Source organism: Leucopleurus acutus (genome assembly GCF_964270905.1).
Source record: "Leucopleurus acutus genome assembly, chromosome: 13".
Classification (NCBI taxonomy): domain Eukaryota; kingdom Metazoa; phylum Chordata; class Mammalia; order Artiodactyla; family Delphinidae; genus Leucopleurus; species Leucopleurus acutus.
This window is the reverse complement of record NC_139155.1, coordinates 83,183,729-83,327,907: the sequence shown is the minus strand read 5'-3', so window position 1 is coordinate 83,327,907 and position 144,179 is coordinate 83,183,729. Positions and strand designations below refer to the sequence as shown.

Genomic DNA, 144,179 nt, shown 5'->3' with positions numbered 1-144,179 from the left:
TCTTTTTGGTCACCGTTTCCCTAACTCTCATAGCTCTACAAGTGTTGTAGTGTTATTCCCATTTCACAAATGGGACTCAGGCTGAGGATGGATATGAAGGGTTTTTCCCAAAATGAAACAACTAAATGGAAGCAAAACTAAGACACACCATGTGTGAAAACCTGATGATAAATGGAATAGTGCCTGTCACATCAGCAAAGAAAGGCTGTCACAGTCATCAGCGATTGCAGCCACCACCAGACGGTGAGCTGGTGAACCCTGAGGGAACTCAGGAAGCAAAAGAACACCTGCCTACCTGCTGTCTAGGGGCCATCAGACTGCAGCCACTCCCTAGGTGAGCCCTGAGGAAACTCAGGATGTGAAAACACAGGATACTGGCCCCAGATAGCTGAGGTGCATATCAAAGGAATGATTTCAGTGAGCCCAGACTCTTGCATCTTCCCATACAGAGAAAAGCGCTAAATTCCTAAACTTGACATATCTGGTTTTCTTTAATTAACAATAATCTTTTGATGTTCAGACTACCTGCCCTTTGTTACAAAACTTCTGTATAACCTGGCTCCCCCCCTTACCTTCTCGAGCAGTTTCTCAGAGCTATCTGAAACGCTGTCTCCCGGGCTAAAGTCCTCATTTTGTCCCAAATAAAACTTAACTCGCAACTCTCACGTCGTGCATTTTTTTTAAGTCAACATCTTTCTTAAGTAAAAGAGGGGGTTTCCCCCCTCTCACAAAAAAGAGTCAATTCTAAATGACATTTGTGAAAGAAGATCTTCCAGAGCCTATCTGATTCCAGTAATAATATCTTCCATTTATTGATACTTACTTCCCACTATGTGTCAAGAACCTGCTCATTTGGGGATAGAGTCCAGGTGGATTCATTTCACAAAACTTTCTTGGGTTCTTACTATGTGCCACACACTGTGCTAGGCACTGGGGAATACAGTGAACACCAGACAAAACCCCCAATCTCACTGAACTTACCAGTCTTAGTTACAAAATCCCTACAAAGTAAGGATTGTCTGTAATTCCCAGGGGGATGGTAAAATGGAGGCTCAAAGATGGGATGAATTAAGTTCACCTGTTCTTAAGATCACACAGCTAATAGCATGTTATTGATCTTAAGACACACATTTTTCACATTTTCACATCTCTCATACTGTCACTGAGTCCAAGCTCGCTCCGCTCGCCACACGACAGGCCAATAAATCGGAGGTGTTGAGGCAGGGAATACGACTTTGGCAGACCGAGAAGACAGCAGACTACTGTCTCAAAATAACTGTCTTATTGGGGCTTGGATGCCAGTTTATTTTATAGAACAGAGAGGGGGAAGGAGATGAGGAAGTAAAATGAAAAGGCCATAAGATTTGCAAATGTCCCCCGGAATGGCCAGCCTGAGGAGGGAATGTGTTCATTTCTTCCTTCTTTGCAGCCATCCACAGGTGGACCGGGGCCGGATATTTCCCTGAACAAAGGCTCTTTGGTTTAACATTCATGCAAAGGGGCAGGGTTTCCTGAGGCAGCCCATTGTGTATAGACAGTATCCTTTTAGTGAACAAAAGCAGCGGAAAGCAAAGGTTAAAGTAAAAGAAACAGGTCCAACACGTAGTCAGATTTGGCTCTTCCCTGTTACAATATCAAGATGCTTTGCAATGGATGGAGTCTTAGCATCGGGCACAGTTTAATTTGGCAGCATTCTTCTCTCTCAGTGATGCATAAAATAATGCTGCATCTTACAACCAACGGCATCTTAGATGTGATGAAATATGGATGAGTGGCCAGTCCTGTGGAGTAGACCCAGTGTCCTCAGTTCTTTTCCTCACCCTTCTCCTGCCCTGCTTTGTACGGAAGGGGGTGGTGATCCCTATGAGTGAATGCCCAGGCTTTCCTGTTCCTGAGCTTCCATCTAGGTTAAGCCAATGGGAAACAGCAGTGAGACCACCCCCACCCCTTTGAGCAGCCTCTCTAGCAGTAGCTAGCTGGTTGTCCCCCTGCATTGTTTAGGGATCCCAGTCCCTGGGCTCCTGTAACATAGTGCCCTCCCTGGATCTAGTCTCTAGCCTACCAGTGGTGACTGATGGCTTCTTGCTACTGCTAATCTCCAAGTTGCCTCACCACCTCTGTTTAGCTTTTCAACAGTTCCATTCCCTGTGTTACCAATCCCCTGAATGAAATTCTCCTCTGCTTTAAATACTTAGATGGGGTTCTATTTTCTCAGTGGACTCTGCCTGACATTGCTGGCATTCAAACCCAGAGCTCCACTTCCAGGTCACGCTAGCACACACGTCACAACCTGTCAGCAATCAGGTACTAAAAGGAGGAACGACCCATTAAATAAACATAACAGTGTTTCTCATCGGGAAGCCACAGACCCCCGAGAGGCAGTGGAATTATTGCAAAGAATACAGGAATCCAGTTGAGGACCTAGGACTGTCAGGAAATTGACTAAAGACCTTTCAGGCTTAAGTATTACTGTTTTTCTAGAGTAAGTTACAGTTTTGTTCCAATGAAAGTCCAAAAGTTGAATCTGATTGGCTTGTTTCCAATCGTGTCCATTCCTAAATCAATCACCATAACTAGACAAGCCCTGAGTTAAGTGTCCATTTTTGGAGCTGGGTTTGGAGAGTGGAGACGGGGTACATTCCAAAGGAAATTTGAGGCACTATAACCAGAAGAGGGAATGATGCTGAAGTATCAAAACCAACAGATGTTTACTCCAGCCATCCTCATACATGTGCTAAAAATTTGTTTAAAATCTACTGCCCTAGGGACTTCCCTGGTGGCGCAGTGGTTAAGAATCCGCCTGCCAATGCAGGGGACACAGGTTCGAGCCCTGGTCCGGGAAGTTCTCACATGCCGCAGAGCAACTAAGCCAGTGTGCCACAACTACTGAGCCTGTGCTCTAGAGCCCACGCGCCACAACTACTGAAGCCCGCGCGCTTAGAGCCTGTGCTCTGCGACAAGAGAAGCCACCGCAATGAGAAGCCCGCGCACTGCAACAAAGAGTAGCACCCGCTCACCGTAACTAGAGAAAGCTTGCGCACAGCAAGAAAAACCCAATGCAGCCAAAAAAACTAGCGCCCTTAACACATCAAGTGGGTGTATAGGTGAGGCAGACTTCCTTACTAACAGAATCCTGTTTTGCTTGAGATAGCAGTGTGTCCAGCTAAAGATACTTGATTTCCCAACCTCGCATGCAGTGAAGGAGGCTCTGTGATGCAGTTCTGATCAATGAGATGCAGGTGGATGCTGAGATAGGGCATCCCTTCTCTAGGGAAACATTGTGAAAGATTTTTAAATGGACAAAAAAGAATATTGGGTGTCCTATTTATCATTCTGTTTAGTGTTATCTTTCATTGTCTTTGAGCTATTTTACAATTTTGTAAGTTGTAGAAAACCGATAGTAATGCAGTTTGCTCTTGTCCATAGAGATGCAAATAACTTGTGTCTGGTGGAGCTGTAATTGATTATTTCTCTGTTGACTAGTTTTCCATCTACTTGTAAATTCATTTCAGCATTTCTTTTTTTCTTTTTTAAAATTTATTTATTTATGGCTGCGTTGGGTCTTCGTTGCGATGCGCAGGCTTCTTCTCATTGTGGTGGCTTCTCTTGTTGCAGAGCACGGGCTCTAGGCTCGCGGCCTCTAGAGCGCTCAGTAGTTGTGGTGCACGGTCTTAGTTACTCCACTGCATATGGGATCTTCCCGGACCAGGACTATGAACCCATGTCCCCTGCATTGGCAGGTGGATTCTTAACCACTGCACCACCAGGGAAGTCCCCATTTCAACATTTCTGATTGCTTATATATGTGTATATGACTGCCTATGTGTGGGTTTTTTGTTTTTTTTTTTGCGGTACGCGGACCTCTCACTGTTGTGGCCTCTCCCGTTGCGGAGCACAGGCTCCGGACGCGCAGGCTCAGCGGCCTTGGCTCACGGGCCCAGCCGCTCCGCGGCATGTGGGATCTTCCCAGACCGGGGCACGAACCCATGTCCCCTGCATCGGCAGGCGGACTCTCAACCACTGCGCCACCAGGGAAGGCCCCGTGTGTATGCTTTTTAAAATTCTCCTTTGAATTGGTTTTCACATCTACTAATTCCCTTATTAATTAAGAAGTGAAATAAAGCCTTTGACACATGTTTATTTATAATTGGATTAGAGTCATGCTTTTTTTTTTTTTTTCCACGCCACGCAGCTTACAGGATCTTAGCTCCCCAACCAGGGATTGTACCCAGGCCCCCAATGAAAGTGCAAGTCCTGACCGCTGTACTGCCAGGAAATTCCCTATTTAAAAAAAAAAAAAAAAATCACTTAACACTTCTCAAATAAAAAGGCAAGGCCTCATTTTAAAACAAAAGAAAAAAAAAAAAAACCTTGACTTTTCTGTCTTCTTTCCAACTGAAACATGAACATAAGCCATCTTGCAAGCCTGAGAATGCAGGTGCATAAGCTAAGAACCTTGGACTAGAAACATATATAGCCTGTGTTCTGGAGAGCATTGTTGACTGACCATATCAGCTCTTAACTGTCCTCCTTCCAGAGCTTCCTATTGTGAAAGACAAACACTCCCCATCCCTACCCCCGCTCCCCCCACCCCCAGACTGTTTAAACTAATACACTAGGGTTTTCTATTATATCAATACTACACAATGCATTCCTAAATGATACTATCAGGAAGCCAGGTATTTCGGAGACAGGCCTGGGACCTGGGACTCTTTGCTGCAGTGCTGCAGTGCTTGCACCTGGACAAACCTCTCCTCCAGCAACAAAATACGGAAGAAACTATAAGGGAGGGACTTCCCTGGTGGTGCAGTGGTTAAGAATCCACCTGCCAATGCAGGGGACATGGGCTCGAGCCCTGGTCTGGGAAGATCCCACATGCCGTGGAGCAATTAGAGCCCGTGCTCCACGACAAGAGAAGCCACCGCAATGAGAAGCCCACGCACCGCAACAAAGAGTAGCCCCCGCTCGCCACAACTAGAGAAAGTATGCACACAGCAACTTAGACCCAATGCAGCCAAATAAATAAATAATAATTTTTTTTAAATAAAACAAGCTCTCTAAAAAAATGTGCTCATTAAAAAAAAAAAAGAAGAAACTATAAGGGACTAAAAAATAACTGCATGTATGCACAGTTCGGGCAAATTCTGGACAAAAGATACAAAAAGACCCAAAAAAATCCCAACTGCCACTTCTGAAGAGCTGGGAGCAGAAACAGGGTGTCTGGGAGCAAAAGCAGGGCACTGCACATGCCCCCTGCCCTCAGCACCACCTAAGGGGTGGGCAAAAAACCTCAGCCACCCCTCCAGCCAGACCCCTGGACACACCCCTACCCTCACCCCATATAAGAAACAAGCTCATCTCCCACTCGGGGAGTGAGCAAACAAGGGAAACTGTTCATTGTTCCCGCTTCCCCCTGCTGCAGGAGTCCCAGTAAAAACTTGGCTGAATTTCTTGTGTGGCCTCTGATCAATTTCTATTGCTTGGGGAAAGCCAAGAACCCTGGTTGGTATCATTTCCTTTAACACAAGGGGGGAACCCATTGTCAAGCAAAGCATGTGTGAAGGAAGGAGACAAAGGTTGAGACCCGGCTGAGAGACAATGGGGAAGTGATGTGAGACCTGTCATTCAGATGAAGAACAGAGGAAGGAGCATTTTGTCACTCACTTTCTGAGAATGATTTTGGGCGCACACAGCAGTAAGTAGCAGCTTGCGTCAAGCAACAGCGAGCAGTAGCTGGAAGCAAGATCTTAGTTCCTGGGCGGGGGGTCCTAACCACTAGACCACAGGGGCCAGCAGCTAGGACCTGGATGCCTAGTTCTTGCCTGTCTTGTCAAGAATGAATTCAGGCAAGGAGGCAGAAGGGAAAGAGAAAAGTAAGAAGTTTATTGGAAAACCAATGTACACACGGAAAGACAGACGCACAGGCGAACTCGGAGAGAGATGTGCCCTTTAGGGAAGTTTAAATCCTTTATAAAGGGGCAGTTTTACAGGGTCTTTTGTCTTCCTTCTCACCAATCATCTTGTGTTGTCCCCCCTGGCTAAATTGTCTCAGAAAATGCAAACAGAAGTCTAGTTGTAAGTATCCGGCCTGAAGCCCACTTTTTTCTGCCTCATGAAAAGTAAGCGGGAGGTCAGTTGTAAATGTCTAACCTGGGGCCCATCTATCTCCTGCCTCAAGAAGACGTCTGTCAAAGAGAATGAAAGTGTTTGCCCTGGGCTCCCTGAATGCGAAGTGACTTCTTACCACACCTGATGCTTTGTCATAACATCATCTCTTTTCTCAGGAAATCATGGGTTTTATTTTTCCACTCTTGGGGCTGGCTTGGACCTTAGCCAGACATTTTCTTTCATCTGGTTCTTTCTGGGCATTTTCAAGATGGTCACTTGGGGCAGAGTGGGTATTTGTTGACTGTGTTTCTAGCATCTCATCTCTGTAAAAGGTCCATCTTGGCTTGGAAGTGTTCATCTCCTCCCCACACTCAACCCATGTGGTCAGTCGAACGGTCACAACCCCCCCATTCAGAGGTGGAGCTTGTGACCCAGGTCTAAGGCAATCAGCACATGGTGCCCTGCTGGTAACAGCGATTAATTGATTCAAGGGTAGATCAATCAGAGTGAATCCCAGCACAATTTTTTTTTTTTTCCCCAGCACACTTTTGAAGGAGCTTCTAGAAAAGAGGCTCTCTCTTTCCCACTGGACTTGAGTCTCAGAGGATTCACACTAGAGCTGCCGGCAGCGATCTTGCCACCATGTGGGGTTTTTTGTTTGTTTGTTTTTTGTTTGTTTACTTATTTTTTTATTTGGCTACATCGGGTCTTAGTTCCCTGGTCATGGATCGAACCCAGGCCCCCTGCGTTGGGAGCACAGCGTCTTAACCACTGGACCACCAGGGAAGTCCCACCCCACTGTGGTTTGGGAATAAAGTCAATATGGAGAGCAGATTTGAGAGATAGAGAATGTTTGACGCCTGATTCCAGCCACATCTGAGGTCAGCCTTAACCCTCAACTTTTCTGGATAAAAGTCAACACATTCCCATTTTTGCTCAGGCCGGTTTGAACTGAAATGTCATTTTCAAATTAGTTCTGATGGACACATGGGTTAGGGCTAGTGCAGCCCTTACAGGGGTTTGTTAAGACCTATTCTACCCAATGTTTCCTAACATTTTCCCCCCACTGTGATATACCCAATGGATTTTATGCCCTTGCAGAGCACAATCTCATAAACAAATCTACATTTTGATGACATCTCCAAATGACTGCAAGGATGTAAATCATTATAATAATTTGTGATTTTCGCAACTAATTACAATACACACATAAGGTAGGTGGCCATGGACTATGGTAGATTAAATGGGTTGTTGTTTGATTCCTTTCTTTCCCCCTCAAGAAGGCATTTTGGAGCTCTTAGAACAAGGCCCAGTCCAAAGAGAAACATAGGACTAACCTTCAATCTGTCTCATCTGCTTAAGTAAATAAAACTTTAAACTCTAATACTTCCATATTAGCAATAAATGACCAGACACATGCCATACATGAAACTGAATTCAGGGAATTCCCTGGTGGTCCAGTGGTTAGGACTCCTCGCTTTCACTGCAGGGGGCACGGGTTCAATCCCTGGTCGGGGAACTAAGATCCCACAAGTCGTGTGGTGTGGCCAAAAAAAGTAAATAAATAAGAAATAGAAACTGATTTCAACATACCAGTGGATCAAGACACACATGGACGAGAACTGACCAGTGAACTGGGCTCAGTGTATTCCCAAGCTACATGAACTATCTTCAAAACTAATACATTTTTCATCTGTTAGCTCTGGTCTAAATTGAAAACATTTATTCTTTTCTGAAAAGAGAGCTTGTATTTGTCACCTTTCTCTCTTGAAGGATGGATAGCCTTTGAGAATTATTTTCTCAAGGGCAAGATGGTAACTTTCGCTTGGATCTTTGATGTTTAAACTGGTTTAGAAAAAACCATATTTTTAAATTAATACAGTATTTGTCTTTTCTCTGTGTTCTCTATTTGTCTGTCAAACCCTGAGCCAACCAATCTCCCTAGGCTGCCTGGGCAGGTATAGGAAAAGGAACATACAGGGCAGAGAAACACAGGAGAAAGAACTATAAGAGGTGGAGACAGCTCCTTCACAAGGTAAAGAGGATGAGAAAGGCCACCATCAGGCAAAAGGTCCCCATCGCCTCTGAGAGGGCAAAGGCCAGAATGGTGTAGAAGAGCTGTTGCTTCTGAGAAGAGTTCCTGGCATAACCAATGATGAGGCTCCCAAACACAGTCCTGATTCCAGCCCCAGAGCCAGCCACCTACTGTGACAGCCTCAGGTCCAATGAACTTGGCTGCTGTGTTGATGTCCCTTGAAATGGCACTGCAATGTATATGTATAACTGAATCGGGGATTTCCCTGGCGGTCCAGTGGTTAAGACTCTGTGCTTCCACTGTAGGGGGCAGTCAGGGAATTGAGATCCCAGTGCCGTGCTGTGCAGCCAAAAATCAAAATAAATAAAAGAGTAAATGGGGATTCTTGTACCATCTTTGCAAAAAAGAAAAGAATAACAGAATCACTTTGCCATACACCTGAAACTAACACAACATTGTTAATCAACTATGCTCCAACATAAAATAAAAAGTTAAAAAAGAAAGCTGGGGGGCACTGTTTTGGAAGCTGCTGCTAAGAGTAAGCAAAGTCAGGGGACATGGGGCTGCCAAGCTGCTGAGGCTCTCATCTGTCAGCATCTCTGTTCATTTCAGCACCACTGCAGACAGCGATGGGCTCAGTAGCTTAGAGGTTCTCCTGACCTAGAAGGAGATGGAGACAAACGTGCAGTGCAAATGTACATTTTCAGGGGATGAAGAGCTGTGGCAGGAGAGCTGCTCCCAGTGCAGAGAGACAGAGAGCTAGAGGAAAAAAAAAAATTTTTTTAATGAAAAAATTTTAAGAATCCAGGATTGGATTCCAGTTTCAGGAATAGCTGGATTCTAGAGATAAAATAACATACTCAAGAATCTACCTCTCTCAGGGGCTTCCCTGGTGGCACAGTGGTTAAGAATCCGCCAGCCAATGCAGGGGACACGGGTTCGAGCCCTGGCCCAAGAAGATCCCACATGCCGCAGAGTAGCTACTGAGCCTGCGCTTTAGAGCCCGCGAGCCACAACTACTGAGCCTACGTGCCACAACTACTGAAGCCTGCGTGCCTAGAGCCCATGCTCCGCAACAAGAGAATCCACCATAATGAGAAGCCCAGGCACTGCAACGAAGAGTAGCCCCCGCTCACCGCAACTAGAGAAAAGCCTGCATGCAGCAACAAACACCCAACACAGCCATAAATAAATAAATTTGTTTTTAAAAAAAAAAAAAGAATCTACATCTCTCAAAGGATTGGGAGCCTGGGATTAGCAGATGCAAACTAGCATATACAGGATGGATAAACAACAAGGTCCTACTCTATAGCACAGGGAACAATACTCAATATCCTGTGATAAACCAGAATGGAAAATAATATGAAAAATAATATATGTATGTATAACTGAGTCACTTTGCTGTACAGCAGAAATTAACATGACATTGTAAATAAACTATACTTCAATACAATTTTTTTTAAAATCTACTTCTCTCAGAAAATTATAAAGCAAAAGTGAAAAGTGCTTATGCTTGATAATTCTGGGTACACATAGGGGAGTTACTTTGTACTATTCTTGTAGCTTTTCTGTAAGTTTGAAATTATTTCAGATTTAAAAGTTTTTTAGGGGACTTCCCTGGTAGTCCAGTGATTAGGACTCTGCACTTCCAATTCAGGGGGCACAGGTTCGAACCCTGGTCGGGAAACTATGACCCCACATGCTGGGCAGCAGGGCCAAAAATTTAAAAAAAAAAAAAGTCTTTAAAAAAGAAACTATCTCTTTTCATGTTTTGTCTTCTTCCCTACGCTTTTGTCATACTCTCCAAATACTTCCCAAATTGACTACTAATTTAGCAATCCCAGAAGAAAGACTATCTTTTCCAGTGGTTCTAGCAAACAACTCAGGTTGGTATCTGCCATAGATCAAATGTTTGTGTCCTCCCCAAAACTGTACGTTGAAATCCTAACTCCCAATATGATAGTATTAAGAGGTGGGGCCCTTGAAAGCTGATTAGGTCATGAAGGTGGTGCCTTCATGATGGGATTAGTGCCCTTATAAAAGAGACCCCGACAAGGGCCTGCTTCACCTACAGCCTACTCACATGACTGACCTTCCTAGGTACTTGCCCCAGGTCCCAGATAGTGACAGCTTATCAAAGGGGCAGTGAAGGGCGTACCCCTCCACTGGTTTCCCTGGTAGCAAATGAGCCCACCTGACGTCAATTCCCCTATAATTTGTCATCTCCCTTCCCCTTGAGAATAAAGACTGCCACCAAGTCCTGCCTGCCGTGCGCTGCACGTGGTGGGGCATCGCTCCAGGAACTTGCTTTAGACATGTAAGCTCCCCCATCCATTAAACCACTGATGCCTCAGATAAAATAAAACCAAAAGAGACTCCGGAGAGCTCCCTTCCCTTCCGCCATGTGAGGACGCAGAGAGCAGACAACAGGAAGTGGCCACTCACTAGTGATTCTGCTTGGCACCTTGATCTTGGATGTCCCAGCCTCCAGAATGTGAGAAATAATCACAGAAACAACCTGTTGTTTATAAGCCACCCAGTCCATGGTATTTTTTATTTAGAGCAACCCAAATGGAGTCATCAGTCCCTTGAGTCCTGTGCCCACCTGACCCAGTCACAGTGGCCACAGGGATGAAACGATCTGATCTGCCAGATGTCCATTCCTAGAGCCAGATCCTCCCAAACCTCAGAGATGGTCAAACCTCGGGGATGGATCAGTCAGCAAAGGAAATCCGGGTGCCAATGCCAAAAGGAGGGCATGTAGATGCTGGGAAGACCCAAACAGCATAGAACTACCCCATCATCCAAGCTCTTGATCCCAGAAGCCCTGCTCAAAGGAAGAAGGATGGGGGGACTGAGGTGATAGGGAAGGAGCAGACATGACAGAGGTTAATGAAAAGCAACCTGTTCTGCTTCTCCAAAAAGTTTGATGTTTCATAAGGTCATTTGCCCTTCCTGCCCTTCCTGCAACACAGGACTAACAAGGGACACAAGTTCTGCCACAAGAGGCCCATAAATATTCAATATAGAGGAGGATTAATTTACAAAGATGATACAATTTGATCATGATGGGGCAGGAACTTGGTCAGGTTTACAGTGAAACCCGTCTTTGTTTAGCCCTCGTATAAGGGGCGCAAAGCCCCCTGACATTCTTTTTTTTTTTTAATATTTATTTATTTGGTTGCACCGGGTCTTATTTGCAGCAGGCAGGCTCCTTAGTTGCAGCATGCATGTAGGATCTAGTTCCCTGACCAGGGATCGAACCTGGGCCCCCTGCATTGGGAACTTGGAGTCTTAACCATTGTACCACCAGGGAAGTCCCAGCCCCCTGACATTCTGAGAGTTATATTACAATACATTTAAGTGTACCTCTCTTTTATTACAAAAATATTACAAAACATTCATAGTGTGTACAGTAAAAAACCAAATTTTCCCCATCTCCAGAGTGCTATTAACAATTTGGTACATATAATGATATTAATAGGAATATTAACTAAAACATATATAGCATTTACTCTATGTTGTATACTGCTCTAAGCACTTTACATAGATTAACTCATTTTTGTTACTCAGTTCAAGCTCGTACTGCTCACTGCACAACAGGCCAATAAATTGAGAGATGAATTGTTGGGGCAGAGAATAGCGACTTTATTTGGAAAGCCAGCAGACCGAGAAGATGGTAGACTAAAGTCCCAAGGAACCATCTTCCCTGAGTTAGAATTCATGCTTCTTTTATACTACAAGCAGAGGGAGTAAAGTCCTGGTTCCGGTCAGACTTGGGAGGGGATGTGTTAATTTCTTTCTTCCTGCAGCCATTCATAGGTGAGCCTGGTCAGGAGGTTTCCTGTGAGCTAAACCAATGTATTTTATTTTATTTTTTTCTTATTAGTTAACCATTTTATACATATTAACGGGTATATGTCAATCCCAATCTCCCAGTTCATACCACCACCACAACCACCACCACCCCGCGCTCCCCCCCGCACCCCGCCAATTTCCCCCCTTGGCGTCCATACCTTTGTTCTCTACATCTTAAACCAATGTATTTTAGCTTAACGCTCATTACATAGGAGGCAGGGTTCCCAGAGATGGGCCATTATGCATAATTTAAATTTATAGGCAAAATCCCTTTAGTGATTAACTTGTAATAGAATGCAGAAGTTCTTCCCTATTACAATTTTGCCTTCATATTAGAATAATATGGGTAATATCATTTCCATTTGACACGTGAGGAAATTGAAACATAAAGAGGAAAGTAGCTTGCCTAAAATCTTGCAGCCAATAAGTGAAAGAATTAACTTTAAACCCAGGCAGCCTAACTCCACAGCACCTATTCTTATCTTCCAGATTTCTAAAATGCATATACATGTTTTTTACTGAGTTGCAGTTCACATAAAGTAACCATTTAAAGTGTACAATTCAGGGATTCCATGGCGGTCCAGTGGTGAAGACTCCACACTTCCACTGCAAGGGGCACGGGTTCGATACCTGGTCAGGGAACTAAGATCCCCCATACCACACAGCGTGGCCAAAAAAAAGGTACAATTCAGTGGCATAATACATTGTTGTTCAAACACCACTTCTATCTAGTTCCAACATTTTTTCACCCCCAAAACAAACCCTGTACCCATTAAGCAGTCATTGCCTATTCTCCCCTATCTCCAGTCTTTGGAAAATACTAATCCACTTTCTGTCTCTATGATTTATATATTCTGAATGTTTCATATAAATGGAATAATACGTTACCTCTTATGTCTGGCTTCTTTCACTTAGAATGTTTTTGAGGTTCATGGACTCTGTAACATGAATCAGAACTTCATTCCTTTTTATGATGGAATAATAATACTTCACTGTGTGTTGATACCACAATTTGTTTATCTGTTCATGTGTTGATGAACACTTGAATTGTTTCTACCTGTATTATTCAGGGTTCTTCAGAGAAACAGAGCCAATAGGGTGTATATATAGACAGAGAGAGATTAATTTTAAGGAATTGGCTTATGCAACCATGAAGACTGGTAAGTCGGCAGGGTAGACTGGCAGGCTGGAGACCCAGGGAAGAGCCAGTGTTGAGGTCAAGTCCAAAGGTCATCTGCAGGCAGAATTCCTTCTTGCTTGGGGGAGGTCAGTCTTCGTTCTAGTAAAGCTTTCAGCTTACAGGAAGAGGCCCACCCACATTATAGAGGGCACTCTGCTTTACTCAAAGTCTACCAATTTAAATGTTAATCTCAAAGTAAAATAGCTAGCTAGTGGGAAGCAGCTGCACAGCACAGGGAGATCAGCTCAGTGCTTTGTGACCACCTGGAGGGGTCGGAGGGAGACGCAAGAGGAAGGAGATATGGGGATATATGTATATGTATAACTGATTCACTTTGTTATAAAGCAGAAAACTAACACCCCATTGTAAAGCAATTATACTCCAATAAAGATGTTAAAAAAATGTTAATCTCTTCCAATAGACACCTTCAGAAAAACATCCAGCATAATGTTTGACCACGTATATCTGGGCACCGTGGCCCAGCCGTGATGACACATAAAATAAACAATCACACCACCTTTGAGCTATGGTGACTAGTGCTGCTCTGAGCATTTGTGTACAAGTATTTGCTTGAGTCCTATCTTCAATGCTTTTGGGTATATACCTGGGAGTGGAATTGCTGGGTCCAATGGCAATTCTATGTTTAACTTTTTGAGGAGCTGCCAAACTGTTTTCCACAGCGGCTGAGCCATCTTATGTTTCCACCTAGCGATGCACAACAGTGTATACATTATTTTTTTAGCTTCCAAAAATGGGATTATTCAACACAAACTCCAGTGCATTTTTTGTGTTTTGGTGGGGGCCTGATCCAAAGGTAGTGTTGTACAAGTGAATGCTACTATTCTTTCTAATAACTACACAGAATTTTATTGAATGGAGACACCATAATTTATCTCATTCCCCACCGATAAAGATTTAAGTTGCTTTCAACTTTATTTAACTTTTTATAATGGAAAATATATACAAACACAGGGAGAATAGGACAATGAATATCCCTGTTCCCATAATCCAGCCACAACAATCAAAAACTCATAACCTCTGTTTTTCTATTTCTCTTCCCCTCTCCTGTTGGACTCCTTTTTTTTTTTTTTTTTTGCGGTATGCGGGCTTCTCGCTGTTGTGGCCTCTCCCTGTGCGGAGCACAGGCTCTGGACGCGCAGGCTCAGCGGCCATGGCTCACTGGCCTAGCCGCTCCGCGGTATGTGGGATCCTCTCGGACCGGGGCACGAACTCGTGTCCCCTGCATCGGCAGGCGGACTCCCAACCACTGCGCCACCAGGGAAGCCCCTGTTGGACTCCTTTGAATCACATCCCAAATACCATGTAATTTCATCTACACGTATTTCAGTATTTATTTCCAAAAGATAAGGACTCTTTCTTTAAACATAACCAAAATACCCCGTTATCACACCTACGATAATTAGCAAGAATCCTTTACTATCTATCCTTAATTAGCCAGTCCTTGTTCAGATTTCCCCTAATGTCTTGTAATTTTTAACAGTTGGAGTTGAGGGTACAAACAATTGGTTAATATATCTAGTTTTTTTTTCGGCATGCTGGGTCTTAGTTCCCTGACCAGGGATCGAACCCGGGGCCACAGCAGTGAAAGCACAGAATTCTAACCACTGGACCACTAGGGAACTCCCTATATCTCTTAAATCTCTTTGAATCTATAGTTCCCCCCTCTCTTTTTAATTTCTCTTACACTTTATACCTAGGGGGAAAAATACATTGTTTGCAATTTTTAAGACTCATTTTGAAATGGTGAGGAACTTCCTTGTCAGCTTGTGTCAGGTCAGGGTAACTTCTCTCCTGATCACCCTCTGAAGCAATCCCCAGCTCTCTCCTTAACGTTCAGGCCCCTAGCTTTCTCCTGGGCTGCAGCAGGAAACAAAACGAAAAATGTGATAAATCATTTACACCATAAATTCAGTCAGTAGTTCCTCCTCCCTTCCAGAGAGGGCATTTTGAAATAGTTTGGTAGAGAAAGGAACTCTGAGACTCAAACAGTGACGTTGAAGAGGTCACTGTAGGGACTTCCTGGTGGTCCAGTGGTTAGGACTCCGTGCTTCCACTGCCGAGGGCCTGGGTTCAATCCCTGGTTGGGGAACTAAGATCCCACAGGCTGCTCAGTGTAAGTAAGTAAGTAAATAAATAAATAAAGGACTCTTTCAAAAAAAAAAAAGAAAAAGAGAAGGTCACTGTAATGCATGGAGTCGTTACCCCTCAAAAAAAAAGATATGTCCACATCCTAACCCCCCAAAACTGTGAATATGACCTTATTTGGAAAAAGAGTCTTTGCAGTATTTAAGTTAGTGATCCTGAGATCATTCTGGATTATCTGGGCCCTAAATCCAATGACAAGTGTCCATAGAAGAGGTACACAGAGGAGAAGGCTATGTGACCACGGAAACAGACATTGGAGTGATGTAGCCACAAGCCGAGGACTGCCAACAGTCCCCAGAAGCTGGAAGAAGCAAGGAACGAACTCTTCCCTAGAGCTTCTGGAGGGAGCACAGCGCTACTGACACCTTCATTTCAGAGTTCTAGTTTCCAGAACTGTGAGAGAATACAGTTCTGTTGTTTGAAGCCACCAAGCTTGTGCTAATTTGTTCTAGCAGCCTCGGGGAGATAACACAGTCACATACCAGGTCTCTGATTGGGAAAGGCGTTTTGGAGAAGCAGAGGCCCTGGATTTCTACCTATGACATAATAAGAAATATATATGTTGGTCTCTGCCCCAGGTTCCCGACACAGAACTCCTAAATCCCTTGGAATTTCCGGGGTGATAGGATTGTCTCGTGTTCTAATGAGGTGACTTTTTTTTTTTGCCATGCCTCGAAGCATGTGGTGGGATCTAGTTCCCCGACCAGGGATCGAACCCAAGCCCCCAGCAGTGGAAGCTCAGAGTCCTAACCACTGGACCGTCAGGGAAGTCCCATCTAATGAGGTGACTCTTAATGGACTGTTGGATGGGGGCTGGTTACCAGGAAAACCGAGCCATGATTAGAGGCTTGGAATTTTAGCCCTAGCCCCCATTCTCCAGAGAAAGGAGAGGGGCTGGAAATGGAGTTAATGAGCGACCGTGCTTACATGACGAAGCCTCCACAAAACCCCAGTTCTATGAGGTTTGGGGAGCTTCTGGGTTGGTGAACACATTCATGAACCAGGAGGTCCCCAGCCCCATGGGGACAGAAGCTCCTGCACTCAAAACCCTTCCAGACCTCACCCTACATACCTTTCACCTGGCTGTTCTGTCTCTTTATCACATTCTTCATTATATAATAAACTGGTAAACATAACTGTTTCCCTGAGTTCTGTGAGCTGTTCTAGCATATGCTCGAATCTGAGGAGGGGTGTCATGGGAACCTCGAATTGCAGCCATGTCGGACATAAGTTGTAGGTATCTAGGGGATCCACAACTTGCAATTAGCATCCAAAGTGGGGGACAGTCTCATGGGACCGAACCTTTAACCTGTGAGGTCTGGGCTAACTCTGGTTAGTGTCAGAATTGACTCAAACTGTAGGACACCCAGTTGGTGTCACAGAGAATCATGTGGCGTGGGGAAAAAAAAAATCCCACACACCTGACATTGGAAGTGTTATGACTGTGGCCGAGGTGCAGGAGTGAAAGAGACACACCGGGAGGCGTGTGCGTTCCTAACACACCGTCACACAGACACTCCCCCCTCTTGCCACCTGCCGGGCGGTCCCGCAGGGAATGTCCACTGCCTGCCCCTGTCACTTACGGTGTCATGTTATCTCACAAAGCATCGGGGGAGGTGGCCCGGCGGGGTCCAAGAGCTCCAAGCTCATACCAGATCAGCCTGGCAGGTGTGGTCGCAGGTCCTTTCAACCTGCCCTTCCTGTGTCTCCTCAGAGCCAGGAGAATAAGTAAACTACAGAGGTCTGTTGGGAGTCATTTGTCCACTAGTTCATACGTTTACGCAAGACATACTTCTTGTGCATCCCTTTGGTGCCAGGCTACAGTCTGGGCTTGCAGAGCTGAATCAGACCCAGCACTAGGCTTCGTGGAGACAAGGGGCTGGGGGAAGACACACAGGTAAACTGTCACAATCCTGCGTGGTCAGCGTGTGAGTGGCAGATAGGGGCAGAGAAAAGGTTTAACCCAGACTAGAGAGGGAGAAGCACAGGAGGCTTGGGGGCTGGAGGAAGAGGTATCCCCTGGGCTCCCTGTATGGTAGCCACAAACCACATGTGGCTTTTATAATTTAAACTAATTAAAATTAAATAATATTGAAAATTCAGTGCCCATTAGCCCCAATTTCAAGTGCTCAAGAGCTACATGTATATTACAGAACATTTCCATCATTATATTTAGAAAATTCTAGTGGAAGTTGCTGAAGCCGACAAAAAAGGAGATATCTAGCACTAGGAAGGAAGGGAAATGTGTCCCCAGCGGCCCCTATAAGACAGCCTTCAGACACTAAACACTGCTACGTCTCCTGTTGGACGTTGAGGCCAGCTCCTATGGTGTCTTGAATTCCCTGCTAAGGACAACAGGGAAGCATGGGAGCATTCAGCTGGGTTGGTGGGTGGCAGGTGACATCATCAGGTTTGAGTTCTGGGAGATGGGTTGGAGGAGGAACACGACAGGAGGCAGGAGGACCAATCAGGAGGTGGTTGTTTCCTCTAGAAACTTGGACCAGCCAAAGTGGTAGCAGTGTGGGGACTTTCCCAGTGTTCCAGTGGGTAAGCCTCTGGGCTCCCAATGCAGCGGGCCCGGGGTTCGATCCCTGGTCGGGGAACGAGAGCCCGCATGCGTGCCGCAACTAAGAGTCCACATGCTGCAACAGCCTAAATAAATAAATAAATATTTGAAAAAGTGGTAGTAGTGTGTGTGGAGAGAGATCTAGGGCGTATGATCTGTAGATGGGGATGTGGCCAGCAAGGAAGAGGGAACCAAGCTACGGCTTCAGCTACTTGATGGGTGGTGCTAACAGTTCCCTTTGTCTGATGTGAGCTTTATTTTCAAAGTGTTGGTTCTCAAGGGCTTCAGTTATCTGGGACACCACACTCCTTGATAACATTGCCCCTGTGGCTCACCATGGAACACACTAGAAAGAGAAGTCACGGGCTCTGATCCTGCAGAATTCCCAGGTGACAGCAGTGGGCAGTACTGGGGCTCCAGGGTAGGCAGAAGAAGCGGAGGGGGACACATATTAAAAGCCTGTTGCTTTTCCATCTCCTGCCTCCGATCCTCTACAACGTCACTCACTCAAAAATGGTTCCTCCAGGGCGTCCCTGGTGGCGCAGTGGTTAAGAATCCGCCTGCTAATACAGGGGACACGGGTTTGAGCCCTGGTCCGGGAAGATCCCCCATTCCACGGAGCAACTAAGCCCGTGTGCCACAACTACTGAGCCTGCGTGACACAACTACTGAAGCTCACGTGCCTAGAGCCTGTGCTCTGCAACAAGAGAAGCCACCGCAATGAGAAGCCCGCACACCACAAGGAAGAGTAGCCCCTGCTCGCCGCAACTAGAGAAAAGCCCGCACGCAACAACAAAGAGCCAACGCAGCCAAAAATAAATAAATTAATTAAATAAGTTAAAAAAAAAAAAAACGGTTCCTCCATAAGAACCTGCTGTATAAAAAGAAGAAGATGGGATAGGGAGGGTGGGAGGGAGGGAGACGCAAGAGGGAAGACATATGGGAACATATGTATATGTATAACTGATTCACTTTGTTATAAAGCAGAAACTAACACACCATTGTAAAGCAATTATACCCCAATAAAGATGTTAAAAAAAAATAAAAAGGAGAAGAAAAAGATGGTTCCCCCTGCCACTGAATTCAAGGTCCTCTGCAAAACAGCCCCACTCAACGTGACCTGTTTTATTCCTTATGATTCTGCAACATAGACTCCAAATTCCAGACTCCTCGAATGTTCCTCAGATGCCCCCTCCACCTTACTTTTTTCATGCTGCTCATTTTCCGGAATGTCTGTTCCTTCTATTTCTGCCCCTAGAAATTTTAACAACTCTCCCTCATCCCCCCCACTCACAAAACTCCAATAAACCAGCTGTATTTTTTTCGAACACATATTAAAATAAAGTCATAGCTATAAAGTCAAAGTCCATATGGATATTACTCTCCATCATCTAAAATCATCTCACGTATCATCTGTGGCGTGTCTACCACATTGTGGAAAATATTGCCTTAAACCGCTTATTCAATTTGCTTTTCCTTTCTTGTTATTTATGCACGTGTCTTATTTCTCCTAGTAAACACTCAGCCCCAGACAGCAGATAACATCTTCCTCATTTTGGGGATCCTGAAGCATCTAGGTAAAGTACCTCAGAGGTTCATTGAGTAAGCATTTTTTTAATCAATAAAGCCTCTATTTTTAATTAATTAATTAATTAATTTATGGCCGTGCTGCATGGCATGTGGGATATTAGTTCCCCAACCAGGGATCGAACCCGCGCCCCCTGCAGTGGAAGCGTGGAGTCTTTACCGCTGGACCGCCAGGGAAGTCCCAAGCCTCTATTTTATATCAGGCATTGTAATTGATAGCTAGAAGTAAAAATAAGAACAGTAATGAAATTTGGCTTAAAGAAAATTTAAGACTTTTTTTAAGAGCAGTTTTAAGTTCACAGCTAAATTGAGGGGAAGACACAGAGATTTCCCACAAACCCTCCACATTCACAGCCTCCCCTATTATCAGCAGTAGACTTTCAGAGAAAGAGAAACCTATCTTTTCTTCCTTAATCCCCTGCTAACTCTAGAGGGAGGAAGAGAGAGGGAGTGGAAGGTGATTCGACAAAACAGAAAGGATGTGGAAAAAAAAGGCAAGTGTTAGTCATTCGGGAAAAGGGAAACCCTTGTGTTAGTGTTTACAAGAATCTCGATGGTATCTGCTGACCCAGAAGGAAGAATCTTTTCCATTTGTTGAAAAATCCAGCCTGACCATATTGAGGTAGTACTCAGGGTCACCCACCCAGCTTCATTTTGGGGCATTCCAGCCTACGGTAGTTTCCCCTCCATCAGTTAGCATCTTCTTATAGAATCACAAAGGTCCACAGAGTGAAAGTGGAGGATATGTGCTCTCAGTAAAAGTAGGAGTTAATCATCAGATCCTTCTTCTAGGCCCTTACTGTCAAGAACATGGACTTTATTTCCAAGGACCTCTTGGATTGGTGAGGGAGCTAAATGTAGCTGTTTGGTGGATACATTTATTTGTAACAAGTTCGGAGACTCACAGGTAGGGTGTGAGGAGGAAAGTGACAGGAGAATGACACTGGAAAATTAGTTTGGGAACCATCTGTGAAGGGCCTTGTAGACCAACCCAAGGAACTTGACCTTTAACCTGGAGCAGAGGTGACAAACTTAAAATCCCACAGAGACAAGGCGTGTCGATGAGTGAAGCTGACCAGGTAACAGGGAGGGGTGAGGACTGTGGCAAAATGGGGATTCTTGCCTTGTCTCAAGGGTGCAGCTACTCTCAGCTTCAGCAAACTGTTACCAGGCAGGAATGGTTGGCCCAGTGTGACCAGAACTTCCAGTTTCCAAGAGAGGCTGGAAATCCCGGTGTGTTTTTGTTTTGTTTTGTTTAATTAAAAAATATATTTTTTTATTTTTCAGCCATGCTATGTGGCACATGAGATCTTAGTTACCCGACCAGGGATCGAACCCAGGCGCCTTGCAGCGGAACCGCGGAGTCTTAGCCCCTGGACCGCCAGGGAAGTCCCTGGAAATCCAGGTTTTTATATGACAGTCCTAGGTTTTTAAAACATATGGGTCAAGTCAAACTGGTTCTCAAACCAGATACGGCTCACAGGCCACACAGCTATCACCTTGGCAGACTGAAGGGTTTTAAGGGAAAAAAAAAAAAAAGATATGATCATATCTGTGCTTTAGAAAAAAATCACACTGTAGAGTGAGAGAGGAATTACAGAAAATAGACTAGAAGCAAGGAGACTCAACTGTTTCAACAGGAGGGAGGTGACAATGATCCATGCTAGGGTGGGGACAGAGGGGAAGGTTGTTGGGATGACTTGGAGTCCAGGATTCAGGGGGAAGAATTTAGCTTTCACCAGCATCTGGAAGAAGGCATATTCCTCCTCTCAGTGCACGCCCTCCCCTCACCCTTTCCTAAACTGAAAGCTGAAAGGACAGACAGATCATCTCTAAAGCCAAAGGACAGGGAAGTTTAGCAAAGACTCTGGTCTTGGGAGCAGACTAATTTTACTAATGATCGTTTTTGAGATAAACTCCTTGACCAACTGCCCCAACTCTCATTCTCCCCCACCAATGGGCTCAGCACGTAATTAAAATTTAAAACTTATAGGGACTTCCCTGGCCGTCCAGTGGTTAATACTCAGCGCTTCCAACGCAGGGGGCACGGGTTTGATCCCTGGCTGGGGAGCTGAGATCCCACATGCCGTGCAGCCAAAAAAGAAAACAAACAAAAAAACCATACAGATCATGGCACTCTGCTCTTTGGAGCGGCGGAATTTGGGAACCTCAGAGCCAAATCCTCTTTTGCTGACAGCAGAGGGAGGACCTGGCTCCCAAAGAGGCTGTTTCGTGAACACGGACGTGAGAGGTGGCTTCAGACCCATTTCATGGTCTTGGTGGTGGTACAACTGGTCACTTGGTTCCAAGGAAGAATGCAAAGGGTAGGAAGGTGCAAGTGGGGGAGAGGAATGGCGACTCACTTCGGAGAATTTTTCTAACAGTCAGCAAGTGCTATATTAAGGACTTTTTTCCTCCGCAGATCCTTCTGATTTTGAAGCCTGGCATAGGAAGTGGCCCTGAGGAGATGCAGAGCTAAGCCTCCCCTCCCTGGCACGGCCCGGGAGCGCCCCACAGGATAAGGGAGAGGACGGCAGTCAGGCAAAGGTTAGGGAGGAAAGCGCAGGCAGAGACCCAGGACAGCTCCAGGAAATGTTTGTGTTTCTCCACCGGGAGGGAGGACAAATAAGCTGTTTTTTCACTCCTCCTGGGCGGCTTTGCTTATTCTCCAGCTAAGAGAGAGGCTGAAGATAAAAATCATTCTGGGACAGAACTCAGCGACTCCTCTCCAGCACGAATCTCCTCGGACCTGCCAGCTGCTTCCCAGAAGCGACAACTGCGTGAAGTGACCCGCGTTTCCAAGCCCTGGGGTGCTACATGCTTCGGCTCTCAGGGAGACAGGCAGCTTGTGACCCAGGCTCCAGAGAAAGGAACCCCCACCTCGAGTCTCCCATTTCCTGGCCGAAGTTTCTGTTCTCCGTGGAGTGGCTGCATCCATGCCCACGTGTGGTACCTGTGTCCCAGGGTGAAGAAGTTGGAAACGCAGCAGCTGGAGCATTCAGGTAAGCATCTGTGTTTTGGGGGGAACTCCACAGCCCAACACACAGAACACTGGTCCTCTGTCCACCATGGAAAACAGGTCGTGCTGCCTCATCCAGGGGGACCCCATCTCCCAGGTGATGCCGCCGCTGCTGATCATGGCCTTTGTGCTGGGCGCCCTGGGCAACGGCATCGCCCTGTGTGGTTTCTGCTTTCACATGAAGACCTGGAAGCCGAGTACTATTTACCTTTTCAACTTGGCTGTGGCCGACTTCCTTCTCATGATCTGCCTGCCCTTTCGGACCGACTACTACCGCAGACACAGGCAATGGGTCTTTAAGGACATCCCTTGTCGGGTGGCACTCTTCATGCTGGCCACGAACAGGGCTGGGAGCATCGTCTTCCTCACGGTGGTGGCTGTGGACAGGTATTTTAAAGTGGTCCACCCCCACCATACGGTGAATGCCATCTCCAACCAGACTGCAGTTGGCATCATCTGTGCCCTGTGGACCATGGTCATCCTGGGGACTCTGTATCTTTTGACGGAGAACCATCTGTGTGTGCAAGAGGAGACCATAACTTGTGAAAGCTTCATCATGGAGTCGGCCAACGGCTGGCACGACGTCATGTTCCAGCTGGAATTCTTCCTGCCCCTCAGCATCATCTTGTTCTGCTCCTTCAAGATCATTTGGAGTCTGAAGCGGAGGCAGCACCTGGCCAGGCAGACTCGGATGAAGAAGGCTACCCGGTTCATCATGGTGGTGGCGGTTGTGTTCATCACCTGCTACCTGCCCAGCGTGTCAGCCAGACTGTATTTCCTCTGGACAGTGCCTACCAGCGCCTGCGATCCCTCTGTCCATGTAGCCCTCCACGTCACCCTCAGCTTCACCTACGTGAACAGCATGCTGGACCCCCTGGTGTACTATTTTTCAAGTCCCTCGTTCCCCAAATTCTACTCCAAGCTCAAAATCCACAGTTTGAGACCTAAGCGTCTAGGACACTCCAAGAGGCCAGAAGAGATGTCCATTTCAAACCTTTGTCGCAAGAGTTGCATCGGTGTGGCAAATAGCTTCCAGAGCCAATCGGACGTGCAGTGAGATCTCCAAATGTGATGGATGGTACCAGAACAGACAGATGGACAAAATCAAGGAAGACCCATGGGCGACTTAGAAATAATTCATGCTGAGAGGTGGAGAGCTTTGAAAACGCCATTCTTTCTTAGCTGTATCCTCCTCACTCTGTTAGATACGAAATTCAGATCACTATGTCTTTTTGGAAGGTTCCAGTTGAGAAGTGAGTCGGTTGCATTTATATGATTTGATTCCAGTGACAGGGGCGTGTGTGTGTGTGTTTGCGTGTGTGTGTGTGTGTGTGTGTGTGTGTGTGTTGGGTGGTGGGTTGGGAAGAGTTTGGCTCCTGTGTATTTTTAAATGGCTGAGTTAATAGGTACTAACGTTTAAACCCATCATGTTCTCTCTCTGGGGGAGTTAGTGAAATTAATAGCCTATCCTCTGACCTTAAATTCTTACTTGTCTTGGAAAATAGAAACTAGTGTAAGTCAATATTTTTATATCAGGCAGAGTGAGGCCCTTTAGACTGGGAAGTCTCGACCCCAATGATTTTCATCCTCCTGGGGCTCCTCTGTACTTTTCTGACTTCTCAGGAACCCAAGAAAAATGACAGCCAAACAATCTGCTCCCACCTTCTTGGAGCTCCACGTTTATCTGCAAGTCTTTGCATTTCACAGAAAGTACTGAAGGATATGTTTACCGGCCCTGAATTTTCCAGTGGGAGCTGAGTGCTTGAAAAAATCCCGTTAGCCTTTGGGAAGTGCTGAATCTGGCGTAATTGCTTTGGCTGCTTGTTATGTGACTATGAGTTTGAATTATTCAATCACTCATTTTCCACGTATTTCCTGAATTAATATTCTGTGCCAGGTACTGTGTTAATGTCCCTTTTACCTGGACGGTCCTTAGTCAACTTGTGTGTGGCGGGGTGGGAGGCGTGTGTGTAGCAAGCAGACAGAAGTTAATGAAGTTCACCCTTTCAATGATTATAGTTTCTAGACCTGTTCTCTGCAAACACCAGTGTTTTCCTCTTATTGTAGGATTCCATACAAACACGAAAGGGAGGAAAGGGTAGTATCCCTTATACACATGAATTTCCCAAATATGTCCATGGGACCCTCAAAAGTAGATGATTGTATGAGTGACATGCTGCCCCTGCCCTAGATTAGGGGGAAAGATTCCAAGCCAACCTTAGCTCCGTTCTCAAGCCACAAAGTGGTGAAAGTGTTCCCGGCTCCTTTATTTACACTTTCTCAAATTCCCTGGGGACTCTCTGCAGTTAAGGCCCTTACCAGTTTTTCATCCTTTAGCTTTGAAACATCCCACTAGGCTGTTCCTATTAATTTCTTTTTCAGGGGCACTGCACAGCCCAGGGATGGGCTGTACAAAGCTTAAATCACAGCTCAACTGCTTACAATGTGTGATCTCGGGACAGATTTTTTTCCTTTGGCCGCACCACCCGCGGCATGCGGAATCTTAGGTCTTTGACCAGAGATCAAACCCGTGCCCCCTGCAGTGGAAGCTCGGAGACCTAACCACGGGACCACTAGGGAATTCCCTGGGGGAAGATTTTACCTAACCACGTTTAGTTTCAATTTCCTTGTCTGTCAAATAGGGGTAACAATAACGTTGACATCAGAAGGTCATTGGGTGGATTCACTGAATGTAGCATCCTGAAGCACAGGGACTTTGTTTACTATTATATACCCAGAGCCTAGAGGCATGCCTGCACATAGTAGGCGCTCAGTAAATATTTGAATGAATGAATAAGTGCGTGTAAAACGTTAAACGCAGTGTCTGGCAGTAAGTGCGTAATATTATGATGTATTATGTTAACACACTCTACATATAAAGAAACTGAGGCACAGAAGCAATTTCCTCCGGGGTTCAGAGCCCCGTAAGTAGCTGCTCTGTTGTGACTACTTGAGTTCCCTGGCTCCCTAGCTTCCAGGGGAGAAGTGAAAGCAAGGATTCTTATCAGCATCAAAGAACCATATATCCTCTTGATAGAAATCTGTGAAAACCCCACATTTCTGCTTTAAATTCCATTCTTAGTTCATTCTTTCCTGGGCTGCCCCCTTGTTGCTTCATCTCAATAAAAACAGATTCCAAAAGAAAGTCCGCGTCCTGTGTGTGATCCTGTGTTAAAAGATTCATGAGGGGCTAAAGACGCAGATGTAGAGGATGGACTTGAGGACATGGGGAGGGGGAAGGGTAAGCTGGGACAAAGTGAGAGAGTGGCATGGACTTACATATACTACCAAATGTAAAATCGATAGCTAGTGGGAAGCAGCCACATAGCACAAAGAGATCAGCTCTGTGCTTTGTGACCACCCAGAGGGGTGGGATAGGGAGGGCGGGAGGGAGACTGCAAGAGGGAGGAGATATGGGGATATATGTATAGCTGATTCACTATGTTATAAAGCAGAAACTAACACACCATTGTAAAGCAATTATACTCCAATAAAGATGTTAATTAAAAAAAAAAAGATTCATGAGACTTTACCCGCCAAGGAAAGAAATCCAAAAAAATCCAGAAGCACACAGTAGGCTGAGGTTCTCACTAAAAAACAGCAAAAATAAACGAAAACAAAAATCAAATCCCCAACTGAAACAAGAGGGAAGGGGGCAGGGCACAACCTTTGAAAGGATGACGTAGCCCACGGACATGACATAAACTGATTAGAACCAAATGGGTCCAAGATGGCCGGCAAGTCAACTTCCGCTAGACCTTGAGCCTCAGTACACGCTCACTGTAACACATCAGCAAGCTAAATGACACACCAACAGGTGCCACGACAGTTCCAAGACCACCAGAAGAATCAAAAAGCGGGCGGTGGCCCAATTCCTGGAAATCCCTGCCCCTTCCCAAAATAGCTGGAATACTCCTCCCCTCATTAGCCTATGAAATTACCCACCCCTATAAAAACTGACAACCCCATACCCCGTTGACTTTCTCACCTTCTGAGATGGCCCACACTCTGTCTGCGGAGTGTGTTTCTCTCTAAATAAATCCACTTCCTACCCATCACTTTGTCTCTCACTGAATTCTTTCTGTGATGAGACATTATCAAGAACCTGAACTTCATTAAGTCCTGAAACCAGGTGTGTGATCTCAGTTGGAAGACTGTGGGTTTTGGCCAGGTTTGGATCCCAGCACAGGGGTTCATGTCCCAATCTGAGGTGCACCGTTTCACAACCACAGTCTTGACTCTGGTTTTGCTTCTCTTTTTTAAAACGCATAGAATGTGATGAAACAAATGTTATCAAGAAGTGTTCGGAATTGTAAGGAACAGTCATATAGCTTTGTTGACAAAGCTTTGTTTAAACTACCTGGAATAGGAAAATGTCATCTATTTAAAAGAAATATTGTGTCCTCTGACTTATAGGGTCTTTCAGGAAAGTCACATAAAAGCGAGAAGGGATAGTAGACCATTATTGTTCAGGAACTGTATGGAAAAAATAAGAGGTACCTTTTACTGGTGCTGACAACATAAACATTTAGGTTCTGGTCTATTCTCAGAATGGGCTTCCTTACCCTTTCCGACAACCGACATGGTTAAGATGGTGTCTGAGGTCACCAGTGTGCAGGGGCTGCTTGGATGGGACTGGAATTCTGGGCACAAGGGGTTGAGCCATTTATTCCCTAGCAAGGTGGGGAAGTGGCCACACTGCAATGCACAGTCTCAGCCTGCTGCCTTCTGGGCCTTTGAATCCACAGAGGTTTCCAATATTACTCAAGGCTCCATCATCCCAGTGAGTGCATAAATGGCTTCAGGATCAGCTAATATTGATAACTTGCAGGGCCCAGTTCAAAGTGAAAATGCAAGGTCCCTCATTCAGAATGAATTGAGAATTTCAACATGGCGACAGCAGGGCGTTAAACTAAACACAGGACCCTTTGAACTCATCCATGAAGCTGGGGCCATACATTTTATGTGTAGAGAGGCTGAGATAGAGCAGAATGAATAGATGGGCTCACATGTGGGCTTAATCTATACTCAGCTTCCAGTGATGATAGAGTTGCAGTGAGAAGGGGGTCAATATTTTCTTCCTTGTAAAGATTCATTCATTCATTCATTCATTCCCTCTTTCAAGGAACATTTATTAGGCACCAGCTCTGTACCAGGCACAGTAAAAACACAAAAAACATAGCCCCTCACCCCATGGGTTCCATTTCAGAAACCAAGGAAAAAGTAAATTTACCATTCAGGGCAACTGCAGTGAAAGTGGTAAACTTAGGGTTTACAGGAGAACCCGGGACCCTTAATCCTGGCTTCAGGGCTGAGGGAAGGCTTCTCACAGGAAGTGACTTGTGAACTTAGCCCTGAAGGATGGAGAAGAGGCAACCAGATTGAAACCTAACGGGACCCCATTTCTTATAGGCAAGACTCCAGCCTCCATGACCTTCCCTGAGTTCCAAAGGGCAGATTAGAACACTTGCTAATCAAGCGGGGAGCCGCCAGGAAACCACTTGAGGCAAGATTAAAGGGACTAGAAAAACTCATCAAGCTTAGGAGACCAAGGGCTTCCCTGGTGGCTCAGTGGTTAAGAATCCTGCTACCAGTGCAGTGGACATGGGTTAGAGCCCTGGTCTGGGAAGATCCCACATGCCACGGAGCAGCTAAGCCCGTGCACCACCACTACTGAGCCTGTGCTCTAGAGCCTGCGAGCCACAACTGTTGAGCCTGAGTGCCACAACTACTGAAGCCCGCGCACCTAGAGCCCGTGCTCTGCAACAAGAGAAGCCACCCAATGAGAAGCCAGCGAACCGCAACTAAGAGTAGCCCCCGCTTGCCGCAACTAGAGAAAAGCCTGTGCACAGCAACAAAGACCCAAGACAGCCAAAAATAAAAATAAAAATAAATAAAAATAAATAAAAAGATTAGGAGACCATCTGACATCCTGCACACACCCTAATCTTGTCATCAACCCCACCCTTTTGAAACTTTGCAGAAAAAAGCAGAATGCAAGACTGTTACTGTCTTGATCCTTATCACATACCCCTGACCATAAGCCCCGACTATAAGACCCCTCCCTGTTCCCCAGGGAGGGGGGCACAGTTCTTGAGGCGCTAGCCTACTGTGTTCCCTCTTTGTCTGGCAAAGAAATAAAGCCACACTTTCTTTTTCCTCCATAACTCTGTCTCTGTATTTCTGTTCGGCATCGGTGCACAGAGAGTCAAGATTTTGGCATCAAGATGACTCAGTGGGGAAAGGTGTTCCAGTTAGAGAGGAGAGAGAATGAGAACACAGATTGTTTGGGAACTGCAGGAAGATCGATGGGACAGGAACGAAAAGTCCAGGCTGGGCTACAACAACCTGGTAAGAGGTGAAGCCCTGAGATCCACCCAGGTGAGAAGGGTCTGCTCACAATCTTTCTTGATAGAAGATTTGTGAATAGCCTTGCAGACCCCTTTCTTTTTAAACAGGAATTACATTTATTTAATCACAGAGGCATACATGTTTTTGTTCAAAACTCAAGGAACACACAAGTATGTAAAGTAAGCAGTTAGTCTTCCTTTCGTTCCTCCATCTCATTTTCTAGAGATGATTACTTTGTTTTTTTTTTGGCCATGCCCATGTGGCACGCAGGGAGGGATCTTTGTTCCCAGACCAGGGATTGAACCCCTGCCCCCTGCAGTGGAAGTGCGGAGTCTTAACCACTGGACCACCAGGGAAGTCCCGAGGTGATAACTTTTAACATTTGGGCTATATACACTCTTGCACAAAACTAATGAATCTTTAGTTTTGCTAAAGCAACATAGATAGATAGATAGATAGATAGATAATTTTGCAAGGTACTCTTATCAGGAATATCTTCCTATATCAGAACAGAGATTAAGCTCCTTGTTTTTAATTATATTTCATTGTATAAACGGACCACATGTAGTTTATTTAACCAATGGCCTTTTAACAGACATGTAAAGTTATTTCCAATTTTCCTCTATTGCTGCCATCCTATGGTGAACATCCTATTCTGAATGATATATCTTTGGGTAAATGTGCCAGAGGTTTCAGAAGATAGATTCTTAGACATGGAATTGTTGAGTCAAAGGACAGGCATATTGAGTGAGGTAGTGTGCACAGTGGCTGAGAGAATAGCCCCTGGAGCCACACTGTGTGGGTTCAAATCCTATCTCCTTTCCTTACTAGCTGTGTGACCTCGCGCAAGTTACTTAACCTCTCACTGCTTTGTTTTTCTTGTCTGTAAAAGAATAATACCTATCCCTTAAGGATGTTCTAAGCACTAAACAAGTTTAGCTTATAAAGCACCTACACTAGTGCCCAAATGGAGTAGCTCTATTTCTATTAACCCTTATTATTATCTTGTATTAGTTCTTATTATATTAGCTTTTATTATAACCTTGATAGATACCACCAAATCACCCAACAAAAAGGCTGAACCAACTTAGACTCCCACCGACAGTGTATGAGAAATACTTCTTCCGTGCCCTTGCCAGCAGGCCCTTGTTCGGTTGCTTTGTTTCATAAGCATTTTTCTCCTTCTTTTTCAAAAACGAAACAAAAACAAAAACCTTTACTCCTTTAAAGTGGTGAAGTCCAATTTATCGGCTTTTTCGCTTGTTTGTGTGTTTGGTGTTGTACCTAGGAAGCCTTTGCCTAAGCCAGGGTCATGACGACTTACTCTTAGGTTTTCTTCTAAGAATTTTATGTCTTACATTTAGGTCTGTAATCCATTCTGAGTTTATTTTTGTGTACGGTTCAAGGAAAGGATCCAACTTCATTCTTATGCCTATTCAGTCATCTAGCAGCATTTATTAAAAAGATGATTCTTTCTCCCATGGATTTGTTTTAGCACCCTTGTTATAAAATCTGCTGACCATAAATGCAAGAGTTTATTTCTGGACTCTCAGTCCTGCTCTATTGACCTATATATCTATCCTTATGCCAGAACCACACTGTCTTGATTACTGTAGTTTTTTTTTTAAATTAATTTATTATTTATTTACTTTTGGTTGCATTGGGTCTTTGTTGCTGTGCACAGGCTTTCTCTAGTTGTGACTAGCGGGGGCTACTCTTCGTTGCAGTGCGTGGGCTTCTCATGGCGGTGGCTTCTCTTGTTTTGGAGCACGGGTTCTAGGAGCCCGGGCTTCAGTAGTTGTAGCACGTGGGCTCAGTAGTTGTGGTGCGCGGGCTCAGTAGTTGTGTCACACGGTCTTTGGAGCTCAGGCTAAGTAGTTGTGGCGCACGGGCTTAGCTGCTCCACGGCATGTGGGATCTTCCCGGACCAGGGCTCGAACCCATATCCCCTGCATTGGCAGGCCGGTTCTTCACCACTGCGCCACCAGGGAAGCCCCTTGATTACTGTAGTTTTGCAGTAAGTTTTTAAATTGCGAAATGTGAATTCTCCAACTTTGTTCTTCTTTTTCAAGATTATTTGGTTATTCTGGTTTTGCCCTTAGGTTTTTTGCAATAAATTTAACACCACGTTTCAAAACCCTGAAATACCTTTCTCCTTTCTTTTAATGTCTCTGTTAGTCAGTAAGACCAGCTTCCTCTGCCCCCTTATTTCCCAATTTCTCCTACTTCTTCTTCGTCACTAGTGGTCCAAAGGTCTCTCATTTCCCAAATGTCCCAACTCAATGTCATTTACTACCTGCAGAGGCAAGTCTCCCCAGATACCACCAATGAACGGTGCCTCCTGAACCCACACCCTTATGTGGCCCTCCCCGTGGAAGATGGGCTGGCGTGGCGACTTGCCTTAGCCAGTAGAATGTGGTGGAGGTGATGTTCTGGGATTTCCAAGCCTAGGCGTTCAGAAAGCCTGCCTGTGTGCTTTCGGAAGTGTTGAGTAGCCTTGTAAGAAGTCCAGCGCGCTCAGTGGAAAGAACATGTGAAGAGGCTGTGTGCAGATGGCATATAGAGAGACACAGACCATATGAAGAGGGAGAGAAGCCCAGGCATCCCACATGGCCTGCGTGAGCCTACCTGCCATCTAAGAGACCCAAACAAGGACCAGCCAGCTGAGCCCAGTCAACCCACAGAACCATGAGAGAGAACGCAATGGTGATTGTTTTAAGCCACTAAATCTTGTGGTGGTTTGTGACACAGCACTAGATAACTAAAACAGAGACCCCAGCTACAAGGACAAACAGTGAGACAAAGACAAACAGTGAGAGTGCCAAATTCTAACCACTAGACCACCAGGGATGGATGGATAAACAAGGTCCTACTGTATAGCACAGGGAACTATATTCAATATCCTGTGGTAAACCATAATGGAAAAGAACATGAAAAAGAATATATATATGTGTATAACTGAGTCATTTTGCTATACAGCAGAAACCAAACACAACATTGTAAATCAACTATACTTCAATTAAAAAAAAAAGGCAAACAGTGAATTAACATCTCTGGGGTTTCTGATCTGTAAAATGGAGATGGTGATCATAATAGGACATCTCACAGGGTTTTTGGGAGGATTAAATGAGATCACGTAGGCACAATCTCTTAGCCTCATGCCTGGCAAAAAGCAAGCATTTGATAAAGGACAGCTATTGTTATTAGTATTTTTTTTAAATAAATTTATTTTATTTCTTTATTTTTGGCTGAGTTGGGTCTTTGTTGCTGCGCGCGGGCTTTCTCTAGTTGCGGTGAGCGTGGGCTACTCTTCGTTGCAGTGCCTGGGCTTCTCATTGTGGTAGCCTCTCTTGTTGTGGAGCACGGGCTCTAGGCACGCGGGCTTCAGTAGTTGCGTCACACAGGCTCAGTAGTTGTGGCTCATGGACTCTAGAGTGCAGGCTCCATAGTTGTGGCGCACGGGCTTAGCCGCTCCGCGGCATGTGGGATCCTCCCGGACCAGGGATTGAACCCATATCCCTGCACTGGCAGGCGGACTCTCAACCACTGCGCCACCAGGGAAGCCCTGCTATTGTTATTTTTAATTTTAAAAAGTAGTTCCGTCCCGTTCAGGGGCACATTCCAGTTGTAATAAGAGAACTAGGCATGGAGATTCGAGTTAATTGTGAAAGTCACAAATGTTAAGCGGAATTTCCCCCAAACTTGGTAGAATCACTGCCTGAGCAGTTGAAATGATTCACTGGAACAAGTTTCTGTACAACTCATGCACTAGTAAGAAAAAAAAAAATACATAAAAGGACAGGAGCAAGACAAAACATGCCCACAGCACAATCGGAAGACAGGAAATTCCATAGCAGGGCCAGAGTCCAGGGAGGCCGGGATTGACATTCTGTCTGAGTAGTTGTGGACCTGGATTTAGAATCCTAGGGTGTGAGAACTGGAAAGAAGCTGGAAGATGGTCTCATCCCCCACTTTATACATGAGGAAGCTCAGGGGTTAAGAGGTTTCACGGCTAATGATGGAGTGAGAAAAAGGCATCCAGGGCCTCCAATTTCTCTCTTTTTTTCAAACGTAACAGTATCTATTGTTGTTCTTTCCTAATTTTATCCGTGGTATTGGGGTTTTTTTGTTTTCGTTTTTTAAGATTTTTTTGATGTGGACCATTTTTAAAGTCTCTATTGAATTTGTTATAATATTGCTTCTGTTTTATGTTTTGGTTTTTTGGCCGCGAGGCACGTGGAACCTTAGCTCCCCGACCAGGGATGGAACCCGCACCCCCTGCATTGGAAGGCGAAGTCTTAACCGCTGGACTGCCAGGGAAGTCCCCTATGACTTTTTATTTCTTTTTAAAAAGCAAATATTGGGCTTCTCTTGTGGTGCAGTGGTTAAGAATCCGCCTGCCAATGCAGGGGGCACGGGTTCAAGCCCTGGTCCGGAAAGATCACACATGTCACAGAGCAACGAAACCCATGGGTCACAACTACTGAGCCTGCGAGCCACAACTATCGAAGCCCATGCGCCTAGAGCCTGTGCTCCGCAACAAGAGGCGCCACCGCAATAAGTCCACGCACTGCAACGAAGAGTAGCCCTGCTCGCCACAACTAGAGAAAGCCCACGCCCAGCAACGAAGACCCAATGCAGTCAAAAAAAAAAAGAAAAAAAGGAAATATTATGAAATAACTTAGAAACGGAGGATCCCTTGCAAATTCCAGTTCCCCAAAATAACTATCGTGAATAGTCAGGTTTTCTGACTCTTAGTTAATAAAGGCACTTAGGGTTTAGTTTAGGGTTACTTAGGGTTACTTTATGAATGTCATTGACAAGTCCACATGCATCCAAGAAGGGAGCAGGATATTCACAGGCAGCAAGGACGGGAAGCAAATACTAGTCATTTCACTAGAGTCTAACTACAGCCACATAATGTGACCTCAACCCAGTACAGCCTTCTAGAAGGGGCAATAATATAATAAGAGGCAGTGTAGTATAATGGTTAGGGACACAGGCCTTGAAGCCAGGGCCAGATTCAAATCTTATTAGCTGTGCAGCCTTGGATAGATGACCAACCTCTCTGAGCTTCCTCATTTTGATACTGGAATCAGTAACAGTCCCTACCTCATGGACTGAAGTCAGGTGAAAACAGGATAATGTATTTCAGATAATGATGGGACTTCCCTGGCGGTCCAGTGGTTAAGACTCCGCGCTTCCACTGCGGGGGGCACAGGTTCAATCACTGGTGGGGGAACTAAGATCCTGCATGCCGAACAGCACGACCAAATAAATAAAGAAATAAAAATAAAGCGCTGAGTGTGGCGTCTGGCACAAAGGAAGCTCCTTCTACCGGGGGTGCCAACACCATCTTCATCATCGTCAAGTGCCACTGCCTCCTGTGTGAGTCTAACATTAGATCATCCTGACTGCCGTTTCCTGGGAGGAGTCTACAAATCCCTATCGTGGAACCTGGGTGTGAAACTAAAGAAGATGTCCTACTTCTCACTCAAAGTAGAAGCAACACAACTCAGAACCTCTTGCATGGCAAGAATTCATCAGACCAAAATACTACAGGGTGGAAATGTTCTGTAGTGTTACACCCAATTATATTGAAAAGCAAAGAAATGATGTGTGCAACGATGACCTGCTGCAAGGCAGGGGTCAAAGTCTTTTTACATTCTCTAAGTTTAATTTTCCAAAAATGGGGGCTTTTAAAATATTACGTGCATCGTGGGGGAGGTTGTGTGCGTGTGGGGACAGCTGGCATACCGCTGGTATATATACGCTCTGTACTTTCCACTCAGTTTTACTGGGAACCTAAAACTGCTCTAAAAAATAAAGCTTATTAATTTTAGTAAGTCACGTGCTCAACAATAAATTACTTACTTGAGCAAGAAGCCATCTCAAAATCTAACACAAACAAAGAAAAAAAACTAACTTATTGTAACATACCACTGGCAACCCAACTGGGTTCAAGTTTTCAAGCATCTTATGAAATGGCATGCTGCTCTCAGATAGCTTCTTTTTCCCCTTAGCTGGGGATTAATTGCAGGGTTCTGGTGTAGAAAAGCAACCCATGTTTTACAAAGAAGATGGCATGGAAACATCAAATGCAACACATCTGTCCTCATAAAATACTAGACAATTACTGTCCTCTCGGCCTTTCCAAAAAAAAAAACAAAAACCATACACATGCTACTGTTTCCTAAAACATAAGTCTGTTAATATTCCATGCAATTCTTCATGTTTCTGTTGAGCACAGTAAATTATTATTGCTGTTGTTGTTTTGTTTATTATGCAAGGCAACCACATGACAGTGAATTAATTCTCCCATGTTAAGTATTCAATATACAGGCACACAGCCTTCCACATTTCAGTCTGCTTGAATTATGTCATGTCATAATTCACAATGACAGTCTGCTTGCCCAAACGTATTCTTTACATTTAGAAAATTCTGTGGGTTCTTATATGCCCGGGGATTTTTTTTTTGTTATTTGTTTATGCAAACAGCAGGTTGCATAAGGGCCTCGCTGACTTTTTTTTTTTTTTAAAAGCGATTTCGTAGTTTCCTGGTAACCATTCAGTCATCTATTTCAACACCCTGACATGACATAAAGGCGAGTGCTGAACCACAGGTTCGCCACTCAGACCCACACCTTGTTCCCTGAGCGTTCGCTAGGTGAGGCGCTCCCTAAGACCAACGCGATTCACTCATGAACCTGTCCCACCCGCATTTTCTGGAAATAGGCAAGAAGAACTGCTGTGTGTTCCGGGATGATTTCATTGCCAAGGTGCTGCCGCCGGTGGTGGGGCTGGAGTTTGTGTTCGGGCTCCTGGGCAATGGCCTTGCCCTGTGGATCTTCTGCTTCCACCTCAAGTCCTGGAAAGCCAGCCGGGTGTTTCTGTTCAACTTGGCTGTGGCTGACTTCCTCCTGATCATCTGCCTACCTTTCCTGACGGACAACTATGTGAGGAAGTGGGACTGGAGGTTTGGGGAAGTCCCCTGCCGGCTGATGCTCTTCATGTTGGCCATGAACCGCCAGGGCAGCATCATCTTCCTCACGGTGGTGGCCGTGGACAGGTACTTCCGAGTGGTCCATCCCCATCACGCTCTGAACAAGATCTCCAATCGGACGGCGGCGCTCATCTCCTGCCTCTTGTGGGGCATCACTATCGGCCTGACGATGCACCTCCTGTACAAAAAGATGCTGATCAGGAGTCACAATTCGAATCTGTGCAGCAGCTTCAACATCTGCGACACTTTCCGCTGGCACGACGCCATGTTCCTCCTGGAGTTCTTCCTGCCCCTGGGCATCATCCTGTTCTGCTCGGCCAGAATCATCTGGAGCCTGCGGCAGCGACAGATGAACAAGCATGTCAAGATCAGGAGGGCCATCAACTTCATCATGGTGGTGGCCGTCGTCTTCACCATCTGCTTCCTGCCCAGTGTGGCCGCGCGCATACGCATTTTCTGGCTCCTGCGCACCGCTGGTACGGGGAACTGTGACACCTATCGCTCGGTTGACCTGGCGTTTTACATCACCCTCAGCTTCACCTACATGAACAGCATGCTGGACCCTTTGGTGTATTACTTCTCCAGCCCATCTTTCCCCAACTTCTTCTCCACCTTGGTCAACCGCTGCCTATGGAGGAAGGTGCCGGATGAGACCGAGAATAACCGCAGCACAAGTGTCGAGCTCACGGGGGATCTGAGTACTACCAAGAATGTTCCCGACACTTTTAATGGCCAATCCCAGTGAGCCTCAGAGCCCCTCTTATCTGACGCTGGCCTCTCCTTAAAATAACCAAGCCAAGAAGGGAGAGGATCATCAAGGACCAAGCTCTCTGGAGAAGCAGCTGGGCTGGTACACAGAGTAACATCACGAGCCTTGGCCTGTGGTTTCCCAGAACTTCCAGATCCAGAGAATCAGAGTTAGAGAATCGGTCTGGCAGCATAGGCTGCTTGGTTGCAGCGTGTCTCCACCGGGATCTCGGGGGAATGGAGGAAGAAGCTTCTAGGCGTCTGAAACTTCTGTTCAATCTCGGACACTCGCAGAACTGAAGATGGCAAAACTGTCCACATTTCTGCTGCTGGAGAGTTGGAGCCACAGAGACGCCCACTGGCACCTGTGACTCACCAGCCTCTTTCCTTCACCTGCCTGAGACTTTGATGGTTCTCGGCTCCTGGGGCAACGCCTAGCCTGTTTGTGGGCTCCCACTGGGATAAGGAAAGCTAAGTGATTGGAGGGGAATTATTGCTCCTGGAGGGAGCCCAGGCATCATGAAACAAGCCAGGAGGTCACCTGGGTTCCGTGGGACCAATCCATCTTTCAGCTACGCTTTAGCAGAAATGGACCAGACAGAAACTCATAAGCTCTGGTTAGTATCTGAGTTTCCAGTGCTGGTAAAGAGGGGATTTGCCCCAGCAGGGACTGAGCAAAACAGTGTTACTAAGGGAACGGAAATGGCATTTATGTTACAACCTGCAAGGAATCCATTCCTCTCTTGTTTACACAAATTTGAAGGTTGAACTGTTAAAAAGACTTCAGGGAGAGAGCTGCTTGCCACCTCTGTTTGCTTTTATCACTAAAAGGGAAATGCTGCCCAATGGTTAGAGGGGGGAAAGCTTCCTCCTGGTTCATTTGCTTGTGTTTCTATAAGAAATCTACCACTTCAATAAATTTTGCTATGAGACACACAATCTGGTGTTGCATGTGTCTGGGTGATGGTTCACAGACATGGACTTCTTACTTATGTGGAGAATTTTATGTGTTGTTAACCCATAAAATTTTCAACCAGGTTGCCCTGGTAGAAAAATACCACATACTGTAAAGTAAGAAAAGGACGTGCCTCTAACCTGCAACCTGAGATAGTTAAGTAAAACTTACATATGCATTCGAACAAAGATGGGAGAGAGCTGGGAGAAGTAAGAGCAATTTAATTCAGAAGGGCAGTACAGACAGGACTGCAAGGGCACTTTGCTCTATTTAGGGCTTGGTGAATGTTGCTGTGAGTATTTGTGTATTAAAAAAGAAATCCAGCCAGACTGGGGGAGGAGAGAACTTCCTGTGGAATGGTTTCAGTTCCCAATTCTGGGATGGAAAGGAGACGTACTGGTTTGAGTCTGTGATCGGTCCAGGTTTCTGTTACGCTTTCACTTCCACTCAGTTCTTTAGCAAGATGAGGCTTGCTTTGGCATTGTGGCTCGGATGCCAATAAGAAATGCAGATACTCAGCCTCCCAGCCATGGCTGAATGGCAGTAAAGGAAGAACGATGAACCTTCTTGAGGTTCTGAAGTGTTTTTTGATCAGTGTGCTTGTCTGTTTTTTCAATTAACTCCTAGAGACAGAAAGTTAAAAGCAGAGATCACCTTCTTAAAGAGGAACAGATGAGCAGAGCTGAGCTCAGAGGAAAGCAGGGATTCCCCCAGCCCCAGATGCATGAGTCAGCAGGGAACCCAGTTGTGAAACTCCAACCTGTTCAGAACTAACAACCCACATCCGTCCTTTCGTTCATTCATCCCATCAGCTTTTATGTATTAAGCACCAGCTGTGTGCTGTTGTGTTCTGAGTGGTTGATGGAAATAGAGCAAGGAATAAGGTCCCCAGGACCCTCTTCTCATAGAACTCACATTCAACGTGGGGAGGCGGACAGAAAAGAAGTAGACAAATAAATGGAAAGGGAGCTTGGGATGTCTATGAGGACTCTGAAGCCAACAAAGCAGGGTGACAGGCTAAAAAGGGGGTGGGACTGGGATGACTGGGAAGTGACCTGGAGCTGAGCAATGAATAACAAGACAGAGCAAACAGTGCAAAAATCTGGAGGAAGGGCATTCTAGGCAGAGGGGATGGTAAGTGCAAAGGCCCTGAGGTGTGTGAGAGTATTAGTCTCTTAGGGCTGCATAGCAAAGTACCACAAATTTGGTGGCTTAAAAAAACAAAAATTTAGGGTTTCCCTGGCAGCGCAGTGGTTAAGAATCTGCCTGCCAATTCAGGGGACACAGGTTCGAGCCCTGGTCTGGGAAGCTCCCACACGCCGCAGAGCAGCTAAGCCTGTGCGCCACAACTACTGAGCCTGCTCTCTACAGCCCACGAGCCACAACTACTGAGCCTGTGTGCCACAACTACTAAAGCCCGCGCGCCTAGAGCCTGTGCTCTGCAACAAGAGAAGCCACTGCAATGAGAAGCCCTTGCACTGCAACGAAGAGTAGCCCCCGCTCATCGTCACTAGAGAAAGCCCACGCACAGCAACGAAGACCCAACGCATCCAAAAATAAATAAATAAATAAATAATGTAAAAAGAAAAGAATGAAATAATGCCATTTGCAACAACATGGATGGACCTAGAGATTATCATATTAAATGAAGTACGTCAGACAAAGACAAATACTGTATGATATCATTTATATGTGGAATCTAAAATATGACACAAATGAACTTATTTATGAAACAGGAACAGACACAGACATTGAAAACAAACATATAGTTACCAAAGGGGAGAGGGGGTGGGGGAGGGATAAATTAGGAGTTTGGGTTTAGCAGATACAAACTATATATAAAATAGATAAACAAGGTCCTACTGTATAGCACAGGGAAGTGTATTCAATATCCTATAATAAATCATAATGGAAAAGAATATGTATAACTGAATCACTTTGCTGTGTATCTGAAATGAACACAACATTGTAATCAACTACTTCAATTTAAAAAAAAGAGAGAGAGAGCAGTCTCCTAAATACTTCTGTTTCCCTGTCCAGGAGAATGCCAACATTAATTTTAATAAACTTATTTATTTTATTTTTGGCTGCGTTGGGTCTTCGTTGCTGCATGCGGGCTTTCTCTAGTTGCGGTGAGCGGGGTTTACTCTTCGTCGCGATGCAAGGGCTTCTCATTGTGGTGGCTTCTCTTGTTGCGGAGCATGGGCTCTAGGTACACAGGCTTCAGTAGTTGTGGATCGCGGGTTCTAGAGCGCAGCCTCAGTAGTTGCAGCGCACGGGCTTAGTTGCTCCGCGGCACGTGGGATCTTCCCGGACCAGGGCTCGAACCCGTGTCCCCTGCATTGGCAGGCGGATTCTTAACCACTGTGCCACCAGAGAAGCCCGCCAACATTAATTTTAAAAGGGAGCAAGCAATGACATTCTGGGCTAAACCAATGGCATATTCTACTCAGTCTCAAACTGTGTGTGGTACAACGTGTGAGTGTGTGAGTGTGTGTGTGTGTGTGTGTAACTATATGTATGCATGTCTGTGTGTCTATATACATATTGGAAGGGGCAGTTATCATCATTTACACATCTCTTTTTCATTACTTCCTCTATATTTTGGAGGGTACCATTTCTTGGGGTCATGAGTTCCATGAGTTTACTCTCTGCAATGTAAAAAAGTAGGACTTCCTTTTAGCTGCTCCCAAAGAAATGCCCTGGGACTTCCCTGGTGGTCCAGTGGTTAAGACTCCTCGCTTCTACTGCAGGGGGTGCGGGTTCAGTCCCTGGTCGGGGAACTAAGATCCCGCATGGTGTAGGTTAAAAAAAAAAAGGGGGGGATTACCCCTAAGTCCAGAACCATAAAATCAGGGGTACAAAATTGTCTTTGTTTCTGATTTTATGAACTCTCTTACTTTTCCAAGTTTATTAGCCTATCTGCCCCAGGGCACCTTGCCTGACGGGAGGGGATTTAAACTGCACCTAGTATTCTGGTCCTTAACATGCCTTTTGGTTTAATAGTCAAAATACTTCCTGATTATGGTCTGTCAATCCGCTGACCTTCCTGCTTACAACAAGCAGTTGGATTCACAGACGGTCCATCAAGCCCAGCTCGCCTCTCTCTTCTCCCACTTTGCTTCTACAATCAGAATTTAGCTGAGGGATTCGGTTAACCACAGTGCCTTGGTGAAGCCACTAGGTACTGGAAATTGACCAATTACCAACCAACAGAAATATGGATCATCGCCTGCTCCCCCATCCTTTGGATCAAATTGGCGACTTCTTCAAATTGGAAAGGAAATTTTGATGAAATTCTTCAATCGTTGAGGCCGGGTTGTTTGTGTTACTGGAAATTCCTCTTTTTTTATTTTTGTCCTTTCTCATGGTAGGGAGAAGATGCCTTACTATAACTGTTTAACTCCAAGTGCTTATGGATGAAGTAACTGAAACACACTTAAATTAACTTAAGCAAAAAAATTAAAGAGAGAAGAAATATAGCGGTGTTTCTCACAGAAACTAAGAGAGAATTCAACCAGGCGTGGGCAGACCCAGGACACCAGCGCACAGCTCTTCACCCACCTCTTAACCATGAACATGATTCAACCCTTAATACCTGTGTCTCTCAGGTCAGATTCTCATTAGAAATAATCTGATTGGTCCCAAACCACATTTTATAAAAGGGTCATTAGGACAACAATCACATGGCTGCTGTGTAAAGGTTTTTTTTTTTTTTTTCCAGTTTTCTGGAGATATAATTGACATGCAGCACTGCAGAAGTTTAAGGTATAAGCATAATGATTTGACTTACATACAACATGAAATAATGATCATGATAAGTTTAGTAAATTATCATCATATATAGATACAAAATTAAAGAAACAGAAAAAAATTTTCCTGTGATGAGAACTCTTAGGATTTACTTTCTTAACAACTTTCATCTATAACATACAGCAGAGTTAATTATATCTGCCGTGTTATACATCACATCCCTAAGAATTATTTATCTTATAACTGGTAGTTTGTACCTTTGACTATCTTCATCCAATTCCCCCTCCCCCACAGCCTTCCTCTAGTAACTACTAAAGGGTATTTTAATTTTTAAATATTAATTAATTAATTTATTTATTTTTGGCTGCATTGGGTCTTCATTGCCGCGCGTGGGCTTTTCTCTGGTTGCGGCGAGCAGGGGCTACTCTTCGTTGCGGCGCGCCGGCTTCTCATTGCGGTGGCTTCTCTTGTTGCAGAGCATGGGCTCCAGGCGCGCGGGCCTCAGTAGCTGTGGCACGTGAGCTCATTAGTTGTGGCTCGAGGGCTCTAGAGCACAGGCTCAGTAGCTGTGGCGCATGGACTTAGTTGCTCCGCGGCATGTGGGATCTTCCCAGAGCAGGGCTCGAACCCGTGTCCCCTGCATTGGCAGGCGGATTCTTAACCACTGTACCACCAGGGAAGTCGCTAAAGGGTATTCTTAAACTACTGTTTATGTGAACTCATGCTGACTGCCAGGCGTTCCTCAGATAACATTTCAGACCACCGCCCACATCACTCGCTTAAAAACCACGTTTGCACTTTCAGCAGACTTGATCTCAATTCTCTTGCTTCCAAAATTTCTGCCACGTTACAAAACTCTGGAGAACAGACAGGTAATCAGCCAACCTTGAGGAAGAAATGCAGTTCAAACTGCCCTAAACCCAAACAGATGTGGACCTCCAGATGTTGACTGCTAGAGCCCTTCCGAAGGCCTTCCTAGAGAATTAAAATCTTTGCAATTTTATATATTACTTAATAAACTCGAGTCCAAGACATACTCTTTGGCAGGCTTAGCTGTGGTGAGTACCTAGCCATGACATTCTGTTCACTGAGTTCTGCGTCTGCTATGACACAGGAAACATGGCTATTTTTACAGCCCGGTGCTGGGTTCTCTTGGGGCTCAAATTTAAGATTTGGTCACCCTCTGTCTCTTCAGGGAGAAGGGATTTGCATGTGGCATTACAAACATCAGGCCTGATCACAGTCGCATGGCCCTGTCTTATGAAAGGCAAGCACTTCTAGGCTCTTAACAAATACTGATATACTGGGCACTGGCCAGTATATAGAGAGATTTACGGGCATCAATAGGTACTGGGAACAGTACATGACATTTCCAATGCAACTGAAAAGAAGAGAAAACTGCCTACTGATGTCATCAGGTTGAAAGACAGTGGGTTTCTTTTCATTGTGCTTACAAAATATCCCTCCTTTGGAATACAATGCTTCAGTAGGAAAATGGTATTGATTCATTTTTTATTTCAGTAAAACAACATGAGGCAAAGATTGGCTCATAATTAGAGAGATGCTTCATTTAGCATCATTTGATCGCTATCAATTATTGTATGGAAGATTTCCTCCACGCCGTCGGCCAGACACTATGCCTAGTGTTTTCCATAGGTGATCTCGTTTCATCCTTTCAGTAACTTCATAGGGTAAGTGCTATTCCATTTCACAGATACGGGAACTGAGGTCCAGGGAGTTTGAATAATTTGCCAAAGGTCATAGGACCTGTAAGTGATGAACCGAGGGAACAAATATAGGCAGTCTGACCCCAGAGTCTTTGCCTTTAAAGTTCCGAAACAACGCAAAGTGAGAGATGAGCGACGTGAACTGAAAAAAGTAGGGTGAGTGCCTTGACCCATTAGGGGTCAATAAATCCAGAACTTTTCAGGCTGCCCGACCATTAGGGATCTCCCAGGTCCAGGCTGAGCTCATGTACTTAAGCTGCCAGGCACCATGCTTGGCACTGAGTGGATCAATAAATGTTAGCTTCCCTTCTTCCAAAGCTCACTGGTGACTGAGCTCTTTCTTCCTTGTTGAATATTCTTCTCGTCTTTCTAATGAAGCTACCATCTCACGAGGAGGCAGGTAAACGATGTTCAGTGCAACAGTGTTTGTAATAGTGAAAACCAGGAAACAACCTAAGTGTCCATTAGAAGGGGAACAGATAAACAGCAATACAGGCACCCAGTGGAATACTATCAATACATAGCAGGGAAGAAAAAAATGAACCAGAGTTACCTGTATCAATAGAACTGAACCTTGAGCATAACATCTAGAGCAAAGAGCAAGTTGCCAAAAGATACATGTAATATGATAACATTTTAAAAACTGTTTAAAATATGCTAAACGAAATAACATGGATTTTGGAAGCATCCGTATGTAACAAAACAAAAATCATGGAAGAGAAGGAGGCATAGCAGCTGCAAGATACAGAGGACCCCTGTGGAGGAAGGAGGAGCACTTGATTGGGGGGAGGCCTCAACTGTCTCTGTAACGCTTTTACTTTATTTTAGAAGAAGGATCTGCAAATGTCCTTCAAAGGGGGAATGGTTAAACAGCCTGGGACACGTGCATGCCATGGAATACTACTTAGCAATGAAAAGAAATAGACTATTTGACACATGTAGCAATTGGGGTGGATTTTAATGGCATTATGCTAAGGGGAAAAAAAAAAAGACCAATCTTAAAGAGTTTCATACTGTATGATCCCATTTATGTAACATGCTTGAAATGACAAAATCATAAAGAAGACAAATAGGGAATTCCCCGGCAGTCCAGTGGTTAGGACTTTATGCTCTCACTGCCGAGGGCCCAGGTTCAATCCCTGGTCGGGGAACTAAGATCCCGCAAGCTGAGCGGTGCAGCCAAAATAAAATAAAATAAAAATTAAGAAGATGAATAGATCAGTGGTTGCTAAGGGTTAAAGAGGAGGGAGTGGGCATTGTACAGTATGAGGGTGTTCCCTCATGGTGGCAGAACCATCTGTATCTTTTTTTTTTTTTTTTTTGCGGTACATGGGCCTCTCACCATTGCGGCCTCTCCCGCTGCAGAGCACAGGCTCGGGAGGTGCAGGCTCAGCGGCCATGGCTCATGGGCCCAGCCACTCCGTGGCATGTGGGATCTTCCCGGACCGTGGCACGAACCCGTGTCCCCTGCATCGGCAGGCGGACTCTTAACCACTGTGCCACCAGGGAAGCCCCCATCTGTATCTTAAATGTGGTGGTGGTTATACAAATCTCCATATGTAGTAAAATGTCATAGAATTAAAACAAAGACATACAAGAAGCAGAAGGATTGTTAAGTCTGGGTGGTAGGAACACAAATTGTGTTATTGGTTTTTGATCTTTGTGAGTAGGAGGTTGTATACACACATGATCAGGTTACCTGATGGGACTATGGGGCAGATGCTACAATTCAGGCCCTCTCTCTCCATGTTCAGTTTTTCCTCCACCTTCTTTTGCATCCCTCAAAATACCCACAAATGTCCTTTATGTTTTAAAGATTTTATGGCTGGCAACTTGGGAAACTCATAAAGGGTAGCCCAAAATTAGCTTGTTTATGAAACCATAAGGTTAAAAACTCTTACAAAATGAAATAAGGGACTTCCCTGGTGGTCCAGTGGGTAAGATTCCACACTCCAAATGCAGGGGGCCCAGGTTTGATCCCTGGTCAGGGGAACTAGATCCCGCATGCATGTCCCAACTAAGAGTCCACATGCAGCAACTAAGACTCGGCTCAGGGCTTCCCTGGTGGCACAGTGGTTAAGAATCCACCTGCCAATGTAGGGGACACAAGTTCAAGCCCTGGTCCGGGAAGATCCCACATGCCGTGGAGCAACTAAGCCCGTGCACCACAACTACTGAGCCTGCACTCTAGGTCCTGCGAGCCACAACTACCGATCCTGCATGCCACAACTACTGAAGCCCATGCTCCTAGAGCCCGTGCTCCGCAACAAGAGAAGCCACCACAATGAGAAGCCTGCACACCACAACGAAGAGTAGCCCCCGCTCGCCACAAATAGAGAAAGCCTGCGTGCAGCAATGAAGACCCAATGCAGCCCAAAATAAATAAATTTAAAAAAACAAGGAAAAAGACTTGGCGCAGCCTAAGTAAATAATAAATAAATAGACAAATAAATATTTTTAAAAAATGAACCTGGAAAACATAACGTGAAAGTCAGATACAAAGGGCCACATACTGTATAATCCCATTTGTATGAAATGTCCAGAAGAAGCAAATCCATAGAGACAGAAGGCAGACTGTGGTTGCCAGGGGCTGGGGGAGGGGAGATGGGGTGTGACTGCTAAAGGGCAGGGGGTTTCTTTTTTGGGTGATGAAAATGTTTTGGAACTAGATAGAGGTGATGGCTGTACAACACTGAGAATGTACTAAATGCCACTAAACCGTTCACTTTAAAATGGTTCATTTTGGGCTTCCCTGGTGGCGCCGTGGTTAAGAATCCACCTGCCAACGTAGGGGACATGGGTTCGAGCCCTGGTCCGGAAAGATCTCACATGCTGCGGAGCAACAAAGCCCTTGCGCCACAACCACTGAGCCTGCGCTCTAGAGCCCACAAACCACAGCTACTGAGCCCGTGCGCCACAACTACTGAAGCCCGCGCGCCTAGAGCCCGTGCTCCGCAACAAGAGAAGCCAACGCAATGAGAAGCCCGTACACTGCAACAAAGAGTAGCCCCTGCTCACCACAACTAGAGAAAGCCCGCACACAGCAATGAAGACCCAACGTGGCCAAAAATAAATAAATTAAATAAATTAAAATAAATAAATAAATAAAATAAAATGGTTCGTTTTATGTTATGTTAATTTCACGTGATTTAAAAAAGAAAACTGTTACAACTCTATAGAGTAGCTGCCCCTCTTCTCTAGCTCATCCTCTCTCCCATCCCCCACTCTCTGTCCCCAGTCCTCTCCTGGGTCAGGCAAGATCCCTGCCCCAGAGGGGGTGGTCTGAGGATGGACTTAGAGTGGAATACTAGGTATGAGCCAGTGTCTTATGATTTCTGGTCGTTTCTAGCCTGGGTAGTTCTCGTATAAACATTTTCCTCAGTTTCACTGAATACAACTCCTTAGAGCAAGACATAAACCAGGGTGTCTGTTATGAGCTGATTTGTGTCCCCCTCCACCCAAATTGCTATGTTGAAGCCCTAACCTCCAGTACTCTTTTTTTTCTTTTTTAATATTTATTTATTTGGTTGGGTCAGGTCTTAGTTGTGGCAGGTGGGCTCCTTTGTTGAGGCTTGCCAGCTCCTTAGTTGTGGCATGTGAACTCTTAGTTGCGGCATGCATGTGGGATCTATTTCCCAGACCAGGGATCAAACCCGGGCCCCCTGCATTGGGAGCACAGAGTCTTAACCACTGTACCACCAGGGAAGTCCCTCCAGTACCTCTTAATGTGACTGTATTTGAACAAGGGGTGTTAAAGAGGTAATTAAATGAAAATGAGGTCATTAGGGGTGGGGCCCTAATTCAATAGGACTGGTGCCTTTATAAAAAGAGGACACAGAGATTAGGACACAGATGTGCACAGAGGGAAGACCATGCGAGGACAGGGGGAAGACGGCTGTCTACAAAGCGAGGGGAGAGGTCTCAGAACAAGTAACTCTACCCACTCCTTGATCTTGGACTTCTGGCCTTCAGAACTGTGAGAAAATAAAATTTCTGTTGTTTAAGCCACCCAGGCTGTAAAACTTTGATAAGGTGGCCCGAGCAAACTCGCACAGCGTCTGATCGTCTTTGTCCTATGCCGCCGTCAGCCAGTGTTTTCAGAGCTCAGCTGGAATGCCATGTGTTTATTTAAAACCACTTATCACCTATAAATTAGAATAGAATTTCACATAAGGCCTCTTGTGCTACACAGCAGAGAAATTCAACTTAAAAAAAGTAGAAGAATAACATTAAAGACAGGTTGACTTTTCACAGGCAAACATTGCCCAACTGCCTCTTCTCTCTCTTCAGCTATCTTTTGTTTAATGATGGAAACCAATCTCAAAATTCATTAAAATGCATATTTTTAAAAAACTGAGAGAAAAAAAAATCACACTTCTCTCTGAGGTTCCCACAGAAGCTGACATTTCAGTCATGATTTCAAAAAAAAATTTTTTTTAAACGGAACAACTAAAATTATTATAGTCCATCCAGAAAAAAATTGCTGAATAGTCTTATCTACTGTTATCATTTCTAACAAAGAATATTCCCATAAAGCTCCTAAAAATTATCCTTCTAAAACAAAAATTGAACCATGCCTCTTTGCCTAACCTCAAAAACCTTCAATTATCAAAAGAATAGAGTTCCGACTCAGCACAGTCTTTGCTGCCAGGCTACCTGGTATCAATGTGGGGTGGAGGTGAAAGAGAATGGCTTTTGGAATGAGATGTTTCTGGGTTGAAATTCCAGCTTTCCCACTCATTGGCCAGGTGCTGGGGGTGCAGAGAGGATGACAGAGGTCCTGGGCTTAGGATCCTTACAGCTACAGATATTTTATACTGAAATATAATTCCCATGCTATAAAATTCATCTTTTTTTTTAGGTCATTTACGTTATTGAATATCTTGTGTACTTTCTTATAGTCTTAATTCAAGAGACTTTCTTTCAGATACATGCCTAAAAAGCCTGAGAACAGCAGGACAGCCAGGGCACAAAATTCAAACTCCTGCCTGGGCCCTTCCTATGTCTTTCCCATTGAGGACTAAGCCAGCACTTCCCCTCTATCTCAACAGCCCAGTGATCCATCCTTTATAGCTGACAGAGTGAAATAAAATGGAATCTGGGAGAACCAACCAGTTGACAGAGGGAAGCCAGAGAAACTCCCAAGAGAGATGGTCCAGCTGATTCTGGAAGCCACAGCAGGTCCCTGGGTATGGCTGCATGCTGGCAGAGGTGACCAGGATGTCCTGGGTCATAGCCTGGCTCCAGACACAGACTGGATTCCCAGCCACCCAATCCACGCAACCAAGACACCATGCAACTCCCTGAGGATGCTGTCCTCCAGCCCTCAACCACAGTTCACTGACTAAAAACACGAACTAAAAACAGATACTGATGCTTGATCTTAGACAAAAGGCTGAGAAATGATAAATTCATCCTTTTAAAGTACAGTTCAGCCATTTTTATTATTGTATATTCACAAACTTGTGCAAACATCACCACTGTCTAATTCCACAACTTTTTCATCATTCCGCCCCCAAAAACCCCCCATGCCCATTGTCAGTCATGCCCCAGCTCCTGGCAAATACCAATCTACTTTCTATCTCTATATCATTATTATTATTACTATTGTTATTATTGCTGTTGTTGTTATTATTATTATTTTGTGGCCATGCACCACTCAGCTTGAAGGATCTTAGTTCCCTGACTGGGGATTGAACCCGGGCCCTCAGCAGTGAAATCGCAGAGTCCTAACCACTGGACTGCCAGGGAGTTCCCATGATGTATTTTTAAATGAAGAAATGCCATTACAATGTTGGAAAAATTGAGGTAGGGCGATTTGGGCAGGGGGCCTTAAACAGGCTTTCTTCCCCATCTGGTTTGTGACTGTTTGTTCTTCTGAAGTTGAGTCCAACAGTCTTGTGGGACTGAGCCCTTCACCTGTGGGATCTGATGCTAATGAAACAGAGTAGGACCCTGTGGGGACCTCCCGGGTTCAAATCCTTTCTGTGTCCCCTGTTTCTTGTTTGTAGGAAATAGGCTTTATTCAGCCTCCTTGACCTCCCGAGTTCGGAAAGGGCAGATTTGAACAGTTGCTTATCAGGGAAGGGAGGGGATGCAGAAACAAAGGAGAAGCAGTGAAGAAACAATAGTGCAGCCTTGGGGCAGGGTCCTGGTTCCTCCTCAAGGGGTACACAGAACAATATCTTTGAGTTCTTCTGTAGGAACTAAGACCCCCACCCAGGTGGAGGATGGTAACTTCAGGCCAAGCACAAGATTCCTGGGACACTGTCCTGTTACCCCACCACCAACCAATCAGAAGAAAGTCTGCACACAGTGGGAGGTGATGAAGACTCTGACCCCATCCCCAAATGATTTCCCTTTAAAAACTTTCCTGGTCAAGCAGAACATTTGGAGGTGGCTTTTGGACACAAGTCCACCTTCTCCCCAGGTTGCCAGCCTCCTGAATAAAGCAAGTTTTCCTTTCCAACCAACACTTGTCTCTTGAGTATTGGCTTTTGAGTGGCGAGCAGTCAAACCCACATTTGGTAACAGAAGGTGAGTAGAATCTCTACTGAGAGCTAAATGAACAGTCTGGGAGCCCAAGTGCAAGAAATGTCTCCAAACATAGAGCAAAATGATAAGGAAATAGAAATCTGTGGGGAAAGACAAGAGAGTTGGAGGATAGCTCCTGAAGAATGAATGAACACACAATAGGAGTTCCAAAACAAGAATAAGCGACAGATCAACAAATAATAGGAGAAAATGTTCCTGAAATGACTAAAGATCAGCAACTGCAGACTGACAGGGCTCACTGAGTTCCAGACTGATCTGATAAGAGTCATATGTGGGCATATTCTGGTAAAGTCACCGAACCTGAAAGATAACCATCTTACAAGTGTCAAGCAGAAAGCAGAAGATAGTCACAAAGGAAAAAAAGTCAGGCTGGCATTAGATTTTCATCTACGCTATGGAAAGATGACAGTGGACCAGTATCTACAGAAGAGAGAAAGGACTCCGACCCAAGAATCCTCTATCCAGTTTTCAAAATACTTTCCATCTATTGAGGCAAAAGGAGAAGAGTCAAGGATACCCCAAGGATTCAGAGAATATAAGTCCCAGGTCTTCATCTGAGGAAATGACTTGAGAAAAGACTTACCAAACTACAACTACACCTGAAAAGAAAACTGAAAGAAGAAGAAAACAAAAGAGAAAACAGTGTTAAGAACACAGGCATAGGATGTCTTACATCTAAGTGGATCCAGAGAGGGATTTGTGTAACAGAGAAGGACTCTTGAAACCAAATGGACCTCCTCTAAGGGAGTTCTAACAAATACTAAATTATTTCAGCCAAACCTCAGAGACTGGTGAGTGGGGGTGGGGAGGTAAAGGGTCTCATGGGTCTCATTGGGGAAGATGGGAAAGGAAAGGAGGAGAGGGAGGAAGTGAAAGTGTTCTAAAGGTCTCATCTCGGAGGGATGAGGGAGAAGGGGAGGAAACAGATCTAGGAGCTGGGAGGACAGTGCACCTCAGCGTGGGACATGGTGAGTTATAGGCCTCCAATGATCAGGACAAGGAAATTGGCTTTTGCCTAGTTGTAGCCAAGAAAGCAACATGGGTCACCAGCAGCTCTACTGGAGTCATCCAAAAATATTGGCCAGCGTTCTAGCTCTTGCCGCGTCTGCTCAAACCGGCCCAAAGTGGTACAACCTGATCCAGAAATACAGCCTCAATATGTACTGCCAGTGTTTCCGCCAGTACGGGAAGGACATCGGCTTCATTAAGTTGGACTAAGTGTGAACTTCTTGAATGGGTCATCCAGCATATCTACCTTCCTCAGAAACAATACTAACTCTTTGTATGTAAAATAAAAAATTTTAAACTTACCCAAAAGACAAGGAAATTCATCATGAAGGAAATGGAGAGATCTTCTTAACCAAGCCTGGGAACTCAGAAGCTATGAAAGAAAAGATGGGTATTTGACTATGTCAACATTAAAATGTTTTATGTGACAAGGGATACCAAAAATATAGCCAGTGCAAATGATGGAGCTGGAAAACTATTTGTAATACAAATAATAGTCACCAACTGTGGTTGACTAACTTACTGTGTGCCATGCACCATCCTATTGACTTGTATTAACTCACTGGTGTCTAGAACAACAGTATGAGGTAGGAATTATGATGTTGATCATGACTGCTACTTCCCAGATGAGTAAACTGGGGCAAAGTTGAATGACTTGCCGAGGTCACATAGCCAGTCAGGGGCTAAGTTCTGAGGCGACCCTTGGCAGCCCGCCCCAGAAGACGATGCTCTTAATCACTTCTCTGCAATTAAGCCAAAGTTCAGATGGATGCTATCTAAAGAGCTTTTACAAATTGACCTGAACAAGACAAACAACCAAGACAGAAATGGACTTAGATTATGAACAGATTATTTACAGAGGAGCAAAACCAAATGGCCAACAAAAGAATGTAAAGATCTTCCAACTCAACAGTGGTCAGAAAAATGCTAATTAAAGAAGCAATAAGACATTGCATCCACTAGACTGACTGACATAACTAAAACAAGCAGTGCTCTCAAGTGTTGGCAGGAATATGGAGAAAAGGCCACTCTGGTACATGTGAAGTTTTGCAGCCATTTGGGGAAGCAATCTGGCAACATCTGTTAAAATGGAAACGAAACCCTTTGACCCATTTATCCAACTCCTGGGAATCCGTCCCAGAAAAATAAAAGTACCAATACTTAAGGACAAGGATGTTGACGGGAACATTGTTTTTTTGTATGTGTGGTAGGAAGCTGGCCACAAAATGAATGCCCATCAAAAGGAAAAGGGGAACGATGGAATAAATGATGTTCCATCCACCCTATACATATTTTAATAAAATAAAATCAATCCGTGTCTGCAGCCTGGCGGCCTGCTGGCCCTAAGGGCTGGCAGATGTGTTTTTGGTGAGCCAGCAGTGTTTTTATAAATTCCTGCAGGCTTCTGAGTCTATGATCCCCTGCAAATATTTCCATTAGACACAAAGTCTGCCTTCAAAAGGGCTACAGTACACAAACATACGTGGTATATGTGTGCTATTAACCTTTCATGGGGGGGCGGGGGGAGGTGTGGGTGATGATGTGGAGAAATTGGAACCCTCATATATCGCTGGTGGGAATGCAAAATGGTGCTGCCACTGTGGAGAACAGTTTGGTGGGTCTTTGATAAGGTAAACATAGAGTTACCATAGGATCCCAGCAATTCCACTCCTATGAATATATCCAAAAGAACTGAAAAAGATGTTCAAACAAACACTTGAACACAAATGGTCATAGCAACACTATTCATGATAGCCAAAAGGTGGAAACAACCCAAATGTTTATCTACTAAATGAATGGTTAAACAAATGTGGTCCATCCATCCATCCATACAATGGAATATTATTCAGCCATAGAAAGGAATAAAGTACTGATACATATACAACATGATGCTGAGTGAAAGAAGCCAGAACTAAAAGGCCACGTATTTTATGATTCCGTTTATAGGAAATGTCCAAAAGAGGCAAATCCATAGAGACAGGAAGCAGACTAATGGTCTCCGGGACCTGGGGGGGTATGTGACTGCATAATAATGGGTTTGGAGTTTTTGTTTGGGGTGATGAAAAAGTTCTGGAACCAGACAGTGGTATTTGTTGCACAGCACTGTGAATGTATCAATAGTTAATGCCACTTTGAAATAGTTAAAATGGTGAATTTTATGTTATGTATATTTTATCACAATAAAAAAAGATTCATGGAGCGGGACAATTAGAAAAAAAGAGTCTGAAAAGGTAACTGGGGGCGGGGCAATAAAGGAAAAGGGGTTGAGAAACACTCTGGGATAAAGACTAGTCTGTGCTTCAATATATCAATGATCGTCAGCCTTAAAGCAAATACCTAAATAATTCACCTTTTTTTTTTTTTTTAAACAGTGAGGGGGAATTCCCTGGCGGTCCGGTGGTCAGGACTTGGGGCTTTCACTGCCATGGCCCGGTTCAATCCCTGGTGGGGCAACTAAGATCCCACAAGCCGCGCAGTGTGGCCAAATAAATAAATAAAACAGTAAGACAGGAATAAAGACACAGACCTACTAGAGAATGGACTTGAGGATACGGGGAGGGGGAAGGGTAAGCTGTGACAAAGCGAGAGAGAGGCATGGACATGTATACACTACCAAACGTAAGGTAGATAGCTAGTGGGAAGCAGCCGCACAGCACAGGAAGATCAGCTCGGTGCTTTGTGACCGCCTGGAGGGGTGGGATAGGGAGGGTGGGAGGGAGGGAGACGCAAGAGGCAAGAGATATGGGAACACATGTATATGTATATATAACTGATTCACTTTGTTATAAAGCAGAAACTAACACACCATTGTAAAGCAATTATACTCCAATAAAGATGTAAAAAAAAAAAAAACAGTGAGGGATCTTGTAGGCCCTTGAGGCAAATCACCCTCCTTTTCTGCTTCTAACCCAGGATTTGGGGTGTGTTCTTTCACAGCCCACAAGGATTTGAGCTTGATCACTGTTTCTTGTCCAACTTTTGTCTGACTCTGTGTTACTTGGGACCTTCTGGGTTACCTGGGGTAACACACGTTATATAAGCAACTGAAGTAAGTTTGCTCAGGAAACCGTCAAGCCTTGTGCTGGCCTGGACCATACTGCTTAAGCCAAGTCCAAATACCATCTGACAGAAGATGCGTCGTTACTTTATACGCCACGAAGACAGGAAAAGAATGTGCACCCACGATGGCAAACTTCTTATCACTTGAAAATTTCAATGGATACTTGTCACTCTTGTGCATATATTAAAAGGAAAATGGAAATAAGTTGACTAAGGTATTCCTACAATGTCTTCCTGCTTAGAATCTGACTCTTCTCATAACTTTTTGAAGCAGTCACACTGAGGTCTGTGTTTTTCACTCACCATCATCCTCCGTGCCTTGAGAATGATGGTGATACTGCATTTCTCTCTCTTTTTTTAAAAATGTATTTATTTTTATTTTTGGCTGCGTTGGGTCTTTGCTGCTGCGCGCAGGCTTTCTCTAGTTGCGGCGAGCAGGGACTACTCTTCCTTGTGGTGTGAGGGCTTCTCATTGCGGTAGCTTCTCTGCAGGGGCTCTAGGCACTCGGGCTTCAGTAGTTGTGGCACGTGGGCTCAGTAGTTGTGGCTCGTGGGCTCTAGAGAGCAGGATCAGTAGTTGTGGCGCACGGGCTTAGTTGCTCTGTGGCATGTGGGATCTTCCCGGACCAGGGCTCGAACCTGCGTCTCCTGCATTGGCAGGAGGATTCTTAACCACTGCGCCACCCGGAGAGCCCGATGTTGCATTTCTTAAAAGACTGAAAAGCCGCTGGCATTGGGTTCCTGTGCTGGCTCAGGAATCATGCAGGGGAGCCTCCTTTTGACTCCTCCAATGGCAATGTTGCTATACATGTCTGATCCTCTTCTTGCCTCATCCCTCCTCCAACTCCTGTGTTCTTAGGAGTGAAACAGTGCTCCACTGTTTCCCGGAGCCATCGACACCCATCCTGGAGCTTTGGACCCCTGTGCTTTTGGCGCTCACCTTCCTGCAGGCAAAGTCATCACTCCAGAATTGCTGCCCCCGCAGCAGCAAGAATTAAGACACCAGCTATTGTTAGACACAGTCCAAGACATTAAACGTCATGAAAAACAAAGGATACATTTAATTTAATTTAATTTTTTTTCAACTTTATTTTATATTGGAGTATAGTTGATTAACAATGTTGTGTTAGGGACTTCCCTGGTGGCACAGGGGTTAAGAATCCGCCTGCCAATGCAGGGGACACGGGTTTGAGCCCCGGTCCGGGAAGATCCCACATGCCGCGGAGCAACTACATGCACCACAACTACCGAGCTTGCGTTCTAGAGCCCGTGAGCCACAACTACTGAGCCCACGAGCGACAACTACTGCAGCCCACACACCTAGAGCCCGTGCTCTGCAGTGAGAAGCCACCGCAATGAGAATCCCGTGTACGGCAACGAAGAGGAGACCCGCTCACTGCAACTGGAGAAAGCCCGCGTGCGGCAGCGAAGACCCAACGCAGCCAAAAATAAATAAATAAATTTAAATAAATTTAATAAATTTATAAATTTAAAAAACAAAAAATAAATTAAAAAAGTAAATTAAAAAAATAAATTTGAAAAACAAAAACCAAAAAAACAATGTTGTGTTAGTTTCAGGTGTACAGCAAAGTGGTTCAGTTATACATATACCTGTATCTATTCTTTTTCAAATTCTTTCCCCATTTAGGTTGTTACACAATATTGAGCAGGGTTCAAAAGATGCATTTTTGCTTACATCGATGAAAATGGTATGCCAGGAAAGAGAAGCTCTAGAATTGTCCCCATTCTCACGATGTGGCCTCAGTTGGTCATTGCTCTGACTTCTGACTGTCTTCTTTGGGGGTCTCTTGGCTTCTGCCCAACTCCAACGGAGGGGTTTATTTCTTGCATATCTTGCTTGGGTCCAGATTTCCATAAAAAGAGGACCCGACTGGATCGTTGTCAGTGTCCAGCATCTTCCCTGACATGACTGGGTCTAATAGTCATTATCCAATGGGAGTGGGTTGAATGGTGATCCTCAAAAAGATATGTTCACAGGCTTCCCTGGTGGTGCAGTGGTTGAGAGTCCGCCTGCCGATGCAGGGGACACGGGTTCGTGCTCCGGTCTGGGAGGATTCCATGTGCCGCGGAGCGGCTGGGCCTGTGAGCCATGGCCGCTGAGCCTGTGCGTCCGGAGCCTGTGCTCTGCAACAGGAGAGGCCACAACAGTGGGAGGCCCGCGTGCCGCAAAAAAAAAAAAAAAAAAAAAAAGATATGTTCATGGATTAATCCCAGAACCTTAACTTGTGAATGTTACCTTATTTGGAAAAAGGGTCTTTGCAAATACAATTAAATTTAGGATCCCAAGATAAGATCATCCTGGATAAGCCCTAAATCCAATGACAAGCATCCTTATAAGAGACACACAGAGAGGAGAAGGCCATGTGAAGACAAGAGGAAGAGACTGGAGTGATGCAGCCACAAGTCAAGAAACAGCTATAGGGCCACCAGAGCTACAAGAGGCAAGGAAGGGTCCTCCCCTAGAGCCTTCAGAGGGAGTGTGGCCCTGCCAACATCTCAATTTTAGACTTTTGGCCTCCAGAACTGTCAGAGAACAAATTTCTGTTGTTTTTTTTGTTTGTATTTTTTTTCCACCTAGACTGGAGCACGAACCCATGTCCCCTGCATCTGCAGGGGGACTCTCAACCACTGCGCCACCAGGGAAGCCCCAATTTCTGTTGTTTTAAAGCACCAAGTGTAGGGTCTTCCCTGGTGATCCAGTGGCTAAGACTCCATGCTCCCAATGTAGGGGGCCCGGCTTTGATCCCTGGTCAGGGAACTAGATCCCACATGCCGCCTCAACTAAAAGATCCCGTGTGCCGCAACAAAGACGTGGAGCAGTCAAACAAATAAATAAATATTAAAAAAAAAAAAAAAAGTGAAGCACCAACCATGTGGTAATTTGTTATAGCAGCCCCGCCCCAGGAAACTAATATGCAGTGTGGAGTGCCTTTTTGAGCAAAGCGTATGTACCAGGCCAGCTGACAGCTGTCAATCAACCAGTGGATGGCTCCCCTGGGCTGGTCTAGTCAATTGAAGCTCAAACGGTGACATGACACGGTACTCGAGCCATGGGCTTCTCTCTCAGCACAGCACAGAGTGACACAAGGACTGCAATTCGGTTTTTAAAAACTTCCCCACTCTGGCCTTTATGGGTCTAAAACAATCCTTTGTTTTCAAACCTAGTATTATTTTTCTCATAAACATTCAGTTGAAAACAAATTAATCCCCATAATGCTCTAGGTGGTGTCCCTGGAGCCTGCACTTGGCCTTGCTGGCTAATTGAGGGACTTCAGTGACACTGGCTGATGTCACTGCTTTCCCTTAACCACTCATTGCAGGGAACTGCTGCAGTCTTTCCTTGTGTCTATTGTCATGGAGGATCCAATCAGAACACTTCCTCTCTTCCACACTTTCATTGTACCCTGTGCTTTTTTTTTCTTCATCACATTTATCACAATATTAATTTAAAAATGATCTGCATAACCCCAATGTTCATAAGTGACCATCAACAGATGAATAGATGAAGAAGATATTACATTATATATATATATATATATACAGTAGAATACTACTCAGTCATAAAAAGGAAAAAATTTTGCCATAACAAAAAAAGATGCAAACTCACAGAGCACAAACTAGTGGTTACCAGAGGGGAGAGGGAAAGGGGGGAGGGGAAATACAGGGGTAGGGGAGTAAAAGATACAAAATATTAGGTATAAAATAAGCTACAGGGATATACTGTAGATCACAGGGAATATTGCCAGTATTTTGTAGTAACTATAAATGGAGTATAACCTTTAAAAATTGTGAATCACTACATTGTACACTTGTGACTTATAGCAACTATACTTCAATTTAAAAAAAGAAAAAAGTAATTATTGATAGATAAAAATAAATAAATAAAATGAGCTGCAGAATTATTTGTTTAACCTCAGTCTCCTCCACCACACTGTTAGCTCCATGAGGACAGGAGCTAAGGCTCTCTGTCTTACCATCATCTCCCGACTGCCTTGCCCAGTGCCTGACACACAGTAGACACACAAGAAATATTTGTGGAATAGACAAAGAAATGAATTCCACATGGCTTGGTGGTGGAGGCAAAGGCAAATCTGGGTACACAAACCAGAATCTAGACAACGTTAAATAAACGGGAGTTCCTTGAAACACATTCCCAGTGTTTCAAAGGTGCCATAAGGAAAGCACACCCTGGATCCACCAGGGTCCTTCCTTTAGTATATTTTAAGAACTTCCAATTCACACAGGCTTCATCGTCTGACATGCTGTTTGTCATGACCTTAGTTCCCACACTTCCTCCTTAAGACAGATGTTTGCAGAACAAACAATCCCCAAAGGAAAGCTTGCTTGGCAGGTAGAACAGTAGGGTTCACACCCTTGAACAGAATACAAATTGATCTCACAATACGGGGAGGGATGGTTGACAGAGAACTTGCCTACCTGTGTCATGACATTCACACTCAAGGTCACCATCTCCTGAAAATGGCCCTCTTCCACGTGACCATGCCCTTCAGAGGTGATTGGGTTCTCACCCAGCTTCAGGGTGTGAATCTTGATTAGTTTTAGCCAATCGTGGTGGTTTCACTTTCTTGCCAAGACGTTGCTGTAGGCTCAGAGATGTGACACAATTCTGACCTATAGGATGTGAGGGGAAGTCTAGGGATGTGTTTCAGAAAATTTTCTAGTGATTCCATTCCTAGGTATATGTCCCGGAGAACTGAAGATCAGTTACTTAAATAAATACATGTTCAGGCACGTTCACAGCAGCACTGTTCGCAAGAGCCAAAAGGTAGAAAGAGCCGAAACATCCATCAGCAGCTGAACGGATAAACTCAACGTGGCATATCCACGCGATGGACTATCAGCAAAGGGAACGAAGTACGGATGCGTGCTACAATGCGGATGGACCTCGAGCACATTAGATGAAGTGAAAAAAGCCACAAAAAAGGCCACGTACTGGGACTTCCCTGGCGGTCCGGTGGTTAGGACTCTGCGCTTCTTCCACTGCAGTGGGACACAGGTTCGACCTCTGGCTGGGGAACTAAGATCCACATGATGCGCAGCCTGGCCAAAATAAAAAAAGGAAAAAAGGCCCCATATGGTATGAGTCCAGTGTCCAGAACAGGCAGATCCTTAGAGACAGAAAGATTAGTGGTTTCGCAGGAATCGGAGGGGAGGGAGAGAGGAATGGCTGTTGAGTGGGTATGAGCGCTCCGCTGCAGGGTCATGCAAATGTTTTGGAGCTCAATGGAGATGGTGGCTGCAAACACTGTGAAGGTACTAAATGCCACTGGATCGTTTACTTATAAAATGGTTAATTTTATGTCGCGTGAATTTCACCTCAAATGAAAAAGAAAAAGACCTTTGGAAATTCTTGCCTAAGGATGTAATGTTTGGAGCAGCTGAGGCCTGCCACCCCGCCACCCCCCGCTTTTTTTTTTTTTTTTTTTTTTTTTTGCGGTGCGTGGGCCTCTCACTGTTGTGGCCTCTCCCGTTGCGGATCACAGGCTCCGGACGCGCAGGCTCAGCGGCCATGGCTCACGGGCCCAGCCGCTCCGCGGCATGTGGGGTCTTCCCGGACCGGGGCAGGAACCCGTGTCCCCTGCATCGGCAGGCGGACTCTCAACCACTGCGCCACCAGGGAAGCCCCCACCCCACCCCCCCCTTTTTAAAAAAAATTTTTGGTCTCACCACGGCATGCGGGGTCTCCCCTGCAGTGGAAGCATGGACGTCCCAGCTGAGTCCTTTTGTGAGGAAACACGCTAAGGCCAAACCAGTACATTAAAGGATGGCTGAGTGGAAAGATGGAAAGAACCTGGGCTCAATTACATCATTGGCAAGTTCTGGGAACTCAATATCTGAACTTCTGATTATGCAAGACAGTAAGTGCCCTCTTTACTTAAAGCCAGCTCTAGTTAGGTTTTTTATTACTGGCAGCCAAAAGACTCCAAAGAAGGTTCTGAAAAATCAAGGCAAAGGTATTGATTTTATCCAAATGGGAGCAAGAATCACACGACTAACAGTAGCCATGTTCGTGCGTCTCTCCCTGGAGAGAAAAGATAGCGTAATGAGTTGCTACAGCTAAAGTGAAAGAAACAAACCTTTTCAGCTTGTAGGTAGACAGCTAATGATAAAGAATTCTCAAGTGCAGTTAAATCTCAGGGTTAGGTAAGGAGTATGTGTATGTGCGTGTGTGTGTGTGATCCCCAAGATGAACCCAGGTCTCACACTGTCTCAAGCCAATCTTAGTATTTCAAAAACAGGGAAGGACTAGCTTTAGGTGCAATATGTAAATAATTATAGGATTGTCGGCTCTGCGTACTGCAGGCAAGATGCAATCGCTAGCCACACCACTGAGTTTGTGTGGCTTCTCTCGGGCTTTGAGAGCTTAGCATAGAGCACTGAAATGTGACCAAACGTTGTGAAAAACTCATGCTTTCTCTGTGTGAAATGTCAATTCTATGCGGTGAAAGTGAGCACTTCCCTTTTCAAAGTCAGGTTGACTTTTCTGAATCACTAGGCTGTGACTGGGAGAAAGCAGAGGAAGATAGAAGTGGATCCCTCTCCACCCCCTTTCCCTCAATTTTCTGTGCTTCTGGAAAGTTCTGGCACCTGTTGGGCTGCACCCCACAGGCCAACAAGCCCTGTGCTTCCCCAGCTTCAAGAGCCTGGAGTCAGCTACAGATATAGCAATGGTTCAATGGATGGGGGAGCTTACACATCTGAAGCAAGGTCCTAGAGCGACACCCCACCTGTGCAGCGGTCAGTGGGCAGGACATGGTGGCGGTCTTCGCTCCTGGGGGGCAGGGGAGGTTACCAGTTATAGGAGAATTGACCTCACGTGGGCTCATTAGTTGCCAGGGAAACTAGCAGAGGGGCACGCCCCTCACCGCCCCTTTGATAAGAACAATCACTAGCTGGGGCCTGGGACAAGTACTTAGGAAGGTCAGTCCTGTGCGTAGGGTGTAGGTGAAGCAGGCACTGGTCGGGCAGGGGATGGACAGAGAGAAAGAGAACAGCCGTGGTCAGTGGCCTGATCATACACAGCCTTATCCGTTTCCTGCTCTACTCCACAGACAGAAAGCTTTCAGAAAAAGGATAATGCAGCTGGATGGGCTTTGATAAGGGCTAATATTAGAGATTAATAATTGAAGTGTGGTTGGATTTGATCTTGCTCTTACTATATTTCTTGGCACTTAGTCCTAAGTCATTGTGTAATGTGTAAACTATTAAAATAAATGACTTAAGTCGCCTAGGGTAAAAACCTGTTTCACAGCTGATGGATTAAGGGAACCAGGTCCTTCACCCATGCTGATTAAGGTGCTATATTTGTCTATAAATGTTGCAGGGCCTTAGCCATGATGGAAATTAATTAGGATGTATTCCTCTGAGAATCTCTAATAGGGACATGGAGTTACCTTCCTCTCTGTCTTCACATCTTGGTTGTTTTTTATTGACTCAGCTGGGATTTCATATATTCAATGGGTCTTCTCTCTAAAGAGGTGAGCTGTTTATTCAAGAAGTCTTGAATCGCCTGGAATGTGAGGTATTTCCAAAACAATGAGTAAGTGTGCTTAAATAAAAGGAAACAAAACAGAATCCTGCCGACTTTCAGAGTGTGGACATGGAGTTAAATCTAAACTACTGCCAAGGTCCTTTGGGCTCTGCTTATGAGCCAGCTGCAAAGAAAGGGAAAGGAAAGAGGAATAAAAAATCGGCTTTTGAGACTTGCCCTGCTGGTTACTTGTATCCACTTTTGAAAGCTGTTGATTCTTCAGCTTTTCTGTAGATTTAATGGGATAGTTACAGGAGATGGATGACGGTGAGAGTGGCACACCGCCGTGAATGTACTTAGTGCCACTGAACTGTACAGTTAAATAAGGTTAAAATAGCATGTTTTATATCATGTGACTTTTATCACACACACACACACACACACACAGACACACACACACACACACACACACAAAATGGGATAGTTAAAATGCACATGAGATTGGGTAACACGGCCAAAACCACAGGATCCAGAGCGGAGGGCTAGGTTCTGGTTTAAAAACCTGAAAACCTGAACTCTGTAATCACCAAGGAGGAAAACATCAGTGAAACATACATTGTTTACTAATTAGAATCAGGGATGAAAATAAGTAAACACTTAGCCATAAAAATCAGAAGGAGGTTGTCATCACCTTTCAAAAGAATATGGTTCCTATATTATTCAGCCCTAAAAAGGAAGGAAATTCTAACATGTGTTACCACATGGATGCAGCCAGAGACATTACGCTGAGTGAACTAAGCCAGTCACAAAAGGACAAATACTGTATGAGTCCATTTAACAGGAGTTCCCTAGAGTAGTTAACTTCATAGACACACGAGTAGAATTGTGGTTACCAGGGGCTGGGGAAATGGGGAGTTAGTGCTTAACGGGGACAGAGTTTTAGTTTTGCAAGATAGAAAATTCTGGAGCAGGATGGTGGGGATGGTTGCCGAACAGTGTGGAAGTATTTAATGCCACTGAACTGCACACTTTAAAATGGGTAAGATGGTAAATTTTGTGTGTATTTTACCACAAATAAAATTTTTTCTTTAATGGAAAAAGAAGAAAGAACATAGTTCCTAATCTATACTGGGAATGTTCTGTGTCTTGATTTGGGTGTTTATTACATAGACACGTTGTCTTTGTGAAAATCCATGACGATTTCCGTACTTTTCTGTACCTTCGTTTACTTCAGTTAAATTTATAAGATGAGGGCTTCCCTCGTGGTGCAGTGGTTAAGAATCCGCCTGCCAAAGCAGGGGACATGGGTTTGAGCCCTGGTCCAGGAAGATCGCACATGCCGCGGAGCAACTAAGCCCGTGCTCCACAACTACTGAGCCTGCGCTCTAGAGCCCACGTGCCACAACTACTGAGCCCACGTGCCACAACTACTGAAGCTGGCGCACCTAGAGCCCGTGCTCCGCAGCAAGAGAAGTCACCGCGGTAAGAAGCCCACGCACCGCAACGAAGAGTAGCCCCGCTTGCCGCAACTAGAGAAGCAGCAATGAAGACCCAGTGCAGCCAAAAAAATTAAAAAAAAAAAACTTGTAGGATGATTGTGGGACTTCTCTGGCGGTCCAGTTGGTCAGGACTCTACGCTGTCACTGTTGAGGGCCCGGGTTTGATCCCTGGTCAGGGAACTAGGATCCCACAAGCTGTGAGGCGCGGCCAAAAAAAAAAAAAAGTATAAAATGATTGTTTCTTATCAGTGGCAAAGTAGAGAGCTCACTCTCACTTAAAGGAGTACACACTTTATCCAAAGGCAGAAGCAGTAGAATTTCAGGAGGCTGGAGTGGTTTGAAGTGTCCCCCTTACTCCCCAACCACAATATTCACGTCCACCTGGAACCTCAGAATGTGACCTTACTGGGGAATACTGTCTTTGCAGATGTAATTAAGGTAAGGATTAAAATGAGATCCTACAGGATTAGGGTGGGCCCTAAATCCAATGACAAGTGTCCTTATAAGAGACAGAAAAGGGGAATTCCCTGGCGGTCCAGTGGTTAGGACTCGGTGCTTTCACTGCCAGGCCCAGTTGGAGAAGTAAGATCCCACAAGCCGCACAGAGTTGCTATAAATAAATAAAAAATAAAAGACAGAAAAGGACAGAGAGACACACGGAGCGGGCCATGTGTTGATGGAGATAGAGACTGGAGTGATGCTGTCACAAGCCAAGGAACACCTGGCACCACCAAAAGCTGGAAGAGGTAAGGAAGGATTTTCCATTAGAGACTTTGGAGGGAATGTGGTCCTGCTGACACCTTAATTTTGGACTTCTGGCCTCCAGAACCGTGGGAGAATAAGTTTCTGATGTTTTAAAGCACCCAGTTAGTGGTCATTTGTTATGGCAGCCCTAGAAAATGAATACAGAGCTATTTGGGGCAAATAGAAGAGAAACTTGAGTTTTCTCCCACTGCCTTTCAAGAGACCTAACCAAGGAGGTTGGATGAAGATGATGTGATAGCATAACTTCGTCACTGGCTTTCCTTCCGGTTCTTTCTTCCTTTCCCTCTTAAGATCTCCTCTTTCACTCTTCCATACAACCCTCACCACTTACATTTTCTTTTCACTCTCGCTAAGCCCAGAAGTAAAAATGAAAATATAGAAAAATCCCACCAGTAAACTTGTTTGAACCAAAAGCATGGAACTTTCTGAGAAAAGGTCACCCACTAATATATCAGCATGCAGAATGCAGAATTCTTTTTTTCTTTCTTCTTTTTGGCCACGCTGCATGGCTTGTGGGATTTTAGTTCCCTGACCAGGGATTGAACCCAGGCCTTTGTCAGTGAGAGCATGGAGTCTTAACCACTGGACCGCCAGGGAATTCCTCAGAAATCTTCTTCTTATTATTATTTTTTAATTTTGGTGAAGTGCAATTTATCAACTGTTTCATTTATGTCTACATTAACATTTTTAAAAACTAATTAATTAATTAATTTTTGGCTGTGTTGAGTCTTCATTTCTGTGCAAGGGCTTTCTCTAGTTGCGGCGAGCGGGGGCCACTCTTCATCACGGTGCGCGGGCCTCTCACTGTCGTGGCCTCTCTCGTTGCGGAGCACAGGCTCCAGATGCGCAGGCTCAGTAGTTGTGGCTCACAGGCCCAGTTGCTCCGTGGCATGTGGGATCTTCCCAGACCAGGGCTCGAACCCGTGTGCCCTGCATTGGCAGGCGGATTCTCAACCACTGCGCCACCAGGGAAGCCCCAGAATTCTTATTTTTACATGGCAAACTTATGAATGATTCAACTATTACAATCAGTGTTGTATACTGTGGTTGGTGAAGAGTCATCTTAGAAAGAAAGAGATTGAAACACCAGCATATGCATTCATATCATTTGATGACAAAAGTTTTCCTAGATATTCTGGCTCCATGTGACCCAAAACATCATCAACTACAGGGCATGTGATATTATGGGGTGGGAAGAAGAGGAAGAAAGTTTGTAAATTACCACTTCTTCTTTTGAGGTATGAAATATAGTATGGGTTATGAGTAACATCCTTTCAGACTTAAAAAATCAAGTCTATATAAAGAACACTGGAAAAAATAAGTTGACAAGAATCCTGGTTTTGAGATCATGCCATTTCTCCTGATTCATCACATTATTTCTTTGAATGAAAGGACTATCTTAACACTTCATATGTAGATGCATAGTCATATAAATAAGATATTCTCTTAAGTAATTCAAGGAACTTGGATACTGAGTAAATGTCATGTAATAAAGAATGAGTGGGAGTTAACTAGGCAAAGAGAGAATGGGAGCAAAGACTTGAAACAGCATATGGTGTGTGCAGAGAATCGCTCCCAGAGACAAGACAGGGAGTGGAAAAAAATCTGATCATAGAGTCTTAACTGATATCTTAAGAATGAGTAAGCCAATATGTATACATATAGAAAATAAAAAAACCACTCAAAGTATCAAGGTGGTTAAAAAGCTATACGACAGGGCTTCCCTGGTGGCGCAGTGCATTGAGAGTCCGCCTGCCGATGTAGGGGACACGGGTTCGTGCCCCGGTCCGGGAAGATTCCACGTGCCGCGGAGTGACTGGGCCCGTGAGCCATGGCCGCTGAGCCTGTGCGTCCGGAGCCTGCGCTCCACAACGGGAGAGGCCACAACAGTGAGAGGCCTGCGTACCACACACACACACACACACACACACACACACAAAAAGCTATAGGACATAACAATATTATTTATAATAGCCAAAAGGTGGAAACAGCACAAATTTCCATCAATGGATAAGCAAAATGTGGTCTATCTATGCCATGGAATATTATTCCACCATGAAAAGGAATGAAGTACTGATACATACTACAACATGGATGAACCTCGTGGCCACTAAAGACCACATACTGTATGATTCCATTTACAGGAAATGTCCAGAATAGGCAATTCCATAGAGACAGAGAGTATATTAGTGGTTGCTTGTGGGTGGGTGGGGTTTGGGAGGGGGAATAGGGGGATGATAGCTAAAAGGTATGGGGTTTCTTTTAGAGGTGATGGAAATGTTCTAAAATTGACTGTGGGGACTTCCCTGGTGGTGCAGTAGTTAAGAATCCACCTGCCAGTGCAGGGGACACAGGCTCGAGCCCTAGTCTGGGAAGATCCCACATGCCGCAGAGCAACTAAGCCCGTGCGCCACAGCTACTGAGCCTGCACTCTAGAGCCCACGTGCCACAACTACTGAAGCCTGCGCGCTAGAGCCCCTGCTCTGCAACAAGAGAAGCCACTGCAATGAGAAGCCCGCGCACCGCAACAATGAGTAAACCCCACTCGCCACAACTAGAGAAAGCCCGCGTGCAGCAACAAAGACCCAAGGCAGCCAAAAATAAATAAATAAATAAATTTATATTTGTGAATATTCTCAAAACTATTGAATAGTATACTTTAAATATGTGAATTTTATGGTGTGTGAACTATATCTCAATAAAACCTTTTTTTGTTTAAGCTGTAGGATTACTTACCAAGGGAAAGTCAGTTTAGAGGTTGTATTCTTTGGTCTTATGGATGTTGGAAGGAGAGTTCAAAAAGAGAAATTGCTCTAGAAATTTCTTTATTTCCTTTAGAAAACATTCAGCCTTGGTTGTTCTAGAAGCACAAGTTCTTGTTTTCTGGTTGCTTTTGAATATGTAAAGAGTGCCAGAAAGAAGAAAAACCCCACTTTGTAGCTCTCTAATCGTTTGTAAAGTTTATGGTAAGACTTAGCTGTTGTGAGTTAAGATTTAGAATCTTGCTGTGCATCCTGGTTAAGATCATATAGTGTGATGGCTACTCGACTCTGAGATATGCAGATACACTGTGGATTTAACTCATCCACAAATCTCAAGTGGAAAAGGGAGGGGAGATAAGCCAGAATGGAAGACAAGATGTTTGTCCTGGCATTTTTTCCCCTTCATCAAGAGTATTGTAAGGTCTCCCACTAGGATGGCTAAAATTAAAAGGACTGATATACATGCACCCCAGTGTTCATTGCAGCACTATTTACAACAGCCAACACATGGAAGCAACCTAAATGTCCATCTACAGAGGAATGGATAAAGAAGATGTGGTACATATATACCATGGAATATTACTCAGCCATAAAAAAGAATGAAATAATGCCATTTGCAGCAACATGGATGGACCTAGTGATTATCATACTAAATGAAGTGTCAGACAAAGACAAATATATGGTATCACTCATATGTGGAATCTAATTTTTTTTTTTTTGCGGTACGTGGGCCTCTCACTGTTGTGGCCTCTCCCATTGCAGAGCACAGGCTCCGGACGCGCGGGCTCAGCGGCCATGGCTCACGGGCCCAGCCGCTCCGCTGCATGTGGGATCTTCCCGGACCGGGGCACAAACCCATGTCCCCTGCATTGGCAGGCAGACCCTCAACCACTGTGCCACCAGGGAAGCCCCTAATCTAATTTTTTAAACAATGATACAAATGAGCTTATTTACAAAACAGAAACAGACTTACAGATATCAAAAGAAAACTTATGATTACCAAAGGGGAAACGTGGATGGGAGGGTTAAATCAGGAGCTTGAGATTAACATACGTACACTATTATATATGATAGATAACCAATAAGGACCTTCTGTATAGCTCAGGGAATTATACTCAATATTCTGTGATAACCTATATGAGAAAAGATCTGAAAAAGAATCAATATATGTATAATTGAATCACTTTGCTGTACACCTGAAACTAACACAACATTTTAAATCAACTATACTCCAATAAACATTTTAAAAAATAAAAATAAATTTTAAAAATAATAAAATTAAAATGACTGATGATTCCAAGTGTTGTCAAGGATGTGGAGCAATCTCTTTCTCGCTGGTGGGAGTGTAGATGGTACAACCACTGTGGCAAGACTGTTTGGCTATATATATATATATATATATATATATATATATATATATATATGTATTTTTTTTTTAAATAAATTTATTTATTTTTGGCTGTGTTGGGTCTTCATTGCTGCGCGCGGGCTTTCTCTAGTTGTGGTGAGAGGGGGCTACTCTTGGTTGCGGTGCACGGGCTTCTCATTGTGGTGGCTTCTCTTGTTGCGGAGCACAGGCTCTAGGCATGCGGGCTTCAGTAGTTGTGGCACACAGGCTTAGTTGCTCCCCGGCATGTAGGATCTTCCCGGACCAGGGCTCGAACCCGTGTGCCCTGCATTGGCAGGCAGGTTCTTAACCCCTGAGCCACCAGGGAAGCCCCTGAACTTAAGATTTATGTGCTTTATTGGATGTAAATTATACCTCAGTATTAAGAGTATTGCATAGTAGGGACTTCCTGGGTGGTCCAGTGGGTAAGACTCCGCGCTCCCAATGCAGGCGGCCCAGGTTCGATCCCTGGTCAGGGAACTTGATCCCAAATGCCACAACTAAGATCCTGCGTGCTGCAACTGGGACCCTGCACAACCTAAATCAATCAATCAAAAAGAGTATTGCAAAGTAAAGTCGTCTGTCCCAGTAGTTTCCACAATGGTGTGCACAGGACAATCCATTGGATATAGGAAGAAAGTATTAGCATCTCCATTTTTTATTTCCTCTTTTTAAAAACTTAACTATATTTGATTTATAATACTGTGTTAATTTCAGGTGTACAGCTTCAGGTTCTTTTCCATTGTAGGTTATGACAAGATATTGAATATAGTTCCTATTTCTTCTTTTCAAAATCTCTACTAAAAGAATACACATTGGGAGTACATATTCAGAATTTTTTACTGAAGGACATGCAATAAAAAACTTTGGTGGGGGAGCAGTAGTCTATTACACCTAGGGCACCAACATTCAACAAAAAAGGAACACGTTGGTTATCTTAAGCACCTGTGTATGCTTGCTTAGCTACTCCCCCCTGGATGGATGTGATCACCAAAACTATTTAGTCTTATTCTCTTACTTAAAGAAAACTTGTCAAAAACTACCCAAGGGAGGGATCCAATGTGTTTACATAAGCACAGCAAGTAGATTCCAAATTTCTGGGCCCCAGAAGAAACAGAAGAAAGAAGACTGAATATCCTACCTGTTGTCAGACCACCATTTCCATCCTCGGGAAGGGCAAGCAGCGCCTTACTAATTAAATTCTCTACTCCAACTAGTCAAAGGAATGGCTATTGAGCCACCTCATGGAAAGTCAGAGATGATGAAAGACTGTGCGTGAGTCATGAAAATTAAATGTAATGTCTTTACTTATTTAATTGTTGCTAAATTCCTCCCTTTTTTAAAATTTTTTTGGTTATGTGTAATGAGGTTCCTTCATTTGTTCATGTGACCATGAAACATTCGAGGAAGGAAATTTACCCTGAAAAATGGGTAGCGAAAATTCATTTATCTCATACATATATATTAAGAGCCTACTACATGAGGCATGGCTCTAAGGTATGGGGACAAAATAATGAATGGTGAGACAATCAATAAAGAAGGCGACAAAGATAATTTTGAACAGTTTTGTGAAGGAAGTACATACGTTCATGCCCTAGCAAGTGACTGGGATGGGGAGACACTGGCCAGAGAAAAGGGGAGAGTGGTAGGAACTGAGGCCAGAAAGGTAGGTGGGCTGGATCCAATTTTAAGTCATGGTATGGATGGGCAGGTAGCACTGAGCTATAACAGATCCACCTTTTAAATCCTGTGCTTTAAAAAATGTGACCCTTGGGCTTCCCTGGTGGCGCAGTGGTTGAGGGTCCGTCTGCCGATGCAGGGGACACGGGTTCGTGCCCCGGTCCGGGAAGATCCCACATGCCGCGGAAAGGCTGGGCCCGTGAGCCATGGCCGCTGAGCCTGCGTGCCCGGAGCCTGTGTTCCGCAACGGGAGAGGCCACAACACTGAGAAGCCCACGTATCGAAAAAAAAAAAAAAAAAAAAAGTGACCCTCCACAGGGGTTGCCTTTTTTGGGTAGATGTACCGAGAGGAGAACATTTTTATAGAAAATCTTCCTAGAGAGTGTTGACCAAAAGAATTAATCAATAGTCAATCTAAAAAAGAAATGAAAAATTTTACTTGAGCCAACCTGAGGATTATAAGTCGGGAGAGCGTCTCAGAGAGCTCTGAGGACTGCTCCCAAGAGGTAAGGGGGGAGGTGAGTATAGATGTAATTCTGGTGAAGGGTGCGTGCACTCAAGCACACATCTTGATGGAAGGTTGCTGCTACTCACCAGGGAGAGACATCTTAGTGGTTTTAGTGCTTTTCTAAGTATGGGAAGAGGCAAGAAACTGGGTTCACAAAATCCTCTCCTGAAAATATTTGGGGACCAGTTCTGCCAGTTTTCCCAGAGCACAAAGTGACTCATCCTCATCCTTTCAGGAGGTGTTGTAGGTCAGTGACTACAGCAACTAATGACTAGATTCCTGTAGAACCGGATGGTGGGCAACATTCTTTATTTTACAACCCCTTTCTTTCAGTCTTAATTGTAACCAAGGTTTGGGAGGCATTTCGTGACCAATTTGTCTCATGGCACTAGGAATGTGCATTCCCAGGTCAGGTGGGGATTTTGTTGATGCGCCACTCAGTGTGCTATTACTGGCCTAGGCTCTGTTAACTGTAACCAAAGGCCTCTGGACCACCTGTCTTACTGGTCTGTTATGGTCCAGGAAATGGTTCCTTCTTGTTGCTTCTTCCCATATCTAGAGCTACACTATTACAATCATTGATCTTATAGAACTATATTTTTGATCATTTCAAGTCATCTAGTCATCATTAATTAAAAAAAAATTATTTATTTTTAATTTATTTTTGGCACATTGGGTCTTCGTTGCTGCGTGTAGGCTTTCTCTAGTTGCAGCAAACGGGGGCTGCTCTTCGTTGCAGTGCGTGGGCTTCTCATTGTGGTGGCTTCTCTTGTTGCAGAACACGGGCTCTAGGTGTGTGAGCTTCAGTAGTTGTGGCACGTGGGTTTCAGTATTTGTGGCTCTTGGTCTCTAGAGCACAAGCTCAGTAGTTGTGGCCTACGGGCTCAGTTGCTCCCTGGCATGTGGGGTCTTCCCGGACCAGGGCTCGAACCCGTGTCCCCTGCATTGGAAGGCAGATTCTTAACCACTGTGCCACAAGGGAGGCCCTGGTAATCATTTTTTTTTTTTTTTTTTTGCAGTACGCGGGCCTCTCACTGCCGTGGCCTCTCCCGTTGAGGAGCACAGGCTCCGGACGCGCAGGCTCAGCGGCCATGGCTCACGGGCCCAGCCGCTCCGCGGCATGTGGGATCCTCCCAGACCGGGGCACGAACCCGTGTCCCCTGCATCGGCAGGCGGACTGTCAACCACTGTGCCACCAGGGAAGCCCGGTAATCATCAATTTTATCTGAGGTCCAGTCACACATTTGGTAATGCAAGAAACAATAATCTTGTAAAATAGGCAGAATACAAGAAATATAGCTAGGGCTTCCCTGGTGGCGCAGTGGTTAAGAACCCGCCTGCCAATGCAGGGGACAGGGGTTCGAGCCCTGGTCTGGGAAGATCCCACATGCCACGGAGCAACTAAGCCCGTGTGCCACAACTACTGAGCCTGCACTCTAGAGTCCGTGAACCACAACTACTGAGCCCACGTGCTGCAACTACTGCGCCCACGTGCCGCAACTACTGAAGCCCGTGCGCCTAGAGCCCGTGCTCCACAACAAAAGAAGCCACCGCAGTGAAAAGCCCACGCATCGCAATGAAGAGTAGCCCCCGCTCGCCACAACTAGAGAAAGCCCGTGCGCAGCAATGAAGACCCAGCACAGCCAATAAATAAATAAATAAATAAATAAATAAATAAAAGATTAAGGGAAAAAAAGAGAAAGAAATATAGCTAGTAACATTAGTAATCATAAGTATTTTAGCTAAGAACTTTCATTACGTGCAGCCCAGTATCTCCCCAGGTTGTCTGACCAGTCTGTTCTGCACCAACCTTCTTTTTTCTTTTTAAAAAATATTTATTTATTTGGCTGCATCGGGTCTTAGTTGCAGCACAAGGGATCTCTAGTTGCAGCACACAAGCCCTGAGGCATGTGGAATTTTAGTTCCCCTACCAGGGATCGAACCTGCGTCCCCTGCATCGGAAGGCAGATTGTTAACTGGACCACCAGGGAAGTCCCTGCACCAACCTTTATAAGGGAACCAATATATTGGTAAGACGAGTGGTAGCTCATTGTGACCCGTTATAGAATTGCGAAAGAAATGGCATCTTCTAAGGCAGTGGTCCCCAACCTTTGTGACACCAAGGACTGGTTTTGTGGAACGCAATTTTTCTACGGATGGGGGTGATGGTTCAGGAGGTAATGTGAGCAATGGGGAGAGGCAGATGAAGCTTCACTCGCTCGTCTGCCACTCACCTCCTGCCATGCAGCCCTGTTCCTAACAGGCTGTGGGCCGCTATCGGTCCATGGCCCGGGCTTGGGGACCCCTGTTCTAAGGAGTTACATGGCTGGTGCTAGCAGAAGAGAAATTGAGCTTTATGGTTGTGCAGGTATTTCTGCCACAGGGGAGGTCTGGTTGTGCATAATGCAGACGCACAATGCACACTAAAGAGGCCAAAACAAGCAAAGAAAAAGTTTTAAGTTTTTCTTGTCTTAAAATGCAAAATTTTCTTTTTTTTGGCCATGCCGCGCTGCATGCGGGATCTTAGTTCCCCGACTAGGAATCGAACCTGCGCCCCATGCAGTGGAAGCATGGAGTCTTAAGCACTGGACTGCCACAGAAGTCCTATAATGTGAACTTTTATTTCATCAAGATCTTTGTTTCTAATTTGAGCAAAGGTGCCAGTGTGCCTCAGTTGGCGACTTAGATTTTATGTTAAGTGACAATGGTGAGCCAGTAAAAAGTGTGACGCAGGACAAGATGAGATCGGGCTTATGTTTTAAGAATATACTTAGGGAAGGGGACGGAGAATGGCTGTATGGAGACAAGAGTGGAAAGATAAAAACAATCATGGCTAATAAAAATATAATAAATATAACAACAAAAAGTATCCTGGCTAATTATGTATCTGAACTTAAATTCAAATATATTTATATTCCATAAAGCTACTTCTTTGGCATATCAAAAGCTAACCCGTTACCTATCAGAACTGTGCATGTCTGTTAATCTTCCATCAATTTATTTGATAAATTTTCCTAATCTAGAATTATTTTATTTTGAGGGATAATTGACATATAACATTAGCTTCAGGTGTACAACATAATGAGTCAATATTTGTATATACAAATGGTCACCAACAGTAAATCTAGTTAACATCCAGAGCTTTATTCTGAACAATGAAACCAGTTAAGACTGGGAAAGAACTCCTTTTTTAGCGCAGCTTGAGTCCATGAAGCCGGAACGTTCATTTCCATTTGTTACGTTCTAGTGCCACCACTTGACCCTTTCATTCCTTGCACATTTATGCCCAAGAATACCATCACAGGCTCTACTCGTGATCTCAGGCTTATAATTACAGTTTTCTTAAGGTTCAATCACATAGGTATTAAAGAAATACAAATGTAAATACTGAGACACTATTTTCACCTATCAAATTAGCAAAAAGTTTTAAAAAGTATGATTGCCAGGACTTCCCTGGTGATGCAGTGGTTAAGAAGAATCCACCTGCCAATGCAGGGGACACGGGTTCGATCCCTGGTCCGGGAAGACCCCACTTGCCGCAGAGCAACTAAGCCCATGTGCCACAACTGCTGAAGCCCATGCGCCTAGAGCCTGTGCTCTGCAAGAAGAGAAATCACCACAGTGAGAAGCCCATGCACTGCAACGAAGAGTAGCCCCTGCTCGCCGCAACTAGAGAAAGCCTGCGCGCAGCAACGAAGACCCAACGCAGCCAAAAGTAAATAAATGAAAAAAAAAAAAAAAGAGTATGATCACCCAACGTTGGGGAGGATACAGTAAAGCAGACATTCATGTTTCTGGTAGGAATAGGCTTTTGTGAAGAAGACCTTTTGAAATGCATGCAGTTTTGGCAATTTGCATCCAGTCTTTAAAATGTCCTTCTGAGAGTTCCCTGGCAATCCAGTGGTTAGAGCTCTGAGCTTCCACTGCAAGGGGCACGGGTTCAATCACAGGTTAGGGAACTAAGAGCCCGCAAGCCACTCGGCATGGTCAAAAAAAAAAAAAAAAATCCTTTATTCCCTTTGATCTGGTGAATCTGTTCCTGGGAATGTATCTTAAGGAAATAACTCCAAATAAGGAAAAAGGTTTGTGGAAAATATTGATGTAAATTTCCAGAAGAGAGCAAGTGGATGACCATCTAAACCTACTGCAAGTAGCAGGTTTACAAACGAGGGGATTAAGGCTTTGAGACGTTATATAACTTGTCCAGGATCACACAGCTAGTAGGTGATAGAGCCAGAGGTCAAACCCAGACTTGTTTTTTATCCAAAACCCATGTTTTTAGTCATAGCACGTTGTTTCCTGTACAGAAATAATATTTTTCTCAACAGGCAAAGGCAAACAAATTCTAGTATTATCAAATTCAGTTTATTCACAAGTAGAGCAAAAGACTACACAGGCAGGATAGAGGTGTGAGTGACGTTTCTGTGTGCTGGGTCCCGGCTGCAGGCTCTCAACTCCATGCCGCCCTTGCAGGCCAGCTTCCATCCTGCCCCGTCCTGCCGGGGGCTTACAGCCTGCAGACTGCGTCTCCCAGACCCCTTGCCAGATGGCTTCTGTTCATTCCTGCTATTTCTTGGCACTGGCACGAGAATCAGGAGGCTGGAGAAAGCAAAACCCTGCCTCTTTTCCCTTCTGGAGGCGGCAGCACTACAGCCAAGGGTGACCAAGCGCTGCGTGGGCAGCAGTGCCGGCGGGAGGAGGCTCAGCCTCCGGAACAGCAGCGCCTGAGCTCCGAGGCAAAGCAGCTTCCTTTTCTCTTTTTTTAATTAATTAATTGTTTATTTAATTTAATTTTTATTTTTGGCCGTGTCGGGTCTTAGTTGCGGCACACAGGATCTTCGTTGAGGCGTGCAGGAACTTTTCGTTGTGGTGCGCTGGCTCTTTGCTGCAGCTCACGGGCTTCTAATTGTGGCATGCGGGTTTTCTCTTCTCTAGTTTTTGCACACAGGCTCCAGAGCGTATGGGCTCTGTAGTTGTGGCACTCAGGCTCTGTAGTTGTGGCACACAGCCTTAGTTGCCCTGCGGCATGTGGGATCTTAGTCCCCTGACCAGGGATTGAACCTGCGTCCCCTGCATTGAAAGATGGATTCTTTACCATTGGACCACCAGGGAAGTCTCAAAGCAGCTTCTGATGTTAGGCGAACAGCCCCTTCCCTTTAGTTTCTCCAGCGCCCCCTCTTCATCTCCCTTTTGCCTTTCAGTCCTCTCGACAGCTTTGTAACCAATTCCTGACACTCAGTCCTTCTCTGCTTCAACTAGCTAGAGTGGTTTCTGTATTTCTGGCTGGCCACTGACGGATACGCTCTGCAGCAAAGATTATATACATATTTACTAGAATGACGTTAAAAAGACTGACATTCTTATTTATATAGATGGAAGAAACAGGATATAAGTAGTTGCTTTTCTTATGGGGGGAGCAAAAAACTTTCCTTCATATAGAGTGCAAAAAACTAATAGTCTTTACAAGTTGTACACGTAACTGGCAAAGAAAATATTTATTAATTTGTGACATGAGTTCTTTATGAGACAGTTATGCTATTATTAAGCATCTTAGTTATTACTTCTCGAGGAACGTCTGACAATAGCTACTGTACACAGATTGCGCAATTTAAAAACTGTAATAAATAGGGTCATTTGATAACAGATTCCAAACTTCCTCTTATTCTTCTTGAAAAAAGTTTTGATGATCTACTATGATCCATTAAGAAACACCTAAATGGGAAGAAACACAGAAGCATTTTTATGAGTGTCACTTAGTTTTTTAAATAGAAAATGGTTTGATAAACTATAGAACTTAAGCCCTTAACTATATTGCTAAAAATCTACGTATGAGATTATTTTGCATTTTAGACAGATATGATTGGAGAAAAACAGATACATTTTAAGGGCCACAAATCTGTCTCTTGAATCAATATTCTCCCTTTTTGAAAAAAGTAATCTTATGTCATTGAGCACAACAGACTGGAAGTGGAGAAGGGAAGTTATTAATGGATGTTAACAAAAGGCAGGCTTATTTTAATGTGATTGATCTGGACCAAGGGAAGAAAAAAACCGCTAATAACTTAATTACGTCCACTAAAACTACCAAAACATGATCAAAATTAAAATTTTTACCTTGTATTTAAGTTCAGAACAGGAATAAAAGTGCATATTTTATACACAAAAGCATTTGGAAGAACATACACCAAATTGTTAACAATGATCTTATCTCTGGTTTCTGAGATTTCAAGTTATCAGTTTTCTTGTTATTATTATTTTTGCTCTTCCAGATTTCTTTTTTTAAAAAAACTATCTATCTATCTAACTATTTATTTATTTGACTGCATTGGGCCTTAGTTGTGGCATGCAGGATCTTTCGTCATGGCGTACAGGCTTCTCTGTAGTTGTGGCACGCGAGCTGCAGAGCGCACAGGCTCCATAGCTGTGGTGTGGCCTTAGTTGCCCCGTGGTATGTGGGATCTTAGTTCCCCAACCAGGGATCCAACTGGCATCCCCTGCATTGGAAGGCGGATTCTCAACCGCTGGACCACCAGGGAAGTTCCGCTCTTCCAGATTTCCTTGTTTTTCTATAGTGAATGTATATGTCTTAGCTAATTAAAGAAGAAGTAATAAAAGCAATGGATACTCCAGCACAACATTAATCAATACCCTTTAAAATTTAGTTTGTCGGGGAGTTCCCTGGCGGTCCAGTGGTTAGGACTCTGCCCTTTCACTGCCGTGGGCCAGGGTTCAATCCCTGGTTGGGGAACTAAGATCCCTCAAGCCGCACGGTGCGGCCAAAAAATTAAATAAATAAAACCGAGAGTGGAACCTAGGCCTCTTGATTCCTGGTCTGGGACTTTCTCATACAAAAAGTGAAATATAAAAATACATGCAGTCACGCATAAAAATCCATTTATCTCCAGAACAGGTTGGCTCAATTTTAAGACCCTAGAAATAAAAATCGTGTCAGGTTAGAACCCAGTAACTCTGGGCCAGATTTACCTTCAGAGTTTCACAGGGAGTGGCTCCTGGTGGCACAGGTTTCCCACAGTGCTTGTAATATTCAGTTATAAAGATGGAAGCTTCATCTAAACTATGGAATCAACAAGAAGAGGGGCATGAGGAAAATGTGGGAGTGATAAATACGTTTGCCCTGTCCACTGTGGTGATGGCTTCACAGGTGTATACAAATATCAAAATTTATCAAGTGGCATACTTGAAGTATGTGCAGTTGATTATATATATCAATTTTACCTCAAAAAATACTTGTTCATAAATGACAACCTGTAATTATGGTTGGATCACAAGTGGTAAACAAGCAGAAAGAAATCCATGGCATGGCACTGAGAAAGTGCCACCTCCAGGGATCAGCACAGTTAGACCAAATGTAGGGATGGACCCAGAAACATTTCAATCCTGACTAAGCTTTCCCTTTCTTCTGTGCCAGCCCATTTCTCCCTTCTTTTTACTTTCCAAATCCCCTCCGAACCCTATGCCAAGAAGCTTACTATTTCTAAACTTGTGGGTGCTGGAAAATTAGATAACCAAGCTTAGCAAAAATTATGTTACATATAGCTACTGATTCTTTGGTCAAGTGTCTAAGGAGTAAAGTTGTCATGTAGGGTTTTAGAGCAGGACTATTTTGGGAGGTCAGGCAGCTTGATTAATTGTCTGATTCCAAGTTCATGTTCCAAGAGATTGGATTACAAGACAACTAACCTCTTAGTATGTGTTAGTAGCAAGGTATGTGTAACGTAGTGATGCTACAGCTTAATTATGTGGAGCCTTTAATTACAATCAAATAGCTTTACGATTATTTGATATTTTCCTCCAAAATAAAGATAAATTTTAAGGAAATTCTACATTAAGTTGTTTTTTAAAAAATTTTATTAACTTACCTTAGCTCATTTGCCAAATAGTTTACTAGTTCAGTGACGTTGTTGGTATTCATCATGTGTGATTTCAACACTGGGAAGTATTTTGTCTTTGCCAAAATCCCAAACTCCTTCTTATCTATGATATTATTCAGGACCAGACTTCTAACCTGTAGAATGACAGGTACCATCACACGCAAAATGTGTTAGATGCCATGTCATCTTATTCAATACCAAAACATTTCTGACAATTAGGAGTTAAATTATCATCGCATCGTGACTAAGCCTCCTCTTTGAGGGTGGGCAGGGGGGACTGCTTTGGTCCATTTCAGTATACAGTGAATAAATAAAAAGTTGTTGTTAAGCACTTTGGGACTTTTTGCAAGGAAAACTGTTCACAATGACAAGTATTGAAGGCTACAGATTTTCCACTGAGTAGAGCACTAAATAAACAAGACAGCCAGGGCCCCTGCCTTTTAAAAATTTAATGAGGCTTTAATGAAAGCCAAATAATTGTATATATTAACAAACAGATCGAGATGGTAGGTTTTCAGCTTAATCTTGGTTTGGGGAAAATTTATTACCTTCTAATATCAAGTTTTTCATAACAAAAGGGAGAGGAAATTGCCTCTTACTTGATGTGAAAACCCTGCCAGCTGGCCAGTATTCATATGTTCCTCTAACTGCTGTAAAATGATCTGAGGGTCACAGGAGCCCAGAAAATTCTAGAGAAAAAAAATCAAAACATAATTAATGGAGAAGTATAATTACTACTAATTTCTGTCAAACCTGGAAGGTTTTCATTTTTAAATTTGAAATATCATAAAGCATATCTACTACAGGAAAAAAACCACCTCTATCAACAACAACAAAATTATTGAAATAAGGAAAAAAAGCATTTTACAAATAACTATTCCAACAGCAAAGAGTTGCTTAATAAGCATTTTGTCATTCTAAGGGCCAAAAGGAATCTATTTAAATACTAAAACTCTGAAAAGCATCAATGGATGAGTTTAAGAAGTCAAAAAGGAACAAAGTCAAAGACAGGCACAGATGGCTCTGAAGAAATGCAACGAATAGAGCAAGTGAGAAATAAAAATTATGCGAGCTCATTTATATAGATCTCTATGTACTGGCTTCTCCACTCGTGGGGAAATAATTGTAAAACGTTTCCAAATGCTTTGTTCTATTTATTCTATAGTATAAAGGGGATGGGAGTTATTTTTACAAGTTCTATCCTCAGAATGCTCCTGGTGCCTTTGTTAGACACCCACACACAACCTGACTCTTCTCTCTTTTATCTCCCACATCTAATCACCAAGTAAAGCTGCATCTTTCCCACCTAGCTCATTTTCGTTGCCACCACCCTACTTTGGGTACTTATCCCCTCAGGCTTCCCCTGCCTAGCCACAAGATTGTTGGATAATTCCTATTCAAATGCAATGATTCCCGAGTTTCACTTCTCGCCCCCTCTCTCCTCTGATCAGGCCCACGTGGATTATTCCTTCAAAAATACTGCCTGATCATTTCACTTTATTGTGGCAGGAAAATTCACTGTTCCCCACTGATAAAGAATAAGGTGCAAACTCCTCTTCGGGCAACCGTCAGACAAACCTTCATCTGTCTCTCAGTCTTGCCTCCCACCAGACCCCCACACAAACCTTCCACCCCACTCATGCTTTACAGGTTTGGTGAAAAGAAAGTGGAACCTTTTGCAGGGGACATGCAGCATGAGACCTTCCACACCCTTGGCAGCCCCGGAGGAACACTTTGCAAAATACCTTTATTTCCTGGTGCCTTTTTTCCGAGTGGGGCATGAGCATTAGACAGGCTAATGCAAAAGCTGGAAGCTCGAACTGGACATACTGCCTGGCCACTCTGATCAGGTCAAGATCATCTGAAACTGGACACCTTCAAGAGAGCACGGTAATTAGTTAATAACCTGTCATATTCACTAGATTACACTGGCCTTCCTAGTTTTCCTTCCTAGTCTTCCTAGTTTTACGGTTTACGGTTACCTGTTTACGGTTTCAGTAATTTTAAACATTAAAATGCTGGTGCATAACGTATGCCTAGTAATGAGTAGTTTGAGCCTTTTATGACATCCTTCGTGGAATAAAAGACTTGATCTACAGGAACACAGACTTCTGACTGCAGCTATAATTGTGGCTGAAAGTCTATACATGGCTAAAGACGAATACTTAGAAGACTCAAAATCCATGAGACAACACTGTATGATTTACGGTAGTCACAAAAGGTGCTCTATACTCACATTAAAACTGGGTACAAAGTTTAGGGAATGCAGGTTGAATATAAGTTCACTAGTTGCACTGCATGTGGAAAGTAGACATTGTAAAAATAATAGAGATATTTTATTTTCAAATCAAGTGGTATGCTTAACTTCCCCCCCAAAAGGAATTACTCACAGGAACGTTTATTAGAAAGGAATTTTATAAGCAACAAATCTGATTTTGGGGGGTAGGAAAACAAATATTTTACTTACTCTAGGACAGCGATGAGACTCTCACAACAATCTGACAGCTGACTGGGGCTTAAAGGACAGGAGGCTGAAAATTAAAAGCAACAATAATGTGTCTATATGCATAACTATAAAAGGCTACTGTCAGTGTGTCGGGGAGAGGGGAGAGAAAGATACCTGAAAGTAGCGGTATCTGAACCACGCGCTGCCAGGCTCTGCTGAAGTAGGGAACCTGCGGAAACAAGTTTATTAAAGAATTCATGTCTGGGATCTTATGAACCTCTCTTTATTTTGCAGTCACAGAACTATATACACTTAGAGCTTATATTCTTGATGTTAAGACCAAAATTATAAGTTGATATCTCCCAGTTCTAGATCATTAAGATTCTAGGAGAATTTTCTTCATAACTGTATATTTCAGGATATTAACATATAATCCTGGCTGATTCATTATTATTAATTTTGCTCTGCAAAATACCTTATTTATTTATATTTGAAAAAATTGAAGTATAGTTGATTTACAATATTATATGCAAGTGATTCAGTATTTTTACAGATTATACTCCACTAAAAGTTATTATAAGATAATGGCTATAATTCCTTGTGCTATATACTATATCCTTGTTGCTTATCTGTTTCATATGTAGTAGTTTGTACCTCTTCATCCCATATCCCTAATTTGCCACTCCCCGCTTCCCTCTGGTAACCACTTGTTTGTTTTTTCTGAGTCTGTTTCTGTTTTACATACACACTCATTTGTATTATTTGTTTAGATTCCGCATATAAGTGATATCTTACAGTATTTGTCTTTCTCTATCTGATTTACTTCATTAAGCATGTTACTGCAAATGGCAAAATTGTATTCTTTTTTTATGGCTGGGTAGTATTCCATTGTATCTATCTATCTACACCATAGCTTCTTTATCCACTCATCTGTTGATGGGCATTTAGATTGCTTCTGTATCTTTGCTACTGTAAACATATAGTGTTGCTATGAACATTGGGGTCCATGTATCTTTCCACGATTCATTATTGTTGCATTTGGGAAAAAAGTGTCAGAACTCAATTCAGAAAACAAAATTTATACTAAGTCTATATATGTGCCAGACATTGTGCTAGGACCATAGGAAAGGCGGAAGGAGAGAAAGAATTTCAAAAAATGAATAAGGCAACACATAAATTTCCATCAACAGGAGGAGTGGTTAAATAACTTATGATACATTTTATTCCACATTTTGGAGAACAATTAAGAGTTAAAAATCATGAAATAGGGCTTCCCTGGTGGCGCAGTGGTTGGGAGTCCGCCTGCCGATGCAGGGGACACGGGTTCATGCCCCGGTCCAGGAAGATCCCACATGCCGTGGAGTGGCTGGGCCCGTGAGCCATGGCCGCTGAGCCTATGCATCCGGAGCCTGTGCTCCGCAACGGGAGAGGCCACAGCAGTGAGAGGCCCGCGTACCAAAAAAAAAAAAAAAAAAAGAAGTACCTCAAAAGATTAAACATGGTTATTGTAAGACCCAATAATTCCACTCCTAGGTACACACTCAAAAGAAACAAAAACATATGTTCACTTATACACAAATGCTCACAGAGTAGCATTATTCATAATAATCGAAAAGTGGAACCAACCCAAATATCCATCAACTGATGAATGGATAAATAAAATGTGGTCTATCCATATGATGAAACATTATTCAGCAATAAAAAGGAAAGATATGGGACTTCCTTGGTGGCTCAGTGGTTGAGAATCTGCCTGCCAATTCAGGGGACATGGGTTGGAGCCCTGGTCTGAGAAGATCCCACATGCCGCAGAGCAGCTAAGCCTGTGCGCCACAATTACTGAGCCCGTGCTCTAGAGCCCGCGAGCCACAACGACTGAGCCAGTGTGCCACAACTACTAAAGCTTGCGTGCCTAGAGCCCGTACTCCGCAGCAAGAGAAGCCACTGCAATGAGAAGCCCACGCACCACAACAAAGAGTAGCCCCCGCTCGTTGCAACTAGAGAAAGCCCGTGTGAAGCAACAAAGACCCAATGAAGCCAAAAATAAATAAATTAATTTTTTTTAAAAAAAGGTATGATACATGCGATTATGTAGCTGAACCTTGAAAACATTATGGTAAGTGAAAGAAGCACAAAGGCCCCATATTGTATGACTCCATTGATATGAAATGCCCAGAAGAGATAAATCCATAGAGACAGTAAGTAGATTAGTGGTTACCAGCGGCTAGAGGGAGGGGGGAAGAAGGAATGAATGATCCGTGATGGATATGGCATATATTTTCAGGGTGAAGAAAATGTTCTAGAATTAGATAGTGGTGTTGGTAACACATTTTGTGAATATACTAAAAGCCACCTAACTGTACACTTTAAAAGGGTAAATTTTATGTGTGAATTATATCAAAAAAAAAAGATCTATACGTGCTGATGTGAAACAATCTCCAAGATACATTGTTATGTGGAAAAAAACACTTTGTCTAGAATGTGATTGCATTTATATGTACCAAAATGAATACATACACACACAACACCCACACCCACACATATATGCGCCCACACCCCTGCTTATATATAATAGGAAAGCTCTAGAAGAAAACATAAGAAATTGTCAACAGTAGTCACTTCGGGGGAGATAATTATGAAGGGAAATGGTAAAGAAAGATTTTCATGTTTTACTCAGCATATGTTCTAATTTATTAAACTAAGAATAAATTATATATATATATATATATATATATATATATATATATATATAAAATGTGTGTGAACAACACATGAAATTTAGAAAAGATGAATAAGACATGGTCTTTGACTTTAAGGGTTCTCAAAGTCCAAGAGGGGCAGTCGAATGTGTGATTTAAATAAATTATACCGTGACCGATGTTATAGTTGAGCCAAAGTGTTTTGAAGGCATAAATGAAGATGTGATTCCTGAGGCCTGAAGAACTGGGAGAAGGGATGTCGTGGATGAGACAATGTCCAAGCTGAGTTTTCTGGGTCCAGGCACCACTTTAATGGAAAAGCATCCTGCAGCTTCACTGAGGAGCTGACTACTTAATCCAGTGTATCCAGCACTAGCCGGTGAGTATAAAGATTAAATTCTGTAAAATTTACTTTAGAAAACTACATACCTGCCATAAAGAATAGACGCTAGAAATGGCTGTTAAAACCTTCCTTAGATAAGGAATCTGAAAAAATAAAACATAAAAGTTCTGAAGACCACCCAAACAGAAAATTCCAATGTGAAAATTAAACTTTCACAAGAATATCAGTAAAATTTATCTTCCATGAGGACCACCAGAGAAGTTCACTTACAAATTCACAAACATCAAAAGAGGCCAGGGAAACTTCCATTTGTTTCCAATGAAATTTATGTCAGTTTTGAGTTTGCACTTTCTCTGGCCTAATGCCAAGTTCTTTAAGTTGGGCATGAAGCCAGTGAGAGTGAATGTTTTCAGCATCCATCTGTTCAATAACAAGTATCAGTGCAAAATGTTTAGGAGATGCTGTGCAAAATCTTTAAAATATACTGCAGTCTAGGGCACTGAGTCTTACTTACCATTCTGAAGCCAAGAAGCTTTTGCAAGAGTCCATTCCAAAGCTGCAGGTCATAGATTTTGTATTCTAAACAAAGCTCAGTCACCAACCTTACGGCCTGAAGCAGACAAAAAAAAAAATTCATACTGTTTCAAGACACCAGTAAATCAAACCACCTTTGGAAAAGGTAGGGCAGCTAAAGACAAAACATGCTTATAGTCTAAGTGTGTCTATTGCCTAATTTCAGTGAAGGCCCTCATCTCTCTAGGGAAAGAAAAAAAAAATTATTCTTTTTCTTTCTTGCCGTTATGGACTCACAGCATCTCAGACTCCCCTTCCTCCCCGCTTTGTTTCATCTGTCCTAGAACAGTTTGCCTGTTGGCCTTATACCCTTCCCGCCCTGAGCTCCAACTGCCTCAGAGACTACATTCCCACCAGTAACTAGAAGGAAGAGAAACAATACTCCCTAAACAGGGAAGTCTGTCTAGATGAGGACAGGCAGGACTTGGGGAGGGATTATAAAAGTGTTCCCTCGGGTAGGTGGGATGGCTTCAGGCCTTAGGCTTTCAGGGAGAGAGGTAAGGGGACTTCCAAGTTGCCTTGTCACCTGCCAGGATAGGAAAGTCAGGAAGCCCTCAGAGCAGTAGACCTGTTCAGGAACCAAGAGTTTCTCTGGTTCTGTCTTTCAGAACTCTGAGTGGTGGCAGGCAGCTGAGTGAACACAAGAGCATCTGAGAAGACGGAGGCCCCACTGCCGGATGACTCTGTGTACATACCATGGATTCGTGGCTGTGGTTTTTCCATAGACCTTTAATCATTCCTTCTTTAGGACTGTTGCAAAATAATTCATATGTGATGGGGATATTCAGAGCCTCAAATGATGCCAGAAAAGTTATACATTTCAAATAAGATCTGGAAAACAGAGGCATGTATGGGAATCATCCTCACTGACCATATTTACATTTAAAATAATTTCCCTTGGAAATATCGGACAGTTTGTTGTTAAATGTCTATTTTAAGCTTCTAAATATAGTCATGGAATATTAGAAAGAAATCAATATGAGGGGCTTCCCTGGTGGCGCAGTGGTTAAGAATCTGCCTGCCAATCCAGGGCACACAGGTTTGAGCCCTGATCCGGGAAGATTCCACATGCCGCAGAGCAACAAAGTCTATGTGCCACAACTACTGAGCCTGTGAGCCATAACTACTGAAGTCCATGCACCTAGAGCCCATACTCCACAATAAGAGAAGCCACTGCAATGAGAAGCCTGCACACTGCAACGAAGAGTAGCCTTTGCTCGCTGCAACTAGAGAAAGCCCGTGCACAGCAACAAAGACCCAATGCAGCCAAAAATAAATAAATAAAATAAATTTATATATATATAAAAAGAAATCAATCGGAGCAAGATGAAGAAAACACTCAGTTTCTAAATGTCTCAAAGACTCGAGGGAAACAAGATGTTCTTAAAGGCCTGTTTCCCCTTTGCCAGAACGTCAAGGACACCCGAGGCAACAGAACCACGTTGACACAGCCCCTCTAACGCGCTCTTCTGAACTATGGGGCTTAAAAGTTATGCTTCCAAAGAATCTGTTTTCTATTAATACGATTTTTAAACTTCCACTTACTTCACTTCTTCAATGGGTTTTTTGAAGAGAGATTCTACAGTTTCCTTGTCAGCCAAATAGAGGAGACACTGCAGGGCTCGCGTTCTGTGGGCGAAAGTGAGCTGGTGCACACCTAACGTCTGTAAGACCAAAAGAGGTTTGTAGAGCTGTGCCGCGTGTTGTAGTTGGATAACTGAGTTTCCATCTAGGTAACATGAGCCACATCAGTTTTTAAAACATTAAAGTCTATGTCTGCCCTTAGGGAGTCAGTGGTTCTTAAAGTGTGTTCCATGGACCCCTGCATGGGGGCTGGAGGGTTTCTTACACTCTTTGAGAAGGAAAATAGTTAGAACCATTTTTGTAATAATACTATAATGGTATACCTGCCTTTTACACTGTGTTAATATTTGCACTGATGGTGCAAAAGCACTGGTGGGTGAACGGTAGGAACACCCAACTGCTGTGGCAGCCACCACATTCTTCACATTTGCAGTATTGCAAACAAGAGACGTCCACTTAAGAAGGTTCTTGAAGCAATAAGAATTAATTTTATTAAACCTCAACTCCTGAATATAGTACTATGAGTTCACACTTGAATACGTGTTACTATTAATTAATCAAAACATATTCATTAATGTTCTACATGACTGAACAGGAGGTACTCGTAAAGCACACCGCGAGGCAATGGGTTTTTTCAGGGAAAAGCCCTTGTATGACTGAGCTGTGAGCTGAACCAGGCACTTTTCATGGAACACCATTTTTACTTGAAAGAATGACTATCAGATAAACTAATATGCAAGAAGGGATTTTTTCCCCCCTTGCGGTCAAAGACATACAATCAGCATCTCAGCCTTTTCCCCATTCTTCCTTCTATCTACACCTTTACTCTCCCTCTGCTCCAACTGCCTCAGAGAACATTTCTATATGTAAAAGCCTGAAGGCCAGAGATCGAGTTGCCTTTAGGGATAAGGGGAAGTTATCCCTAGAGTTTAGTGGGGAGGGGGTGTGACAGCTCAGGCAGGGCCTGGAGACCAGGGTGGAGACTTCTCTCAGGCTGGCTCATTGGGGCCTCTGGTATTAGGGATGCAGCTGGACCAGGGCCTTAAAACAGTGAATGTGGATAACCCATGGGAATTGTCAACAGCTGCACCACTCAGTTTGCCAAGCAGGATGTTTCAGAAGCCAGCACTAAACGGAGCTTGGCAGATACTACAATCCTCATCTGTAGAGTAAGACGTACTTTGAGTAAGTACAGAAGTGAGCATTATCTTAATCATTTGTAAATGGTAAATATGCAGGAAAAAATGTTAAGCTTAGATGTAAAGATGAGCTTTGACTAAGTTCATAGAGCTTACAGTTGTAGCTGATGTTGCAAAAATGAACAGCATTCTTGAACTATAATCAACCGGACGAGACAGAAGGAGATACAGGACTCTGAAAAAAAATTGTTAATTACATTTAGACTTTAACTTAGTGAGAGTTTAGCAAAACAAGAGATCTGTTTTACTCTCCATAGAAAAAGTCATTAGACATCCCAAACACAGCCCTGAAGGGCTATCTCCTTTAAAGGGTGCTTAATTTTTTCTTGAGTTCCTTCACAGCTAAAGAAGATAATAAAGACAATAAATGTCAAGCGTCAGTCCTCTCATCTATGAAATGGCTAGTCAACCTCCCAAAACGTATATTCTTTCTAGTTAAGGAATTAATACAAATCATACTAACCATAGCTGCAAAGTACATTGAACACTACACATGGAAACTTCAGGTTTAGTTCACAGGACCTTGTTAGTGGCACGTTTTAACCTCTGGACTCAGGGCTGACTGGCCCCCTCCAGAGAAGGGCAAGACAATCAGGTGTACTGGAAGGGGAGGGGGTGGAGATTCCAGGGGGAAAAGGCAAGAAGTTATGAAATTGGCATGAAGTAGCCTTTGGGATCTCCTTCTTGGGGTTCTCTCTCTCTCTCGCTCTCTCTCTCTCTCTGAACTGTTTCCCTCTAAGCCTGTCCAGGTGGCTGGTTTGGTCAGATGCTCCAGGAGCTACCTCTTGCTTAGACAAAGGTGTCCCTGCCCTTAAAGGACTAAGCAAGGACGAAGGGGTGACCAGAGGAAAGAAGGGCATGGAGGGGATACTAGGCCAGTTCTCCCCAAACCAGGAAAAATTCTTTTCCAGTGTTTATCTTTCCACATCCTCTCTCACCATCAGATCTCCAGGGCCAGTGTAGGGTGTAGGGCTTCATGACTGAGCTGAGCTACTTGGGTCCAGACCAGAATGGCAAAAAGCTGGGATGCATGCTACCACTCCCTTTCCCATGCCTATGCCAAGCATCATTAATAGATTACCACATTTTCTAATTTGAGCACAGATATAGTCTTCTCAAGAGAGCAAGCCATGACTAGTCAGACTTAGCACAGTACGTAACACCGATGTGCCTTTCTAGGTCTCAGTCTTAGGTTAGAAGGGAAAAAGAAATCCTGGTGGCCTATATCTGAACCAGCCTAGCTCCCCAGGGAGAGAGAATACACAGGGGTCTGGGGCAGAGTCCTAGCTACAGAAGAGTTTTCCTTTGCTCAATGTACATTCTCTGCTAAAGGTGTTCTAGTAGGAACTCTACGGAGGGTTCAGAAACTCCGGATCTTGGTTGTTTTTTATTTATTCCACTGGAGATACTTAACACACTCACAGCCATATATCAATGAACTGATTCTTCTCAGAGGTTCTGATCCAAGTTATACCAAGAAAGTCCAATGTCTAACACATTCATTGGTAAGATTCCTACTAGGCAACAGGATGTTGACAAACATAAGTACAGGAAGAATACCTTCGTAGTGCTTCATCTTCCTGAAGTTCAAATAATTCTGATGGTGTCTTTGAAAAAGTGAAAGAAAAAAAGTTAAAAATTGAAGAAGGTTGGTTGACTGTATAAGCTTATGAAAGTCTATTAGATGAAAAAACCCAATATACAAAATTATATTTAGAGGAGGAGGTGTAGCTCAGTGGTAGAGTGCACGCTGAGCATACATGAGGTCCTGGGTTCAACTCCCAGCACCTCCATGTTTGATGACAGCAAAAAAAAAAAAAAAAAAAAGATTTATAAAAAAATTTTTATTTACAGACAGGGAATTACAGTGTAATTCATTACTTTATGAGAAGATTCTTGCTTTAAAAAATGGGATTACTCACATTCATTCAGTCAACAAATATGTACTGAGCACTTACCATGCACCAGGCATTTGCCTGAGTGAATAAAACAAATATTCCTGTCCTCCTGGAGCTTACATTCATTGGGTAATTTTTAAAAAGAAAGGACTCCATGAATTTTATGAGTTATCCCTTAATTCAGTATATATTTATGGGGACTTACAAAGAAATGTATTAGGTGCTATATGTATAAACACAGTTCCTGGTCTCAAGGGGCTTTCAGTTTAGTGCTCCAGGTTTATGCATAAGTTAAAACATGTGGGTTTGAGTCAAACACAGATTCTACGTGGCCTAGATATGCTTCTAAGTCCTCTGTTTCCACTGATACACAGTCCTTGCTCTTGGTAAATACTCAAAAAATACTTGTTAAAGTGAACGCCAAGTAATATAAAAACCACTAGTTGAAAATCTAATGTCATGTTGTTATACTATTTGTTTAAAAATGGATTTTTTCCTCCAAGGATATCTGCCTAGGTGGATAGAGGAATTACAGAATCTCCCTCATTAAATTCTGCCTGAAAACTCAGAAGAAACAATTCCGAAGATTCTGCATTTGGATTGCCGAATCCCATCATGAATTCAGATGTTAATATTATTTCTAAAAAACTGATGCTATGTGTTCTCATATCTGAAGAGAACACATCCCCTATAGAGTACGCTGCTAAGACTCCATAACCTGAATCTAATCATGAGAAACATCAGTAAACCCAGAACGAGACATTTTATAAACCAAATGGCCTGCACCCTTCAAAAATGTCCAGGTCCCGTCCCAGATAAAAAGATTCAGGTAAGAATCATCAGTAGAGTCTAAATCAAGGCACATGTGTGGTGCAGGGGGGAATCTGAAGCACAGAATATTTCACTGTCTCAAAACATCTCCCCTAATAATTATAAAAGGAAACGTAGTAATTATGTGGTACAGAAATGGACAACAGCATAACCAAATTAGCTAAATTAACATCCCTATTAGGGCAAAGAGACATCGTGTGCTCCCAGATGTCAGACCCTGGGCAAGACACACAATCACTCAGGTTATACTCTATCCAAAATGCGTAACTCCAATCTTATCATGAGGACACAGACAAGCCCAAGTTGAGGGGCAAAATAACGGGCCTAAACTGTTCAAAAATGTCAGTGTCATGAAAGACAGAAAAGTTATGGAGCTGTTCTAGAGTAAAAGAGATTAGAGACATGACAAATAAATGCAACACATAATCCTGGATTAGATTCTGGTCCCAGAGGAGAAAACTGCTGTAAGGAACATTATTGGCACAACTGGTTAAACTGTAACATGGACCATAAATTCAGGTGTACATAATATATATATGTATTTTACCAATATTGTATCAAAATTGTATCAATACTAAATTATCTGATTTTGATAATTATACTGTGGTTAAGAGAAAATCCTTGTTCTTCGAACTACAAACTTAATTCTTAGGGGGTAAAGGGGCATGACACATGTAATTTACTCTCAAATGGTTCAGAAAAATGTTATGTGTAAATATATTATAGGGAGAGTGATGAAGCAGATGTGGCAAAATGTTAAAAACTGATAGATCTGGGCGAAGGGTATACAGGGAATTCTTTTATACTATTCTTGCAACTTTTCTGTACCTTTAAAATTATTTCAAAATAAAATAATCACATGAATCTGAGTCTAAGAATAGGCCACTTCTTTTACACAAGAATTCATCTGAAATTCATCTGAAATTAATTTAATTCATCAATTAAAAGGTAGAATGTATCAACTATACTTCAATAAAAAAAACATTGGCAAGTTAAAAAAAAAAAAGGTAGAATAGCAGCAAAACAACATTTAAAGGAAAAGAAAATGTAAACAACCCCACTGAAACTCATCGGACAACAGAAAGCATTAAAATGCTCGAATGCTCCTTCTAACATTCCGTGCTCCTAATTAGAAGTCGAATCATTGCAAGACAAATAATTAGCCTTTGAGAAGAAGCCATCAGCTCATACTCAACAACAGACATGCTCAGAACAAGCACTTACTTCACCAGGTTTCGCAGACGGGCACAGCCATTTTTCCAACAACATGTCCCAGACTTTCTCCAAATTAATTTCATTGACTTCAGCTATTTCTTTGGCAGCCGCGTGAATATCTAAGATATTAAAGGCAAAGAATTAAAGAAAGAAAACCTCAGGTTTTCAATGCAAGATACCTGGGAATCAAGAGGATAGGTCTCCTTGGACAAAAAGATAAAAAGGGTTTGCCCTCACCAGGATAATCTTTGCCAGATGAATTCTGAATTCTTTGATTTATGCTGGGATGTTCGTACAGACTGACAATGAGATGTGCTGGTTTCCCGATCATTCTTAAATACTCTGCAGTGTTCAGCTTGTGGGCTATGAGCACAGCTTCCGTGCCTGATCGCCGGTACTGAATATGAAGCTTCTTCAACAGAGCTTCAGCTTTTTCACGTGTTTCATCCTTTTAAAAAAATTCCAAGCAAAAAGAAACTCTTGTTTTCTAAATCGCAAGTGAGCCTAAGAATCCAGCTTTATCAGTCAAGGTCCCTCTCTGCCTTAGTTACACCTTTAAGTGTCTACACCAAGCCTCATCTTCTTTTTCCAGTTTAGGCATCCAACCCTTGAAAACACCTATCACCGGGGCAGGATGAGAAGGGATGCTAGGGGAGCACAATTTAAATTAAAAAGAGGGCTTCCCTGGTGGCGCAGTGGTTCAGAGTTCGCGCCCCGGTCCGGGAAGATCCCACATGCCACGGAGCGGCTGGGCCCGTGAGCCATGGCCGCTGAACCTGCGCGTCCGGAGCCTGTGCTCCACAACGGGAGAGGCCACAATAGTGAGAGGCCCGCGTACTGCAAAAAAAAAAAAAAAAAAAAAAAAGAAAGCAGAGCCTGTACCCCAATGTTCATAGCTGCACTACTTACAGTAGCCAAGATATGGAAGCAACTTAAGTGTCCATCGACAGATGAATGGAAAAAGAAGATACGGTATATACATATATATAAAGGAATATTACTCAGTCATGAGAAAGAACGAACTTTTGCCATTTGCAACAACATGGATAGACCTGTAGGGTATGTATTATGCTTAGTGAAATAAGTCAGACAGAGAAAGACAAACACTGTATATTACCACTTACATGTGGAATCTAAAAAATAAAACGAACAGATGCATATAACAAAACAGACTCACAAAAAAAAAAAACAGACTCACAGATAGAGAAGAAACTAGTGGTTATCAGTGGGGAGAGGGAAGGAGAGAGGGGCAATATAGGGGTAGGGGAATAAGTACAAACTACTATGTATAAAATAAACAAGCTGCAAGGATACATTTTACAGCACACGGAGTATAGCCAATATTTTATAATAACTATAAATGAAGTATAATCTATAAAAATTTTGAATCACTATGTTGTACACCTGAAACTAATATAATATTGTAAATCAGCTACCCTTTCATTTAAAAGAAAAGAGGAGCCTTCAATCTTACAGTTCAGACACACCTGAGATGGGATATTCTGAAGCCACCTCTCAGCTAAATACAGGCAGAATTTCAAACTGGACATCTTGAAGGAACCTAGAGAGATAAAAGATTTATAAGCAAATCGTAGTCCTTTCAAGACAATGTATTTCAGTCAAATTAGCCATTTTTTTAAAACAATGACAGGAAGCATACTCATAGTAAAAAACAATTTAAACAGGCCAGAGGATACAAAGTAGGAAGTGCAAGTCCACAGAGGCCTTCAGTTTCTATTCCTATCCCCTAGATCCTTACATTCCTCCAGAAGTTTTCTGTGTATGTTTGTGTATGCACGCACATGTGCTCAAGCACGTTAAGATGGGATAAGATCATACATGTAGTACAGTTTGCTGTTCTCACTTAATATATATCTTGGATATATTTCCAGATCAACTACATAGAATTCCATTCTATGAATACACTATTTTTTTAACCAGTTCCTGACAAATGAGCATTTAAAAAAATCAGTTATTTTCTTTTTTTTCTTTTTTTTTTTGCGATATGCGGGCCTCTCACTGTTGTGGCCTCTCCCGTTGTGGAGCAATAGGCTCCGGACGTGCAGGCTCAGCGGCCATGGCTCTTGGGCGCAGCCGCTCTGCGGCATGTGGGATCTTCCCGGACCGGGGCACGAACCCGTGTCCCCTGCATCGGCAGGCGGACTCTCAACCACTGTGCCACCAGGGAAGCCCAGTTATTTTCAACTTTTGTTACAACCAAAAACAAGGCAATAAGTGCCTGTGTTTGTGTATTTTTTGATCATGCAACAATGTCTAAGGATTCATTACTGAAAGTATGTATGATTGGATATGAGGAAGTATTAATCTATATTCAAGCTGAGCAATGCGCCTATGTCTCTGCGCCCTGGGCAAGCAGCATGGTGTCTTGCTTGGTTCCTCTTTAATGTACAGTAGTGCCGCAAGTGAGGAGAGGGGGCACATACATTTCTAAGCTATCATACTGTTTCTCCTTAAAGATGAGAAAGGAGTACATTTTTTTACAAGTTCCAAAAACAACACAGCCGACCATTTTAAGCCCAATTAAAGGAAGAATCCATACCTTCTGGGACATCCTGGGCTAGACTGATGGCAATGGCTACAGCCCACTCCGGGTTAACGATAGATAACAAGTAGGATTCGATGGTTTGAGTGATCTTAGTTATCTCCTTGTTAATCAGTGTCGAGGATTTAGCTTGTGTTAACTGTAGGAGCTTAGGCTTCAGTTTTTTTTCAAAAACGTGTTTGGCTGTAGACACGTACAGAGTGTCCAAAGAGAACTTCAAAGACAGGAAAAATTAAGGCTGACTTACGTGCTCACCTTTAAATGCTGAAAACAGCATAAAATCTTTCTACACAGGGTCTGAATGAATTACAGAATAAAGATACGACTTTTATGAGTTTTAACCCATTACCTTCATTAACTTAGAAATTAAGAGCAATGTTGGGAAGGATTCTTCACTGAGTTCCGTAGCTAGAAAGGAAACAAAGATAGTATGATTTACCTAAGAAAAGGGTTTTGGCTATTCAGTACAATTCATAAGAAGTTAATGAACATACAGAGAATTTTCCAGAAGCTCTGTGCTGTGCCGAAGAATATTAGGTGAAAAGGAAGTCTAGTTTGGGCAGCTGATGGCAAAGTTATTACGTGCTCCAACATATACTGATATTCTAGGTCCACTGGAGGAGAAATTCTTCTGTATGACTTCAAATGTTTCAGAAGACTCAATGCCTACATTAAATTAAAAAAGTATTTTCCTGTGAGGTTAAACCCATCATTAAGTGTTTTAAAATCATCTAATTCTATACTATCATAGGGTTCCATTCCTGGGACAGTCTCATATTCATAAAGATGATCAAAACCTTTCGTAGTTTTACTTTCAAAACTATTATGCTATTCTTCTAAACCATAACTTTTGTGATCATTAAAGAAATTATACTAGGAGAAACCGGCGGAACCCTGTTGTTGGTGGGATGTTTTATAAACCAGAGTTTGGAAGTTCTCTACTCTCTTCAAATAGTTTTAGATATACCTCAAAAATACTTGATTTCACTTTAAATACATAGGCAGTAGATCTAAAATTAATCCTCTATATTCTCTCTTAAGTTTACATCTTATATTCTGGGGGCTTGTACAACTTCTTTTTTTTTTTTGGCCGTGCCACACGACTTGCATGTGGGCAATCTTAATTCCCTGATCAGGGATTGAACCCAGGCCCTCGGCAATGAAAGAGACACATCCTAACCACTGGACCGCCAGGGAAGTCCCTGGGGCTTATATAACTTTTTGAATCAACCCATTTTCTTTTAATTTTTAAAATCCAATTTAAAAATATATGTAAGCTCCTATGACCATATTTGTAAAACACTAGGAAGTTACTGAGTACTAAAATAGAATTTAGTCCAGGACCTACCTACTAATATAGAAAGCTAAATTTGACTCCGGGTCTTACATGCTTTGATTTTTTTTTTTTTTTTTTTTGCCAGATGACAAATATTTTTGCCTTAATTCTTCTAAATCAGTCTTTTTGTGACTTTGTACTCTTGGCCAGATTTAAATTGCCTCAGTAGAGCAAAAACTGGATTAAGATAAAACATGGAGAGCACAAAAACTCTTTCTACTTCTGTATCCCTTTTAAAGAAAAGGAAATAGAGTAAAAACTACAGTTTAAAGGGAGCTCAGAGGACAATCCAGAAAGACACTAGATAACAGTAATTTTTTTAAATGGTCCAAATAAAAACATAATTTTAAAATCTATAATATATTTGTTATACCTGATTAATATTAATGTTGGTTATCTTTTCATCAGCTCTTTCTATGACTTTCAGGACGACTTCAATCATCTCATAGTCATAGGGATCCAACTGTATAAAAACAAAAATATGTCAAAACTGGAGAAGACGTTGCCAGGCTCGTTGATGGTTTTATGCAGTTATGTTCATCAGCAGAGATCACAAATATAACAGCTCAGTGCACTACAATAGTAAGTTAGATTATTCTTTAAAAAATGAACTAACATTTTCTCATCTCTAAAATTAACTATTAAACATACATCTTTAGAATGTCTCAAAAGCTGTTTTTTAAGAAACCTGTATGAGGCAATGTCATTTCAATACAGAGAAATGTTCTTACGGTACTAAAAACCTAGAAAGATAAACATATTAAAATTTTATAAGGCTTTAAAAATTTTTATTTATTTATTTATTTTTGGCTGTGTTGGGTCTTCGTTGCTGTGCACGGGCTTTCTCTAGTTGTGGCGAGCAGGGGCTACTCTTCGTTGCGGTGCGGGGGCTTCTCATCGTGGTGGTTTCGCTTGTTGCAGAGCATGGGCTCTAGGCGCGCAGGCTTCCGTAGTTGTGGCACGTGGGCTCAGAAGTTGTGGCTCGTGGGCTCTAGAGCAGACTCAGTAGTTGTGGTGCACGGGCTTAGCTGTTCTGCGGCATGTGGGATCTTCCCAGACCAGGGCTCGAATCTGTGTCTCCAGCATTGGCAGGCAGATTCTTAACCACTGCGCCACCAGGGAAGTCCGAATAATTTTATAAGGTTTTTAAATTAAAATTCTTTCTTCCATTTATGATGGGAAAATTAGAACAGGAGAAATTTTACCTTTTCTTGGAAATGACATAACTAAAAGTGTGGGCCTCCAAGCAAAACCTTTTCAAAGGATTTCATTCCAGCTATAACCATATATTAAGATACAAGAAATAGCTGGGTGGCATCTATATATGTTTATAAAAAGAAAAGAAATATTCTCTTTGTTCTGTTTCTGCCCACACACCATTACTTTTAAAAAAAAATTTTAAATGCCAACTAAATTCACGTGAATAATAACATTGAACAAAGTGGGAAGATGATCTCTTTAGTACCTAGAAATTTTGAGCAAGTCTATATAATTTTTGGCTGAATTACAAGCAAAACATAAAACTGAAGTATTACAATTTTATTTCCCCTTCTATCCACCTTCACTCCCCCATCAAACTACCCCTTGACCTAAAAGTGCCAATTCTCAGAAGATCTCCTAAAAAATAATCAGAGGGCAAATGTGTGTATGAAGATATTCATTTTAACAACTTATAATAATGAAATTTACAAAAAATTTAAATGTCCTTTCATAAAGGCCTGGTTAAATACAGGATGTTTCATCCACATAGTGGAATAATAAATATGTATCTGTCAAAAATGAGAGAGACGTCTATGCATTGACATGTAACGACAATATGTTAAATGAAAAAAGAGAGTGACAGGATAGTATATTTAGTCTAAGATATTTACCAAATTATTAACATTTTAATCTGTGGGAGTGGGGGTTGTAGGGAAATTTCACTTTTTGATTTATACCTTTCTCTCTAGTTTGATCTTTTTCAAAGAATGTGTGCTATTTTTAAAAATCTGGGGAAAAGGGCTATTTTTATTTTGGAGGAAAAAAAGACAGGAAACGTGCTGTATTAAAGTATAATAAAAATACAGAAATCTAAAATTTTTTGAAAATTAATAGTTTACAAAAAATATAGGACTTACATTTTCAATTTGTTACTATAGATATCTGATTAATTAAGGGTAGGAGGGATGCTTGAAACGACCCAATGCATTCATTTCACCATTCGTCTACCTTATGCAGTATTCCACTAAGACTGATGACCAAATCTTTTGTGCTTGTCAGTAAAGGAACCATTTCGATGGCTTTGGCCAGGAGTTTGGAACGCTGCTCCTTTGTGGATTCCGTGCTTGTGTCTCCCTGGCTCTGGCTGGCATTAGTGTTGTGGAGGAGTGTTTCAATGAACAGCTGAAGAGCTGCATCCGAGTCCAACTGAAATGTGCTGAAATAAATATTCAATTACACACGAATGTCCCAAAATGCATGCATTTCTACAGTTTCTCACAGAAAACTTAGGTATGAGCTCCCACCACTGAAATCTAACCCTTCCATTGTCAAGTGTCATAACCAGACCATCTACTTGTTTTCAAAGTTAATTCTTGCTTTTAAAAATATCAGATATTCTTGGTGGGCATATGAACTGGCACAATCTTGGAGGGAAATTTGTAATAAAGTTGAAAATATATATTTATGTCCTTTAATAGAGAAATTCCACTTTCATACACTTCACAAAAGTAGCAAAGATACACATATAGGATGTCCTGTAACAACTGCTTGTAATATTTAAAAATTGGAAACAAATACTCATCAATAGGAGGCTGGTTAAATAACTTATTCAAAGGAATACCATAGGATTCAACAGATGTGAGGAAGAGCTATATGTCCTAATCTGAGAAGACATTATTTTGTTAAGTGAAGGATACATGCTATAAGATAATGTACAATTCTATTTTTCATAAACTTTTAAAAATGCATGTTAGTAAATGCATAAGGAAAAAAAAAAAAGAACAATATAGGCCAAACTCTTAACAGTGATTATCCCTGATGGATGGAATTATGTGGGACTTTGATTTTAATATGTTCCATCTGAATTGGAAAAAGTAGTACATTTAAAAATTAAGAATCAGGTTAGTATAGACAAATCGACAACTGAAATGCCTTCTAAGCCCTATTAATAAGATAGGGATAGTTTAATCTGTTATACAGAATAACTGAAACCTCAAGAAGAGCTTTACATACAATAATTTTAAAGTCATTCCCTGAAATTGTAAAGGTCACCTAAATTTATTCAGTGGGACTGCCTGAGGCAAGACGGTCACTATCACACAAGGAAAAATCAGCAATGCCATATGTAAGCACAACGATTGTGAAATGAGCCTGACATAATTATAGCTATTTCAATTTCAGAAAAGGGGTCACGCCATAAAACAACAGACAAAAATCTACCAGGAGTTCAAATTAATAAAGAAGACGGAGTGTGCGTACCTCATTCTGGATTTGTAGCACTCCAAACTGAAGAATGGCATAGTTTTGTTATATCAGAGTGCAGGTAGGTCACAGCTAGTTAGAGCTATGAGCAGCCTATGGTCCCTGACTTGCAGGTGCAGGATGGTGACAGCCAGGGACATTACTCCCCACCATCCACAAGGACAAAGAACTAGATCCCTGTCTGGTGAGGAAATGTACTAAGCAGCCTCATTATCGAGAACTGAGATTTCACCCATCTGTCACAAACTGGATAAGGATTACAGCACCCTTGGTATTTTAGGAGCAGTACTTATTATCTGACCTTGAGCAGGGCACCTAATATGGGTTTGTTTTCTCATACATAAATTGGTTACAATATACAATAAAAAGTAAACATGATGATGTGTGGGAAACCACTTTGAAACTAATAATGGGCCAGCAAATTTAATATCTAAATTTATCAGATAAAAACAACTGAGATATAAATTATAAATCATTTGATCCTCCTCATCACAGTAAGCTGTATCTATAAATAACATTTGGTCTCAGTTTTTTAAAGTTATTAAAAAAAAATTCTCCCTAAATCATACTTTTCACCAATTTTTAATTTAAGATCAACTTGCCCCTAACTTGACCTGATTTAGAAGTTTACTTGCTCAGAATATTCCCAAACTTCCCTTATCATATGAATCGTCTGGAGCTTCTATTAAGACCAGTTTCCTGGGCCTCAGCCCAGACCTGCCAAGTCAGAACCAATATAGAGGGACCCAGGAATCTGTATTTTTAATCAAGTGCCCCACGTGATGCTTATCATGAGGCAAGTTGAGGAAACACCAAAGAGTGAATTAAAAAGGTGATATCATAAGAGAATTTAATCTGGTTTGGACTTATTCAGTTTGAGGTTGAGCAAAAGAAAACATCAGAGGTCATGGGCCACATGTAATAATCACTGTTATCACTGTGTTCTCACGTTGGCATTACCGGTTTGTTAAGCTAACAGCAAAAATACCAATGAAATTTAAAGAATTACCTGCAATATTCCAGAATGAGGCTTGTATCCATATCTATATTCTCCACAAGAGCTTTAATGAGGTCTTTCTTGGTGAGAAAATGTTGCCTAAAAACTGGCTGGAAAGAAATCTAGAAATAAAAAGAGCAAAACAAAAACCCTGCTCAACTGAAATGTATCAGACTAAGGGCACTGTTGTGACCTGCCCTTTTACTATCCATTTTTTTAGAGAAACATTTTTCTATAGCTTCTTCAACTTTTATTTTTATCATACTACCCAACTCGACCATCACTCTGAAATTTCAGGTATATTTGGCTAGAGGTCCAAAATCTCTCTTAGTCACACTAACCCCTGGCTCTTCAGTAAAGTTTGGTAGTTAGCAACAAACAGTCCCATTACTGCATAGGAACGAGGCATCAAAACATATACCATTTCTACAATGGTTACATTCCTGATATGTCAACTATTTGCAAATAAAATAAAATGTTTTACATTCATAGTAAAGAAAACAGGATTTTGTTGGTTTGTTTTTGCAAAGTGAAAAATAAGGGCCACTTACTTCTCCCTGGTAGGAGTTGCTGAAGCTTAGTACAATGTATATACATTTTAATATTATCTTTAAACAAATAGCACACAAAAAAGTATGAGGCTAAAGGGTAGGCCTGGAATACCTTAAATGTTAATTAATACTAGATACATTCCTATAATGAGAAGGCTAAGCAGATGAAATGTCAAGCCTCTTCTAATTTCTTTAAAAATATAGCAAAAAGAAAATGAGGCAAAAGGTCCTTATTTCTTTGAAAGCACCAATGCGTGTAATAACTAACTAAAACTTACAAGTCAGTTTATATATAACCTCTCCAAAAGTAAAGGATAATGAGTTATCTGTTTTAAATTTTCCAACTGGAAATAGATGAAACTTCATGGCACTTGAAGAATACTCACACCAAGTTTACTAAGACGAATGCCCCACCGGGAATCAGTACTGAGTTCACAGAACTTAAGCTCCATTTCTATTTCCTGATAGAGACTGGCCAGCTGAGAGCCCACCAGAGATATTGCCTAAAAAATTAAAATAGAATTAAAATTGAATTGCAAATAGAAAATGCTCTAACACCCTTTATACGAAACCCAACAATAAAAACCATAATCTTTCTTTATGATAACAGCTGGAATGTTACATGTTGCTTCATACACCGTCATTACTTGTATTAATATAATATTTAGGTAATTCGGCTTTTAGTGTGATGCCATAAATTTAGTCTGGATTTCTTTCATAAGAAAAGGTCAAATTTGAGCTATCCTGCACGTAAAATGCCCACAAAGGGCAAATTTTGAAACAAACAATATCAAAGACAAGTTTTGCATCCGTTAAACTTGTCCTACAAAGAACTGGCTCATGGGTCTAAGATTTCCAGTACACTAGAGTAAGCATAAGCAGTGAGGTTCTCTGGCTGAATACAGATTTAAGAAATAAAAAATGTAATCCTCTGGGTTGAGCAATGCTTAGGACCTGCATATACATTCCCTGGTGTGTTGCCAGTTAAGGAAAAGCTGGTAGAAACCATGTGTATTAGCTTGACGTTTCTTTTGCTAAATCTTTAAGATCTGGTGGCAAAGCCAATTTTACTTCTTCCCCTAAATCTTCAATATTTCAAGAACTGAAGGTGTGCTTCCTTAGGTCATACCAATATTTTGTCGTAATTCTGCCATGCTTTATCTATGAGCTTCCATATATTTTCAAAGACTTCTTTTTGTGGTAAGAGAGTGCAGTACCCCAATGCCAAGTTGAGGTCCACCAGGCGACAATTAAATACCTGTGGGAAGAAAGCATCCAGAGAAGCAAATCCCTCACAGTCAAAGCAGAATTCAGTCTCTAAAGGCTGATTTGTCACTAAATTTAGTTTTAGGCCCTACGAAAGAACAAGCATTTCATGAAAAGTTATTTATAGTAAAATAGTTCCAACTTGTTTGCTTAGTTTTAATGTCTTTTATCACTATTATAAATTTAAGGAAAGAAACTCTAACAAGTTCTATATGACACAGAACCCTTACCTTCTCTGTATTACTTCAAGTCCCCAACATCCCCTCCCCCTCCCCACTCTTATCCTCACTGAAAAATCAGAAGCAGGAGAGAGGGGGGAGAGGGAGAGAGAGAGAGAGAGAGAGAGAGAGAGAGAGAGAGAGAGAGAGAAGAGCTTACCACAAACTAATACTCACCTTGTACAAAAGTGTTGCGGCGTTTCCCCTGATAAACATAATGGCTTTCTCTTTCAATTCCATAACAACATGCTTGGATTTAACTAATGTGGCCTCTCCACACAACTTTTAGAAAAGAACAAAAGAATTCTCAGGTCCCCGTCTATGCATAGTTTTGAAAACTTTTCTTAAATATTAAGGAACTTTGAAAATTCAGCATTATATGCGAAAAGTATTGTCATTTGATCTATAATGACAGAAAGCTGGGGCTTGCAGGGGAATTGACTGGGAAAGGGCAAAAAGGAACCTTATAAAATACCCTGTACCTTGATTATGGTGTTGGTGACAAGGTGAATACATTGGTTGATATACTTAAAATACATGCATTTTAATTTTGAAAGCTATACTTCAATAAAGCTGATTTTTTAAAATATTGGCATTTAGTAAATATGAATAGAGTAGTAGAAATGAATACAAGACCAGCTTCATCAGCAAGTTATCAACAGATAGTTTGTCTTCTAGAATCTTTTTAATGACGCCGTCGGGTAATAATTATAATTTGGGCCACAGTAAAACAAATAGCAGATCGATAGCAGATTGAACCAATGTGGTCACTGGGCTTGGAGGAAGAGGACTTAACACTGCAACCAAAAGCCTCAGATTATTTACTTTACCTCCCTGAATCTGAGTTTCTTCGTTTGCAAAGTGGAGTCTCTCAGGTTTGTCGTAAAGATTAGGTATGAAAATGTGTGCAAGGGCTTCCCTGGTGGCGCAGTGGTTAAGAATCCGCCTGCCAATGCAGGGGACACGGGTTCGAACCCTGGTCCGGAAAGATCCCACATGCCACGGAGCAACTAAGCCCGTGCGCCACAACTACTGAGCCTGCGCTCTAGAGCTCGCGTGCCACAACTACTGAGCCCGCGTGCCACAACTACTGAAGACCCAGAGCCTACGTTCCACAAGAGAAGCCGCCACAATGAGAACCCATGCACCGCAACAAAGAGTAGCCCCCCTCACCGCAACCAGAGAAAGCCCACACACAGCAACGAAGACCCAACGCAGCCAAAAATAAAGAAATACAATAAAATAAAATAAAAAAATAATTTTTTTAAAAAAAGAAAATGTGTGCAAGCACCTTGAACTATACCTGACTTTGTAGATGTTCAACAGACGTTTCCTAAATCTGACAAATTATCAATTTCCTTACAACAAAGCCAAACAGGAAAATGTGGGTTCCAAATTCCTTTGTTTGGCAGTGCTTTTTTTTTTTTTTGCGGTACGCGGGCCTCTCACTGTTGTGGCCTCTTCCGTTGCGGAGCACAGGCTCTGGACGCGCAGGCTCAGCGGCCATAGCTCACAGGCCCAGCCGCTCCGCGGCATGTAGTATCTTCCCAGACCAGGGCACGAACCTGTGTCCCCTGCATCGGCAGGCGGACTCTCAACCACTGCACCACCAGGGAAGCCCTGGCAGTGCTTTTGTATCTGTATTTGCGCAAAGTGAAAGTAGTTGTTCTCGAAACTGTACCTTGTCACTCAAACTGGCATTCATGAAGTTTGACACAGAGTGCTGAAGACAGGTACCAAATGAACCAACTACAAATTTTAGGGCCAGCTCCCATTGGCTAGATTCCTGAAGGTTCTGAAGCAAGGCAGAGATGGAATTGATAATAGGTAACATAAGGCTGTCTCCTGTGAAATGATAAAAGTATTTTACTCGAGTACAAGTATTTTAATATTTAGATTTTTTTTAAACAAAGAAATACCATATTTGGAAATTGTTTTCAGGGATGGTCTACTTCTTCAATGCAGGTAACGGTCATAGAATTTATTCTCAAAGTTAGTAAATAAAAGAGTTAACATGAGGCTTGATCTAAACCAGAAAATAGCTAGGTACATGGATACTGAGGTACTTTGATTGTAACTTGCCTATTTTGAGATGCTTAAATCATTAGCTGAAGAAAACCCATTTCTCTACTTGGAAGACCAAATTTATGAACAGATTCATAAAAGTTAACACTATAAGCCAAATGACCCATTTTCCTGACAGTTTGGAAGAGTAACAATGTAACAGTAATAATTAAGAAACTATATTAAGGACATTACATCAGATTCATATTCAGGATTTCAAGAAATTTCTATGTTGGCCTATTTACAAAATTGTAATTCAATGGTTATACGTTTCTGATGTCAAATACCTTCACTGATGGAGCAGTATGGTAAACTTGTAGAATCGAAGGGATATCTCTTGCTTTCTACAAAAGAGAATAAATTCAATAACAATAAGTAAAATAACTCTCTTTTAGAGCACATAGTCCCAGAGATACTTTAATATTGTGCTCGTATCAAATAATGTTCTAAAGCAACCTGTTACTTAAAAAAAAACAAAACCTTTACAGGTCTGGATGTACAGATAAGTGTACATCCAGACCAAGACGCAGAACACTACTAGCATCCAGAAACCATCCCCTTGCCCGCTGCCAGTCTACCCTCCAAGGGTAAACACTACCTTGACTTCCAATAGCATGGCCTCCTTATAGCCCGTCCTTGTACTTTACATAAATGAAATCATACAATACACATTCTTTTGTTCCTCACTTCATTTGTTCAGCATTATGCCTACAAGATTCATCCACGTTACTATGTGTAGTTTCAGTTCCAAACCTCTACCATTTAAACTTGCATGAAGCAGAAGTACACAGAAAAAAGATGACACAAATGAGATTTACCAGCCAGAGGCACAAGTGATGAAATCAATTCATAGATGACAGGGAGCACCATCTGGGACTCGAGAACTATCCCATCTTCACTGAAGAAGTCACAGTAAGACCACTCCTCATATGGATCTTTATGAGTTCCAAAGGAAGTCTAAATATCAAGTCATACAGAAAAGACAGATAAGGACACTCCAGGACACAGATTCCTTCTTCACCAAGCAGAATCCAGAATCAGATCTATCAGAGCCAAACACAATGTTGATGGTCAAGTACAACCATGTAGTCTGTTTCTTCTGGTCTATGGCTTAAAATAATGCTGCTTTAAGTTAAATTGTTACTCAGGGAACTCCCCGGTGGTCCACTGGTTAGGATTTGGCACTTTCACTGCGGGGGCCAGGTTTGATCCCTGGCAGGGGAAGATCCTGCAAGCCACATGGCCAAAAAACAAACAAAAAAAAAAACCAAACTGTTACTCTGGACAATGTCCAGAGATGCCTTGTTTGAGGCCCAATGTTTCAAAAGATAGTGCAAATTAAAGCCAATAAATATTACTAGAAAAGAGAAGTGGTCTCATGCCCTTAAGTAGTTCTCTGGTCTAGAGTAAGAAAATATGAGATGTAGATTCAGTATTTTTATAAACTATGCAACTGATTTAAAAGTGGTGTGTAATGGACTGGGTAGGGGTTTTGTTTAAGGAAAAGAAATGCAAAGCAATTTACTTTCATGAGAATTCCGCAGTCATCCATTTGGCACTGTCTGGAAAGCTCTACTGCCATTAAAGTATATTTACAGAGTTCTAAGGCATCTAGCAAAAAATCTGAAAGAAAATGGAGAAAATTATCATTAAACTAGTATTTCATGTGTTTAGAACAACATAAACAACCTTTAAATAATTACCATTCAAAATTCTAAGGTAGGCCACAAAGCAGAGAGAAAGGTTTCCACATAGCTTTGACTACCCTAAATAATACAGGTCAACATTCTTCTTAAGCTTGACTGGAAAGTAAGATCAGATATGGGGAGGCAAGGAATTTCACAATCTTCTGAAAGCGAATATTGCCAATAGTCAGAAATGACATTGTTAATTTTGGAAATACTTTAAAATAGTAACCCCCATAGAGATTCAATTATAAGTGTCCCCTTTGTGAAAGAGGGATAATGATCACTTCTCTACCTCAGTGTCCAACTGTAAGGAGACAGCATTAGACAAGTACGAAATGAAGCAGAGAATATAAAACCACGTAGATTATAAATCTTGTCACCTGGACTGCAGATGGTGGCAGCCTGGCATGCTAGATCATGTATCTCAGAAGGAAGATTTAGTCCCTCAGGGATTGCCATTGGAAAGCCATTAGCCAACATCTGACAAAGCTTCTGACACGTCAGGAACAGCAATTTTCCAGTGTTGGTGTTGCAGTGATACTTAAACAAGTCTCTTTGGAAGAAAGGAAGTGTCGGAAGTTAGAGCACTCATATGGAAAGCAGATGGATTTGCCTTTCTTGGATTAATATATAACCACTGGGGCTTCCCTGGTGGCGCAGTAGTTAAGAGTCCGCCTGTCGATGCAGGGGACACGGGTTCGTGCCCCGGTTCGGGAAGATCCCACATGCCACAGAGTGGCTGGGCCGGTGAGCCATGGCCGCTGAGCCTGTGCGTCCGGAGCCTGTGCTCCGCAACAGGAGAGGCCACAATAGTGAGAGGCCCGCGTACCGCAAAAAAAAAAAAAAAAAAAAAAAAAAAAAAAATATATATATATATATGTATATATATATAACCACTAACAACATTTACAATGCCTTTAAATGTTTTCAGTGTGCTTCGTTTTTCAACTTGCTTGGGATACCACTAACTGTTGCACTGCAAGGTGACCTAAACTCAATGGTTTGGTTACCTAACTACACACGGTTAGTCGCACCTCTTGTATGCCATCACTTTCTTTCTTTAAATAAATTTATTTATTTATTTTTGGCTGTGTTGGGTATTCGTTGCTGCGCGTGGGCTTTCTCTAGTTGCAGCGTGTGGGGGCTACTCTTTGTTGCGGTGCACGAGCTTCTCATCACGGTGGCTTCTCTTGTTGTCAAGCACGGGCTCTAGGTGCGCAGGCTTCAGTAGTTGTGGCACGTGGGCTCTAGAGCACAGGCTCAGTAGTCGTGGCGCACGGGCTTAGTCACTCCATGGCATGTGGGATCCTCCTGGACCAGGGCTTGAACCTGTGTCCCCTGCATTGGCAGGCAGATTTTTTTTTTTTTTTTTGGTGGCAGGCAGATTCTTAACCACAAGTGCCTACGCCACCACTTTCTGACCCAGGCATCCAAAACAGGCTCTCAGGGCGAGAAACCAAGAATCACGTCTGTGGAAGTGAAAGGGTCACCATCCCTATCCTCGTCACCGAAGAAGTAAATGAAGGGCTTCCCTGGTGGCACAGTGGTTAAGAGTCTGCCTGCCAATGCAGGGGACACGGGTTCGTGTCCTGGTCCGGGAAGATCCCACATGCCGCGGAGTGGCTGGGCCCGTGAGCCATGGCTGCTGAGCCTGCATGTCTGGAGCCTGTGCTCCGCAACGGGAGAGGCCACAGCAGTGAGAGGCGCACGTACAGCAAAAAAAAAAAAAAAAAAAAGAAGTAAATGAAATCAGGGTTCCTTTCTGATGAGCTGCGTGATTTGGGGACCCGGAACTCACCTGCATTTTCTCAGTGCCCCTTCCACGTTCCAGTCGTTCAAGGCCCTCAAGATCATCTTGGCCTCCAGTTCTTGCCGGGACACCTGCAGGGCCAGCACCTGTCGGTGCAGCTTGGACTCGGCACTCAGCCTGTCCTCCTCGGCAGCCGCAGGCTCTGCTGGCCTCCAGGGTTTGTGTTTAGCCTGTGCGACTTGCTGAGCTTTAATGTGCTGTTCCCGGAGCTCTGCTACCAGGGAACTACTGCTGTAATCTTCAAATGAAAGAAAGACCTCAAAGTTCTCCTGTAGCAAGGCAAGCAAGACAAAGCTCCACGTCTGTCCAGTTCATCTGCGGTTGAAAACCACTGGTGTGTCTCGAAACTCTATTTTACCTCTCTCTCTCTCCCTTGTAAATTAAGAATTTAAGACTCTATATTTCAAAAGTAACTTATTATATAAAGGTTGGAAAAGGGGAAAATATCACTTAACCCAGGGCTTTCTCAACTTTGGCACTGCTGATGTCTTTGGGTCTGGTAATTCTGTTGTGGTAATTCTGCCCTAACCCCAACCCTAACCCTAACCCTGAACAGAAGGAGGGAGGGATTAAGTATTAGGTTTGTGCGATTCTACCCTGGTGGCTTGAAGAAGCTAGTTTTGCTCTTTTCTGTAATAACTTCTGGTTAGCTGCTAACACCAGACCTAGAATTAATTTTTCCAACCCAATAAAAGGATCCTGCTGAAGCCCAGGGAAGGACACCAAGAGGTAGTGGGAGTGAGTGAGACCTTCTTCTTTGACACCACACTTCAGAACAGGGTTTCTCAATCTGCCAGATGATTCTGTGCCGCAGGGGCTGCCTTTGCACAGGAGGATGTTTAGCAGCATCCCTGGCCTCTCCCACTAGACCTGGCACAAGGATTGTTCCATAAATGGTAGCACCATAACTAAACATGACTTTGCTTAGAGCTAAACCATTGCTTTAAAGTACCTGTAATTTTCAAATTTAAGAAGACCGCGGAGAAGTTAACTTATGCTGACTCCTGGGTGCTTCACACGAAGACATCTATTGTTTAACACAGAAGATCGCAAACTTTTGGGTTGTAGCACCTCTTTACACTCTTAAAAATTATAGAGGACACCAAAAAACTTTTTAAGGAGATATCTATCAATATTTACCATATCAGAAATTAAACAGAAAAGTTTAAAATATAAGAGCATATAAAAGTGCACATACCATCAGCCTTTAGAGCGATGATGTTACCACATCATGAAGCCTCTGAAAACCCAGTATACTCTCATGCGAGAATATGGATGGAAAGAACAATTTCTTATTTTTGCTATAAATAGAGTTTTAATCTCATGGACTCCCTGAAAGGGTCTCAAGAGACCCTTGGGAGTCCATGGGCCATACTTTGAGAAACAGCAGTACAATAAACTGTGATAAATTATTTCTTCTTTACACACTTTAAGATAATACAGTTGCGAGTTAAATCTGCCGGTGTGTTAATTTCAAGTTTTCACAAAGAGATCCTCACATCTACCCAATATCCTATTTGATGAAACTTATCAGTTAGCCCTGACAACCCTTCTATTTATAAAATCTTTTCACGTTAGGAAGGCCCTAGAGCCAAAATAAAATAATTAATTTCAAATTTCAAATCTGAAGACAATCAGTTCAAAGTTAACAGAAATTAATTTTCAAGAAAAAGTGAACTGTCTAGAATGAAACTATACAGAAAAAAAAAAATTAAGACATTATGAAGTAGACAGTAATCTTTTGGGCCAGTTTCTATAGACAATTTGCTGTCTTTTGCAATATTTTGAGACACTGTGGTGCCTCAGTTTCCTCATCTGTAAAGGAGAATTATAACAGTACCCTCCCTGTGGATCTACTGTGACAAATAACACATGCAAAGCCCCATGTCTAGTACATAGTAAGTACTGAGTAAATGACAGCTACTGTTAGCCATCATTCCGGGCCACCAGAGTTAAATAAATAATCTATAAAGATACCGTAAACCAAAATGGTTTTTTAAAAAGGCATAAACTAGAATACAATTAAAAAACAGAGAACAGTTCCTTAAAAAGTTAAACATAGAATTACCATGACTCAGCAATTCCTCTCCTGGGTATATACCCAAAGGAATTGAAAGCAGGAAGTTAACAGATATTTGTACATCCATGTTCAATGCAGCATTATTCACAGTAGCCCCAAAGTGGAAACAACCCAAGTGTCCATCAAGAGATAAATAAACAAAAATGTGGTAGAGCCATACAGTGGAATATTATTCAGCCAGAGACAGGAAGGAAGTTCTATACATCCTACAACATGGATGAACATTATACTAAGTAAAAAAAGCTAGACACAAAAGGACAAATGTTTTTATGATTCTACTTTATATGAAATTTATGAAATAGGAAAATTCATAGAGATAAAAAGTAGATTAGAGGTTACGAGTGGCTGCGGGGAGAGAGGAATGGGGAGTTATTGCTTAACAGGTGCAAAGTTTCTGCCTGAAGGGATGAAAAGTAGATACTGGTGATGGTGATGGTTGTACTGCACTATGAATGGAGTCAATACCACTGAATTGTAAATAGAAAAATGGTTAAAATGGCAAATTTTACATTGTATGTACTTTACCACGATTTAAACAATCAATAATGCAATACACCCAAAACCACTGAATTATACACTTCAAATAGATGAAATGTATGGTATGTGAATTATATTACATTAAAGCTGCTTTAAAAAAGAGAGACAGAAAGAGGAAAAACCAGTATATCTGAAGTCTCTGAAGGCTAGTGCAGAAGGTTTTAAGAAGGAGGAACTGATCTATGTCAAATGCACTGATGAGTCAAGTAATAATGTTGAACATGGCTTAACATCTTTACCTGTAAGCTAGCAACAGTTTTAAATTGTTTCAAGGTTTCTTCCCATTCATCCTTCTTCTGCAGATTGTCTGTAATTAAATTTTTAAAAGTTTTAGCATACATCCAAATTCTGATATTATCAGAATTTTTAAAAGCTAAAATTTTAATTCGCTTTGTTTTTCCCAAGTCTTCAGTAGTTCTTTTCAGATTCTGATAGAAGACAATTTAAGTACAAAAAGAAATCTAATTATTCTTTCTGAAGGTAGAAAAGAGAAGTTTGTTGGTTACAAAACAAATGGCAATTTTTTTGAAATAAATTCCAGATTTTTTTTCCCCAAGAGAATTACTTTGTTAATTGTTTTAAATTCAAGGTTAAATGGGTTTTTCCCCAATCATAACCAAGTGATAAGTGAGCAATGTGAGTAAAAAGGGCAAGGCACCAAAGAAATCTAGTCCAGCATTAAACAGTCCCTGAAGCATATGCACAAATGATGAGTTGATCTTACATGCTTCTGCTCTTACACTACTAATCAAAAGAATAAGGCAAGAAAGCCTTTTCATGAAGTAAAGTGTGTGAGATCAAAAAAGGCAATCAGAGGCAGGAAAACTGTGGGTCAGGATGGGAGATGTCACTGATGCCCTCTTCTGAAAAGGATCAGCTTTAGAACTAAACCAAGAGGAGCGAACAGAGATGGAAACTACCTTTCTGAATGTCACACAGTAATTTAAGAATGTCTACTGATGTCTTCGCTACAGACAGTCTCCAGGCCTTGTCCTAAAAAGAAAAATGCAAAATGAAGTCCCTTTCTTGTATTTGCCATTGTATATGTATTGCATATATAGACAAATAAATAAAAAGCACAGAATCAGAATAAACAATAGATATGGCTTAAGAGTTGAGAGGTCTGTGTTACAGGGAGTTGGGCAGCCAAAGAATGGATCATAATTGAATAATATATAAGCTAAACATGAAAAATACCCATATGGACTCTTGGATATATGATTTAGAAATACTATAGAATATGCAAATCTCCCAAATCACCTTTCAGATACACTATAATTAACAGGCATTTGGGTTTTGTTTTTTTTAACAGCTTTTACTTATTATTTGAGAAAAAATCTGGAAAGGATCTCTGGAAAAGTTAAAGAGAACTGAACTTGTTTAGTATAGAAATCAGAAGTCTAAGAAAGAATCATCCTTAAGACTAAAAAAAAAAAAAAAAAAACACTTTTTTTTTAAAGATAAGAAAAACCAAAGAGGGAAAAGCTTTAATTGAAAGACATGGTATGTGTAAAATGCTTAGCAAGGGCCGGGTGCGTACAAAGTACTCAAACATTTTGACTACGGGCTGCAGTTGAAGCTGTTGGTTGAGAACACAGAGAGTTTGAAATGAGACTCTGCCACTTTCCAAATACCCTTGGGAAAGCCACTAATTTTAAAATTTTAGTTTCTAAACTCAATCAAAAGGAGCTAACAATAGGGTCTCCTTCACAATTTTGTTCACAGTTTTATTGTGTGGAAGAAATGGACAATCTATGTGAAGTATTTAACCTAATGCCTAGTGGACAATAAGAGGATAATAAATTTTAGGTGTTAAAAAAAAATCATTTCCCTAAAGGTAAAAAATGATTGAAGTGCACCACTGAGAGAGGCTGGGAGGTAAGTATCTTCAAAGGTTTAAAAAACTCAACTACCCTGGATAAACTAGGTTTTCGGTCCCTTATCTCTCTACCGTGAATTGGCTCTCTGGAAACCGTTTCTAAGTTTCAACGTTCTGTTCTCAGATTAGATTTACTTTGGTTCTGTGGCTGACATTACTCGAGAGTAATGACTATGTCCCATACAATGCAAAACACTCTTTATACTTCAAGGCATTACGGAAAATTCTTTATGTATAACAGATACTTCAGTTAATCCTTTTTTTTTTTTTTTTGCGGTGTGTGGGCCTCTCACTGTTGTGGCCTCTCCCGTTGCGGAGCACAGGCTCTGGATGCGCAGGCTCAGTGGCCATGGCTCGCGGGCCCAGCCGCTCTGCAGCATGTGGGATCTTCCCGGACCGGGACAAGGACCCATGTCCCCTGCATCGGCAGGCAGACTCTCAACCACTGCGCCACCAGGGAAGCCCCAGTTAATCCTTTTGATCTGCAGATCCTAGATTATTCAGTGTGGGTTCAAAGCCACTGCTTCAAAGCAGCTGTATTTGTTCGTTTTTCTATATGGTAAATTTTCTATATAGTAAATGGGAATTTTAATATTAGGCCATTCTATGGGCTTCCCTGGTGGCGCAGTGGTTGAGAGTCCACCTGCAGATGCAGGGGACACAGGTCTGTGCCCCGGTTTGGGAAGATCCCACATGCTGCGGAGCGGCTGGGCCGGTGAGCCATGGCCGCTGAGCCTGTGCGTCCAGAGCCTGTGCTCCGCAACGGGAGAGGTCACAACAGTGAGAGGCCCATGTACCGAAAAATAAAAAAAATTAAAAAAAATTAGGCCATTCTAGCAGTGAGAAGAGCAAATACTCATATTTGTAAGTCTGTCTTTTCTATCCTGTTGATAAATATCCATAAAAATTGGATTTATCTGCATTTTATTTAGTGAAAATCTCACCTCATTAGAATTATCTGGTTCTTCCTGTAATGCCAGTCGTGCCCATATGATTACTCTTCCTGCAGTTTTCTGAGCTTCAGCAGGAGGCAAAGACCTCAACAGAAGGATACAGTCTTCACCCTGTAAACAGAGTTTGAAAGGAAGAAAAAACAGCTGCTACCTGCAAAGGATGATTTGGATTTACCTCTTACTTTTCTATTTAAAGATGAAAAGACATCATTTTGAAAAAGACATTATGGTTCCATGGTTTAAAAATCTGAAAATTCTGTTTTGGATGACAGCAAACAGAAAAAGTAAATTAAAACACTACCCTTTGTATTTTGTAATTCTTAGGTACGCCTGTAGTTTTAGAATTATATAAAAATAAAGACACTTAAAAACACAAAAAGAAAACCCACCTCCTATTCTGCAAACAAAGGGTCCTACACATATGTAAAACATGAGTCTGAGTTTTGTTAACTACCAAAGACTATGAAAGCTCATTAGGGATTCACAAAATACTTAAAACAAAACTATACATATAGGCCAATCTAACGTCTAATGTTGGTATAACTTTATTTTGTGCTTGTCTGTTTGGATAATTTGATAGTTAAATCTTTAAAAACTCAAAACAAACCAACCATATAAAAGTACGATATAAAACTTTCATACCTTTTCTCTATCAATCAGGTCAATAATCCTTAGACTGTAGATTTCGTCTTTAGGCAACATATATGCTTCGGCCACCTTTAAAGCATCTTCTAAAGAAGATGGGACATCTTGTTTGAGAATGTATCTTACCACCCTCTGAAATACAGACAATACACATTTCTTTGTTATGAAATCTCACAGAGAGCCCAGAAATCATTTGTTCATATACTTAAAACAATGCAGCAAACTCTAAACTGTATGAAAAATTAAAACATGATTTGCATTCTGAATTTAATGACAGTCCTTTCACCCTTCTTTTTTTCCCCTTAGCTTTACTGAGGTTTAATTGACAAATAAAAATTACATATATTTAAGGCGTACAACATGATGGTATAATATATTCCTTCAGCTTCTTAATTTACTGTCTGTTGTCTTTACTACTCTAACAACCAATCAAACACTCTCTTAACATTCTATCTAACAAAAGGGAAGCGGTGAAGAACCTAGCTCTATTAATCTTAAAGAATATAAAATCTGGTTAAATTTCCCATGTTGCTCTGGAAGTGGAGCAAAGGCGTTAAAAGATTCAATTATTGTACTTACCATTATTTCCTTGCTTAAGAGATTCACCTCCCTTATTCCATAGCCTCGTAAAAGTTTCTTCATCTCCATTAGTTTGTAACTTTCCTGTAATAACTTGACTCTAAAAGTAAATTTATTGATATTAACATAGACTGTCTTTTTTAATGAAATACTAAGGGACACAGTAAAGGATAGAAAAACATATATGAATTTCAACTCAAAACATGAAGTCTATCCAACAGCAAAAAAGCTGTTTGGTACACTGTAATCTTACTTGGGATGGTCCATCTCCAAGTGCTGTTTCACCAGCTGCTCCACAGCTGCACTCCAGGGCACCACTGCTGCATACATTATCTTGAGCACAGCATCAAATATGAGCTATAAAGACACACACACTGACAGTGAAGAGCCCTCAGATTTACTTTTCATGCAAATTAATGACACAGCCTGATCTACAGCAGGGATCTTGCATCTATTGGATAGAAGCTTGAGAACATTTCATCTTCTGACTGCAAAAGCATATGTCTTCCAATATTCAGACATAAAGGGCAATTTTATTATTTAGAAAAATTCAGAAGAGTATTTTCTCTGCTGAAAGTTAAATCATATAGCTCTATTAACTTTCTATAGACTCTGTGTTTAAAAATATTCTCCATGGTTTTACTCACATTTTACAATGGTGACTAATAACAGTGTGAAGTCAAAATAAAGGCATATGATAAACATATTTTAAAATGTCCCTATGTTTGTAAGACCATAGAAATGCCTGAAAATATATGCATCCAACTGTCCACGTGGGTTTTTCTGGGGGTGGGAATGAGAAGACTTTTTATTTTCATAAGAAAAAAGGATTGAGTGGTTTTTATTTTCTTTTTATTCTTTTTCCTATTACACAAATTCTCCCTAACAAATATATATTGCTTTTGTGACCAGAAGAAAAGTTTTAAGAAAGGATGCAATGCTCAAAAGGAAAATCTATATGATCACTATTTACTTACATCTGTGTCAGATAAACATCCTATTACTGCTATAGCTTTTGCTTCCCATGCTGTATCAAAGAGTGAGGTGAACTTTGAGCTACATCTCTTCAATAAATCCTAAAATGGGATAAACATTTTTTTAAATTTAAGACTCTCACTAAAACATCCCCACACACATATATAAACCTAGATAAATAGCTTTTATGGATACGTAAAAAACCAAAAACTTCTACTTAGCCATGAATGCTGAACAATGGTCAACAAGTGCAAAATTGCCAAAACCTTGGCCTCCAGTTTTATTTACATGGTACAGAAAACTTTGTTCATGCTCCTATTATTTCACAACAACCATTTGGAGAAAGTCCTAACATTATCTCACTGTGCTCAAGGCGACCAGTCAGTTAGTAGCAGAGTTAACCCACATTCTTAACCAATACAATATGCTGCGTCAATCCTGATGGTAAAGCATGACATTCCGTAAAGAGTTAAACATTTAATACAATGATGCACTGCACAGATCCAGAAAAAAAGACTAGAGCTAAAGAAGAAGTTACCTCTATGTACAGAAGGAGAAGTTCCTCCTCCTGTAAGTCATGTTCCCTCACGTAAACTCTTATAAACTTCTCGAAGACGGAAGGGATAAGCTCGGGGGCCAGTACTTTATCAAACATTCGGAATACAATGGTGGTTGTATCCTCCTGGATGTTGAAATAAAGACGGCATAAATGCAAACTCTAGCTGTGCTGGCGATGATAAAATAGTAATAATTCTGATAAATCTAGACTTCTACCTTCTCAAAATCAGAGAGGGCCAATTTGCAGTTGTATTTCCTATGCAGTGTGATTAACTCTCCTAGGTTATTTACCAAAGTCCGTAACTGACAAACTTCCTCCGTGTTTTGATGATCCTTATAAAACAAAAGTGTTGAAGTTGTTAAGGATATGAAATAAAAGTGTGAGAGGGAAATACAAATAAGAGGAAACTGCAACTTATGCCTTTAAGTTCTGTACACGTTTAAGCAAAATTAAGTAGTACAAATTAACAGATCAGAATCCAATAGAAATCTAAAAGAAATTTTCTTTCTTAAAAAAATAGGAAAAACTATTAATATTAGTGTAATATTTTTTCAGAACCCCAATATACTTAGGTACACAAACATCATTTAGATAATCCTCAGTGTTCCATCCATATAGATCATGACCAGATACAAAGTGATGACATTTCCTAAAGTTATATACAAGGAACAGAATTTTCAATTGATAAAAGGCAATTAGGGAAAAGACAAAGTAGTGTTTTATAGCAAGAGGAAAAGCTCTTCTGTGGAAAAACATATAAAATGATCAATATACATTGTACATTATAACACGTATTGATTATATAACATCAATATACTGCTTGAAACTTACAGAAAAAATTCCCATCTTATTCTTAACAGCACATAATCAGTAAGTATAATTAATAACAAGAATCTGCTGTATCAGAAAGTAGGAGGAAATTTATTATTTATTTTTGGGCTCCAGAAACTTAAGGAATAAATGTAATTTCATAATGTATGTATGATGTTACAAAAGGTCATACCTTCCAGTCCTTAAGTACTTTAAACTTCAGAGTTGAGGTTATACTGAGATGTCTCAACATGTTAGTTTATAAACTAAATTATGGTACCCCAACAAACTTTTTCAAAATATAAGAATGCATTTTTTTTCAATATAATGAATGCTTTCTGGTTTTAGAAATATGAAGGGAAACATAAATGAACTTAAGAAATTTAGAAGCCAAATAATAAATTCAGTTCATTAACCTCAAATTAACATCATATGTAACATCAGTATTCCTGATCTTAGTTCTCTTTCTAGCATTGCTATTTTATTCAGTCAGTCAGAAAGTTCCAGATTTTTTTCAATTTGATCTTTTAAAAAATTCTTTGGTACTTAAGCCATTATGACTATTGGAATGCCAAAGAATTGCAATCAAAACTAGAAGTAGTTTACTACTTTAAATAAAAGAAGTAAACCTGATAGATACAGCCTTTGAAAACTAATCTTAATATGTTATTAAGTTTTGCCCTTTTAAAGGACTGTGAAATGTTACTAATGCATAAAATCCCAATTAGACTACTTAGGAGTATGTTTATATATTGTTTCCCTTTTGGTTGGCTCAATAGAGAAAAACAGTGCATTAAGACAGGTTCAAGTTGTAACAGAAACGTAAGGAAGAAAAAAACCTAATTTTCCTTTTTGTGGATTTTAAAAGTACACAACAGAAGAACATACAAAAAGAATATTTAAGAAGTGAATATGTGTCTAAATACACATAGACAAACCCTTCAATATAAATTAAATGTTTTATTACTAAAAATTTGTTTTTCATATCATACCAAGGAACTCCAATGCCAAGAGGACGCCAATCCTAACTCATCTGGTTTTTCTGCTGTAAAAAATACCTCTGCCAGTTGAAGCCCATTTTCTGGCCAGTTTGCCTTTAAAAAAATATTAGAGACCATTAAAAATAATGTTTTATGCCATGGGGAGTACTGGAAATGCCTTTTCAGTGCTAATTATACTGGTATTACCTTATCAGTTAGTTCAAGGTTCCTGGCTGCTTGTTCCAACCATTTTGCAAGAACTTTCTGAAATAGATATATCATAAAAAGTATTGATATGAATAAATAATCACTGAAATAATTTAAAACCTCCATCGTAGTCTTTCAAGAGACACTAAAATGAACTAACTGGTGTTAGCACGACTTAATCTTCAACGATATAATGTAAAAAATAGAATCATCAAGAGTGAAAACAATGAAGGCAACTTACCTGTCCTTCAGGTACAGTCCTTCTCACAAATGGGATCACATCATTTTTAAGCCATGGACAAAGCTTTTGCAAAGAGACTGGTGTAGAAACTGAGTTGAGCAAGTTCTCAAGCATTTTCACATCAAATCTGCTTTCAAAGTTTGCCTAAATCGTACAGAGTGAGAAACTAAGATTTATCCAACAAATTTAAACCGATAGCCTCCCAAGAGGTAAAGACCTATTAGAAAGTCATTTCAAGAAATATTTTACTGTGTTTCCCTGGTGGTGCAGTGGTTAAGAATCCGCCTGCCAATGCAGGAGACAGGGGTTCGAGCCCTGGTCCGGGAAGATCCCACGTGCCTTGGAGCAACTAAGCCCGTGTGCCACAACTACTGAGCCTGCACTCTAGAGCCCACGAACCACAACTACTGAGCCTACGCACCACATCTACTGAAGCCCGTGCGCTCCAGAGCCCGTGCTCTGCAACAAGAGAAGCCCGTGCACCGCGACGAAGAGTAGCCCCGGCTCGCCGCAACTAGAGAAAGCCTGTGCGCAGTGACGAAGACCCAACATAGCCAAAAATAATAAATAAATAAAAATAAAATAAATTTATTAAAAAAATAAATAAATCACCCTTAAAGGTGATTTACTCTGTGCAAATGATTCAAGTTGGTAGCCACAAATTCCGTGAAACCTCATGGCAGTGAGTACTAGCTAATAAATTAGAGGCAGAGGAACAGGCAGAGATGGCATTCTAAGGAAAACTTAACTGGAGGTGACAGTACAAACCCTAACAAGCATGTGTCTTTAATAGCATCACACCCAGATACTGAGCTTTGGACCTAATATTCTATATCAACATTAAGGAGATCCGGAGCAGCAATTATAATGGCAATCCTTTTCCACAATCTGAGCTGCAACAGGACTACCCTCTCCACCATTCCTACCTAAGAAAGCCCATCAATAAACCACTTAATAAAATGTTACCTCTTGACCTAAGTTTAGGAGCTAACTAGACTCTGAATGATGAGATAACATAAGTTTATATTTTATGTATAATATTTCCTCTAAGTTAATATCATCAGAGGATAGTTTTCTCTGGGACAGGTCATATTTTATCAAACCGTCTGAAAACCCACCATTGCCCAGTCACTCCTGCCACCCTATTAGTTTCCAACACTGATTCAATCACCTTTCATAGGAGCTATAAAGCCATTAAGAAAAAAATGCAAAACAAATTACCCGATGTCTCAGCCAAAGGTACTGTGCACAAACAAGGTTTCCTTCTCTTAGCTGTAAAAAAATATCCTTAAGGTCATCTTCATTATTCAGAAATTCAATCCAAGAACTACCCCTGCAAAGTCAAAGAGAGGAAAGAAGTTAGTAGTCAAAAAATATATATTAAGGTTATATGTTACAAGTAGATACCATTAAGCATTTTAATTAGGTTTTTTTCCCTCAGAGTTAAAAAAAGAATCAAAAGATTATACAGTGAAAAGTAAGTTTCCTTCTTATCCCAGACCTATAGAACTCCTATATCTTCCCCAGAAGTTATAGCTCTCCTTGTAGGTCCTTCCTGAGATAATCATTACATGTACAAGCAACCATTTTTAACTTTAAAATGAATGAGAATTTTTTATGTATACTATTTGTACTTAAAAAAATTCATTTTATATTATCTTGGCAGCTTGTACCAATGAGCACATATAGATATTATTCTTTTTAAGGACTACATATCATTCCATGGCATGGATTTACTATAATTTAACTAGACACCCACAGTTGAACATTAGGGTTACTTCCAGTCTTTTGTTATAACCAACAAAGCTATAGTGACTACCCAGTCCTAGTTAAAGCTCAGAAATAGATGATGAATACTTCCTTAAAATGATAAAAAGACAAAACCCTATAAGCCTGTATCATGCTTAAATGATAAAATAAGCATTTTCACTAATATCAGGAACAAGAGAAAGATGTCTATTTACCACCATTATTTAATAATGTTCTACATGGGACTTCCCTGGCGGTCCAGTGGTTAAGACTTCACCTTCCAATGCATGGGGTGTGGGTTCGATCCCTGGTCTGGGAGCTAAGATCCCACATGCCTCATGGGCAAAAAACCAAAACATAAAACAGAAGCAATATTGTAACAAATTCAATAAAGACTTAAAAAAAAAAAGGTCTACATCAAAACAAAACAAAACAAAAACATTCTACAAGTACCACTCAATGAAATTAGGCAAGGAAAAAAAAATGAGGAAAAAAATGAAGCAAAATTACAATTATTTGCATATATAATTATATACTTGGAAAAAACAAGACCAATTGAAATATTACTACAAGTGAAAAAGGAATTCAATAAGGTAGCTGGTTTAAAAGTAATTTCAAAAAATCAATAGCTTCTATATCCTTTTGAAAATACAATTGAGAAAAGTCCCATTTATAAAAGTAGCAAGAAGGACAAAATTAACAAAAAAATGTAAAAAACTATATGAAGACAACTGAGTAGATAACACTCAGGAATATAAAAAAAAGGATAGAATGAGTAGGAAGACACATACTGCCCTTAAATAGTGATATGAAAACTTGATATTGTAAAGATACTGATTCTCCCCAAACTGATTTTAGGTTCAGCACATTCCCAATAAAAATAAATAATAAAAAATCCAATACAAATAAGATTTTTTAAAAACTGGATAAGCTGATTCTGACTCCAAGTGTCATACAGAAAAGAGTAGCTGCCCAAATTCTGAAAAATAAGAAAAGTATAGTAGAACTAGTCTACCAGTTAATAGGACACTTTAAAGCTACATTAATTAAAACTATTTGATACTGGTGAATGAATAGAGAGATGAGATCAAGCGAATACAATTATATTGCAGAAACTTAAATACACGTGAGAATTGTAACATGTGATTAAGGTAACATTTCAATGAGCAGTGAAAAGATAGAATGTTTAATGATAGTATCAGGATAACTGAATAGCTATAAGGAGAAAAAATAAAGCTTCCTTCATTGTTAGTTTATCATGATAAATAAATTTGTCTTAGCTTTAAGGTAACCAGATCTCATATTTGTCAATAACGATATTCTTGGTGCACATGTTAGTATATCTAACAGGATTAATTTCCAGAAGTGGATTGTTAAGGCAAAAGGTATGTTTATTTAAATCTGCCTTCCAAATGTATCAGTTCCAATGGATGATGTAGGAAGTGCCTAAAGCTTAGCAGGAAAGATAACATTGTCCATCACTGAACCCCCCAGAAACACAAATTCACTCAAAGCAATGTTATATCTTTTATAACATTCCAAACTTAAATCTAATTCATAATCCAGAATTCAAAATGGGGAATGCATATACCTGAATTTTTCTGGTCCAAATGCTCCATAAAAAGTAGTCAACTTTGCATGAGCCCTTAGTACCTAAAAAGAAATAACTTGACAGTCTGAATGTTGTGTGCAATAACATTAAAATAAAAAACACCAAAAATTAGGCTTTCTGTTTCAGAAGTCTTGTACATATTCTCATTTTATCCCATATGACAAGTCAATTCCCATAAATATGACTGCCTTTACTTAGCACAAAACAAAAAAACTTGAAATAACGGAAATATTTCCAATCACACTCAATGCAATAAACCTGCAAAGAAGAGGAAGGTATTTGTACATTAATTGTAGGTGCCTTTCGAAATCAATTAGTTTTCCCACTGATTTATAAATATGCCCTTATGGTAAAACCTAGCTGGATTATACTAAACATTTACTTTGAGATAAGAGTTAAAAAATATATAGATGGTCCCTGACATGCAACGGTTAGACTTAAGATTTTTCAACTTTATGATGGTGGAAAAGCAAAACACATTCAGTAGAAACCATACTTAGAATTTTGATCTTTTCCTGGGTTAGCAATAATATATAGGATGATTCTCCCTCGTGATGCTGGCGGCAGCAAGGAGCCGCAGCTCCCAGTCAGCTACATAATCACAAACAACCGATATACTTACAACCATTTTGTTTTTTCACTTTCAGTACAGTATTCAATACATTACATGAGCTATTTGACAGTTTATTATAAAACAGGCTTTGAGTCAGATGACTTTGCCCAACTCTAGGCTAATATAAGTGCTCTGAGCACATTTAAAGTAGGTGAGGCCAAGCTATCATGTTCAGTAGGTTAGGTGTATTAAGTGCATTTTTATTTTTAAAACATTTTTTATTGATGTATAGTTGATGTACAATATAGTGATTCAGCGATTTTTAGAGGTTATACTCCAATTATGGTTACTATAAGATATTGGATATATTCCCTGTGTTGTATAATATATCCTTGTAGCTTATTTTTTTATTATATTTTTTAAATTTATTTTTTATACAGCAGGTTCTTATTAGTTATCTAGTTTATACATATTAGTGTATACATGTCAATCCCAGTCTCCCAATTCATCCCACCACCACCACCCCACCTTGAGTGAATTTTTGACTTGCGGTATTTTCAACTTAACAATGGGTTGGTCAGGATGTAACCCCATCATAAGCTGAGGAAGATCTGTATGTACATGTGCACACACATATATTTTTGGCACCATCATAGCTATCATCAGTTTACAAGTATTTGAAATAGCAGGCACTACGCAAAATGATTTATAGGAAACATTTCATTTGACCTCAAAATAACCCATAAGTACTATTATTATTCCCATTTTGCAATAAGGAAAAAATGTATTAAAATAATTTGCTCTTGAAAAAATACAGACCTATCTGGAATTCAAAAGTATATTGTAACAGTATATTCACTCCCAAATTGACCTATAAACCCAATGTAATTACCTCTTTTAAGCCATCAGAATAGATAGGAACAGCTTTATCTTCTTTCTTCAAAAGCTAAGATGAATAAGAAACACGGTTAGAATATCAGCTATACTAGGTTTTTCATGAAAGATGGATTTCCTGTGAATTAAAGGAAAAAATCATCTTTAAAAATAAAATTGCGCTCAACTCTGAGATGAACAATGAACAATAAAGAAGTTACATATCTTAAAAATAATGCATTTTATGAAAACAGCTCACATTTTGCCCATCTGTTACACCTTGATTTTAAGGAATATAACTAGTAATGGTATTCATTTACAGGTGAGTGAGGGGAACAACCTATAGCAAAAATGGCATCATTTGGAAGAGCAAAAAAAAAATGCTCTTTGAAAAAGGTCTATGGGAAAAATCATTCAGTTTTTTGCAAAATACTTCTTTTGCATAAGACAAACTAACATGCACAAAGGTCAGAAACACTTACCCTGGTTTTGGCATAATTTAGCATTTCCTGGGTTGTTTCATAGGTTATCCATTGAGCCTCCAAGCAGTAATTCACCACAAATTCATCATCCTGTTTCATAAATGCCAGACATGGTAAGGCAATGTAATACTGATCAATCCATTGATCTGGATATTCTAGTATACAACAGAGAAAACATACCTGGATTTTATGCAGATTTTCCTTAGCTTCATCTACAAGTTTTTGCCATTCAGTCTGCTCACTGGTGTTCAGAGAACTCAAAGCTAGTTTCTCCAATATATCATTTGATTTTACTTTGTAAACAAGCTGTAATATAAACATGCAACATCAAGAAACTTGAAGCAAAATAATGCCTGTGGATGAAATTTTACACTGTATGCTAAATAAAAAATGTGAATATTCATGTGGTTCAAGAATAAGCATTAAAGAAGGTAACACTTAGATAACAGAAAGGTAACCCAGATTACAAAGTGTTATGGAAACCATTTCTGCTGAGTCCTCACTAAATGTGACCAGCAGTGTACTAAGAGCTTTATGTGAATTATCTCAGTTAACTCTCATAAAAACCTAAGTAAGCATTTGCACCTCCTCAAAACCCTATGGGGTAAATACTAAGATCCCTATTTTACAATCAAGAAAACTGAAGCTCAAGAGAGGGTAAGTAATGTGTCTGAAATTTTGCTGTTCAGAAGTGAATGGAGGGCTTCCCTGGTGGCGCAGTGGTTAAGAATCCGCCTGCCAATGCAGGGGACATGGATTTGATCCCTGGCTGGGGAAGATCCCACATGCCGCAGAGCAACGAAGTCCATGCGCCACAACTACTGAGCCTGCGCTCTACAGCCCATAAGCCACAACTACTGAGCCCGCGTGCCACAACTACTGAAGCCCGTGTGCCTAGAGCCCGTGCTCCGCAACAAGAGAAGCCACTGCAATGAGAAGCCCACGCACCGCATTGAAGAGTAGCCCCCGCTCACCGCAACTAGAGAAAGCCCGTGCACAGCAACGAAGACCCAATGCAGCCAAAAATAAATAAATAAATTTTTTAAAAAAAACAGGAAATTAATACTGATATATTAAAAAAAGTGAATGGAGCTGGTTTTTAGAATACCACACAATTATGTTTCACGTCTACTTTTCTAAGTTTATCAAAGGTTCTTTTTTCTAAATTTTATTTAATTAATTAATTTATTCAAGGTTCTCACTACTTCTTTGCTAAGTGATTTGCTAAATTGATATAGTTTAACTCAGGTTAGTGAGGCATACCATTTTATTTTATTTTTATTTATTTATTTTTTAAACGTCTTTATTGGAGTATAATTGCTCCACGATGGTGTGTTAGTTTCTGCTTTATAACAAAGTGAATCAGCCATACATATACATATATCCCCATATTCCCTCCCTCTTGAGTCTCCCTCCCACCCTCCCTTATCCTACCCCTCCAGGTGGTCCACAAAGCACCGAGCTGATCTCCCTGAGGCACACAGAGTCTTAACCACTGTGCCACCAGGGAATTCCCAGTCTATCAAAGGTTCTTTAGCAGCTGGAAACAGCTTGAGTTAGACAAAGTCAAAATTTCAGGTTCCTTTTTTATAAACAAAATACCAACTTTAACATGGGCTCTCTGGCTCCGAAAGCTAAAAGTGATACGAAGAGCAGTTTCTCTAGTTCTGTGTCTCCACTCCCTGAAAACATCTTTCACTGGTTTTGACTTTTTTGCTTCATTTGCTCTTTTTAAAAATTAGTTATTATGGGGGCTTCCCTGGTGGCGCAGTGGTTGAGAATCTGCCTGCTAATGCAGGGGACACGGGTTCAAGCCCTGGTCTAGGAAGATCCCACATGCCGCGGAGCAACTAGGCCCGTGAGCCACAACTACTGAGCCTGCGCGTCTGGAGCCTGTGCTCCGCAACCAGAGAGGCCGCGATAGTGAGAGGCCCGCGCACTGCGATGAAGAGTGGCCCCCGCTTGCCACAACTAGAGAAAGCCCTCGCACAGAAACGAAGACCCAAAACAGCCCTAAATAAATAAATTAATTAAGGAAAAAAAAAAAAAAAATTAGTTATTATGAAACTTTCAGATATTCAAAAAGGTAATAATATAACAAATACTCATGTACTTATCACCTAAATTTAAAAAATTTTTAATAATATAGTTTATATTAATATCTATAATTAATAACTTTATATTATGTAAATTTATAATAATATATTTAATAATATAATAATTTACATATTTAATATAAATATAATTTATAATATTTATATTATAGTTTAATATTACTTTCTCTTCTTCCAAATAAATCATCTTCCTTCCCTGAACCAGAAGTATCCATTATTCTGATTTTGGTGCTTGTTATCCCATTAATTCATATACTGATTTACTCATATACATTTCTAAATATACAAAATTGTTTTCCATGTTTTAAAATGCTACTTTCTTTAAACTTTTTATTTTATATTGGAGTATAGCTGATTAACAATGTTGTGTTATCTTCAGGTGTATAGCAAAGTGATTCAGTGATGCATATACAGGTACCTATTCTCTTTCAAATTCTTTTCCCATTTACATTGTTACATAATATAAAATGCTACCTTTTTAAAACAACAAACACATGGGTACCCACCACCCACTTAGCAAATGTTAGTTCTTCACTACCATCAGGCTTCATCCTTCATTACTTCCCAGGACGTTTCAAGGGATAGCAATGAATTCCTAATCACCAAATCCAACAGACAACTTTCAGTTTTTATACCTGATTTTATTGGTAGTATTTGCAACTGCTGATCACTCCCCACTAAACTGTTTGTTTGTTTTTTGGTCACACCTCACGCCTTGTGGGATCTTAGTTCCCCAACCAGGGATTGAACCCGTGCCCTCAGCAGTGAAAGCAAGGAGTCCTAACCACTGGACTGCCAGGGAAGTCTCCCTTGGCTTCTTTAATCATACATTTGTGTGGTTTTCTTCCCAAATATGTTTATAGCCCTTCTTTCTCTATCCCCCGTGTGCTGGTGCCCCTGTAGCTCATCCTCAGATCTCTTCTTACTCCACACATTCTCCTTGAGTGGTCTGAGCCATTCCTCCGGTGTTAACTATGTCTAGATTCAGCTCAGATCACTCTCCAACTTCCTATCAGACAGCCTCATTTTATAAGATCCCTTACATGCAATTTTTATAAAGCAGAATCCTTCATATTTTACCCCTAACCTGTTCTTCCACACATATTCCTCATTTTAAGTAATGCCATCACATTCCAACTACAGTAAGTCCCCTACATACGAATCTTCAAGTTGCGAACTTTCCAAAACGTGAACGTGCGTTCACATGTCCAATCACGTAAGTTAGTTCACGTGTCTGGTGTACATTGTCACATGCGTGCATCCTCTACAAGTGGTTGTGCTTTTGTGTACTTTACTGTACAGTACTGTATAGAGTACAGTAGTACAGTATCTTTATTTCAAGCCCAGGATGTCCAGAAGCAAGCGTAAAAGCAGCAGTGATGTACCTGGTACTGCTAAGAAGCACCAGCTCTTGTACTGTACTGCTGTATTTTTCAAGGTACGGTACTGTAAGATTAAAAATGTTTTATTTCTTGTGCGTGTTTGTTTTTTATGTATTATTTGTGTGAAAAGTATTATAAACCTATTACAGTAGAGTACTATGTAGCTGACTGTGTTAGTTGGGTACCTAGGCTAACTTTGTTGGACTTTTGAACAAACTGGATTTATGAATGTGCTCTTGGAATGGAACTCGTTTATATGTAAGGGACTTACTTGCAGTACGCTGAGCCAGAGTCCTGCTAGTCTGCTCCTGACATTTGAACTCCCCACTATGTTTGATCGCTGAGCCCCACTGCTTCTACCTCCTATACACCTCTCTCATCAAACCTTCCCTCCTGTGTGTCTCCACCTCACTGCATTGGGTCAGTTTTTCAACTGGTCTTTGCATCTCTAGATTTACCTTTTTCCAAACAATTTCCCATGTTTACAAAATGACAACCTAATCAAGACATTCTCCAGCTTAAAAATCTCAGTAGCTCCCCATCACCTGCAGAATAAGATCTAAATCCTTTGCAGTACATACAAAGCCCTCCAGGCTCTGACCCTCTCATTTCCCACCATCTCCTTTCCCTTCTATGTACATATAACCTACAACCTAGTCCTATCTAATTACTAGGAGTTCCTGGAAGCACCATAAGCCTCCCTCACTTTCTTCATGTGTCTTAACACCTAGAATTCCCTTCCTCTCCCAGGACTATCTGGAACATTTTCAAGATCTGACATAAAATCACCTCCCCCACGAAGTCTTCCCACCCTACTTTAAGGGTCAATATCTCCTTTGAATCCCTACTTTACTTTGGTCGTATCTTAATTATAGGCCTGATCACACTAAATTCCCATTATGTCTTACATATTTGTCTCCACAGCCTCTAGCACATGAAGAAATGCTTTTAATGAATGAATGAATACATGAATAATTACCTCAACATCTAGTCCAAACTGAATGGCAAAGCTCTCGGCTTCAGCAAATCTGTGTTTGTGAAGTAACCGACTCAATCTGATAAATTGAAAGAAATTTCAGTAAAATTTTTATTCATCAGGGAATTCAAGCTTTTCATCAAGGAGTAAGGCTTAGAAGAACACAAGAGGGCTTCCCTGGTGGCGCAGTGGTCAAGAATCCGCCTGCCAATGCAGGGGACACAGGTTCGAGCCCTGGTCCAGGAAGATCCCACATGCCATGGAGCAACTAAGCCCGTGTGCCACAACTACTGAGCCTGCGCTCTACAGCCCGTGCTCCACAACAAGAGAAGCCACCACAGTGAGAAGCCCGCGCACCTCAATGAAGAGTAGCCCCCGCTCTCCGCAACTAGAGAAAGCCCGCGCACAGCAACGAAAACCCAGTGCAGCCAAAAATAGATAAATAAATTATAAAAAAACCAAAACAAAACACAAGTAGTTACCTGTTTTCTGGCAAAGCTTCTGTAAGACATCTGAGTACTAAAACAGAAACTGAGTCTTCAGATAGTCTGAGAAAAGTTTTAATATTGACATTTGTCATTTAACATCAATAAGTAAATTTTAACTTTGCTATTATTTAACAACTTATCTGATAAACAAAACAGGACTTACTTTGGATCATTTTTGCAAATTCCTTCCAGAAGGTATATGGTATCCTACAATAGCAAAAAACATGTTTAAAATTGAAATACAGAATTAATTCACTTTATAGTTACTAGAGTAACAACTGGTTTAGGCAGAAATTATCCATCAATGGATTCTAAAATTACTGGGAAAAACTGGTGAGGAAAAGGATATTCCCATAGTCTCAAAATAACACCACGGAAATTACTTACTAATTATACAGGGGAAAATGTACCTTTACAATGGAGAAATATGGCAGAACTGCTTTAACCAAGTGATCAAATTTAACAGCACCAATAACAGGACAAGTGGACATAAGTCCTTTAATGTGATGCGGTTAGGACACAGTATCACTTATGCAGGATGCTTGCCAAAAATCTTAGCACGAATCTAATCATGACGAGACACAGATCCAAATAGAGGGACATTCTACCACACAACCGGCTAGGACTCGAAAAATGTCAATGTCCGAAAAGACAAAAACAGACTAGGGAAGTTTTAGAGATTAAAGTAGACTACCATGTGACCACAACAACAAAATTCAATTTGTGATGTTTGATTGAATCCTGGGTCAGGAACAAAAAAAAGTTCTCAAGTAATTGGCACAATTGGTAAAATTTGAATTTGGATGGCATATTTCATAATAGTATTGCATTAATGTTAAATTTTGTGGGCCTCATTCTTAGGAGATACCCGCTGAAATTAGGAGTGAGAGGTCATGATGTCTGCAAGTAATTTCCAAATGGTTTAGAAAAATACAATGTGTGTATATAAAAAGAGATAAAACAGGGGCTTCCCTGGTGGTGCAGTGGTTGAGAATCCACCTACAAGTGCAGGGGACACGGGTTCAAGCCCTGGTCCGGGAAGATCCCACATGCTGCGGAGCAACTAAGCCTGTGTGCCACAACTACTGAGCCTGCACTCTAGAGCCCGTGTGCCACAACTACTGAAGCCCACGCGCCTAGAGCCCGAGCTCTAAACAAGAGAAGCCACCGCAAGGAGAAGTCCATGCATTGATTGCAGCAAGGAGTAGCCCCGGCTCACCACAAATGGAGAAAGCCCGCACGCAGCAACGAAGACCCAATGCAGCTGAAAATAAATTAAAAAAAAAAAAATCCGCCTGCCAATGCAGGGGACAGGGGTTCGATACCTAGTCTGGAAAGATCCTACATGCCGCGAAGCAACTTAGCTCTTGCGCCACAACTATTGAGCCTGTGCTCTAGAGCCCACGAGCCACAACTACTGAAGCCTGTGTGCCCTAGAGCCCACACTGCAACTACTGAAGCCTGCGCGCTCTAGGGCCTGTGTGCTGCAACTACCGAGCCTGAGTGCTGCAACTACCGAAGCCCATGTGTCTAGAGCCCATGCTCTGCGACAAGAGAAGCCACCGCAACGAGAATCCCGCACACTGCAACGAAGAGTAGCCCCCGCTCACAGCAACTAGAGAAAGCCCGTGCGCAGCAACGAAGACCCAAAGCGGCCAAAAAAACCCCAAAAAAGCAAGGAATAACCTCCCCCAAATTAACAATCATCTGTATTTCCTGTGGAGACAAGAAAATTGAATGTGCAGTTGACTGATGTTTTATTTGATTAATTTCCTTCTTTTTAAATGAAGACTGACCTCCTGTAAATATATTCGAGGACCTCTAATAACAATAAATATGGTTTACCTGAGATCTATCCAGGTATTCCACTAGGCTCCACTCATGCTTAGCTTAGTTATTCTTTTTTTTTTTCAATTATAAAAAAATATATTAGTTCAAAATACACATCAACTTACTGAGCTAATTCCTGTTTGGACCAGAGAAGAAACACTAGATACTTCCAAAGAATATAGTATTTCCATCATAGGTAATGAATAGACCATGAGGTTTCTCATCTAAGAAAAATAGGACAGCAATTAATGTCTTAGGTCAATATAAACCTATGAGCACAAGACAGCACTTCACAATCCAGGGCATAGATTAAAACACTTGATACGAAGTTAAGTGCAAAAAATAAGTAAATCTGTTACTGTATTATTTAAATGTTACATAGAAAATTATGTTCTATCCTACCTTTTAAATCTGTTAAATGAAAATCCACGTACCTGGAGTCCATTCTACAATTTGTTTTTAAGGTAAATGTAATTCCTCAGTGCCAGAACTACATTAAGTATCACTATAATAAACATTTTCTTATAGACATTTTTATTCCTGAAATGCTCCAATTAAAATGTGGAGCTGAGATTTATACCTTTTTTTTTTTAATGAGAAAAAAGAGCTCTGCAGGGTTATTTCTGATCTGTCAAGTACCTGTGTGAACTAAGAGCTAATATGCTGTGAGTACTACTTAACAACTAGTACTCCTATGTTAATGCTATTTCTAACACATAATATGGACGAATGTGATATAAATTTTCCAATACCTTCTTATTAGTAGTAGTTGTCAGAGCTACTAACTTGAGATTTGTAATCCCTTGCCTGAAAGAGAAAAGAAGGTTTAAGTGAATCAAAGAAGCCAACTGCTAGACATAGCTAAGTCAAAGTGATATCCTTGTATAAAAGTTAAAATTAATTCACACAGAAGATACTGAACTTGACTTCTGAATGTTTATGGCCCAGACTCACACTCTTTCTAATACATTCACATGGAGGTTTTTGTGTTGCCTATTTGTTCTCAATGAATTTGGCTAACAATGAAATGGTCTTTACCCTGTCAGTCTGTTCACAGTGTTATCTAGAATGTAACACATAAGAAATGATCTGAACAGAACCAGGCAAGAAACCTGGTTCTAACAGAAGGGAAATCAATATGAGTGTCATAATGTACCACGTGACTGATGAAGGTGAATCTGCTTCTGTGGTGAGAAGAAAGTCTTCTATGTGAAGGGAGGGCCAGTTCCATATGGGAGTTAGGGTGTAAATATCCCATAAGCTCAGCACGTTCTGCAAAAGAGACATTTCATTGATACGTCCTCTTAACGACTAAAAATTTACATTTTGGAATCTATCTTTTGATACGTAACTGAAATAAAGCACATTACACAAGGTAGTAATCTACCCTGGCTAAAGTCCTTGTCTTTGTTAAGTTCGACAAAATTTCTGTCGTTAAACATAACACCAAGTGAAAATACTTAAGGGGAAGTATCAGAAACATACATTGGTATCAAGAACAAAAAGTAGATTGTCTATCAGCTGGAACTTCTTTGCACCTACAAAAGAGAAAACAAGGTGTGTAAGGACTATGTTTCTGGGTTACATATAGCCATATTTAAAATAGTAAACTAACATATTTATGGAAAGGCAGAACTACCCTTAAAAAAGAAGTTCCCATTCCCATTTATTCCTGTTTCTCTACTTTTTTGTAGGATCACTAAAACGTAAAACCTCCCAAAATGAAGAGTAACAATTGCAACATGTTAAGAAGCCGAATACACGGACAATCATCAGACTAAGCTGGCTTGTTTCCAAGGTTTGGTAAAACGGCTCATATGCCAGACTTAGTGTACTGGCATGAAAACGACAACTCACAAGTACCAAAAGTAGTTTCATTAACTGATTTTACCTTCAATAATCTCTGCATCAATAACACTCTTAACGGTCATCCCTTTCCTAGAAGAATCTGGTTCCCATTTTGAGAATGCACAATTACCAGTTCCCTACAGAAGTAAAAATAGTATGTCAATTACAAACTTGGGTCTAGATCTGAATTCTCCTCCAAGTAGAAACATCTAAGTTGTACATGTGACTAATTTCAAAATATATTTATATATTCAAGCCCAGCTAGCTCTTATCATCTAGTTCCTCTCTTAGTTTGTTTTCAACAGAACAGAATGGAAAAAACAGCAAACTCCTGCTGTACACTGTTATCACATGAACATTTAATAAGGAGGAGGCATATTCAGGCAACTCACTCTAGAGACATCAGGTAAGCTTCAAGACCTCCTCCAGCCTTACAAGATAAAGATAACCTTTGATGAAGTATTTTCATGAAAATAACTACTAATATTTGAAAATAATTCATAAGTATTCGTTTCAAATTATTTGAAACCCTGATGAAATACTGAACTAGATACACAAAACGGGGAAAAGTGACTGCTTCTTAACATATTATATAAATTTGGCAAGTAAAAATGTTGTAAATGCTGTAATAATATAATTCAATATAGAATTTCTGCCTACTCCTTGAATATAATATTAGATGTTTTGTTTGCTGCTGTTGTTTTTGCCTACACTCATAATTGAAAGACATGCTAAATGTCAGGTAGAGATTAGTGAAAATAAAGATGCAATATTTTTTCCAACACAGAGACTTAGTTATACTTGTTGAGTTAATTTTATGACCTTCATTTTATAATTTCCCTGTTTCTGTTATACAGTACAAATTAATACGTAACTTTACCAAAACTATGTTTTAATGAAGAAACATTTCAGAAAAAAAGCCCAAAATTTTATTAAAAAAAGAGAATTACCCCAATTATCACAGGGATTTCGCTTGCTAAATCACCAGCCACAAGATTGAGACAACCAAGGGTATGACAATTTTCAGTAGAAATAAAACTGGACTTGATTTGTCCTTGTAACTGCAAGATTTAAAAAATAAGAATGTTATATATATGCTCCATAGTCCAAATTCCTTGGAAAGACTGATAAAAAAATCAGTTAAAATCAATAGCTATAAATGTATTTTTTAAAATAGGAATGTTATTAAAATGTTTTATCATGCTAATTCCCAAAATATCAACCATTAGACAATTATGCAGAAACACTTTCCTAAACTGACATTAAATCTAAGTTTCAAGAAGACAATGTGGTTTTGTCTTCTTACCTTTTTTGCCGTATGGAAGTCTACCTTTTCAATCGCTGCATGAAAAAGAGAAAGTAGGCTAAATTTACACTATAACCTATAAAATACGTATGAATCTTCCCTTTAGTGTCAAGGTTAAATTACATATAATCTAGTAAGAGGAACACTGGTCAGAAATTCATAAGGTGCTGGTGACTTTTCAGTTTTGCCCTTGACCAATGAAATAAACTGTGATGACATGTCGTACTCAGGGCACCAGCCAGGCTGCCTTATGGTCCCTACAGTGTCTGTCCACACCTCCCCTTAAAAGGTTCTTCCTACTAAGATGGTCTTCTCCCTGCTCCAACTCTCCTATTCAAGCTCTGAAGTCCTACCTGTGAAATCTTCATCACTTTGCACTCCCTTTTGTAAGAGCTGTTTTACTTGTCTGGCTCCTTCATTAAACTACAGAGAACATTGTATCTTAAATCTCGTTGTATCCCCAGAACTTGGCACATTCTTAGCACAGAGTAGATATTTAAAAAGTATTTCTTGGGGCTTCCCTGGTGGCACAGTGGTTGAGAGTCCGCCTGCCGATGCAGGGGACATGGGTTCGTGCCCCGGTCCGGGAAGATCCCACTTGCCGCGGAGCGGCTGGGCCTGTGAGCCATGGCCGCTGAGCCTGCGCTCCGCAACAGGAGAGGCCACAACAGTGAGAGGCCCGCGTACCGCAAAAAAAAAAAAAAAAATTTGTTGAATACGCGCCCGGAATCAATTCCTCAATCTCTGCCAGCTCAGAGGGATGTATGGTCCATACCACTCACTTAGCACACACTCTAGATTATTGCCTTGTATTGTTAACACTTACAAAATCATTTCAGTTTCCAGGTTCATTCATTCCATCAAAAAGTATTTATTACTATGCTAGCGTAACTCCTGTCTCTCCAACTAAGTTGTAAAGTCCTTGAAGACTATAAATAAATATGTCTTCAGATTCTGTTGTAGCCCTAACTGTGGAGAATAAGTATATTATGAATACTTTAAAGTATACCCAATATCATAGAATGTAGTTAAACTAAAATATTCTTAAAGAGTCTATTTTAAAATTTCCCTGGAAAACTAATAAGAAATATTGCTGCAAATCAGTAATAAGAAAATAATACATTACTTACCTTGTTGAATTTTTACAAGCTGAAGGTTTGTAATACAAAAAAATCCATTGTTTGTAAGAAGCAGCATATAATAGGTACCTATTAAAATAAAATCAAGCCAGCTTCTTTAAAAGGCACATGATATAAAATTTAAACCAGGGTCCGGATCTAGCTTAAAAGTATGTCCATTTGCTCATTTAAAGTCTAATAATAAAATAACACAGTAACAATACAAAGCTTATTTACAAAGAATTGGTAAGTTATTTGCAAAAACAATGTTAACTTCTTTGAAACTTCTATAAACCAAATTTCATTTGCCAGAAAAAAAGAAACTCAGATATATCAAAATAAATTAAGGACCAGTTAACATTTGTTAAAAAGAAATATGATAAATACGCTGAAACCCATAAGAACATATTAAAAGAATATTAGGTCTCCCTGATAATCTATAGAGCTCTCAAAACTGTAAAAAGTTTAGGATATTATACTTAAGAAGAGTACATTTAAGCCTCTGAAAAGAGCTAAAATCGAAAACTTGTTTTTTAAAATAATATTAATTGCATCCCTAGGAAGTTTAACATTGTGTAGATAACACCATTTACATAATATATTAACTATAAATCTGATTTTTTGACTGGGTATTAATAAGAAGACATTAAAAAAAGAAATTAAAAGCACTTACCTTCATTTGAACTATCTTTCTCAATAACAAGATTCCGGTAAGTACACTGATTTTCATCATTAGCTTTCTGAACAAAAGCCTAATTGCAAATTAATTTCAAATGATAAGATTAAACCAAGAAAATTACAGTCAAGGATTATATTCTTTAAACTCTAGGGATATCAATTATCATTAGCAATAATTCTGCCTACATGCCAAACATTTTAGTTTTCAAATGGAAAACTATTTACAAGCTTCCTGCAAAAATGTTTATTTTCAATACAAAACTGTTTTGGACAAGTATACTATCTTCAAACCATACTTTTTCAATTTTGCATTTATTTCATATGTTTTGTGGATGAAAAATGTTGCCTGCCATATTAGCAAACAAAGGATGCTGCGACCATCAAGCCAAGAGGGAACTCAGGATGGAGATAAACAGGCTGCCCACTGTCAAGCCATCAGCCATTGCAGCAACTCCCAACTGTGCATCCTGAGGGGACTCAGGATGGAAAAGCACAGGATACTGGCCCTAAGACAGCAAAGGTGTATATCAAAGGAATAATTTCAATGAGCCCAGACTCTTGCATCTTCCATACATAGAAAACGCTAAATTTATTAACCCGATATACCTGCTTTTCTTTAACAGTAATCTTTTGATGTTCTGACTACCTGGTCTCCCTTGCAAAACTCCTATGTATCCTGGCTCCTCCCTCACCTCTTCAGAGCTGTCCCTCAGAGCATCTGAGAGGCTGCCTCCTGGGCTTGAAGTTCTCAGAAAGTCCGCCCAATAAAACATAATTCTCAACTTTTAGGTTGTGCACTTTTTTTCCAGACAGTTTCTAAGGTATGATTCTTAAATTCAATATAAAGAAACATTATTATTTTAATGTAGGCCACAAATCAAGTAATGCTTTGCTAGAGCTTTAGCTTTCTAAAAGATAATTTAGAATTTAGATAATGAAGATGAAAAACATAACAGGGTCTTACATTGGTGAGTAATGTTTGCTTTGATGTTACATGAATAAGATGTAAGTTGCCACTTCTCTCCCCAACCAGAAGAAACTTTCCTTCTTGACATAGGCCAACCACATCCACTTCAGTATCTGAAAATTTCAAGTCAAAGTTACAAGCTTCCTCTGAAAATGTTTATTTTCAACACAAAATATTGCAAGTTTTGTTATTAAAAGTCAACTCTTTTAAGCTTCTTTTAAATATTTCATGAAAGTAGTGACTAATGTAAAAATGAATGCTACTGACTCTTTGTCAACAAATATTTGCTGAGCACTTAGTATATGCTAAGCACTGTTCTAGGTCTTTGGCATATATCTGAGAATAATAACAAGAGTCCCACCTTCATAGAGCTCAAATTCTAAGGCAGAAATAGATGATAAACAGTCAGCATAGTAATCAAATTGTATGACGTACACAAAGGTGATACATTCTCTGGAAAAAAGAAAAAGTAGAGCAGCGAAAGAGAACTCAGAAGAGCCATGCAGTATCAGGTGGAGTGCTGAGGAGAACCCCCTTTGATAAGGTGAGATTTGAACAAAGACTTGAAGGAGGTAAGGAAGTTATTGCTTGCACACAGCAAGAAGGCCAGGGGGAATGACATGGAGATCAGGAGGGAAAGACTAAGAAATAAAAGCAGTAACATATAAATTGCTTATAACTAAAATTATTCAGCAGCAATATCTTTATACAAAAGTATTATATGTAGGGACTTCCCTGGTGGCACAGTAGTTAAGAATCCGCCTGCCAATGCAGGGGACAACAGGTTTGATCCCTGCTCTGGGAAGATCCCACATGCCGTGGAGTAACTAAGCCCATGCGCCACAACTACTGAGCCTGTGCTCTACAGCGCATGAGCCACAACTACTGAAGCCCACGTGCTGCAACTACTGAAGCCCACGTGCCTAGAGCCCGTGCTCCGCAACAAGAGAAGCCACTGCAATGAGAAGCCTGCGCACCGCAATGAAGAGTAGCCCCCGCTCGCTGCAACAAGAGAAAGCCCATGCACAGCAACAAAGACCCAACGCAGCCAAAAATAAATAAACAAACAAACAAATTTATTTTTAAAAAAGTATTATATGTAAAACACAGCCTCACTTTTAATTGGTGAAACTGTGAATCTTGGGGACCCATCAGGGTAGATGCGTTAAGATTCCACAAAATATCGGTTTCTCTCCTGCAAACTGTGATCAAGATTTTGTTCTTATGTGCATACCTCCTAATTCCTTTTCATCTACGTTCTTTTTAAAAATAATTAATTAATTTTCAGCTGTTCTTACACAAACACTTCAATAACCATCTTTCTCTCAAAATTTCAGAAAAAAATTCATAATACTATCACCTATTTTCCAGCATAATCACTGACTTGTCTGTCCCTTAATTTACTCTGAAGCCCATACTTGCATATACACACTTAAAGCCCTTTAACTCAATAAAGAATTAATTCATAAGTACTTTTAAAAAACGTTTTATAGTGCTAAAAGTATTCAAATTATCTGTTGATGGTATTGAAATTATGTACAAGATTCAGGAACTTAAACATAATTGGGCTCAACTGTTTTCTACAGTATTCTAACACAAAAACCACGCAAATAAATTGCTGCTTTCCATGTATGTTTTTCCTTAGATTTATTGAGAGAAGGGATCATCTCAGTACCTGTTCCGTCTGGTACTCAGCACAAGGCACTCAAGATTAATTTCTTGAAATTAGTGTAATTTTGAGTCTTATAAATAATGGAGTAAAGAAAAGGCAATACTGCAGAAATTGGTAGCAAGATATAGATGACTTCCAATTTATTTTACTGAATTACATTAGACTTACCAAATATAAGATGCAATTGAAGCAATCTACAAATACTGTCCAACAGTATCACTGATTGGTCTGCTACAATAATAAACCCATCACTGAAGCTGCATGCTTGTAGTTTTGGATTTAATGAGGCCTGTGGGAGGGAAAAGCAGGACTAAAATAAAACATTTTTATACATGTTTAACAATACCTATCAATAGTATCACCGTAGTCACAATCACCCAAGTTTAAAACTTCACCTGATAGGCCTTCTTTCTTTAGCCCATATATCTAGTCAAGCTTTTCTTTGTATGATATATATATATCTAATTAGTCAAGCTTTTCTTTGTATGATATATCTTGAATCCATTCAGAACCTAGAACAGGGAAATAGTCCTGGGTTGCTAGAACAGGGCAAAGGATTCGAAAGTACAAGTCTTTGTTTCCTAAGGGCCGAGCTTATGCCCGGAGAAGCCAGCAGGCATTAACGTAAATGAATGAACCAATACTGGCATAAAGTCTCAGGGTCTGGGAAACAACAGGGAGCAGGACTGTGAACTGGAGGGCACGAGGCCCCACATAAACTAAAGAGAGCAGAGTCAGCCAGATGAATGCCCTGTGGAAATGCGATCCTGGCATGGCCACAGCTTCCAATTTACCAAGAAAATCTGGATCTTTATGTGAAATATTCTAATTTTTAAATATTGGCAACTAAGTCAACATTTTAAAAAACACAATGCAAGCCAAATATGAGTCTCCTGTTTGTAGCTTCTATTGATTAGAGCTTCCCACATATAATCTTTTTTTTAAATTAATTAATTAATTTTTAGTTGCACTGTGTCTTTGTTGCTGTGCACGGGCTTTCTCTAGTTGTGGTGAGTGGCGGCTGCTCTTTGTTGCGGTGCAAGGGCTTCTCATTGCAGTGGCTTCTCTTGTGAAGCACAGGCTCTAGGTACATGGGCTTCAGTAGTTGTGGCACACGGGCTCATTAGCTGCAGCTCGCGGGCTCCAGAGCACAGGTTCAGCAGTTGTGGTGCACAGGCTTACTTGCTCCACGACATGTGGGATCTTCCTGGACCAGGGCTTGAACCCGTGTCCCCTGCATTGGCAGGTGGGTGCTTAACCACTGCGCCACCAGGGAAGCCCTCCACACATAATCTTGAAGCCGTCAGATAGCTCAGTAGTTGAGAAGGCTGTCACTTACTAGCTGAGTAATCTCAAGCAAATGCCTCAACTGACTCTCTGGTAAAGCTGGAATAATAATAATAATAATGCCTACAACGCTGGCTGGTATGGAGATTCAATGAATTAATTCATGTAAAGGGCTTAGAAGGGAACCTTGCCTGTAGCATATGCTGGGATAAATGTTAATTACTCTTAATCTTCTCTGACAAACTAAGCCAATCAACTCATTTTATACCTGTTTCAATGGTCACCTTCTGCAGGTGTAACTTTTGAAAACTACATTCTGATCCCTCTTATACTTTTTTTTAAAAATAAATTTTATTTATTTATTTATTTGTTTATGGCTACATTGGGCCTTCGTTGCTGCATGCAGGCTTTCTGTAGTTGCGGCAAGCAGGGGCTACTCTTTGTTGTGGTGCGCGGGCTTCTCATTGAGGTGACTTCTCTTGTTGCAGAGCACGGGCTCTAGGTTTGCGGGCTTCCATAGTTGTGGCATGCAGGCTCAGCAGTTGTGGCTTGCGGGCTCTAGAGCACAGGCTCAGTAGTTGTGGCACACGAGCTTAGTTGTTCTGCAGCACGTGGGATCTTCCCAGATCCAGGCTCGAACCCGTATCTCCTGCATTGGCAGGCGGATTCTTAACCACTGCGCCACCAGGGAAGCCCCTGATCCCACTTATACTCTTAACTTGCTTCTTCAACTAGTGAAAAGTTACACCAAAGTGTCGCAAAGAAGAAACTGTGCTACACGTCCTAGGGGTCTATCCAGGCTGTATTCTTTGCCTGGACTGCTCTTCCCCCTCTTCTCTTTAAGACTTTTTTTGGCCATGCCGGGAGGCTTGTGGGATTTTAATTTCCCAACAGAGGATTGAACCCGGGCCCTTGGCAGTGAGAGTGCAGAGTCCTCACCACTGGACCACCAGGCAATTCCCAAGACTTTAATTTTTAAGAGCAGTTTTACGTTCATAGCAAAATTGAAGGGGAACTATAGAGATGTCCCACATAGCCCTGTGTTCCACACATGCATAGCCTCCCACATTGTCAATGTTCCTCGCAATTGATGAACCTACATTGACACATTATAATCACCCAAAGTCCACGGTTTACATTACAGTTCACTCTTGGTGTTGTACATTCTGTGGTACACACATCTAGCATTATGGTCTCATGCAGAATATTTTCCCTACCCGAAAATCCTCTGGGCTCTGCCTAGTCAACCTTCCCTCCAACCCCCAAACCCTGGCAACCGCTGACCTTTTTTTCACTGTCTTTTCATTTTCCAGAATGTTATAGAGCTGGAATCAAACAGTATTGTTTGATCAAACAGGTTGTTTACTCCTTGTGTGAGTTTTAGCAGATTGTGTTTTTCAAGGACTTGGTCCAGTTCATTAGGCTATCAAATTTGTGGGCATAGAGATGTTCATAATATTCCTTGATTATCCTTTTAATGTCCACAGAATCTGTGGTGATGCCCCCTCTTTTATTCCTGATATTAGTAATTTATGTCTTCCCTCTTTTTTCTTAGTTATCCTGGCTGGTGGCTTATAGATTTTATGCATGTTTTTAAAGAACCAGCTTTTGGTTTCATTGATTTTCTCCATTGATTTCTTATTTTCAATTTCATTAATTTTTGCTCTCTTGTTATTTCTTTCTTTCTTTTAAAAAGATTTTATTTATTTATTTATTTGGCTGCAGTGGGTCTTAGTTGCGGCATGTTGGATCTAGTTCCCTGACCAGGGATCGAACCCGTGCCCCCTGAATTCGAAGCATGGAGTCTTAACCACTGGACCACCAGGGAAAGTCCATCTTCTTTTTCAGGTTTCCTAACTTGAAACTTAGATTATTGATTTTAGATTTTTCTTTTTTTCTAATATATGCATTCAATTTCCCTCTAAGCACTTTTGCTGCATTCCACATATTTTGGTAAGCTGTGCTTTCATTTTCCCTGTTTTTTCTTAAGGCCCAAGTCAGGTGCTAGTTTATGAAATGCTCCTTAAATTGTCCCAACCCACAGTGAGCTCTCCATCCTCTGAATTCCTACTGCATTTACTGTCTGTACCATTCATTTGGTAGTTCTCATATACTGACTTGCACATCTAGATAGATATCTTTTATTGCTTGTGTCCTGTCTGCCTAACTTTAAGGAAAGATCCTAAAGAGAAGAGATAATGTTACCTTACCAAGGGCCTAGCATGGGTTGTGAACATAGCATTTGCTACAAGTAATGCCCCAAGCTAATAACAAACGGAATTTTAGTTGTTAACTGAATTCAAAGCTCAATACACACTATTATTTTTCAACAGTAGCCCTCAGAGATCAAGTGGCCTGGGCCACTTCCATCTTTTAAGGCTGCTGGTAATATTAAAAAAATAAAGAAATACCACTTTCTCATTACAGAACTTATGGTATTCTTTACACTTTTGCCTTAACAAATAAACAATTTAATGCCAAAGAACATAATTTATCTGTATTACTCATAAAAATTATAAATCCTGTGACTTTTAAATGCCACAAAGCAGTAAAGGCTGACAACAGGATACAAGCTGAATAAAGAATGATTTTTTTAAAAATCCCTATTGGCCAGTGTCTCTGAATGCTCATTTGAAGAAAAGTCAAAAGCCTACACTTGAGGCCATTTGTGAATAAGGTTCCCCAGAGGAGGCCCTGCCTTTCTAGCCCTAGAAAATACAAATCTTGTCTGGTCTCTTCTCCTGTCTTTTACACTTTTTTTTCTTAATTAGAGAATTAAACATTACATTAACTTACTATGGGAAGTAGAGGAATCCTGGGCTATAATACTGTGACAGAAGATCATTTGCACTTTCTCTAAAAGAAACTTTTGTTTACCACGACCATCAAAATTTTAACAAAAGCAAATTACTAAGAAAGCAAATCAAAGGTAAAAAACTAAGAGCAGGGCTTCCCTGGTGGCGCAGTGGTTGAGAGTCTGCCTGCCGATGCAGGGGACACGGGTTCGTGCCCCGGTCCGGGAAGATCCCACATGCTGCAGAGTGGCTGGGCGCGTGAGCCATGGCTGCTGAGCCTGCACGTCCGGAGCCTGTGCTCCGCAACGGGAGAGGCCACAACAGTGAGAGGCCCGCGTACCAGCAAAAAAAACAAAAACTAAGAGCGATATTTTCTGTAAAAGGCTTCAAGCCTGGTGTGAGAATGGTGGAATAGTTATTAAAAGAAGAAAGTTAAAATATAGAAAGAAATTCATGGAAAGGATAATCTCAACCTCAGTAGAGTGCTTAACTCAGGGGTGGAGTATGAGAAGAGCCGGGGAACAGGAACGGCCTCCAGGGCTTGCTTCAATTCTATCGGTAATGTTTTACTTCCTAAGCTGGTGGTGGATATTCTTTGTATCATTTTATATACATCTGTATGTCTAAAATGTCAAGGGGAGCTATGAAAAATTCAGGTTTGGAATACTGACCATAAGGTGATGCAGGGGGAATTCAGATGGAAATTTCCAGTGATCTGATACTGAACTTTGATTCCCTGAGAAAGGACTATACTCATTTATAAAACATTTACCACGTGGCTACTAGTCTTACTAAACACTCAGTAAAAATTTTGTGAATGAAAACAATCCGCGTCATAACCATTACCTTTTCGGAGGAGATCTTCGCTAGTAAATCTACTTGATATAAAGCAGTTCCATGTTCTTTTCTTGAACCAACACTTAGGTACCCACTTCCTGTATCATCATTTGTTAGCAGCTCAATATCATTCCACATATTTCTGAAATTGTTTTCCTGAGACAGGAACCACTGCCTTCCCTGTGACAACATGTAAAATTAGGCCAAATTTTATTGTTGCATAGACTCCAGTTCCTTGGGAAATGAAAATGCTTTATCCCCCCCCAAATATACATATACACACACACATCAATAAGTAAAGACTTCTCTGTCTTTGTGTTATTTCTGTGGTCACTAGACACTTTGGATCAATAAGATACATGGAACTAGAGCTATGGTTATCACTAGAGAAGAACATATTTGTTTAGGCACACAAGGAAACAATTCCAATCTTACCAATCTGTCCTAGAGCTTCCAGTGTTTTGTGTGCCTAGCTGAAATTATAACAAGTTTTCATTTGGAAAAAACCTTTAACCAATATAGCAATAAATGGTGAAGGCTCTGAAGTCAGACTGTCTGGGATATCTTAGAATGGTAAGGTTCCAGATGAACTTCAAAAAAAAAATGACCATTCATGTTTCCAGTATTGTTATTCAATAAATGAAAATGTTAAGGAGAGGAAGAAAAAAATTGCACTAGGTTTCTGACTGGACCAAAGAGTATATTTGTAACCTTTCGAGTCGCTTAACTATCTCATCAGCAAGGACTTATATAACTCATTTCATTGGCTATGGGTAGGCATAGAATACGAAAATGAAAAACAATCCTTGGATCAAGACTAGTGGGGAACAATAACCAAATAATTACAGTTGCTTTGGTAAGTGCTCGCAGAAATATGTTTTTAAATCTTTGGAAGGTACAGTACAGGGAAGAAATGATTTTTGACTTGGTGTTCTTTCACATTTACTAAGCTGCTTGTACGTAGCTGGAAAGGTCACTATGAGTTTCAAACATTCACAAAACAATGCTTCATTCATGGCAAGCACTCAATTTAAGTGTTATCTAATTCACTACTGTTATTCGTGGAAGCAGGTAACATTTGGGTTAGAAACTTAAGGTCACAGGAGCTTTTTTTTTCCCCCCACAGGAGCTTTTTAAATATAGGAAAAGAGTTCTTACTAGGAGTGTAAGCAAGGGCACAAAAACAAAGTATGTTAGAATACACGATTTTAGTGGCTGTGTTTGGGTGGGAGTTGGGAGAAGATTAAGACAGGTTGGAGTGAATACTTTTATGGGGCTCAGAGTCCCATATCTGTAAAAACAGAGAAATATCATCAGCCTCCCAGGTCTGTCACACTCACTCATTTGACAAACGTTTATTGAATGCCTACTACGTGTCAGGCACTGTTCTAGGAGCTGGGAATACAGCTGTGAAGAAGACAGAAAAGGTCTTTGTCATTATGAAATTTATATTCTCGTACGAAGGATAGAGAAAAATAAAATAAAGACGGTATTGAGTAGGCAAGATAGTTTGAATGCATCACTCATTTAATCTGCACAACAACCCATTTTACAGCTGAGAAACATGAGTCAGGGACTAAGTAAACGGCCAAGGTCATCTCAAGCGAGTTAATGATGTAGCTAGACAAGACTCAAATTCAGGCCAGTTATTAACTGTTATACTGCCTCCCTACGAAAAACTAAGTAAACGCAGAATTACAAATAGTGCTCAAATGAATGGGGGGGAGGGGCGCATAAGAAAGACCTGTTTGGGAAGTGAAAGAGATGACATCTGAGCTGAGACCCGAATATCAAGAAGCCGACTATGTAAAGCTCGTGGGGACAAAGATGCAGGCCGAGTACCAAAGGCTCAGAGGCTGGAATGAGTTTGGGGCTGCTGCCCGGACGCAGCAAGAATGGAAAAGTGCAGGCGTTAAACGAACAGGTGGAGCCAATCCTTGATTACAAGATTGAGTTTCATCCTCAGCGCTAGGGAGGGAAAGATACTAAGCAGACCAGTGACATGATGTGATTAACGATTTGAGATTCCTCTGGGTGCCGGGTGAACAGATTAACGAATTAAACGAAATGAAAGTTTCAGTTAGGCCTCCACGCGTAAATGCTCTCAGCTGGACACCGGGGCCAGCAAGAACCGACTCCAACCTCTCTCCCGCCAGCGTCTTGAGGGGAAAACACATCGAACTGAGCTGAGGCCTCTGCTCCTTCGACCTGAATCCACCCCCAGCTCCCTACAGCAGCGCGGCTCACCCTCCTCACCTGCAATTGAAGAAACTAAAGAGGAGCACTCAAGTGTATCGTCCCCCCCACCTTCCGAGCTCCAACAGACGTTCCCAGTCTCTTTAGGGTCTATGCCACAAATTTAAATTGGCGGGAGAATACCAAGCCCAACCCCTTTTACGGCGGCCAGCGGAGGCCAAGTTTGCTTTAGAATCGAAATAGGAAGTCGCCCCACCCTAAATTCCACCCATTCCGATATCCAGGCTGCGCATTCTAGGGTGTGTTCTAGGCCCCGCCCCCCTCCCCGACCTCACAACCCCCTTCCAAAGAACAACCAATCACCGTCGAACCGCGTTGCTACAGAAACTCTTATCACCACCCCTTTTCCTCCCAGCAAGCTGTGCGACGCGCCGGGTCTTAGCCCTTTTGTGCCATCCGGGTCTCTCGCGGGAGCGATTTCAGTCTGTTGCGAAGCGTTTAGGCGGCCGGTACTGTGGAGAGCGGCAAGTGGAGGTGCCGCCGTAGC

General features: G+C 41.6%; 4 protein-coding genes and 2 pseudogenes across 7 annotated transcripts in view; 4 read left to right on the top strand and 2 right to left on the bottom strand.

The window, feature by feature from the left end:
* Positions 1-8,136: 8,136 nt before the first annotated feature.
* On the bottom strand, positions 8,137-8,868 carry LOC309970996 (ATP synthase F(0) complex subunit C2, mitochondrial-like; annotated as a pseudogene). The gene is made up of 2 exons: positions 8,659-8,868; positions 8,137-8,391 (listed from the first exon to the last, which is right to left on the bottom strand). The product of its transcript is annotated as an ATP synthase F(0) complex subunit C2, mitochondrial-like (transcript).
* Positions 8,869-22,562: 13,694 nt separating this feature from the next.
* HCAR1 (hydroxycarboxylic acid receptor 1) lies at positions 22,563-23,576 on the top strand (the record flags this gene model as incomplete). The annotated part of the gene is made up of 1 exon (XM_082853088.1): positions 22,563-23,576. The coding sequence occupies exon 1, from the start codon at positions 22,569-22,571 to the stop codon at positions 23,574-23,576; it is 1,008 nt and encodes a 335-aa protein (XP_082709214.1). The 5' UTR covers positions 22,563-22,568.
* Positions 23,577-35,324: 11,748 nt separating this feature from the next.
* On the top strand, positions 35,325-37,546 carry LOC309970347 (hydroxycarboxylic acid receptor 2-like). Its single transcript, XM_082852676.1, is given in 2 exon segments — positions 35,325-36,597; positions 36,599-37,546. Coding segments are annotated over 2 exon segments (1,086 nt in total). The 5' UTR covers positions 35,325-35,571; the 3' UTR covers positions 36,659-37,546.
* Positions 37,547-50,648: 13,102 nt separating this feature from the next.
* On the top strand, positions 50,649-50,828 carry LOC309970489 (small ribosomal subunit protein uS14-like; annotated as a pseudogene). The gene has a single exon. The product of its transcript is annotated as a small ribosomal subunit protein uS14-like (transcript).
* A 24,223-nt stretch (positions 50,829-75,051) lies between these two features.
* On the bottom strand, positions 75,052-141,574 carry KNTC1 (kinetochore associated 1; the record flags this gene model as incomplete). Its single annotated transcript, XM_082853466.1, has 63 exons — positions 75,052-75,096; positions 76,777-76,867; positions 77,673-77,818; positions 78,284-78,373; positions 79,430-79,559; positions 80,152-80,215; positions 80,305-80,359; positions 83,256-83,312; positions 83,684-83,779; positions 84,438-84,573; positions 85,288-85,406; positions 86,622-86,700; positions 88,086-88,132; positions 90,479-90,588; positions 90,707-90,917; positions 91,957-92,030; positions 93,030-93,246; positions 93,382-93,440; positions 93,527-93,698; positions 94,742-94,831; positions 96,577-96,784; positions 98,840-98,949; positions 99,765-99,881; positions 100,508-100,636; positions 101,040-101,144; positions 102,544-102,707; positions 103,214-103,270; positions 103,745-103,883; positions 104,452-104,549; positions 104,995-105,167; positions 106,413-106,693; positions 109,281-109,348; positions 109,962-110,034; positions 111,865-111,984; positions 112,516-112,650; positions 113,098-113,197; positions 113,351-113,454; positions 114,075-114,173; positions 114,611-114,754; positions 114,847-114,963; positions 116,434-116,535; positions 116,629-116,685; positions 116,870-117,013; positions 118,091-118,202; positions 120,210-120,271; positions 121,676-121,729; positions 122,139-122,228; positions 122,319-122,444; positions 126,614-126,689; positions 127,093-127,158; positions 127,262-127,305; positions 129,054-129,152; positions 129,681-129,735; positions 130,085-130,200; positions 130,414-130,466; positions 130,820-130,913; positions 131,727-131,837; positions 132,083-132,117; positions 133,213-133,290; positions 133,874-133,952; positions 134,843-134,958; positions 136,686-136,806; positions 141,446-141,574. 63 exons carry the CDS (start codon positions 141,572-141,574, stop codon positions 75,052-75,054), a joined length of 6,648 nt encoding a protein of 2,215 aa, XP_082709592.1.
* Positions 141,575-144,080: 2,506 nt separating this feature from the next.
* RSRC2 (arginine and serine rich coiled-coil 2) overlaps positions 144,081-144,179 on the top strand; it is an 18,418-nt gene continuing 18,319 nt past the window's right edge. For both annotated transcript variants that reach the window (XM_082852619.1, XM_082852618.1), the window contains exon 1: positions 144,081-144,179. This exon is cut by the window's right edge and continues 23 nt beyond it. The gene's annotated coding sequence lies outside the window, so the exon portion shown is untranslated.